At 37.3% G+C, this 141564-nt stretch overlaps 14 protein-coding genes and 3 long non-coding RNA genes across 26 annotated transcripts in view; 8 read left to right on the plus strand and 9 right to left on the minus strand.

Moving 5' to 3' along the window:
• LOC112181676 (AT-rich interactive domain-containing protein 1) overlaps nucleotides 1-4083 on the minus strand; it is a 4534-nt gene extending 451 nt beyond the window's left edge. The window contains exons 1-4 of the mRNA XM_024320061.2: nucleotides 4078-4083; nucleotides 3106-3196; nucleotides 1572-2626; nucleotides 1-770 (exon numbers count right to left, since the gene is read on the minus strand). The exon at nucleotides 1-770 is cut by the window's left edge and continues 451 nt beyond it. Of these exons, the coding sequence (XP_024175829.2) occupies nucleotides 1-770; nucleotides 1572-2626; nucleotides 3106-3196; nucleotides 4078-4083 (1922 nt within the window). The remainder of the gene's footprint in view (nucleotides 771-1571; nucleotides 2627-3105; nucleotides 3197-4077) is intronic.
• Nucleotides 4084-6373: 2290 nt separating this feature from the next.
• Nucleotides 6374-9617, minus strand: LOC112181677 (protein DETOXIFICATION 34). Its single transcript, XM_024320063.2, has 7 exons — nucleotides 9117-9617; nucleotides 7981-8606; nucleotides 7631-7687; nucleotides 7305-7543; nucleotides 7037-7155; nucleotides 6779-6865; nucleotides 6374-6701 (listed from the first exon to the last, which is right to left on the minus strand). The coding sequence occupies exons 1-7, from the start codon at nucleotides 9408-9410 to the stop codon at nucleotides 6597-6599; spliced, it is 1527 nt and encodes a 508-aa protein (XP_024175831.1). The 5' UTR covers nucleotides 9411-9617; the 3' UTR covers nucleotides 6374-6596.
• A 1185-nt stretch (nucleotides 9618-10802) lies between these two features.
• Nucleotides 10803-13783, minus strand: LOC112181678 (G-type lectin S-receptor-like serine/threonine-protein kinase SD2-2). Its single transcript, XM_024320064.2, has one exon. The coding sequence runs from the start codon at nucleotides 13710-13712 to the stop codon at nucleotides 11007-11009; it is 2706 nt and encodes a 901-aa protein (XP_024175832.1). The 5' UTR covers nucleotides 13713-13783; the 3' UTR covers nucleotides 10803-11006.
• Nucleotides 13784-19660: 5877 nt separating this feature from the next.
• LOC121049552 (secreted RxLR effector protein 161-like) lies at nucleotides 19661-20976 on the plus strand. Its single transcript, XM_040507229.1, has 2 exons — nucleotides 19661-19767; nucleotides 20547-20976. The coding sequence occupies exons 1-2, from the start codon at nucleotides 19661-19663 to the stop codon at nucleotides 20974-20976; spliced, it is 537 nt and encodes a 178-aa protein (XP_040363163.1).
• A 7720-nt stretch (nucleotides 20977-28696) lies between these two features.
• On the minus strand, nucleotides 28697-31929 carry LOC112181995 (probable E3 ubiquitin-protein ligase RHB1A). Of its 8 annotated transcripts, none has more exons than XR_002929232.2 (7): nucleotides 31722-31928; nucleotides 30533-30651; nucleotides 29944-30316; nucleotides 29684-29793; nucleotides 29512-29563; nucleotides 29127-29275; nucleotides 28697-29031 (listed from the first exon to the last, which is right to left on the minus strand). XR_002929232.2 is itself a non-coding variant. In XM_040513093.1 (6 exons), exons 2-6 carry the CDS (start codon nucleotides 30593-30595, stop codon nucleotides 29250-29252), a joined length of 624 nt encoding a protein of 207 aa, XP_040369027.1. In that variant the 5' UTR covers nucleotides 30596-30685; nucleotides 31722-31929; the 3' UTR covers nucleotides 28697-29249. The 8 variants fall into 8 exon arrangements, 4 of the variants coding, with proteins under 4 accessions (XP_040369027.1, XP_024176188.1, XP_024176187.1 ...); XR_002929231.2 differs by having other exon boundaries at nucleotides 28697-29035; XR_002929234.2 differs by lacking the exon at nucleotides 29512-29563 and having other exon boundaries at nucleotides 31722-31924.
• A 19093-nt stretch (nucleotides 31930-51022) lies between these two features.
• Nucleotides 51023-57906, plus strand: LOC112174466. Its single transcript, XR_002926025.2, has 6 exons — nucleotides 51023-51466; nucleotides 51565-51694; nucleotides 52753-52946; nucleotides 53053-53115; nucleotides 53352-54379; nucleotides 57892-57906. It is a non-coding gene; the product is annotated as an uncharacterized LOC112174466 (long non-coding RNA).
• Nucleotides 57907-65393: 7487 nt separating this feature from the next.
• On the plus strand, nucleotides 65394-67843 carry LOC112181688 (calmodulin-binding receptor-like cytoplasmic kinase 2). The gene is made up of 6 exons (XM_024320078.2): nucleotides 65394-65781; nucleotides 65877-66127; nucleotides 66228-66396; nucleotides 66483-66572; nucleotides 66688-66989; nucleotides 67153-67843. The coding sequence occupies exons 1-6, from the start codon at nucleotides 65526-65528 to the stop codon at nucleotides 67408-67410; spliced, it is 1326 nt and encodes a 441-aa protein (XP_024175846.1). The 5' UTR covers nucleotides 65394-65525; the 3' UTR covers nucleotides 67411-67843.
• Nucleotides 67844-67988: 145 nt separating this feature from the next.
• LOC112181687 lies at nucleotides 67989-75650 on the minus strand. Its single transcript, XM_024320076.2, has 14 exons — nucleotides 75387-75650; nucleotides 74350-74408; nucleotides 73910-74024; nucleotides 73441-73550; nucleotides 73226-73294; nucleotides 72111-72725; nucleotides 71260-71795; nucleotides 70958-71022; nucleotides 70339-70418; nucleotides 69820-69924; nucleotides 69602-69741; nucleotides 69378-69506; nucleotides 68598-68750; nucleotides 67989-68505 (listed from the first exon to the last, which is right to left on the minus strand). Exons 1-14 carry the CDS (start codon nucleotides 75571-75573, stop codon nucleotides 68337-68339), a joined length of 2532 nt encoding a protein of 843 aa, XP_024175844.1. The 5' UTR covers nucleotides 75574-75650; the 3' UTR covers nucleotides 67989-68336.
• A 7706-nt stretch (nucleotides 75651-83356) lies between these two features.
• LOC112181446 (syntaxin-71) lies at nucleotides 83357-85993 on the plus strand. Its single transcript, XM_024319786.2, has 9 exons — nucleotides 83357-83672; nucleotides 83859-83984; nucleotides 84252-84420; nucleotides 84531-84616; nucleotides 84845-84913; nucleotides 85006-85050; nucleotides 85148-85210; nucleotides 85325-85401; nucleotides 85669-85993. The coding sequence occupies exons 1-9, from the start codon at nucleotides 83514-83516 to the stop codon at nucleotides 85679-85681; spliced, it is 807 nt and encodes a 268-aa protein (XP_024175554.1). The 5' UTR covers nucleotides 83357-83513; the 3' UTR covers nucleotides 85682-85993.
• Nucleotides 85994-86451: 458 nt separating this feature from the next.
• Nucleotides 86452-88605, plus strand: LOC112183014. Of its 2 annotated transcripts, XR_005805052.1 has the most exons (5): nucleotides 86452-86888; nucleotides 87092-87161; nucleotides 87544-87952; nucleotides 88099-88178; nucleotides 88445-88605. It is a non-coding gene; the product is annotated as an uncharacterized LOC112183014 (long non-coding RNA). The 2 variants fall into 2 exon arrangements; XR_005805051.1 differs by having other exon boundaries at nucleotides 87092-87952.
• A 7189-nt stretch (nucleotides 88606-95794) lies between these two features.
• Nucleotides 95795-97647, plus strand: LOC121052740. The gene is made up of 5 exons (XR_005810085.1): nucleotides 95795-95922; nucleotides 96510-96676; nucleotides 96778-97072; nucleotides 97157-97191; nucleotides 97411-97647. It is a non-coding gene; the product is annotated as an uncharacterized LOC121052740 (long non-coding RNA).
• Nucleotides 97648-104829: 7182 nt separating this feature from the next.
• LOC121051475 lies at nucleotides 104830-106362 on the minus strand. Of its 2 annotated transcripts, none has more exons than XM_040513860.1 (3): nucleotides 106073-106362; nucleotides 105731-105795; nucleotides 104830-105556 (listed from the first exon to the last, which is right to left on the minus strand). In XM_040513860.1, exons 1-3 carry the CDS (start codon nucleotides 106199-106201, stop codon nucleotides 105241-105243), a joined length of 510 nt encoding a protein of 169 aa, XP_040369794.1. In that variant the 5' UTR covers nucleotides 106202-106362; the 3' UTR covers nucleotides 104830-105240. The 2 variants fall into 2 exon arrangements, with proteins under 2 accessions (XP_040369794.1, XP_040369792.1); XM_040513858.1 differs by having other exon boundaries at nucleotides 104830-105574.
• A 7684-nt stretch (nucleotides 106363-114046) lies between these two features.
• Nucleotides 114047-115861, minus strand: LOC112168805 (protein FAR1-RELATED SEQUENCE 5-like). Its single transcript, XM_024305726.1, has 3 exons — nucleotides 115370-115861; nucleotides 114865-115140; nucleotides 114047-114118 (listed from the first exon to the last, which is right to left on the minus strand). Exons 1-3 carry the CDS (start codon nucleotides 115859-115861, stop codon nucleotides 114047-114049), a joined length of 840 nt encoding a protein of 279 aa, XP_024161494.1.
• Nucleotides 115862-123697: 7836 nt separating this feature from the next.
• On the plus strand, nucleotides 123698-126473 carry LOC112182920. The gene is made up of 8 exons (XM_024321480.2): nucleotides 123698-123979; nucleotides 124992-125013; nucleotides 125133-125189; nucleotides 125404-125485; nucleotides 125592-125687; nucleotides 125791-125915; nucleotides 126014-126032; nucleotides 126239-126473. Exons 1-8 carry the CDS (start codon nucleotides 123880-123882, stop codon nucleotides 126332-126334), a joined length of 597 nt encoding a protein of 198 aa, XP_024177248.2. The 5' UTR covers nucleotides 123698-123879; the 3' UTR covers nucleotides 126335-126473.
• A 1067-nt stretch (nucleotides 126474-127540) lies between these two features.
• LOC112168815 (pollen-specific leucine-rich repeat extensin-like protein 3) lies at nucleotides 127541-130798 on the plus strand. The gene is made up of 9 exons (XM_024305736.2): nucleotides 127541-127722; nucleotides 128256-128277; nucleotides 128403-128459; nucleotides 128603-128684; nucleotides 128814-128909; nucleotides 129017-129141; nucleotides 129241-129259; nucleotides 129466-130085; nucleotides 130396-130798. The coding sequence occupies exons 1-8, from the start codon at nucleotides 127626-127628 to the stop codon at nucleotides 130012-130014; spliced, it is 1047 nt and encodes a 348-aa protein (XP_024161504.1). The 5' UTR covers nucleotides 127541-127625; the 3' UTR covers nucleotides 130015-130085; nucleotides 130396-130798.
• Nucleotides 130799-132789: 1991 nt separating this feature from the next.
• LOC112168279 (brassinosteroid-responsive RING protein 1) lies at nucleotides 132790-134032 on the minus strand. Its single transcript, XM_024305431.2, has one exon. It carries the CDS (start codon nucleotides 133920-133922, stop codon nucleotides 133404-133406), a length of 519 nt encoding a protein of 172 aa, XP_024161199.1. The 5' UTR covers nucleotides 133923-134032; the 3' UTR covers nucleotides 132790-133403.
• A 2488-nt stretch (nucleotides 134033-136520) lies between these two features.
• On the minus strand, nucleotides 136521-136898 carry LOC112168823. The gene has a single exon (XM_024305749.1). It carries the CDS (start codon nucleotides 136896-136898, stop codon nucleotides 136521-136523), a length of 378 nt encoding a protein of 125 aa, XP_024161517.1.
• Between the last annotated feature and the right edge of the window lie 4666 nt (nucleotides 136899-141564).

A 141564-nucleotide genomic window follows, 5' to 3' on the forward strand; every position in this document is an offset into this window, starting at 1 on the left:
TGCGGGGATTTCAAAATTGACTTTGAAGAATTGGGTTCCTCTTGTCCAAAACCATTAATAGCTGTTCCTGATTCTAAATCTTCATCATCGCTATCAATGTTGTTTGGAGTGAACCTGTTTTGATATCCTCTACGCTGCAAGATATAGACATTGAAGTAGAAGCTTACCAATTCTCTCCAGCTCTTCTTAGGAAATGACTCAATTATATCATCCCAGAAGGTCTTCCCAAGAGATGGAGGATTTGCCTTTATTATGGCCTTGAACTTCTTTTCTTCGTCAGTTGGCCAAGGGAGCCCAACTTCCTCACCCATTTGATTGAACTTCCAATGGTAGAAAGCTGATCCCAGTTCTCGCTTAACTCTTAACCTTTTCTCAGCAATGTGAAATCTGACACATTCAATAGAACCTGGCATTTGGCAGCCACAAGATTCTTGCCTTCCTTTTCCAAGAGGATCCCTTTCGATTAGATTTCTGTGCTCTGGGTTTTCAATTGGCCAATCCCTTGTCCCCAACCACTTTGAGTCACTTTCAGAAGACTCACCAGTCCATTCTGGTACATGAGCTTGATATTTTGACCCGACACGAACTTCAATGTGGTCCTCCATGCCAGGGCTGCTTTTGGACATGTCACTGGCCGGGGATGAGAATGAACAGGCTCCTGATTCGGACATTGTCCTTAGCTGCTTCTCCAATCTCTGCCTCTCTCTGAGATTGTAAGATGAGCCAAGATGATCATCGTACATGCTTGGATGCATAATCCTCTGATTATTCTACAAATTGGGACATGATATTAATGTTAAAAGGAAAGCAAGCATATAACAATAGTTGCATTGTTTATCAGTTTCAAACAACATCTAACAATAGAAGCCACAGCATCAGAAAAATCTAATAAAGGTTGAGATGCACAACGTAAGACAGGTATGCCATTATGTTTCTATGTAGAGGTATGCCAATATGTTTCCATGTAGAGGTTAAAGCCTATCGTTACAATTGAAAGAAGCTAATGATCCTGCACCTAAAATATTCCATATCTACCAAAATTTAAGTCTCCGCAACAATTTGTGAGTTACACACACTGCACATCTAAGTACAAGTGCAGAAGTAAAACTGACTGTTGCACTCCCTCATATTAAATGAAAGGGAGAATTCCACAAATGGTCACTCAACTATGACGCATTCGACACTTTAGTCACTAAAGTTTCAAATATATCACTTTGGTCACTCAACTATTACACTGTCAATCACTTAAGTCACTAAGTGTCAAATGAGAGTCAATGAGTCATAGTTGAGTGACCATTTGTGAAATTTTCTCTAAACCATAAATAATGTGATGACATATGCATAAGCCTTCATACCCAAAATTAAGATAAAAAGAAAAGCGATATTCTGGCAGCATAAGGAAATCAATAAAACAAGACTAAATCAAGAAGAAAAGAAAGTGCGTGTGGAATCCATACACATATAGAAATACGGTACAAACCAGATAAAGCTCACAAAATTAAGGCATGCCAGTTTAGTAATTTTTTCAATTCGCCTCATTAATTATAACACACAAGATATACAGACAGTACCTGAGAGTTAAATGGTTCTGCAACTGAATCAGCATTCCTCTTCAGAAACATGGCCTCTCGAGCACCCAAAACCCGCTTCCAGTTCTCCTCCTTCCCAAAGGACTTCCACTTTGACCTTTCTGGTAACGAACCAACTGCCGGATCACAAGGATCTGCTGCAATCTTTCTAATCCAATTCAACATTCCGCAAAAGGACTCTCGCTTCCTTTTACGACAAGAACTCACTTCCATAGTGGCTGGATTCACAATCATTACATCTATATAATTGTCGTCGTCATCATCAAGTTTCTTCCCTGCACCCGATTCCACCACCTCACTCTTCACCTCTTCATTGTTACTCAACTTCCCAGCATCCTCCATACTGTTCATCACATCCACATTCCCAGCCACATTATTCGAAATCTTCTCCACAGTCCCCAAATCCCACTCCAACCCCACATTATCAACACTCTTCTTCATCCCACCACACTTTTCTCCCACACCGGCCACCTCATTACTGTCCTTCAAACTCTTCGGGGACATCTCCGCATTCAAATACTCCGCCCTATCTTTCACCTTCCGATCAGCAACTTCCGGAAACAACCCAGTAAACTCATCCTGCAAATCCATCAACTGCTTCCCCAAATCAACGCCACTACTACCCAAACTCCATTCCAAATCCTTATTCTCCAAAAGCCTCTCAAGCAGGTACAAATACTTAGTGTAAACCAACTTCACAGCCCCACCTAAACTCAAACCCAACCCACACTCCCCTGCAACAAAATCCCAAACCCCAGAATCCGAAACACAATCAAACCCGCCCTTCTTTCTCACAGCCCAAAACAGCTTAAACAAATCCACCCTCTGCCCATTTCCGAGCATCGGAGGCAGAGGCCGGAGCGAGTCTCGGGTACATATTTCCTTGAGAAAAACCCCAAGAAACTGATCGAACCAGCACCGGAGCTTGTCCGGCAACCCCGAAACGCTGCGTTTTGAAGCTTCCGAGAAGCAGTCCGGCTCTTCCTCCTTCTTAGTCTCGCAATCTACAACAGACCCATCAGCTATCACCGACCACCCTGCCATGGATTTCGAATTACAAAGCCCTAGAAAAAGCAAATCCCCTCACTTTGTAATCTGGGTTTTTCTCATACTCAAAAAACATAAATTCAAGAACACAAAAAAAAACAAAAAAACAAAAATGGGGTTGGCAAATCAAAATGTAAACAGGAAAAGGGTAGCGATTAAGGGTGTGGGTGAGTGTAAAGGAAGGGACTTTTGGCGGGAAATAAGAGATCCATCTAGGGTTTGTTTTGTGGAAAATTTTGATTTTGATTTTTTTCAGGCCCGCCCTTTTTTTGTGCAGGCGGTCATTGATTGACGAAGGGTGGGGGGCGGGAGGTGAATGTGATGTGAGAAAGAGACGGCAAAATATTTGAACAGAAAGAAAGAATCAGAGAGACCCACAAACCACGATTTAGGGGTTTTGCCCAATCTAGACTATATTTGTCCTTAAGAAATAGGAAGAATAATAGAGGACTGAGAGAAGAAAACGTACCAGTAGTATTTTGGTGGTGGGTGTTGAAAGCTTGACCCTTTGGGCTTTTGCCCTCTCTGTCCTTTGTTTCTCTCCCTCTGTACTTGTTTCTCTTTTATGTTTATGTAATTCTTTGCCTAAAAGCCACCTCTTTGAAATTGCTTTATTTCCATAGGGTTTTTTTTTTTTTTTTTTTGGGTGGTGGTGTGAGAAAGAGGAGTCTTTGATGGGAAGGAGGTAGAAATTTTTATAGGTTTTTGGGAGGAGGAGGAGGAGGGCCAAAATTCCTCTATATACAGCTGTCATCATCAAACCAACCTTTGGTCTACTTAACTTTGTGGTTGAGTTAGTTGGCTACTTGGGTTAGAGTCTGTGGGTTAAATTCTTTGAAAATAAAGGATATGGCCCACTGACTAGAGTCAGTCTTTGGTAGGACGGTCGTATCAGATGACATGTTTGACCCGCCAATTAAATTATAGCAAAGTAGAGCGAGAGGGATATTTTCGATATTTCAAATCATTGCAGCAGATTAGCATGGGTAGTTTGGGCATAAAATTTAAAAATCAAGAGATTTGAATCATTTGATTAATGAAGAACACATGTCACATGGTACAATTGCGCCACCCAATAATTTTCTCATTCTATTGACACTTGAAAAGAGAAGAGAAGGCAAACTTCACAATATGTTGAATGAAGTTGAGGACAATTCTTTGGTTAATCCTCAAAGCAAATCTACTTGTTTCCCTCATCAACCTCAAAGTCTCCCTTCCTTGCTTTCCAAAATCCCAGATCTAGATCTACTCCAGCTAAATCTAGATAGACGAGTGGCTAGTTAAGGGAGGAATCCTCTTGTATGTTTTTTGACCATTTGCCTTTGCTTGTTTTCTTCTTCTTCTTTTTGTCCCAACCTTTTCTAATAGTCTTTCATCGCATCTTTTCAACTTTGTACAATCGTAATCCCTCTCACTCTTCTTGTCTACAAACCTCTCTAACCTCCATGTCTCCCTCCTATGCTTTATCCATTTTTTTGGATGACGAACTAATACATCATTGCTTCTATGTCCGCAATGACCTTTATCCCCGAAAGCGAATCCAACCGGTAATGTAATTACCACGACGTCTGTGCTTGCAAGGAAAAGGTATGTATCATCTTTCTGAAAATCTCTCATCTACGACGGGGCAGGAAGAATCATATTTGATGCTTGGAGATAGAACAATAACTATAGGCAATGTATATAGCTTCTCAAACCTAGATGATGGCAAGATTAACGACATGAGCGAAGGATTAATCTTGAGAAGATTTGGGCCCAAATGTTAGTTTCAATTTGGGTTAATTTGATTTTGCTTCCCTACCCTTTACATTGTAAATCAGTTGTGCCCATACTCTCCGGTTTAATCAATCTTGTCCAATTATTCGTTGTTCTGTATTGTAAATTGAAAACGTGGCTCTATTGGACTCCTGTAGGATTTTTTTTTTTTTTTTCTGTTTATTTAAAGATGATCAAAAGATTTCACTCATACCCCCATAGTGACTCGATCCTATGATATGGATCTTAGGTAGTGGGTGCTCTAACCACTGAGCTAACACCACTTCGTCACTCCCTTGTAGGATGATGATTCACTAACTCGGAATGCAAAATTATATCATAACTGAAGAGAATTTCAAAATTTATTGCATAATAATTGGCAAAAAGCTAAAGGTAAACAAAATTGATTGAAATTGATAAGTACAGGAGCACCCGTGATGAAATTATAAGTGCAAGGGCACAAGTGATTTATGGTGAAAATTATCACGATAAATGAATAATGTAGTCTCAACATTATTCATTTATAGGGGTTTGTTGTGAATGTAAAATGATTTTATAAATATATATATATATATATAGATATATATATTGTAAGAGAATTTGCATTACATTTTTAGGTTTACTTATCTTGAAGTTTTGATAGAAATTGTACACGTTGTCTTCGCATATCATAATTTATCTTAAAAGAAAATGAATGGTTATCCTATGACCGTATGATTAGGGGTGTGCAAAACACGGTACAAACCGGTCAAACCGGTTGAAACCGACCTGTAAATATGGTTTGGTTAAGATTTTTTGGAGTTAAAATATGAAAGACAGTTCAATACCGAACCAAACTGTTTATGAATTGGCTTGGTTTGGTTTTTCTTTTACTTAAACCGCGAAACCCGAACCGATCGGTATGTATTAAATATAACAGAAAAAAATTTAAATTTATATACATAATATATATATATATATATTTGTGGGTAGTCTTTTATAAGTAAGTTCTAAATCTCCAATTATAATTTGATTCTCAAAATGATATACTACTCTATTGAATCATAGACCCAAAGGCTTAAAACCCAAATAAGTGAATCATTTTGAAACTATTTTAGATTTTGTTCTTTGAATATTAGTTTTGGATTTTGATTATTCAATTTTTATTATTGAGATTGAGTTATAGTATTTTACTATGAATTTTTCGTAAACAAAACGTTAATGCTATATAGGTTAAAACTGTCTTACTGACCAAACCAAACCATCTTTAAATGGATTAGATTGGATCGGATTAAGCTTATTTTTTTCGATGACTGGTTGTCTAAAATGTTTAAACCGCTTACTTTGGCATAGAGACGGTTTGCAGTCAAAACTGATCCAATCCAATCCGTGTACAGCCCTACGTATGATTACCAATGCCACATTTATTATTACACATAATGATCTACCTCGTGAACTATGTTTTCATTAATGTAATTTAATTGCTGATAAAAATAAAAATAAAGATAATATAATATTACCCAATATTTAATTATTGAAATTAAATAGATATATTTTTATAGTGCTTAGATGATTAGCCGATTTTTGATTTGTTTGATTGTAAGCCATGTATTACATTTTAAACTTGACGGAGGAGGCTATAAGTCCAGAAGGGGTGTTGATGGATAAAGTGAAGTTACTTTTGAGTAGTTTTCGGTCTTATAGTCGGGGTTATGCTTCTAGAGTCTGTAATAAGAGCACTCATTGTGTGGCTAGCACTGCTCTATCTTTACCTTATACTACCTATGGTGGAGGATGATGCTAAATTGGCTCACCTCTATCATAGAAAAAGAATTAAGTAGTTAAGCGAGTAGTAATGGAGTGTGGTACTCTTTCCTTGTGATAGGGTTTAATGATGCCAGTACATATGTTCTTTTTCTTTGATTGTAAGTTCTGTATTGATTTGAACGAATGCATTCTTAGATCCAAAAAAAAAAAAAAAACTAAAATTTGGTTGTCACGTCCGAGTCATAGTCAACTAATGTTGTACTTTCTAATTAAAAACAATAGAATGCTAGCTAGAGACTATCTGTGGCGCGCTGTACAATTTGATGAATGAAATTAAAGAAGACCTACAGCAGCAAACTTTTACAACGTACTGTACAGTTCCTTCTTTCTTGTCACAGTCAGTGAATAGTTCTGAAAGTAGAAATGGAAAGAATTTACAGCCAAAGAAAGTTGATTCTTCTACAATATTAGAGGTCCACCTTCTTGTCCACTCTTCCTTTTGTTATCAACTACTAGTAGTTCATCTCCAGTCCACTGCCTCATTCTTTCCGAGGCTTGTTCTACCTGCAGTTTCATATGTTAAATTGGCCAGATTCTATTTTTTTGAAAGATCAAGACGTTTTATACACACTAGAACTTACCTCTTTGTTCCAGTTGGTTTTGTAAACAATGTACAAGAGGATCAGTGTTTGCAAGGATGTCCCGAATATCATACCAATCCAAATTCCCTACAACATTAGCAGTTTTCGTTAGCTTAGGTCAAAGACTCGAAAGGGCTAGAATTATGATAGCTAGGTTAGCATAATTACTATTAATTGTTAGTTCATGTTAGGTTTGTTACGGAAATGAAACAGTTGAATAGACTAGTCAAAGATGAACAATGAGAAATGATAGTTTACCTCCACTCTCATCCCTGTTTTGTAACCAAGAAGAAACCCAAGAGGTAGACCAACAATATAATAACTAAACAAGTTTATGTAAGCCACCAAAGCTTGCCACCCTCCTCCAACAGCAACACCTGCAAACCATAGTGCTATTACTTCAAGTTCTTCGGGATGATATCCACATATTATGTTTTCGGAATGTCAATAAAAACCGCACATTAAAACAAGATTGTAGTCAATCAATGATCCTAATTCATAGTCTGCATCGAAGTATGTATGCTACCTGAAATAACCGGCTGAACACTATTGAGTATCATTGTAATACTGAGAAGGAAAGCTAAACGAGAAACTGCTTGTTGCATCTCTTTGCTCTCAGTAAAGATGATGGCAAAGTGGTCTTTGGCCGCCAAGATAATCCCCCCGAAAAAGATTCCAATGATTAGAGACTCAATGATCGTGATAATGACGGAGTATTTTGCAGCTCTCGGATGTGCCGATCCAAGCTCATTGGAGACTCGAACGCTGCCAAGGACTTAAATTGAAGAACTTGTTCTCCAAGGAGCTGATAATAAGAAAATAATAATTGGTAGCCAAATGAACATTTCTTACCTTATTGCTGCATTGATCCCAATAAACAACATGCCTTCCCAACCATTCAGATTCATGCTGAAACAGGAACACACAAATCATATTGAAAGTTTGAACTATAGTATAGTACTAAAGGGGAAATGTCCTATATCTAGTGCATATTTTGTTAGACTATGATTCTAGACCATCGATCAAGTAGACTCGCTTGAATTGGAATGAAGAGTCCAACGACATGACATTCGAGATATCTTATATGATATCATTAACGTTTGATGGAAGCAATGAAGACTTGGACTGTGTATATGTGGTGAGCAATAGTGACTAAAACTAAGAGTAGAAAGGGTGACAACTAAGCTGAGGAATAAACTTACCATATTGAAAGGGAGCCAACTGCAATAACAGGATCATCAAGGTGTCCGGTGAGAACAATTATGGTCATGAAGTACCAAATCTCTAGGCAAAGCATTACAGCTGAAGCAAGGGAGAGTTTTGCAAAGGACCATAATTCCTTGAAGGCTAACCATGACAATCCCTTCCAACCATCTGTACACCAACGAACTATATAAAAGACTTGAGCCAATGACATCCCCCATGCCGAGAAATTATAGGCTGCAGCAGCACCACTCGTTCCCCACCCGAACAATTCGATAAAGACATAGAGGATTCCTATGTGTAGAATTAGACTTGCAAAACCAATCCATGCCAGAACCGAAACCCTGCTCTGTGCTTGCAAGAACTTTTGAGTTGGGAAATTGATGGCCAGTGAAAACATTTGAGGAATGGTTTGGATAGAGAACTTCCCGGCAAGGTTTGCAATGTCATCTTCTTGGCCAAGGAGTTTTAGGATTGGCGTCGCGAACACATAAAGTGGTAGTAAACCAAAGCATGTGATTATCAGAATTAACCATGATCGTTGCATGTAAACTCCTAGCATTTCTACTTGCCCAGCACCAAATGCCTGCCCACACAGTGTTTCAAGTGCACTTGCCATCCCAAGCTGCAGTTTCATACAGCATTGATTGCTTAGTAGGTTTAACCATTGATCGAAATCTAGTATACATTTGATGCATTTAGACACCCCTACAAGATTAAATCAAATGCTTGTAATATACATTGTTGTGTCATTTCCTAACACCATAAACTTTTACTGTCCAACCATTTTCTAAGATGGTATCATAGATTCATAGCTTCGGTTGCATGAGGTCTGAGATCAAAACTGCCAAAATGTCTACATTATTGTTTTATAAAATTTTATCTAAAATTTGTCTTCCTCTCCCCATGCAGAGTGAGACTAAACACGAGACCTTGGAGTTTAGTGGTTATTCATGAGGCGTAACCATGCAAACAACTGGAGTAATTTAATGACATAGTTCTAGCAACAAGTTAAATCAAACACTTTTTGTATATATGAAATGACAGTAGTCAGAAACATGATGAGTAGCTTTGCCAACAAAAAAGGAAAGAAAAAAGAAACATGATGAGTAGGGATAGAATAGCAATCAATTACCAGAAAGCCAAAAGAGAAATTTGCAATGACAGACAGAGAAATTGCAACAGCAGAGAGCTCCAAATTTCCAATATGCCCAACAAAGATGTTTGTGAAGGAGTTAACACCATAGTTGCACAAAATGTTAAAGGCAATAGGACCAGCAATGGCCCAAAGCTTTTGAGACTCCACAAAGCATATGGTCTTGGCATCATTAAAGGTTTTTATCACCGGATAATCTCCATCACTTGACCCAATAAATGTAGTAGGAGCAGAGTGGAGATCTGCAGTTTCCATAGATGAAACTGCATCCATTGATTTTTGTTTCGGGCTATGTCGTTGCCTCGGTGAAGACCTAGGACTAGGAGAGGATAGTCTACTACTCTCCTCTGCCTTAACTGCTTCATGTCCTATCAGGGTACCTATTTTTGCAAATTTTTGATGAACCCTTTGAGCCTTTTTGCACCTTCTGAAGCTTCAGAATGAAGAAAGCTGAGAAAAGTTTTGATCTCTTGCTCTGCAGTTTTTATTTGTTTTATTTAATACTTTGACTCAAATTAATTTTCTGGTTTTGCAGACTGTTTGCTGCAAGCTATAATTTAGGCAAACCATAGAAAGAAATCAATCTGACAGAAGACGATGACCAAGTCAGTTTGCAAGAGAACAAAGTTCAGTTTTCAGTTATTTCTTTGAAGAATTGTACACGTAGTAATTGCCCTTGATACTTTTTTTTTTTTTGGGTACACTTTGCCTTTAATACTTTGATTCACATTTGAATGATTTGATATTACGAAGTAATATTCTTTTATAAAAATTAGTATTATGTGAACCTCTAGGTGAGTTTATGCAAGCACAATTCGTGATGGAATAGAATGTAGAAAAATGAGGTGATTAGGCCATCTCCAATCAAACGTGTATAGTTTAAATTATAGACCATGGATGTCCAAAACTCATCTTGAATCATTGATTGGGTCTCTTACAAAAAACACAAATGGAGGGCTAAAGTCTATAAGTTGTTCTAAATATTAAAATATAGTCCAACGTTTAGACCATGAATGGAAAGCTGCTGGCCCACCTTTGAATGATTAATTGGTTCAAATTTGAATAAAATATATTAAAATTTATAATTTAAACCTCAAATAATTGAAGTTGGAAAAATTATAGACCTTGCTATTTAGATTAATAGTACATTCCAAATGTCTAAAATTTAGACTATATAGTCCATTTTAAACCCAATTGGAGATGGCCCTTAAATCTTCATATTTTTTCACTTATGTTTTATGTGTTGATACTGTATATTCGTTATATTATCTGTTGAATTAACAAAACACTATAAAATGAACTATAGACACTCGTGTGTTAGTTTGTTGCTTCTATTTATGTGATCAAAACATCGGATTCTCTACTTGCATTTTTGTTATAATCTCATGCTTATGACCAACTACGCCATTGCACAAAAAATGCTCATAATTCTCTCAATTTTTCTCAATCTCTCTCTTTTGTCCTTTCGGATCTTCGAAGTGACTGTAAGAGAATCCTATGACCGTTTACAGTGTGGACTATAATAGATAACAAAAAGGCATAATCATTAGCAAAAGGAAAAGACAGAGCAAAATGATGGGGCATATCATATCATCTACCGACCTAAAAAGGGAATGTCAAATATATAATCATGAGAATGTGACTCAAAACCCTACAATAAGGAAAGGAACCAAGGGAAAACTGGAAAGAATATTATTGGGATTTCAGATCCATCTTGTAAAGATCTAATTTCAAAGAGGCAAAACTTTTCCTAATGGGAAAATTACTTTATACATCAATATACTCTACAAAAGATCTTTTTCTAAATTTTTTACAGGGAGAGAAATTTGTTGTGAAGAGAGCAGAAAATGTGACTGGCGTGTAATGCTCTTAGCTATGGTCAGTATTGACAGTAAAGCTCACTGAACTTCTTCGGTTTTCATGCACATTCTCATTTACTAAGGAAGAGACATTACCAAGTGACGACTCTGAACCGCAACTAGATAATTTCGTATTACAACCAGAGAAGTTGTCGCTGGCAATCGATGGACTGTGTCCAGAATCGGAATTCACCCCACAGAATGACTCCCCTGAAACCAGCGCTTGTAACAACTTTGGTGCTGGAGGAACAGTCACTTCCACGACCCCTTCCAACATTGTCACTACCATCCCCATTGTAGGCCTTGTTGCCTCGTCGTCCTGTATGCACCACACCGCCACTAATGCAACACGCTCTGCCTCCTTAAGGTTATACTTGCTCCCGAGTCTATCATCAATTACAGCCACCACATTGCCATCAATTATCTGCTGTGATGCCCACGAAGGAAAGCACCAAGAATCTGTTATTTCATTTCCACCCTCTCTGCCGCCTGTAGATGGAGGTGCCTCCCACATTCTATGGCCTCCAAGTAATTCTATCAATGTCTTTCCATAGCTGTAAACATCGGCTTTTGTGGTGATTGGATCACCAGGTCTGCACTCTGGCGCTACATAGCCATAGGTATAGCCATGATTACCATCAGCAGCTAATGCTCCACTAAAGTCTCTGTGAATCAGCTTTGCTAACCCAAAATCTGACACCTTTGCCGTGTAATCACAATCAAGCAAAATGTTTTCTGGTTTGATATCACAATGGATTATGGAATCTCTACACCCCTCATGTAAATATGCAATGCCTCTTGCCGTACCAACCGCTAGCCGAAACCTAACATCCCAGCTCAAATTTGGACCGTCTCGACGTAGATACACACTTAGAGGACCATTTGGCATGTAATCATATACCAGAAGTCTATGAGAATCTTCTGAGCAGAAGCCTCTGAGTCTCACAAGATTGACATGCTGAATGTTGCCAATGGTGCAAACTTCTGCTCGGAATTGTTGCTCTCCGCTGCCTGGCCTCTCCAAGCGTTTCACTGCAACAAGAGTACGGTCTGATAGCTCCCCTAGGAAAACCGCTCCAAAGCCACCATGCCCGAGTTTCTCTTTAAAACCCCAGGTTGCAGTCTGAAGCTCTTTGTAGGAAAATACCTTCAAATTCAACACCGGCAGCAAAACACTTTCCTCTGCTCCTCCATTCCTCTTCATCCTTCTTCTCCTAATCAATACAACCACCACCACAAAACCCAAAACCGCAACTGACCCAACAATGCTAGCACCAAAAACTGTATAATTCATAACCTTAGCCTTCCTGTTCTTCAAGATCACACCTTTTCGTACCTTCAAATTCAAAACACTACCAGCGTCCATACTGCTATTACCATCAGAGCTCAGATTCCTCAAATTCGACACAGACCCGAAATAATGTCTACACAAACTAGATCTCTCGTTGTACTGAAAACCAATACAAGAACAAACTTGCAAGCACATCTTTTCACAACCATCCCTACCAGTAATCGAACTATTATGCCAACTTTCCGCCAAACTCTCAACCTGAACCTCCACGAAACCATCATCTCTTTCCTCACAAGGCACATCACCAAACCTCTCACACCCACCGGAATAGTCCCCAGAGTCCCAACCAGACTCATCCACAGGCTTAAACCCTGAGGGACACTCACAGGGTTCAGCGGTCTCACTATCACAAACCCCAAACCTCCCACACAAACCAAACACTCTGCACTTGTCCTCAGGCTGGTACCAAAACTTGTCCCAGGTCTCGCTTAAACCCCAAGTATACTGCCGGAGCTGACCCGAATGGTCTATCTGGAACCGGGTCAGCGGAGGGTCCAACCCTCTCTCCAACGGCCGCTCGGTGAACCCAAACGACGCCGTCGGCTTGAACGGGTCTACGAAGTGAAACATATAGATATACTTAACAGTCATCTCCGGCACATCAGCGAAAGCCTTACCGTCCCAAACCCCGGTCCTCCAGTACTCAACACTACCGTTAAAAACGAGCTCAAACTCACCGTAATCCTGCGGGCGCAACCGCAGCGAATACAAACCCGGGGACGGGTCCTCCGCGCTCCGCCAGCTGGTCAGGCCCCGCTCCGCCGTCAGATTCATGCCGGGGAGCCACGTGTCAGCCGGGTGATCGAAGCTCTGCCACGCGAGTTCCCCGGAGCGGGTGAGCAGCACCAGATTGCCGCTCTCCAAGAGCACGACTTGGGCGCCGACGGCGGAGGCGGCGGCGGTGCTCTGGCTGGCCCAGAGAGTCGAGTTATCGGAGTCTATAACGACGAGCCGGCCGTCGGTGGCTGTGATTTCGAGTCTGGCTGAAGTGAGATTCTTGACGGGGCGGTCGCGGTTGGCGACCCAGACTACGGTGGGGACCTGAATTGAGGAGTACATTATTGCCAAGTAGGCGCCGCCATTAAAGGGGAAGAAGCCGAGCTGAAAGGTCCTGTTGCGACTGCAAATGGTGGAGTTGCCATCGACTATAACCTTGTTGGTTCTCAAGGGTGCGTACCAGAGAATCTTCGAGACAGTTCTTGAAGACCCGTTTGAGTTTGGAGTGGGATATGGAAGGGTGTTGGAGAACTGGGTTGGGCTTTGGGGTGAAGTAGTTTTGGGAATGGGATTGGAGTTTGTGGAGATGAGAATCAGGGTTTGGAGTATGGGGAGGAGGAGAGAGATGCGAACCATGGAAGAAGGCATGGAGAGAGGGAGAGAGGAGGAGTTTCATGGAAATCTGCCATTCACGGACAGAAATGAAAGAGGTTTCATCTCTGGTTGGAACCTGTAGAGGAGTCTGACGAGGAGTGGGGGTGGAATTACTGAAATGGCCTTGGTCGACGTGGGATTTCTGGAAGGTTTGATTGAATGCGGGTGTGTTATAAGCGGAAAGATAATTCGAAAATTATGACATTGCCAAAAGAAAATTTATGTTAATGGTCGTTGATGGTGTTGCCTTTTTACTTTGAATGGATTGATAGCTTCATTATTGAGGTGGATTGTAGTATCATGAATAGTTGCTGAGAGGAAATGGGAGGTTGAAGTGTGATTATCATGTAATTTGTTTGTTGCGGTGGAGAGATTATGATATTTTATATGCGTAAATGATATTTATACGTTATCTTAATAGAAATTGAATTCAATCGAGTTAGGATACTGGGCACTTTTAATGTAGTTCATACAAATTCTTGTTAGATGCTAGATGACCAGCCTCTCATGTCTTATTTGTTATCATAGTTATATGACATAAATATGAGCCATATTTTCATAAAATTTTATACATTGTCTTTAACACTAGTCCAATAACATAGCTGAAACAGATTTTTTAGAGGATTATCATAAGATCTCTTGTGATTTTAATTCTTTATTGTATCGTGGTAGTCACATAAAAAATTTTATATTTTCCAAAATTTATAATAAAAACTAATTTCATTTCTAAAAATGGTCATTATATGAAGTAAGAACAATTTCAAAATTTTGGATAAAAAAAAGGATACGAAAGTGACAAGAAAAGGAAGGTGGTCGTGGAGGCTATTTTAGTAAAATAGCAAGTGTCAAATGCTGTGGTCTCGGACAAGGGCTCTAAAGTCCACTAAAAGGCCAGAGTCACGGAAGGCGGAAGTCATCTCTTTTCAACGAATAGAATTATAAAAAAAGGAAGCAAAAAGAGGGAAAGAATATTTTTCAAGTATGGAACTAAACAAATATAAAAATCCAAAATAAAATTTTAATAACTTTTTCTATTTTCAATTTCGACAATTATTAATACGTACATATTTCTCTGAGATACCAAGACAAAAGCAGTGACAGTGAATCTCGTTGTCATTGACAAATCTTCCCTCCTTTGCTGACATTACTGTCCTCTTGTTCATGTGCTGCGCATGTCAAATAGTAATCTTTCTAAAGTAATATCACGTCCCTAATCCCTTCCCTTTTACCTTTCTCGAGGCTTCTTTAGCGCCAAAAGATTTTGCATTTTCGAGGTTTCCTTTTTCTACGAAAATTATATACAGTGATTCACTGTCTATTAAGTAATCTAAGCTCTTAATATTTGTAGTTATTTTTTTTTATATAAATAACTAAAAAGTGTATCTGATGTTATAAAACTATCAATTCTTTGTTAGTGTAAGTGCACGTCAGTGGTGCTCTGTAATAGTTTTACTCAGTTTAAATCTGAATAGAACTAGTCTATTTGATGTAAGATATATTGATGTATTGTAGATGACTCCCAACTTTGATATGTAAGTTGAAATTGAACAATTACAAGCTTATATTTAGCACAAGAAATACTGTTACCAATAGAGCAAGTAATTAGAGATATTAAATAATTCATATTCTCTGTTAAATATATTTATTACATGAATCAAATAAATATATTAGGAAACCTAAATAGCTTGAATCAAGCACTAAGATGTCGGAATACATATATCATAGTGATTACAGACATTATTGTGATTACAATTATCCTTTATGGGAGGACATTGTATTAGGATGTTTTCACTATAAATACTTGGTCCCTGTACTCTCTTTCACATGAGCTATTCAATTCGATCTTGCCCCATAGATAGACAGCACACAAAGAGAAGTACAGAAGATCTGTATTTGTGATGGCTTCATCAGTTCCAGCAGGTATACATCTTGTTCCAAGGATCTACATATTTGTTTCTCTATTATTATACATGCATGTGTCTATGTGAGTGCAATATATGTGTTTGTGTCTTATATGCAATTGTATTAGTGTTCCAGATTTGCACTTTCAATTGGTATCAGAGCCAATTGCATGTTTCATAAACTAATTCAGTTTTGCATGTTTTCTTCCTAAACAAAAATAAAATAAAATAAGGGGACTAACTTATTAAATTGTAAGCCTTGTTTTCAATAGACCCAAACCTAAGCCTGCTTTCGGGCCCAAGGTTCACATACACACAACGCACATGCGCAAAATCATGTCCTCTATTGACTGTTGTCCTCTAACCGGTCATTCTCAGCAGTTTTCCCAAAATTGGGAATTAGGTTCTAGAGAAAAATCAAATCGATCCTGTGTATTCCGTGTTTTTGAACCAAATCGCTGTGAGATACAAGTTCGATATTCCTTCGTATGTTGCTGTATATGTTTATCTTGCTTTGATTAACTGTTGCAGCAGGAACACCGGGTTAGTTTCGATTTTGAAATCTTCTTTTTATGTGTATATGATTCTTGATTGAGCATCTAAACACTAAAAGCATTCCTAGCATGCTTTTAGATGGTGACCAGATGAAATTTACTTTAGTATAGTTGATCTTGAATTCTTGATGTTTGGAATTGGTTGAAAATTTCTGAATGATCAATTGCCTGGTCTTGAATTATGGTTGAATTATATATACATATATATTTGTTTGTCTTAAATTGTTGACAAGATAATCTCCCACTATGGTAATCCAACTTTCATAATCTTGCTCATGGAAATTCGTTGAAGAACAGGTTGTTCTCTTTCTTTGGTTTTAACTTAGCTTGGTGTGTTAAAAATTAAGGAGTAATAACCACTAGTTCTAAATTGCAAGATGGTATATTGACACATATTGTACACATCAATCTGTAAATGTATTGTCTTGAAATCATTTGGATATAGAATTAGGAAAATTGTGTCTTTATTTTTTGGAACAAAATTGTATCTTCAACACAAGGATTAACTCTTGTGTTCTTAAAAGTAAAACAGTGCATCATGAAGTATTAAAAACTAAATTCAGAGAACTCGACTTTTCTTCTTGCTATACATGTGTTGACTGTTCCAGGGATATTTTGGTTTTTAGTATTTTGGTTTTGCAAATAAGAAACTTAAGCAATAACATATTCTTTTGACATACAAGTAAGATCTGTTATTGAAAATTAATATGCATATTATGGGGATTCTAATTACCATATATTCTGGTTTAATCTCGAGTTGTTTTGTTGTGACTTGATTTCTTTTGTATTCATAGTTTTCTGAAATTTGTTTTGGACAAAAACTAAGGTAGAAAACAAAAATTTTCTTTTCTTTTCTTTCCCAGCTTTGAACACCTCAGGATTGTCCCTTGCAACCATTGAACCTCTCAATGGTTGTAACTTTAAGAAGTGGAAGGAATCCATAGAGCTTTACCTTGGCCTCCAGGGAGTTGATTGGTGCCTGACTGAGCCCGAACCGCTGATAGATGACACTAGCTCTGACCTTGTGATTGTGAAACATAGAGAATGGGTTAGAGCCAATAGGATGACCAAGCTTATTTTTAAGAAAACCATGATTGCTGTGGTTAGGGGGAGTATTGTTGACAAAGACACAGCCAGTGAGTTTATGGCTGCTATTGCCTTGAAGTTTCGAGAGAATGAGAAGGCAGAGATTTCTCTTCTACTGGATATGTTGATGGGGATCAATTATGATTCCTCTAAGAGTGTATATGAGCATATCATGAAGGTCATTGATATCACCACTAGGCTTGGAGATCTGGAGATACCCCTGCCCGCTGAATTTATAGTGCATCAGTCCTTAAGAACCCTGCCTGCCTTTTTTGGTAGTTGAAGGCCACTTATTTTACACAGAAGGATATGTGGGATTTGAATGAACTAATAGCGATATGTGTGCAAGAGGAAGATAAGATCAAGAGGGACGGACCACTTGTTGTGAATCTGATCTCAAAGTCGAAATGGAAGGGAAAAGACAAAGTTGTTGCCTCTAGTGCAGTTGGTTCTGGAGAAAGTACTAGTGATACCAAGCCTTACAAACTTGGCCCCAAGAAGTCTGTGAACAGCAAGGGTAAGAAATCGAGAGTCTTAAAATGCTTCTTTTGTAAAGAGGAAGGTCATATGAAGAAAAATTGCCAAGGATTCAAGGATTGGATGGAAAAGAAGGGTAAGTCACAGTTAGATACTTTCTCTATTGAAGTTAATTTAGTTGATTTATCTCCTAGTTCTTGGTGGATTGACACCGGCTCACCGATTCACATTACGAATTCATTGCAGGGCTTTCTAAGCAAGAGAGCTCCAAGGAAAAGTGAGGTGCAAGTAGCAGTTGGGAATGGCATGGGAGTGGTTGTGAAGGCTATAGACACAGTCCGTTTAGTGTTAGGCTTAGGCGCTCTCTTTGATTTACTCAATGTTTTCTATATTCCCTCGATGAAGATGAATTTAATTTCTGGTTCTCAGTTAGTTAAACAAAGATGTACTTTTTACATCAACTCTTTCGGAATAAAAATCTCTCATGATTCTCGTTATATTGGCTCAGCTTCTTTCTTGAATGATTATTGGTCTCTTGAATGCTCTTATCCTAAAGAAATATTGCTGATTGAGAATGCACAGAAAGATATAAGTAAAAAGAGAAAACACAATGAGAACTCATCTTATCTTTGGCATCGAAGACTTGCACACATATCTAAAGATAGATTACAGGGAATGGTGAAAGAAAACTTGCTATCTGCACTAGATTTTTCAGATTTTGACACCTGTATTGAATGTGTAAGGGGGACAATGACTAAGTCCAGAAATGAAGAATCCAACAGAAGCATAGAGCCGCCGCAACTTATCCACACAGACATTTGTGGACCTTTTGCACACCAAACTATATGTGGTAATAAATACTTTATTACCTTTATAGATGACTACACCCGATATTGTAATGTTTTTCTCATCTCAGAAAAATCATAGAGCCTAGAAAATTCAAAATTTTTAGAACTGAAGCAGAAAAAGAATTGGGGAAAGAAGTTAAGGTAGTGAGATCAGATAGAGGATGGGAGTATTATGGTAGGTATACTGAAGTTGGACAACAGAAAGGGCTTTTTTTTTTTTTTTTTTTGTATCTGCATGAGCATGGGATACAAGCTCAGTATACAACTCCAGGTACACCAAAATCAAATGGTGTGTCAGAGAAAAGAAATAAAATTCTTCTCAACATGGTGAGGAGTATGATGTGTACCTCAGGTTTGTCGAGATTCTTATGGGGGGAGGCTCTTAAAACTGCAAATTACATTACGAATAGGACTCCGAGCAAAGTTGTGGCTAAAACTTCTTTGAGCTGTGGAAAAACATAAAACCAAGTGTGCATCATGTGCATGTTTGGAGTTGCAAGGCCGAAGCTCGACCATATAACCCTCAAGAAGCAAAATTAGACCCAAAGACAATCTCAGCCCACTTCATTGGATATCCAGAAAATTCTAGAGGTTACAAGTTCTACTGCCCTTCTCACACCACAAGAATAATTGAGACCAACAAGGCTATTTTCCTTGATGAAATCAATTATTCTTACTCATATGAAAACCTTGAACTTGAGTTTCAAGAGTTACTTGAAGATGAGTCCGAAAACATTGCCATCCCCATCACTTTTGAAACTGCAGCTGTTGGTATTGAACAACATCAACTTGAAGTTGTTGCAGAAAATCAAAATAACAATTTTGAAAATGTAATGGGTGATTTGAATGAAGTAGAGCAAGAACCTGAGTCTCAAAACTTGTAGGAAGCACAAGTTGATCCTGAAACAGCCCCTCAACAACTTAGAAGATCTGGAAGAATTAGAAAACTTGCCATTAACCCATAGGAGTATATGGTGTACTTGCAGGAAGCTGAATTTGATTAGGGAGAAGATAATGATCTGAAAACCTTTAATCAAGCCATTAATAATGATCAAAGCTTGAAATGGACAGAGGCAATGGAAGCAGAGCTGAAGTCCAAGTATGATAACAATGTTTGGGAGTTGGTTGAGCCTACTGGGATTCATAAACCGATTGGTTGCAAGTGGGTTTCCAAAACTAAAAGGTGTGTTGATGGATCAGTGGAGAGATTTAAAACTAGACTAGTGGCGAATGGGTTCACATGGCAAGAAGGAATAGATTTTAATGAAACCTATCATTATCTACCAAAGATGCATTCCGAATCATAATGGCTCTAGTAGCTCATTATGATATGGAATTACATCAAATGGATGTCAAAACTGCATTCCTCAACGGAGATTTGGATGAGGAGATTTATATGAAACAACTAGAAGGTTTCATAGAGCCTGAAAAGGAACACTTAATGTGCAGATTGAATAAATTCATTTATGGATTGAAACAAGCATCGAGGCAGTGGTACCTAAAATTTGATGCACTAGTTACTTGTTTTGGCTTTGTTGAAAATTTTGTTGACGAATGTGTATACATGAAAGTCAACGGCAGAAATTTCATTTTTCTGGTGTTATATGTTGATGATATTCTGTTGGCAAGCAATGATAAAGGGTTATTGCAGCAAACAAAGCGTTTTCTTTTTGAAAAATTTGATATGAAGAATTTGGGAGGTGCTTCATATGTTATGGGGATTGAAATCAGCAGAGATAGATCTAAACATCTTCTAGGTTTATCTCAACAAGCCTATATTCAAAAGTGCTGAAGAGATTTGAAATGCACACTTGTTCACCTGGATCTACACCTATGTCAAAAGGTGACAAGTTAAACAAAAATCAGTGTCCCAAGAATGAGTTAGAGAAAGCAGACATGAAAACCAAACCTCATTCCAGATTGGTAGGAAGTCTAATGTATATATGCACAAGTGTGCACTAGGCCTGATTTAGCCTATGCAGTGGGTACGTTGGCGAGATTTCAGTCAAATCTAGGACATGAGCACTGGATTGCTGGAAAGAAAGTGTTAAGATACCTTCAGAAAACCAAGGGTTATGATTTGGTGTATAGAAGAATCAAAGATCTCGAAGCAGATGGTTATTCTGATGCAGATTTTGTAGGACATTTTCCATCTTCAGGAAAATCAACATTAGGCTATGTCTTTATGTTAGCTGGGGGTGCTATAGCTTGGAAGAGTGTAAAGCAAACACAAACAGGAACCTCTACCATGATGGCAGAGTTCATTGCTATTTATGAGGCTACATGTCAGGGACTATGGTTGAAGAATTTTCTTGCACAGTCCAAACTAGTTGACAACATCATTTCAAGACCCTTGAAGATTCATTGTGACAACTCTGCAGGCCTACAATAGTTTATTTCACAAAGAATAACAAGAGATCCACCAACTCCAAGCACATTGACTTGAAGTATAATAGTGTCCGAGAGAGAGTGAAGCATAATGAGTTGATTATTGCCAAAATCAGCACTTTGAACCAATTAGCAGACCCTTTCACTAAGCCATTAACCATCGCAGCTTTTGAAAAACACACTGAAAACATAGGCGTTCTGCCTACTCTAGATACTTGAGCTTTGTGAGAGTTTGATTGCTAGTTTTAGTGGGAGTTAGTGTTCATATAGTAAAGCTGGAAATTTTATCTCATTACGTTTCAGAATCTTCTTTTGGTTGTATTTTTGAGATCTCATTGAGTTGTGAACCTTATGAATTTATTCACAATAAAAGATTAAATACTGTTTACTCCCTATACTTATAAGGTGTCATCATTTCAGTCTCTGATATTTGAATTTCACCTAAAAAGTCCATGAACTCTCAATTTCCTCCCAATTGGTCCATAGCGTCAAAATTTTCTGTTAAATTTTAGGGTTTACATTTCTTACATGCTGAAATGACTATTATGCCCTCACTTATTTTTTTTTCTGTCTCTTTTATTTCTTTTTTTCATTTCACCTCTTGAAGGTTTATGGATTGGAACCATCTTGATGAGGATATGAACAGAAGGAGGCGAGAGAGCCGGAAGAAGAAGAGATAAAAAGAAAAAAAATTAAAAAAAGACAGGAAGATAATTTTTTTATTTAAAAAAAAAGTAATTGAGGGTATAATAGACTTTTTAGGGGGGGGAACCGCCACATTAGCAAGGTAACGGAGTTTTTGACGGATGCTTGACGGCAGGGACTAATTGGGAGTTCAGGGACATTTTTGGTGAAATTCGAAGGTCAGAGACTGAAACGATGAAACCCTATAAGTATAGGGAGTAAGTAGTATTTGATCCTACAATAAAATTCTTCTTTTACTAGATCCAATTGCGTATTTTTGTTACTGCAGTACTTGTTTCATTCTTGTGATTCTTTCAAATAACTATTTCATCATGATTGTATACAACTTTAGTTTATGAGTTATTTTGAATCATTTTAGTTTCATTCCATACTTGAGCTGGATAACACATTCAGAATAGTTGCTAATGAAATTATGTGTTAAGGTTCAGGCATATGGAACCATTTAGAGGACCATATACAAATGCATTTAGAAGATTCATTAAACCTGCATTGTATATATTAACTGATATCTTTGTCTCTCATGTAGTTTATGGTTGTGATGTTTTGTGATTGTGGAGTAACTGTACTTTTAAGTGCAACCTTTTCTGCAGTTCTTCATCATGATTATGGATTGACAGAGACTTGATTAGGTACTTGAATGCTTTTATCACTACTAAAAACATTTGCTTTTGCTACGCCTATTTTGTGACGGTAAAAACTTTTCGCGACGGCAAATTGAGCCTTTTACGACGGAAATGTCATCGTTGCAATAGGTGGCGTCACAAAATCTATTTGCGAAGGTAAATTTCCGTTGCAAAAAGTATTTGCGACGGAAAACTGTTGTCGTCGCAATGACTAAACTATTTGCAACGGGTACTTTGCCGTCGCAAGAAGATATTTCATTTTTAAAAAAAAAAAATTAAAAAAAAAAAAGGTGTGAATTGCACACCAAAGCTAGTACCATCTACCGTAAATATCATAAATTGAAAAATATTATGAAACTCATCATCTATAACCAACCAACAATCACAATTCTAAGACCAGCCAAGGGTTAATCACAATTCTAAGACCAGCCAAGAGTTGTTTAAAATCAAAGATTAGCAAAAGCAATCCATGCCAACACTACAGCACCTTCATTAGAAGTCGAAGAAAATGGTCAAACTATCAACACTATCAAAAGCAGGGGCATTAAGTAAAAAATTCTTCAAGTTCTATAAAGTGTTAAATTCACTTGACAAAACTACATAGTCAGTACTAAGTAAACTTCCAGAATTCCCATCAAGTAGCTCACCATAACATACATGTCCCGTCCCTGCACCAAAAAACAGCTAAAGAACTCAGTTTGAAGCATGTAAATGACATAAATTCATATTCCATTTCATTGAACAAAAAGTACAAAATGACAATATGTAATCCTATTTATTCTGTTGGCTATAATTAACTAATTGATATTAATGGCTTTAGTCAGGTTAACAAATTTCACACATGCACACATTCATAAAACTGAGAAGTTAATACCTTCTTCTTTTGAATCTCTTATGCAACTCCAGCTACTCCAACCAAAGACTTTGAACTCGTCAGATGAACACTCATAACACTACCAATGAAATTAGTACTATATGCATAAGTAAAAGCATGGCCAAGGAAACAAATCTTACTTAAGCTTCTTTACAGTGGCCTCCACAACCCAATGTCACGTTACATAAGTACCAATGAGCTGCTTAATACCTTATTAATGACTAATATTATGGGATTTGCACCAGCCAAATCACGCACACGAAATAAGAGTTCTATGCTACGAGAAGGTAAAAACACTATAGAGCTTTGACCTTCACCATGCATGCTGAAAGATACTTGTTGAATTGGAATTTGGAGCTAAAACAGAAGCAATTCAGGTCTTTGTGCATGCCATAATGTGAAGTAAACAATAGATATATTCAACTGCATAAATAGAAGGAAAATATTGCAGTTTGCAAATAGAACTAACCTTTCCAGGCTTTACAGCATTCACATCCTCTAAAGAACAAATTACACACCGTCAATCAGCAATATCCTATGTCAGCCAAATAGAACAGACTGTAATTGAGAAAATTCATGGCAATTCCGTAGAAGGTAAGATTGGCTTTCCATACCTGGACAGGAAAATCCATTTGTGGCCTTCTGGTGGACCAATTAATGTTATCCCAGTTTACTGAAGGTGGAAACATTTTGTAGTCTTTTTGCATAAAGAAGCCCTGCAAGGTTTTTAGGTATGTTGTTCCATACGTCTTGGCTAGTACTATTTAGGTATTCAATCAACCTGGCAGGAAGGGTGCAATTTCACTTAATTAGGTATATCCAATCAAAGAATGGCCCATTGCCAGGGCCACAGGCCATACCCATGTTCTAGTTTGATCTCCAATCTCTAAAAAGAAAAGGAAAGAAAAGAGAAAATGGCATGGCATGCACGTAATGACTCATGTTTGCTAATGTTTGTTTGGAATAATTGTGCCTTAGTCCAAAGATCACAAAGTAAAATCACACTAAGTGAAGCTATAATTCGATCAACGATAAACAACAAGAAGAAATGACTCAACTCACAACAAGAATATTGTTGACAAAATTCAATTACCTAGACTGACTAATTTTCTAAACCCTTAGTTGATTATGATAACTCCACTAGTGAAAGCATTTAATCTCTCTAGCTGATCTCAATAGAACTTCTAATGTTGAATTTCTATTTTCATTCTGGGCTTGTGGATTCTTTAGTCTACTATTCATAATAAAAGATTACTATGAATAATAGACTGAAGAATCCAACCTTACATTCCTCTGCAAGGACATTAATAGAATCAAGCCTTTTAACAGAACGGGCACCAATAACAGCAGGTATAACCACACACAACGGATACCCATGATCTCTGTTTAGGGTCTTCACATGATAAGAGAATATAAAACAACACCCAATGTGAGACTGATATCCTGATGCAATGTGCCAAAAAAATTGATCACTAGAGGATCTAGTGGGCAGAAATGAAAAGGAGACAAAGTAAAAAATTAGAAGGCCGTCGAACAAAATGGACCAAGTACATAACCAAATACTTATGCAATAAAACAGATATGTGATTGATAAGCAAAGCTGAACAAATGACATAACTGTAGGATTCAACTTACCTCTCCATTCATCTCATAAGCAAGTAAAACATATGCTTCTAGGCTTGTCCTTCAATTCCACTTTTTGGTTTGATCCTTGGCTAGCAGCTACAACGCCTTGCACCCATTCCAAGTAATTAATACTGGGTACAAATAGGTTATTAAGTTGGATTCCAGGTAATATATGTAGTAGACTGGAATCCAACTTAATAACCTATTTGTACCCTATGGGTTATGGGTTTCTTATATTGAGTGGCAATGCTAGCTTCTATAAACTGACTAATCGAATCTCTCCGGGCAGTTTGCCATAAGCAAGCTGGAAAGCCCATTTCACTGTCAATACCATTAGAGGATCCTGCCAAATGCACATATATTTAACACGATAATGTTAATCTCAATCATAGACAGAGCTCAAAATTCTAATTCAGGTTCTCCAGAATGCATAGTCCTTTAGGCAACCATATCAGCTCATCTATCCACCCAAACAAAAATACGCTTCCCAGACCCAACTATGTCTTGTTTAGAGTTTCAAAAAAATTCACCTTTTTCTCTCTGACGATCCTTTGGGACCTCGACTATGTCTTGTTCGAGGCACTACAGAGCTTTCCCCATTCTTTAGAGTTACAAATGATTGATAACTCAAAGGCGGCCTTCCCCCATTCTTTTATGTCATCAACTAAATTATCCATCAATCAAACCCGCATATAACAAAACCCTCCATCATAAAATCACTTAACAAATTAGTTCAAAAACCTCACCTTCTGTATAATCTCCCCTGGATTGAACAGCGTATGACTTACAGGATTGAAAACCTCAATCCCAGCAGTGGATGCAAAACCCTGCCAAAACAAACAAAACCCTCTTGTTGTTCAAATATCTACAACTAAAGCACATCCTAAATAGTATCCTATGCAAATTTAAGTATTACTGTGATGTTGAAACTATGTGTGTGTGTGTGTGAGTGTGAATTTGTTAATCAATAATATAACTTTACATGATATCACTTGTAATCACAAAAATGAAAAATGTAAAGTTGCATACCTTGACTTTAACATCTAGAGCTTGGTAATATGGTTCGGTGTCATACTCAAAGCAAAGCTTTTTCACATCCCACTGCTCAAACAAACAACAAACCAAAACCCCAAACTCTAAATTTCAATAACATCTTGAAATTGAAAATATATTAGGGATTGAGAAAAAAGTAGAGTTAGTAACCTCCTTGAGGCAACGAACGATGACCTCGCTAGGGTCACCTTTTAAGCACCAACAATCTGGACCCAAGCTTCTTGAGGTTCAAATCCAAATCCACCAGACTCTGAAGCAAGAACCAGATTCGGTTCAGGCCGGCCTTGGAGGACCCGGGCGAGGGTGCGTTCGGGTTGGGATTCATGCAATGCGGATCGATGACAAAGACCAGGTAGAGGAAATTGGAGGCCTTGGAGGCGTGCTCGAGAGCAGGGTTGTCGTGGATCCTCAGGCCCTTGCAGAACCTGAGTTTGGATAAAGACAGAAACCAAGTTTTGAGAAGAGAGAGCTTGGGCGAGAACAGAGAGAGAGAGAGCGCTTGGGCGAGATAGAGCCAGAGAGAGTTTGGGTTAATTAGGGCTACAGATCGAGATGTTATCGGGGGAATAGAAATAAGTTTTGCGACGGCAAGAGGAAAAGGCGTAGCAATTGATTACAAAGTTACTATGGCTACGGCTGCACACGGATTGGGTTGGTTCGGTTTTGACTCTAAACCGTCTCTATACTAAAGTGAGCGGTTTAAGCATTTTGGACAACCGATCATTAAAAAAAAAAAAGCTTAACCCGATCCAATCCAATCCAATTAAAGATGGTTTGGTTCGGTCGGTTAGGTGGTTTTAATCTATATTATATTAACATACTATTTATGAAAAAAAAAATTCTAGTCAAATTCAATCTAAATAATAAAATTATATTAAATAAGCATAATCTAAATTTAAAATACAATAATCGAATCCAAAACTAATATTCAAAAACCAAAATCTGGAATAGATTCAAAGTGATTGAATTATTTGATGGCTTAGCTATAAATACTAGCTTAATAGGGTAGTATTAAAGGTTAGAGAATGAGAGATTGAGATATGTGATATGAGAGGATCAAATTAATTGTGGCCATTATTTATTAGACTTCTAGGCCTTTGGGCATTAGATTTGATATGGTAGAATATTATTTGAGAATAAATTTATAATTAGATATTTAGAGCTTACTTACAACGACTGGACAAATGAATATATATATATATATATATATATATATATATATATTTAACACATTTTCTTATTATATTTCAAACATACCGGTCGGTTCGGGTTCCGCGGTTTAAGCAAAAGAGAAACCAAACCAACCCAATTCATAAATGGTTTGGTTTGGTATTGAACCGGCTTTCAATTTTTAAAGTTAAAAAACCTTAACCAAACCATATTTACCGGTCGGTTTTGACCGGTTTGGCCGGTTTGTACCGTGTTTTGCACACCCTAACTACGGCTCGCAAATGATAAAACTTAATCGCGACGGAACATTTTCCGTAGCAATAGAATCTCAATTGCGACGGCAATTGTTGCCGAAGTAAAAAACCGAAGCGATTGCAATTTTTTTTAGTAGTGTATCTCAGGTTTAGGACTACAATATTCTTGTTTTATAAACTTGTAAATGTTCAAGTGGGAGATTGTAAGTTGAAATTGAACAATTACAAGCTTATATTTAGCTCAACAATTACTGTTACCAATAGAGCAAGTTATTAGAGATATTAAGTAATTCATATTCCCTGTTAAATATATTTATTACATGAATCAAATGAATATATTCGGAAACTTAAATAGCTTGAATCAAGCACTAAGATGTCGGAATACATATATATCATAGTGATTACAGACATAATTGTAATCACAATTATCCTTTATATGGGAGGGCATTGTATTAGGATGTTTTCACTATCACTTTCACACGAGCTATTCAGTTCGATCTTGCCCTATAGATAGACAGCACACAAAGAGAAGTACAGAAGATCTGTATTTGTGATGGCTTCATCAGTTCCAATAGGTATACATCTTGTTCCAAGGATCTACATATTTGTTTCTCTATTATTATATATGCATGTGCGTATCTGAGTGCAATATATGTGCTTGTGTCTTAAATGCAATTATATTAGTGTTCCAAATTTGCACTTTCATGATAGCAAACGACAAGTTCTATGCAGTTTGTAGACTAATTCTTCTGCCGTTAAACACCATTCTGCACGTACTGTTAGCATGCAACTCTGTGGCATCAGAGAGCTAGATTCGACTACTTGGAGTTAGTATGTTTCTTCAAAGAGTTGATCGAGTAGACATTTTCATGCTTGGTTCTTATTTTATTTATTTTAGGGTTCGGGATCCAATTCCATTGTTGTGTGACGGTAGATTCGAAATGGTGGGTCAAAAGAGCAGGACAGGTAGCAGTGTCTTAAGACTTTCTGACCAAGCTTGCTTAGATTTAGTTAGCGTCGTTTTAGTAAGATGAACTCATGTTCGGTGAATAAATTAGTGAGGCATTATCCTCGAATACCAACAACTAGGCAACTGTATAGGGGACAATGACAATTTACTCGTATAACTCCTATTTTTATGAGGAGGGTGTCTCTGTGTTTAAAGTTTCTAGGTACAGCTTTTAAATTGTAACCAAAATTGACTATGATCCAAAGAACATCAAAAATGGTGGACAGATCTTGTCAAACCCAATAAGGATTCCACTTGTTTCCTGGAGTATGAACCTGTGCTAATTGTATAAGCCACACCTGAAAATCTGAAATCAAATCTACTTATTTATACACAAGGGTTTTAGCATCCTTGGAAATTGAACTAGGCAGTATTTAACAAGTATTAAGTTCATAAAGACAACTAAGAAGGGAGATGTGTAACATAGTCCTACTTTCTTTTTTCATGTAATTTCACATGAAAATCAATGGATTTATCACCATCAATGAAATGTAATTAACAAGCCATACAAAAGTGACTAGCATTGCCTAATCAAATCAACCCGCAAAGATGTTATGTACAAACCAATTGCAGCAGAGCACATATCAATTTATAGCAAAAGCAGAATGTCACAACAAACTAGCTATGTACAGAAGAGATGTAGCAAACCAACATAGAAGGCAGCACCGGCATTAACTCAATAGGTTCTCTGCTTTCCATGGCCTTGGTCTTAACTTCTTGATCGCTCCACTCACAATGCACAGCCCTGTCTGAGAACTATGAGTCAATCTCTAACGAAAGGAAGACACTTTACCAAGAACTAATCCATTACAACAGCTAACTTTAGAGATTCAGTTCAACCTTCAATGTGAGCATGACCAAGTAATAATGAATCTGCACTCCACCAGTTACACTACTATGCACGTACGGTCAACTGAGCTTGCATCTTTGACCTCAAGCACAGGAGCAGTAAGGAGCTACAAACTATAGGTATGGTCTAATACCAGTTCCTGTAACATCAGCAAGTAGAACAATTCTTAAGCAACAAGCCAAAGTAGAGTGTTTTGTTTTACAAATGGCTTTAAAACCAGATAGACAAACCCAGTAAAAAATCTCATCTATAATTAGCACCTAGGTTCCATCCAGTCACCCATTACCTAGGCTCACAACTAACGTTTGTGACCTTTCCACAGTACTTCCACACAAAAAAACACAGGTGCTGCATTAATTTTTACTGTTTTCTAACCTTTTTTCTTTTTTGGTTTTTTTTCCTTCTGTTTTTCTGGTGAAACAACTTCCTGTCCAAGCACGACAGATGAATACTAAAGACATTATCTAGACAAATGCACTCATTGCATAAAACGATGATGAGATATTCATCTAGTAACTGCATATATAAGTTGTTGCAAAAGGCAAACCTGATCACATATAGGACAGGCATCACTTCTTTCTATCCACTCAAGAATGCAGGAGAGGTGATAGTGGTGTTCGCATTTTGTGGTGAAATCTGGATTCTCTGTTTCATACTCTGCATGAGAATACAGAAGCCTAAATCATTAGCTATGAACTACAGTTATAATAGCAATGCAGAAGTTGACTGTTTCTTTATTTACCATATTTGATTCCATGAGAATCATATTAGAAAAGAAAATAATAAAACTAGTTCCATTATTATCACCTTCAAGACAAATTGGACAAACATCCTCATCTTCTTCTGCTAAAACATTTACTTTATTGGATTTTGAAAGTTCTAACTTCTTTGGTGAGATCGGCAAAGAACTTTCTTGAACTTTGCAGTCTGATTCCTCAAGATCTCCACATGTAGGTGAAGTTTCAAAACTACTGCAACTATTTGTTTCTCTGACAGAATCAGAATCTGTTGATTGTGGACATCCGAAGACCATATCATATGGCAGGGGTGTAGGAGGGGATCTGTAAGTGTCTGGTATTGATGTTTCCAGATCCAAATTAACTAGGATTCCTGCAGTTATTGCAGAGGCTGCAACATCATGGGATGTTAAGGACTCTTCCTCTTCCAAAGCTGGTGAACACTGAAGATTGGAATTTGTTTTCAATATCAGATTACATGTTAATGCCCAAACATGGTAGACCATTATTTTACAAGAAGAAACTAGCAGAAAATTTCTCCCAGTATAATCCAATAAAACTGTTTCCCATTAGAAGCCCTGAACTGATAGCCACTCAATCATAACAAAAGTACAAAATAAAACAAAGAGACGATGAAGTGAGAAGGAAGATGTACTGACATAGAAATACACAGGTGCTCCATGGAGATGAGCTTTTCTGGAAGAACAGCAGCAACCTCCCATTCCCTGCAGTTATATTGTTATTCACCAAAAACCACCGAAGACTGGGGCATAGCTTCCTGTTAGTTGGCAGAGATGTTGAAGAATCAATTGCTATAGACCTAAAATAACTAGTATGTTAAATTGATCTAAAGATATCACATAATACGATATAAGAAAGACAATAAGTTAGCAAAACTAAAAAGGATTAACATCATTTACTCAACCCTCGCAAAGATGTGAGAACTGAGAAGACATAAGAGTTCATAGATAGATAATATGACCATAAACAGCAACAAAAGAAGCCGTGCTGAACTATCAGTAGGGCAACCAAATCCAGCCAATGAAATAGTGGTAAAACAGAATGAATACTTAGCACAGAATTGTGATTAGTCTATCAAATGATCTAAAATCAGCTAGTTTCATAGATCCTAAATTCCTAATCTTTAAATTTACGTTTAGATTGTATATGCAATCAAACAACAAGTAAAAGGCTAACTAAAAATACCCATCTGTAACGCTTGATAATTGAATGTTTATTGCGGAACAATGAGACTGGTGCATAATTACCAGAGCCTAATGCCACAGAACAGAGAGATACATACCTCTGGTGCCAATTTGCAGAAATCGAAACTACGTGGATGATACTATTACCCTACAAACTATATACTATAGCAACTCAATCCATGATTGATTTGAAGTTTTGCTCAGCACAAAGTATGCAGCATATTTCAATCTCTTATTATGTTACTAATTGAACTTAGCATGAAAGTAGGGTATAATACCTCTGGAATTCATTTGCTAAATTGCAATAAAATAACACAGAGCCTCTGAAAGCCTTTTCAAATCCATGTTTTTTAAGTTCCAGAAAATAAACAAATAAGTACCTTGACAAAGAAATCACCTATTCTTTTAACAAATAAACAAACAAGAACACCACCAAAAACAAACCTACCCTCCAACCACCTCAAAAAACCAAAACAGAAACTAACAAACAAGAAAACCCAATCGAATAAAGATTGAAACTTGATTCAAACCCACTAATTCCAATCAACAGATACAAACTCCACCCAGAAACTTCAACAAGCCAAGAACCCACCTCAACTGATCAAAGCTACAAGTTGCCAACACAAAAAGCTCAAAGCTTTACCTGTTCAAGGATAGATTCCTGTATAGAATTCCAGTCAGTGATAGAAAAGCAGCAAATCGTTTCTGGGTTTTGTGGGTTTGGCTTCCTTTCCCCCTTTCGGTTTTCTTTTGCTTTGGCACAGTATGTTCTCCACTCATATATCCTTGCTCTACGTAGTGTGGTGCTGATGCCTCATGGTCTTAGTGTACACGTCTATTCTTATGTTTTTTGGTTTGATTCGAGATACTTGATTAATCATTTCTTTTGCTGGGGTGTCACGCAAATTACAAATGCGTCCCTGAGGTTGAATGATGCAGACAAAAGCCAAAAGGATGACTGGGTGGCGATACGTGTCAGGCGGAAAGCCAAGCACAGTCACCATGCGCATGCATCACTCAAACACAGGTTGAAATTACTCATAAACCCCATGCCCTATGGGTGATTGTTTCTAAACCAAGATGGAGATTACTCGGTCGAACAACACCCTGTTGTGTCTTGCGGTGCTAGTGTCGTGTTGAGATCGTTTCATATATTTATTGTAGAATGCAATAATAACAGTTAAGCTAACGTGTAGAGAATGTTAAAAGTGTTTTTAACAGATTTTCTATTTTGGCTTATTAATCATTTTATAAAACATGTTTAGAGCATCTCCAATTAGTAGAAATTACTTTTTTTATTTTTATTTTTATTTTTAAAAAATTTCAAACTGAAACATATAGAACAATCCGACTTAAACTTGACAAAATTAAAAGCAGAAAGAGCAGTAAGAGGGAGCTTGTTGGACCAAGTGACCGGCGTGCTGGAGGAGTGCCCAAGACCGGCAATTCTATATGCAACAAAGTTAGCTTCTCGAGGGACAAAGTTGAAGGTGATTTCTTCAAATTGGCTTGCTAAGAAAGCAATGTCTCTGATAAGGGTTCAAAGACGCCAAGGAACCGAGCATTTTTTGTTGATTGAATATAACTATTAATTTAACAATGTTGCTCTAACAATAGTACCTATTTCTAAGTGATATACTATACTTTATCGAATTATAAACAGACATATAGACAAAAGAGAAAAGAGAAATATAATTTTTGTTTTCGCTATTCTTGATTGTCTAGCTATATAGCTAGTCATTTTAGTTAGGGGCATCTCCAACAGACTAGTTAAATTCAAATTTTAGTTATATATAACTATTTTTAAAGCAAAATTCAACTTCAACAGACTAGCTATTGCTAAGTTAAATTTAGTTTTGGCTAAATTGACTAGCTATATTTAGCTAGAGAATCATGCATAGCTAAAACAAAAGTTATATTCCTCTCTCCTCTTTTGTCCACATGTCAGTTTATGATTGGATAAAATATAGTATATTATTTATAAATAACCACTACTGTTGGAGCAACAATGTTAAATCAATAGCTATATTTCATAATTTTAGCTATATTTAACTACAAAATAATTCCTACTGTTGGAGATGCGTAAGTTCAATTTAACTTAGCTATAGCTAATCTGTTAGAGTTGAGTTTTCCTTCAAAAATAGTTATATATAGCTAAAAATTGAATTTAGCTACTCTATTAGAGATGCCCTAACCTTTTTATCTATTTTCGCAGCTGCACTAGACTCTTAAGTGGCTATCTATTATAACTTTTAGCTATCTCCATCCTAAATATAGAGAACGAGATTAGGCTCTCTATAATTTAAAACATTCTTTTTGAGTTATTTTATATAATTTATAAATACATTTAAACTATTTAATCTTTATTTAAAAAAAATTTAGCTAAAATAGAGAGCGCTAGTACATGCACATTTCTAAAGTGGCTAGCCAAAATAACTTTTTAGCTACTTTCGCTAAAATTTGATTGAAAAATGGTTACCATTGCTAAAGATGTTCTAAAACCAAAGCCAAACTATTAAGTTTCATATCAATGGTTAAAACTCATTAAGAAAATAACTAAATTTTAACTTATTAATCTTATATACTTAAACTAATATAAGAAACACGCATAAATATTATACAATTTGGGTACCTTTTTTTTGTATTTTATTTTTTTAAGTTGAGAATTGTGTTATTGTCGTGTAAATTGAAAAATGGATTACGATGAATTAGATAGATATATTATGGTTTCTAATATTATATTAAACAAAATTCAAAGTTATAAGAATATCATTTCGTTAATGGTTCTTATTGTGTTAACGGATTAACACTAAACTAAACTATTAAAACTCATGTTAAAAACATGTAAAGGTCATCAGTTATCTTTTTTCTTTTCCTTTTTGGGAATGAGTGAGCTACCAAGTCCCTAATAAGTGTTAGGTGGTGGTGGGATTCTGATCATGGTGGCAATGGTGTGCCAGCAATGGCGGTGCGAGGGCTGTTTCTTTCCTATGTGGGCTAAATTTCATACATAAGGCCTAAGTGAGCCGTATGTTTTGTTTTTATTTTTAGTTAGAGTAAAACCCACCACTAGGGTTAAAACTTTTCTCCACCGGACAAAATGATACCCAACTTTCAAAAGTAATCAAAATGATACCTAAATTTTTAAAAGTGATCAAAATGATACCTAAATTTTTAAAAACAAATCAACTTGATACCCAACTTTCAAAAGTGATCAAAATGATACCTAAAGTTTTAAAAACAAATCAATTTGATACCTCAGTTTATTTTATTTTTTTGTAACTTTTTGTTAAAATTGATTACTTGTGGTGCAGTATTTTATGGGGTTATAATAATATTTTTCACAAAACACTATTTTTCAATTATTTTTTATTTTACTTTGTTAATTCTCTTCTTCTTTTTCTATCTCTGCCTCTCTCTCTCTTCCCATTTTTCTTTGTTTCTTTAGAAGTTGGGAAACATCCGAACTTTATTTGTTTCTACAATTGATGGTAGAATTGAAATTGAATGGAAGATTTTTTTTTTAATTCTATAGAAGAAGAAGATTGGGTTATAGATGACTGATGACCCTCTGACCACAAATCACTTCAATTTTTGTGCTTGATTTTGCATTTGATTTAACAAAGTTAAAAAAAAAGGGCTAAATACTGACTACTACGTAGTTTCGGTCCAAAATAAATTCAGTCCCTAAACGTCTAATTTCATCAAGAACACCCATGCACTTTCAATTTTGATCTAATAGGTCCAATTTGGTAGTCTTTCAATAATTGAGTCATTTAACATGTTGACGTGGCTCATATATGGTCTATGTTTTATGATGTGGTGTTGAGGTGGTTTGCATAGTCAATTTTGGAGTGAGTCCCACTATTAAAAATCTATTAAATAAATAGTTTTTCAACAAATAATCCAACTATAGCTTGAACCCATAACAGAATATTAATGAATTTGACCTATTAGATCAAAATTGAAAGTACATGGGTGTTTTAGATGAAATTAGAAGTCCAGGGACTGAATTGATTTTGGACCTAAACCACAGAGTAGTAACCAGTATTTAGCCCTAAAAAAAATAAACTGAGGTATCAAATTGATTTGTTTTTAAAAGTTTAGGTATCATTTTGATCACTTTTGAAAGTTAAGTATCAAGTTGATTTGTTTTTTAAAATTTAGGTATCATTTTGATCACTTTTAAATATTTAGGTATCATTTTGATTACTTTTGAAAGTCGGGTATCATTTTATCCGATGGAAAAAAGTTTTGACCCTAGTGGTGGCTTTGACCCTTTTAGTTACTATGATATGTTCCTACATTTGCTTGGTAGCGCTAGGTTATTGGGCCTGAGTTCCCATAGGTAATTGTTTTTAGACCAATATGAAATTACTCAACAGTGAACATCACCTGGTAAATATTGACCAAGAAAATGTAGATCAAACATTGAAAAACAAAATATCCCAACCTTATATTTAGGGGGGTGTATTCATTTAAGAGACTACAAAAAAAATTTGTATTTTAAAAGTCTATGAGTATTCAATTGAAATTTTAAACAATCCTTTAAAATCTTGATGTAGTCAATTAAGATTTTCAATTATCCACTCAAATCTGCCTATATTCAGAAGTATACGGATTTTAAGGATTTCATTAAATGCTGGATTTTGGAAGATTTTATAGTGCCTTTTATACTAAAAAACAATCCAACCACTTTCCAACATATTTTGATAGATTCGATCTCACTCAAAAAATGAAGAAGCTCAATAACCTAATCAAAGTTTTCTATATAAAATAAAAAAAAATAAAAAAAAAGAGGAAGAATAGAACGCGCCCCACGCGCGGAGAGAAGCAGGAAAATTCAAGCGTGCCTTCTCCTGGCCGAACGCCGCCGACACTCAGGCCGTTGCGTTCCGGTCCGGGAGAGGATGGTGGATCTGACCTACAACGTGGTCCCATGGCAGAGCTACGGTCCTGGAATGGCGAACGGGTGCTTGTGCTCGGCAAGGACAGATCGGCCTAGATCTGCTCGTGCTTCTGGTTTCCGAGTGGTGTCACGGCGGCGGTTTGCAGGATGGTGGGTGGTGCTCTGCAGTCATCGTCGGAGGAGGTTGGCGAAGACATTGGGATCGGCGGTGCTCAGATCCGATCGGAATACACCGATCTGGTTTGGGATGCTAGGATCCGATCCGGAGATCGTGGTGGCTTGGCGGGCTGGTAATCCTTGCTGGTATTTGGAGAATGATGGCAGGAGGGAGAGATGGCCCGAGTTCGCTTGGTGCATGGCCAGGGAAGAAGGAGAGGCCGCCGGTGGTGGGACGGTGCCTGATTTGCAGGCAGGAGGCTAGTATCACGGCCTCTGTCGTATTCCTTTTGGACTTGGGCTCGTTGGTAGTTGGGCCTGGGCCTGGGTTAGCTGGTATTCGGCTCAGGTCCGGTGTTACATTTATGTTTTATTGTCTTGCGTTTTATTTTCAATAAGTCCCTATCGAGTGCAGGTAGGAGTTTGTGGGCTTGCTCCCGGTAAGTGCACTCTGTGTGCCTGGTCTGCTCGAAGTTGGTGGCGAGTTCCTTGCTTTGGCAAATGGTCGCAACTTTTTAGTAGCAGTAACGTGTCTGCTCTAGGTAGGCGGTGAGTTCCTTGCTTGGTCAAATGGTCGTTGCCGCCTAGTGGTAGGGTGAAACTTAGTGTAGCTGGATGTTTTATCCCATGGCAACATGATGGGAAAGGTATACGTATGGAAATTATGCTAAGCTATAATCGAGTTGCAGACCAAGTTATCTTTCCGTTGTGTCACCGTTGTATGACTTATGTCAAAGCAAATAGAGACCCCAGTAGAACACTCTTTGCTAGTTGGTGCCTATTAGGATACATGTTTGTAGTCGAGGCTCCTGTTATTATCTCAAGAAGTTCTCTTGACAGGACCCGCCCCGACTTTCACCCTGAAATCCGAGGTGGCCCTGTGGGGCCCACGTTAGGGATAACTCTACCAAAAATTTGGCAGAGTCACCTCTAAAATGGACTACCCAAAAACCTGTAAAACACACTAAACACTTCAAGCAAATCAACCTTATACTCCTGGAGCCACCCTGCTCCCAATTACCAACAACTCCACTTTCACAAAACACAAACTCAAAAATACTAATCCCAAGGTTATGCAGAGCAAAACTACTATACACAGGGATATAAAAGAAGAGTAAAGGATCAAGCGATCCTACACTGCGGAAGTAGTGACAACTATGCCTCAAATGTCATGTACGCCCGACCTCCACTAATTTGCCTGCAAACTGGGCATTAGAAACCGAAAGGCCCAGGGGAAAGTAGACAAAAAACGTTAGCGTGAGTGGACAAAAATAAACAATTTAAAGGAAAAAGGATTTCATACTTTCCCACATTTATTCTCTTTAACAACCGATGCACGCAACAATTAGAAAAAAATACATTTAGCTTTAAATCCAAGAATTCCAAAACGATAAATCGACCAGCCTCGCTAGTCACCACATTCGAAAACTATATCGTAAAACCGAAATCTCATTTCTCAAGAAAATACGACCAGCCCCGCTGGCTACAGTGAAAATCGGACTAGCCCCGCTAGTCAAGCAACGATAATATATGGGGAAGAAGTTTCACCATACAAAAGAAGGGAGCCTTATTGGCTCGGGTCGGAGTGTCCCACACTCTAGAGCATCCCATGCTCTCCTCTACTCGCCTACGAACACATAGTAAGTAGGGAGGAGTACTAATAGGCTAGCCAGTAATATAATATATATATAACGACCCTGGGTATGGTGGTTAAAAACCGATAAATCAATAAAGCTTCCCCATGTCCACGTATAAAGACAACACGGGTACGATTCCCAACCGCACCCGGAAATTCTCGTAAAGTCGTATAAATTAACAGCGTGTCCCACACGCTAAAGAAATAAATAGATTGTCAATGAGGCATTCCCAATGCCAAAAATCGAATAAATAAACAAGAATTTATTCCATCGAAATCCCATTTCGAAAATCTTTCAGAAATCTCAAATCGACGATTATAAAGATAATATAAACAGTATAAATCTCGAAAATCACATCGAAAATCAATTCGTCGAAAATCAACATCATTTATAAATTCGAATCCGAGCATAACATCTTCATAACCAAAACTCACAACCGGTATAAATCATACTTATTCATGAGAATTATTATTTAAAAGCAAATCCATAAGATCATTTGCAATCAACTTTATATGCTCGGAAAATAATATGTTGATAAAATAAAACATGCTTTAATAAATAAATGCATGCATCACTTATTTAAAAACAAACGTCCACTCACAGTACTATTGGGCAACCACGCAGACGAGTTCCTTCATCTAACCGTAGCTCGCGACATTGCCCTGTACACAATTATATTTCCATAAACGGCAATCCGATAAAATAATTACGAACTTAAACGAAATCCGAAAATCCCTATCTCCAATACTTCTCAAATTCAACCCAAATCTCTTCCACAATTCTAATTCCTCAATTTACATATTCCATAATGAAAACGAGGGAAATCCGACGGCCGGATTTCCCATAATTCCACCACAAAACTCCAAACTTCGAAAATTCACAAACAATTCCAAACTCCTCCAAAATTCACCAAACTTCATATATAAGCTCTATGATAATTATAGAATTTAACTAGCTAAAAATTAAAATTTATAAACTACCCTAGCCGCCGCTACCGCCGCCCACAGTGGCGGCGCCGCCGCCACCATCTCCGATGGCCACCAAAATTTGACAGTAGCACCTTCTCAACACACTGATTCAACTTCTCAACTACAACATTCCCAAATAACAATTAAAAACGGCCGAAATCGATCAATGAACAAAAACCCAGAAATCCTCAAGAACCCTAGAATTTCAATTCGTCGATTCGGCATCTACACAACAAATCGTGATATAAGGCCATAGGGGAAATGATCAGTGATGAAAACCGAACCTTCGACGCCGGAATGAGGACCGGAGGTGGCCAGAATCGCCGGAAATCGGCAAAAGCACCCAACTGCCACCGTAGCTTCCTCTGCTCCAAATCGAGGTTTTCCGGGCAAATCGTCGTGAAATACCTCCACAGACGTGACAAGGGGAAGAAACCGAGCTTGGGGGTGGCCGGATTGTGTCCTGGGTCGGCCGGAGGAGGAAGAAACGGGAGGGGGAAAGAAACCGGCCGAGAGGGGAGAAAGAGTCGGGGAGAGAGAAAGAGGGAACTTACCCGGTTGGGTAGGTTTCCAAATATAGAAATCTACCAACAGTAAATTTCCATATATATATACAACTTACCATGAACAGTAATTTTCACATTTTCGCTTATAACTTTTGCATACGAGCTCCGATTTTTACGTACCACATATGCACGCGCTTGGTTTAACGTCCTCTACAACTTCCATGAAGAACATTTTCTCAAATTTTGACCCGAACAAAAAGTCAACTTTTAGGGCCACTAAAAGTATCGAAACAGAATAAAAAGTGAAAGTAATTGTCGTTTACCGTCCAAATGACTAGTAAACAGGTGAATTTAGGTTCGGGACGTTACAATCTCCCCTCCTTATAACAATTTCGTCCTCGAAATTCATACTGTTAAAGTAGAGGTAGCACACATGTACTAATCTGCAATGCAACATCCTCAACGAAGGTAGTACTCAGATCATAACAAAGTGGGGATGATATCGCACGATCGATATGCAAGTCTGCTCAACTCATGCAGAAACTAACTTTAGATCTAGTCCAAGAGGTGGCCAAATAAAATAAGGGAATCGACATATAAAAAGGAACAGTCCTCAAGCAGAAATATGACCAGTCACTGTAATCTTGAATACTGCATAAGGAATAATCGTCTCGCCCGTCAAGAAAACCAAGATATGGAAATAACGATATAACCCACAACCAGAATGAACTTCTTTTCATAGTCCCCAAAAGACTAACCAAAACAATATCTCATCCAATGTTTCCAAAACCTTGAAGCTTGTCGACTTATCCTTGGTCAAATTTTTCTCTTACAATCACAAGTCAACTACTTTGACAACCCCAAAGATTTTTCCTATAATCCCAACTACACAAGCAAATCAAAACATGATTATAATTCAGATAGCACGAGGTATTGACGTCACAAGCCACTTGACTGGAATAGACGTATTCATAATCTTGCATATAACTCATACGGTAAAGAACCAAACCGTTCACCAACAACATTGTTATAAGTCATTGACCCCACACACAATACCTTTTTCAAATTACACAGGTGTTAATGGGAAGCCAACACGATTAAGACATCACAACATGGTTACAGAAACCCAAAAGTCTAAAACAAGTAATCTTCGTAACTACCACACACAACAACACTTCCTTCCATTTATTTATATAAAAATTTATGATCGAATGTCGTTCACGTAAAGGTCCCACAATTGTCAAGCATAACAAAGGGTAGCCTCGGACAAACCCATAAGTTCTTAAGCAGGTAGGTTATGGAACTACTACACTTCCTCTTTGTTACCCAGACAACTGATTGGAACATTGATCACGCCTTGAAATGACATTCCCAGTCACAAGAAAACTCATTTAATAGTTATCCCGCTGGCCACACTTATAGTTCTCAAACGGGCAAATTAGCATTGTCCCTCGAAAGCTGCTTATAACTATAATGTGGGGATAAAATTCTTCTAAATCACATGCATTCCAAGAAGTCTACCAATTACCAATGTCTAAAATCGAAACTGCTCACATTATGTACTACATCTTCCGAAACCTGATGCAAAGCAAAATCCATAAATATTCACTCAATTCCAGCCCAAATATTCAAATCTAAGAGGAGATACATCACACCAAAGTTGTTCTTAGCTGAGGCTACACTTCTTAGTCATAGGTCAAAATTTAGTTGAATCCATGTCAATTTCGCTGGCCTCTACGCCACAAATGATAATTCTACTTCGTATGCCAATATAATTCTCACCACCGAAAACAATACTTGATTGGAATTCCGATCAAATTCAAATAAAATAGCATCCCTTGCTGACTCAACAGTTTTAAAGTATAGATATGCCCTCAAGCATTACCAATAACTCTTAGCCACTGCTAAGCAAAAATTCGTAAAAACTCTTTTGCTCAAAATAACCTGGAGAGAAAGTCGAATAAGAGCCCAAATAGAAAAACTTAAAGTCACTTAATTAAACAAATAACACGTGTGTACCACAGAAACGGAGTCCACTTCCCAAGATAGGAAAATATGATATCGAAGAGGTTCATTGTCTGATGTTACAAGAATCAATGGAAATCAGTTATGTCAAACCACGTTGAACTTGCAAGTACTAGAATATAGCCAACTCCTTTTATTTAACTTAAGGCCAAAACTGATAAACAACAATTGCCTTTACCAAAAAGAGGATAAGATAACCACAAATCCACTCCTCAATCGACACTTGACTTCTAAAATTTTAGTTACAACAAGGATCTCAATGACTTTCCTGTGCTAACCAAAATTGCACCAAAAACTTTCCAAATCTTCTCACTAAGAATTATTCCAATAACATAACTCAATCATAGTAGCTCAACAAGTAGTACTTAAATATATATTGAACCCATGATAGAGCATAAGCCCAATCAATTCATTCCAACTCAACTCCTACTTCCTCTTCAAGTCATCTTACCTTTAGACAAGTGGTGACCGGATTTCACTCGTACCAACTTCCTATACATTTTCAATTAAGGGTCACCAAGATGGCAAAACTCGCTTAATCCCTCCAAAGGAATCCATTAAATATATTTAATTCAAGCAATAACTAATTCCTCAAGGTAGCTAACACAATTCACAAGCTCTTTCCCGAACAATCCTTAATATAAGACAAAGGACACCCGTCCAACAGCTTGGGCCACACCAATCGATATCCGGATCCGAACGTGGTCCCACCACAATAATGATCCAATTTGCTCAAATAATCATCACTGAAGTACATCACTTAAAACAGACTACAATACCTTCCACCCAAGATAACAAGAGTCTTGGTCAAGCCTTAACTTAAAACATTTCCAGAGCCAACAGAAAACTTATTTCCTTAAAGTTATTCCTTCCACCATCCACTAATATAATATCACAACCCATTCGTCCGGCAAACTTCCACTAAGAGTCTATCACAATTCAACCTTCAAGGCTCCGCGATTTAAAACTCAAATCAGATTCCGTATCACAAAGTAATTTCGTTTGAACTTCTAAGAACACCCAACTATATCACTATCACTATTCCCCAAATTTACGTACAACCGTTTCACTCATAAATGGATAAACAAAAGAATCCATTTGCATAATACCACATACGAAGAGTTGATTCCAACTCTCCCAATTATTTACCGACCAAAGTCGTAACTCTATTATAAAACCTTAAACATTCTTCCGATTCTCGAACTTCAAGCACATAACTGCAAAAGCCCATTCTTGTTAATCTCCCTGTTCGTTATCATCCAATACTCGGGAAGACAAAACTATAAGTTGTGGTATCAAAAATCAATCTCTTTTATTTCGAGCAAAACTATGCTCATACACCTTGATTAGGTCAACGACCCAAAATGACAATTTCTAAAAATCTCATCCTACTTATATCTCTCAATTACTGTCATCACCTCTCACTTGCCATCATCAGTGACCAAAGTCACTTGAAAACAAAGACTCTAGCCATAACAACCCAGAATAATTATTCAATTTTCTCTGTAAATGGTTTCCAACACTGAGGTTCCCAAAGAACCACCAAAAATTTCCTATAATATTTCAAATGTTACTTAACAACCAATCACATCACAAAATATCTTTCCCGAAACTTGGTTCAAAGTCAAAACCACCATTATTACCAAGTCCATTTCCACCCACAATCCTGATTTCCGAAGCAATCATATCATCTAGAGACAGCCTAAAGCTATTGTCGCTCGTCTCAGACACTCAAACACAACTCGAACTCTGGTTTCCGCACCTTAATCCCTACCCCAACAAACTTGTTGGCATCAAAGAAAAGACAACCACAACATTTTCCTCGAATCACATTTCGTAGCACAACTCGAAACTGTAGAGTAGTTTTACTCTACCATCACCAGGGATAGGCGCAAGACAGTTAACCAATGGAATACGCAAAGAAAACCCTAGGAGGTCGGCGTACAAGAGGCATAGCACCAGAAGAAAACCAACTGACTTTGTACCTTACACACTTGATGAATACCACAGCACCGAAGAGCACACGATGGGGAACCGCTGCAGTCGGGCCATCACTCGAGAGGTACTGGGCAACACCAAGTATATAAGGTAACAGAATAGAAACGAGTCTACAGAACCTAACAACCTAATGCTCTGATACCAAATTGACAGGACCCGCCCCGACTTTCACCCTGAAATCCGAGGTGGCCCTGTGGGGCCCACGTTAGGGATAACTCTACCAAAAATTTGGCAGAGTCACCTCTAAAATGGACTACCCAAAAACCTGTAAAACACACTAAACACTTCAAGCAAATCAACCTTATACTCCTGGAGCCACCCTGCTCCCAATTACCAACAACTCCACTTTCACAAAACACAAACTCAAAAATACTAATCCCAAGGTTATGCAGAGCAAAACTACTATACACAGGGATATAAAAGAAGAGTAAAGGATCAAGCGATCCTACACTGCGGAAGTAGTGACAACTATGCCTCAAATGTCATGTACGCCCGACCTCCACTAATTTGCCTGCAAACTGGGCATTAGAAACCGAAAGGCCCAGGGGAAAGTAGACAAAAAACGTTAGCGTGAGTGGACAAAAATAAACAATTTAAAGGAAAAAGGATTTCATACTTTCCCACATTTATTCTCTTTAACAACCGATGCACGCAACAATTAGAAAAAAATACATTTAGCTTTAAATCCAAGAATTCCAAAACGATAAATCGACCAGCCTCGCTAGTCACCACATTCGAAAACTATATCGTAAAACCGAAATCTCATTTCTCAAGAAAATACGACCAGCCCCGCTGGCTACAGTGAAAATCGGACTAGCCCCGCTAGTCAAGCAACGATAATATATGGGGAAGAAGTTTCACCATACAAAAGAAGGGAGCCTTATTGGCTCGGGTCGGAGTGTCCCACACTCTAGAGCATCCCATGCTCTCCTCTACTCGCCTACGAACACATAGTAAGTAGGGAGGAGTACTAATAGGCTAGCCAGTAATATAATATATATATAACGACCCTGGGTATGGTGGTTAAAAACCGATAAATCAATAAAGCTTCCCCATGTCCACGTATAAAGACAACACGGGTACGATTCCCAACCGCACCCGGAAATTCTCGTAAAGTCGTATAAATTAACAGCGTGTCCCACACGCTAAAGAAATAAATAGATTGTCAATGAGGCATTCCCAATGCCAAAAATCGAATAAATAAACAAGAATTTATTCCATCGAAATCCCATTTCGAAAATCTTTCAGAAATCTCAAATCGACGATTATAAAGATAATATAAACAGTATAAATCTCGAAAATCACATCGAAAATCAATTCGTCGAAAATCAACATCATTTATAAATTCGAATCCGAGCATAACATCTTCATAACCAAAACTCACAACCGGTATAAATCATACTTATTCATGAGAATTATTATTTAAAAGCAAATCCATAAGATCATTTGCAATCAACTTTATATGCTCGGAAAATAATATGTTGATAAAATAAAACATGCTTTAATAAATAAATGCATGCATCACTTATTTAAAAACAAACGTCCACTCACAGTACTATTGGGCAACCACGCAGACGAGTTCCTTCATCTAACCGTAGCTCGCGACATTGCCCTGTACACAATTATATTTCCATAAACGGCAATCCGATAAAATAATTACGAACTTAAACGAAATCCGAAAATCCCTATCTCCAATACTTCTCAAATTCAACCCAAATCTCTTCCACAATTCTAATTCCTCAATTTACATATTCCATAATGAAAACGAGGGAAATCCGACGGCCGGATTTCCCATAATTCCACCACAAAACTCCAAACTTCGAAAATTCACAAACAATTCCAAACTCCTCCAAAATTCACCAAACTTCATATATAAGCTCTATGATAATTATAGAATTTAACTAGCTAAAAATTAAAATTTATAAACTACCCTAGCCGCCGCTACCGCCGCCCACAGTGGCGGCGCCGCCGCCACCATCTCCGATGGCCACCAAAATTTGACAGTAGCACCTTCTCAACACACTGATTCAACTTCTCAACTACAACATTCCCAAATAACAATTAAAAACGGCCGAAATCGATCAATGAACAAAAACCCAGAAATCCTCAAGAACCCTAGAATTTCAATTCGTCGATTCGGCATCTACACAACAAATCGTGATATAAGGCCATAGGGGAAATGATCAGTGATGAAAACCGAACCTTCGACGCCGGAATGAGGACCGGAGGTGGCCAGAATCGCCGGAAATCGGCAAAAGCACCCAACTGCCACCGTAGCTTCCTCTGCTCCAAATCGAGGTTTTCCGGGCAAATCGTCGTGAAATACCTCCACAGACGTGACAAGGGGAAGAAACCGAGCTTGGGGGTGGCCGGATTGTGTCCTGGGTCGGCCGGAGGAGGAAGAAACGGGAGGGGGAAAGAAACCGGCCGAGAGGGGAGAAAGAGTCGGGGAGAGAGAAAGAGGGAACTTACCCGGTTGGGTAGGTTTCCAAATATAGAAATCTACCAACAGTAAATTTCCATATATATATACAACTTACCATGAACAGTAATTTTCACATTTTCGCTTATAACTTTTGCATACGAGCTCCGATTTTTACGTACCACATATGCACGCGCTTGGTTTAACGTCCTCTACAACTTCCATGAAGAACATTTTCTCAAATTTTGACCCGAACAAAAAGTCAACTTTTAGGGCCACTAAAAGTATCGAAACAGAATAAAAAGTGAAAGTAATTGTCGTTTACCGTCCAAATGACTAGTAAACAGGTGAATTTAGGTTCGGGACGTTACATCTCTTGCTATAATTTGTTCTCTGGGGTTTAGGTATCATGTCCCCTCCATGTATTCCGCTGTTTCACTAATCAAGACTTGAGGGCAACCGGCACCGGCCCTGACTTCAAAAAAAAAAAAATGAAACAGCCCTCAATAGGTGACACTCATCCATTTTTCCTTAGACCTATTTTCCCACCATCATCCTCTGCCTTTGCTCTCATCTAATATATATATATATATATATATATATATATATATATATATATATATATCGGGAGGGTTCGAAAGAGGACGTCCGTGAGTTTCTAAAACTGCGGATGAACTCTTCTCAGCCGTTGATTTGTTTAAATGAAAAGCAACGGCCAGATGAGGAAGCTTGCGATTGTCAAATGGATCCGGTACGGCAACCCGACTCCTCAGTCTCACCCTCAACGACAAAACCAGAGTCACCATCTCCAGTTCTCCACCCAAAATCCATGTCTTCCCACCATTGATGTTTGAAACTCGCCTCAGGTTGCACGATTTTCATAACCAAAGCCTCGTTCTTTTTCTTTCTCTCACAAAAATTGCAGTCCTCCGATAGTATCGACCTCCCATGGAGTTTTCGCCCCCAAAATTGGGGACTTGGAAGCACATATAGTCATCTAGAGTTTTTCTCGAGTATGGGTTCCCTCTTTTCTGATACTTTTGATTTCCAATTACAAAATTTATGAGTTTTTTTTTTTTTTTTTGAATATTTTGATACGAAATACCAGAATTGAGATTTTTCCTTTCAATAACTAGTTGGCGAATTGATCCATTGATGTATCTATTGTCCTTAGTTTCTGTTGCTGCTATGTGTATGAATCAAGCTTGCTAGTGTAGATTTCATTAACTCTGGAACTTCTATCACTTATCTGGTTTCCACAAGTGTGTAATATTTTCTGCGACTTAGAGAGCTTTATGTTTGTTTCTTATTTTTGATAGAGTTTTTGGGGTTCATGGTCATTCTTCAATCGATGTTAATTTCTTATTTTTGATTCTTCAGGAAACAAGTCATCAAGGACAATCCAAAAAACATCTGGAACAAGACGAGTTATGGTGTGTTTGATTCTTCAGGTTTTGGATGCAAGACTATTTCTATCTAGATCTAGTGGATTGGTTTTCGCATATAATATATTGGCTGTGGGTTTGGGAATCTATTTATTTGTGTAATACTTTTAGTAGTAAGGTGAGCTCTTAGATCTACAAAATCAATGTATAGACTTTGTTAATGTAATCTGCATTTTCTGAGAACACAGAGCTGTGATCGTGCCAATCTAGAAGGTTCTTTTTATTTTGTACTTCATAGTATTATGGAAGGAATGAAATCAGTCTACATGAATGTTGTATTATACCACATTGAGAAATTGTTAGCAGGTTTAGCTTTAATTTGGGTGCATTTTGTATTCTTGGTTGTGGTTGTTGTTTTGTGCATTTTTTAAGAACACAGAGCTTGCTTGTGCAATTCTGGAGAAAGGTTAGCTTTCTTGGTTGTGGACTTGTGGTTGTTGTTTTCCTGCAATTTGTTATTTTTGGTATCAGCAGGCACCACTGGCAGCAGACATTTATTAACAAACAAGGTTGTTTTAGTCCCAAATTGCATACAGCTGCAGAATTGCACTTTTGATCCCATAGTTCCTTATTCATTTTCTGGAACCATTACACAAACAAAATGAAACATGATCAACTCAAAACAAATTATTGACTTTGAACTTTTGCATCTACATTGACATGATGGTTAAATACAAACAAACTCAAATCAGTCAAATGCAAGACAACAGAACGAAAACCATGATGGTTACATATATTTTCTATTTCATTTCCTTTGAACTTTTGCATCTGCATTGACATCAAGTACTTTGCTTCCTTTGCATTTTCTTTTCATTTGTGTAATGCCAAAAGCTACCCATGGAAAGCATGGAGCCGATGTCTCTTTGCTCAGAACAGAAGAAGAAAAGAATGGAATACAACATGTTGACATCCTGAGGCTAAAAACTCAATTTACATTCACAGAGAAACGAGGAGACACTTATATCTCTGCCCGAGTATGCATCCCTTCAGAATTGGAAAAACTTGTATAATTAGCTTAGAGGCTAGTCAGGGTCAAGAAGCTGTCTTGGTTGCCAGAATTGGCTGCTGACAGTTCCCAAATCTTGTTTCATTTGTATGAGTTGCGTCTTAAGGCTGTATTCCTCTACCTGCTTTGATGAAGAATCAAAAGTTAATAGAAGCCAATTATTTCAGAAGAACTAGGACACAGAATAACTTGGAGAACACAAGGCACTACTGAGCACAGAAGAGAATGTAGATTTGACAGAAGCCGAAGGCTAAAATATTTAGTTGCTGTGTTACTAAAGAAAAGTATTTACTGTTTGTTAAAACTTATGGCCACATTATTGTACCAGCATAACTGCTGCTGAATCCAGCAATGCTTCACATTCGTCAAGCATGGCTTTCTCTTGTGCTGCTACAACATCAACTCCCTCTTCCATTAGAGAGATGGATGTTTACAAAGTAGTTCCTATTACTGGATAACAAGGCCACTTGATAGCTATATTGAGCACTTGGTTCACATGAAAAAGAATTTTAGAATGCATCAAATTGCCTAGTGGATGATAAGCAAATCTCCACTATAAAAATCTATTGTGAAGACATGATCAGTCCACATCAATTCATAACAAATTATTGACTTTGAACTTTTGCATCTACATTGACATGATGGTTAAATGCAAACAAACTCAATAGCAAGACAATAGAACGAAAACCATGATCAGTCCACATCAATTCATAACAAAATGAAACATCATATTTTCTGGAACCATTACACAAACAAAATGAAACATGATCACAGAGAGCATCAGTTCATAACTAAGCCTGGCATCATATTTTCTGGAACCATTACACAAACAAAAATGAACCACATCAGTTCATAACTAAGCCTGGCATTTTAAAACAAAACAAGACTGATCATGTACAAAATTCCATTGTTCCAAGAATCTTCCGAGTATCCAACTAACCATTCACAATTGAAACCATGATCAGTCTGTACATGATCAGTCTTGTTTTGTACAACAACGGATCGATTCGCTAACTAGTTATTGAAAGGAAAAATCTCAATTCAGGTATTTCGTATCAAAATATTCAAAAAAAAAAAAAAAATCATAAATTTTGTAATTGGAAATCAAAAGTATCAGAAAAGAGGGAACCCATACTCGAGAAAAACTCTAGATGACTATATGTGCTTCCAAGTCCCCAATTTTGGGGGCGAAAACTCCATGGGAGTTCGATACCATCGGAGGACTGCAATTTTTGTGAGAGAAAGAAAAAGAACGAAGCTTTGGTTATGAAAATCGTGCAACCTGAGGCGAGTTTCAAACATCAATGGTGGGAAGACATGGATTTTGGGTGGAGAACTGGAGATGGTGACTCTGGTTTTGTCGTTGAGGGTGAGACTGAGGAGTCGAGTTGCCGTACCGGATCCATTTGACAATCGCAAGCTTCCTCATCTGGCCGTTGCTTTTCATTTAAACAAATCAACGGCTGAGAAGAGTTCATCGCAGTTTTAGAAACTCACGGACGTCCTCTTTCGAACCCTCCCGTATATATATATATATATATATATATATATATATATATATTTTATCACTATGGCTCTAGAAGCCTTAATCCTTCTAGCTAATTAAGATCACTTCCAATGGTATTGTTAAGATGATATATACACACATGTTTCTTTTGTAAACTAGATCTGAAATAAATTATGTCATTAGTTTACTACTTTATTTTTTGTGCAACATTTTGGCCGGTTAGTTTTCTCTTATTGTTCATATGGGGAAGTCTAAGGTGTGTTGATGTTTGTCATACATCAACTTTTTAATTAATATATATTAAATTAAATTAGTTGGTGAAACCTGTTGTACAGGTCAACAGGTTATCCAATTATAATTTGACATGTGTACTTAAAAAAAAAAATTACCATACTAAGTACTCATTTATTCTTTTATACTTAAATCGTTCAAAAACTTGTAATGAATATCGTAAATATAATAATTACTTTTATTACAACTATAATTATCATTAAATACGTCCAATGTGGTCTTTTGTTGTAAAATGCCTCATCGATGATATAATTTACAAAAGAAAGGACTCTAATTACAAAAAGAACAACTGGATTACAAGAATAAGGACTTGAAAAGTTTTAGTTCTAATATGATTATTTACCATATAAACAAATCATTTGTTGTAGCATTGGTAAGTGGATCGTTTTTTTTTGTAAATGGATCATATTTCATGTAATTATCATAAAAACAACCATAATTACCACTTTATACCTCAATTGTTGTAATCTATAGTAAAATGCATTGTCAAACGAGTAATTCTCTCATGGATGATGAGATTTACACAAGAAAAGTATTAATTACAAAATATAGAACTTTAATACACAATTAAGAACTCGCGCCTCATTTACAATATATACATAAAGTTTTACCACTTTGACAGCAATTCGTTGTCACATTAGTAAAATAGTTCTCAGACTTGTAATATAAAAAATTACCACAAATAAGAGTTTGATTACTACTTCTACAACAATTCGTTGTCAAACTTGTAATATTGAAGAATTACCACAAATACAACCTTGGTTATTACTTTGGACCTCAATTGCCGTAAAATCTAAAAAAAATATTGTCAAATAAGTAAATAACTCTTAAAGGACAGTAATTACAAAATAGACAACCTTATTACACCATAAAGGACTCACTGCAAATTTACTTAAATATATGAAGTTTTACTATTATAGCAACACATTCGTTGTTTTATTAGTAAAGTGGTTCTGAAAACTTGTAATAATAAAGTATTAAAAAGTGAACTAAGTTTTTTTTTAATTTTTTTTATTTTTATTTTTTTTACCCGAACTGAGGATTGGGTTCTCTATTTCCCTTTCTCTTCCAACGCCCCTCTTAGTTCTTCCTTCTTCCTTCTTACTTCTTCCTTCTTGGTCCATAGTTAATCTTTGGCTCTCAGATTATTTGCTTCTTCTTTTCTTCTTCTTTTGTTGTCATTTTTCTTCGTTCTATATCTTTTACTTCCTCTCTCCTCCAGTCGCTCTCACCCTCAAAAACCAGATCAAAAAACATACCAAACACCAAACAACCAAATCTGAATCGTTCCTTCGCCATCCGTTTCGTCTTCCTTCTCTCTTAGCCTCTCACATCCTGCTTCATTTCCTATGAAACCAATCTTGGCCCAAAATCCGTAATACCCAAATCAAAAAACCTAACACCTCAGCCCCAAATACCTCCTCCAATCTCACTTGCTCTCTCGACTTCTTGCTTAGCAATCAGTTGCTTGTCGCACTCGATTTCTGTACTTGCAATCGAAATCTTGTGGCTCGTTAGGTATTTCTTGCTTTTTGGTATATGTTTGCAGTCTATTTTCGGTAAATTGGAGTTGATTTTGGTTAGTTCTTTGGTTTTTGAATGTGATTCTATTGCAGCAATTGAAAGGGGCTTCTGGGGCGGAAGAGGACTGCGCATATTGGGTCCAAGAAAGCTGAGAGAGGTAGTGATGGCTCTTCTATGGAAGGAAGAAGGTCTGGCCTTGTGCATGAGAGTTCTTCTTCACAGGTATATGCAATTTGTTTTAAAAAAATTCACCCTGTTTTGGTCTTTTTTTATTATTTTTTATTGGATTTATTATTTATATATGAATTTGGAATTTGTATGAAAAGTTGTGTTCTTGTTAATTTGTTGGAGGAGGTGTCGAATGAAGGAGGGTCAACTTGGAGGGGGTTTGAGATTGGAATATAATGGTGGCATTGAGTAATGTTAGGGGTGACCTGATGAATTTGTAGAGGTGTGGGTGTGACCTGATGAATTTTTTAAGGTCAGGGTTTTTGGGTAAACTTAGAGGTTGTGATGACTTCTGTGGGAATTGAGTTTTAGAGTTTCTGTGTTGTAGTTTTATTTCAAAATTTCTGGGTTGGGATTTGGTCTTTTGGCTGTTCACTGTACAAAAATGTTTGTGGTTGAAGAACCCGTGCAATGCTAATTAAGCTTTTGTTTCTCTGTTATGCTAATTAAGTTTAGTACATTCACTAAACTCTTAGTGCAAATTGGCTTTGGGGTTACCTTTTTACTTGTCTATGGCAGTTGGGTTGGGTTTGATCGATGTTTCTCACCTCATTTTAGTTGCTTTGCCCTTACTGAATATTGGTATGTTCTGTTGAGTTGTTTTTATTAGTTTTATTTTTTGATTGCTATAATCAAAGTTTGACTGAGTTGGAACTGTATTTTGGTTATTCAATCATTTTCTGATAAAGATGGATAAATGCCCAAAATGATTTATTTTTCATTGATATGCATTTGTATAACTGCATAAATGCTCACCCCGCTAGCTTCTATTTATGACCTCTCTGGAGGATCTGTCTTTGTTACTTGGCTGATTAGGATCCTCAATAATTCCTTGACCAAGTACACCATGATGGCATGATACATATCATATTGTGAGGATGCTAACATTCTTTCAATTTGGGGTAGCAATTGTTGTAAATTACCCTTGTTTTATAGCAATACTGTTATCCTCTCTTAAACAAGATTATCTGAGATACAATAGGTATTTTGATTAATAATTGTATACCCAAACCATCTCAATTGTCTGACATGGTTTACCATGTGCCTTGTAGATTCGAGTTTCAGCTGTCCTGACAAATGGTGCATATCTTTTGAACGTCGATTGTGATCACTACTTCAATAACAGTAAAGCTGTTAAGGAAGCAATGTGTTTCATGATGGACCCAGATTATGGGAAGAAGACCTGCTATGTACAGTTCCCACAAGAAGAGGGCTGCTCTTAGTTCTTTTAATTTGAGATTCCAGGGTAGACACTGAAGAGGACTTTTCTTTTTTCCTTGTCTTTTTTATTTGTTACTTCCACACTATGCAACTATGCAAGTCATTTATGGTTAGGAAATTAAATTCTGCAGGCTCTTCAGAGAAATTCAACCGAAGCTATGATGGAGGCAAGGGTTGTTGATATTCTAAATGCAGTAAGGCTTATTTCAATACTACTGTAGATATATAGCTTCGCTGGTATTGCTTTCGTTTGTGTTGGTTCTAAAGTTCTGTCACTTTTGCGGCATGTGCTAGAGCAAGCTACCAGTATGCTTGATTAAATATTTCAACCCCTTTGCAATTGGTTAAACTATGATTTGATCCTCTTTGTTCTCTTACATTTTAAAATTTAGTATAATCAGCTTTTGATGAAAACACTATATGATTGCAGATGGAACCACTTGCATATAGGAAAATGGACTTTGAAAAATTTTGTGCTGCTGCAATTAGCACGCATCAATTGGAGGCCCTCGAAGGATGGGAGCAGATAGCATCTACTGCTTTTTAATTTGAGATTCCAGGTCTGTCAAAAGAACTAAATCGACCATTCCCATTTTCAATATGGAAGACATTGACGAGTTAAGGTGAAGGAAATCAACTATTATCAATTAAACCTGAAGCCTTTGCTGAACTGAAGGTGAAGGAAATCAAGAATGGGCGGTTGGCAATGACCTCAATGTTTGGATTCTTTGTTCAGGCTATTGTAACTGGAAAAGGGCCAGTTGAGAACCTCTATGACCACGTTGCTGATCCTGTGGCCAACAATGACCTCAATGTTTGGATTCTTTGTTCATTCTTTTTTCTTTGTTCAGCTTCTTTTTGCTTGAACAACTTCTTTGTTTATTGGCCAAAAGAAAAGAAAAGAATACAAGAAAAAAGAAAAAAGAGAACTGTTTATTTGTCTAAATGCGGTGCACATTCAGGTGCTCATGTCAACAGATGCATGCTTTACTGCAATTTAGGTATATCTAAACTAGAATAAATTAAGCAGACTGCTTCTAAATGTCAAAACAGAAGTGAATAAAAATTCAAAACCATGTTATTATCACATTGATAAAGTTCCCCATCTTTCCATCTACATTAGGCAAACTAAGCTGGAATGCATTCCAGCCTCTTTTCATACATCATCTTAACCCAATCCTTATTGTGGAGACCATGTGTGTTAACCATAGCATTCCAGCGTTTTTCAAAATCATCTGGAGTGACTTCATCCCACATACAACGTCTAAATTCAGAAAAGACACTGTTCTTACGCAGGTGCCTCCGGGCGTTCTTTGCTATGTGCCATGTACACAGACGATGAGGACAACCAGGGAGTACCACTTCAATAGCCCTTCGCATTGCTTCATCCCCATCAGTCAAAACAGCAACAGGCCTTTTGTTATTCATAGACGATATAAAGGTCTCCAAAACCCATGTGTAAGTCTCAATCGTTTCATCCATGAGTAATGCAAAACCAAAAACTGTAGGATTATTAAAAAAAAATTATTGTATTGGGAACAATATGTATGTACATAGTAGACCAATTTAAGGAAGAAACAGGGTTTAGGATTTGTAAAATGGGGTCTTTTGGGTGTTTTGAATTGTGAAGTAGGTGATGGTGAAACAAAAGCTAGTTCCTGATTTATATGAAAGATCAAACTAAAAAGATTTTAGTTTATTATCTCCTTACATGACAATAAATGAATCAGTAGCTAGGCCTTTTTATCAAAGTAAAAAGAATTTTTACCTTCAGGTTGGACTACAATACATGCTCACATTCATCGTAACAGTTACTTTTTATGTAAAAAAGCAGAAGCACCCTTTTGTCCAATCCTCGAATAGAATACCAGAAAAACTAGTCATTTTTTTATGCCCTAATGAGTTTTCTATTTCTAAACCAAGAACTATAGCTTGGATTTGAGAGCACGTTATGAAATGGGTCCTTAATAGGTTAAATTTTAGCTGATGTCGATTTCGCATGGGTCAAAGTTATGTTTTGTGATGAAATACACCTACTCTAGAATCTGTGACCTTAAGGATAAGAAAGAAGAATTGCAAACCAATCAATATCAGAAGCTTAGTATGAATAGAAGAAATAATGTTCACTCAAAACGATTTGAAGATGAAGTACAAAAAAACAAAAGAACAAAAAAACAAAGCACTATTAACTTGGCTGAATTTTCCTTGTCATGTCCAAACCCTAAACCTCATATCCAATTACTGCATTATGGGGAATTTTCATGTTTTGTTACTGATAAATACCTCATATACAAATTTAGGAGTTAAGTTACGATCCAATCCATCCTCAACGTCGCTTTGCCTAGTTTATTTCGAGCTTATATTAAACAGAATCCACTCAGTTACTTGACCCTAGCTGTTAGACTAATTACCAATCCAATATCATTGTCTCTCTGGAAACAAAATATTAATACCAAAGCCCTGAACTTCTACTATAGAAATGATCTCAGCATGGCCTAGAAGCCGTATAAGCCATGCCTTTGGTTAAGACCGATAAATATAATTTTAGTAATCTTAGTAAGGCTCCCAGAAATCTTAGTAAGGCTCCACCTAGAAATCTTAGTAAGGCTCCCAGTAATCTTAGTAAGGCTCCACCTAGAAATCTTGTAATTTTAGTAAGGCTCCCAGTAAAATCTCTCAAGGTTTGACCAAGTTGAGCTTTGCTACTCTCTTTTTCCTTTTGAAAGATTTGAGCAGTCCCTGGAGTTAAAACCTCCCTTTCATCCCCAACTAGACTATAAATCCCCGACTAGACTACTTCAAGATATATGGTTCAACGAATGGTTTATTGTGTCTTCCCGATGAACTTAATAATTCTATTCATACTAGATTAGGATAAGTTCCTATATATGCTAGATGTTTCCTTGTCATTCAAAAGAAAACTTAATTCCCAAGGGAAACTGGAAACTAAGACAATCCAAAAACTAGAAGAAAACATGTTTACACCAATCGCATCTACTGGAAGCAAAACGAGGTTAATTGAAAAAACTTACTGGAAGGGTGATGACAGTTCCCACACCCAAATTCCACCATGCTAGCCACCTGAACTAAAACACCGGAAGAAAACACGGGCTTGCATACAACAGAACGATCTCAAACATACAGACAACACAGACAACACCGTACTGCTGCGAATCAAAATTTCCTTTTTACCGGCGCATGAGAAGTTTTGGTGCAATCACAACTGAACTCGTCAAGCATTTTGACTTCCTATCATCTTCTCCTCTTCAAATTAGGGTTTTCTCTTAGAACAAAATTAGACAGAAATTGAATGACTGTTGTAAAAAATGGACGAACAATCTGGACGGGACAATGTTCTTCCTTTAATCTTCTTCTTCTCCTTTTCAATTTAGGGTTTTCTAATTTTTTTTTTTTTTTGATATGTAAGTAGGAATCTTTAAAAAAAGAAGAGAAAAAAAAAAAAGATACAGGTTACCTGGTAAGCAGGTTACCACTATTGAATATTTCAAACCGTCAGATATATTCAACTTTTAATTAAATCCAACGGTCTAAAATATTCAAAAAACTTGATGTATGGCATACGTCAACATATACTAGAATTTTCCTTGTTCATATATCATTATATACAACATAAGGAATGGTAGGTTGCCATACTTTTTGTCATTGATATAGCATTATATATAGTTGGATCCATAAATCCATTGCTTAAATATTAAAGAAGAAAAAAAAAATTAACCTACCAAAAACATCATAAGGACTTGTAAAATCTAAATAAATACTAGTAAATCAATCCATTAGAATAAATTAGAGTCCATATAGAATTTAAACAATCCATAGATTAAGTAAATTTATGGATTATAAAAACTCAAACAAAATCTTTAAAAATATGAATTGAACACACCCCCTTTAATTCTTTTCACTATGGGATTCATATCCTATTGGGTTGAACATAAATTTCTTAGTCAATTACGAAACAAATGAATGTAGCTAGTATGATGGTAGTTAGAAACACTTATGTAGTGAATTTGACATGTCATGTATATGAGTGTCATTGAGTGTATTTTTACATATTAAGTAATAATTAAGTCATTGAGTGTATTTTCACATATTAAGTATATAATTAACATTTCTATTTCAAACATATAAGGAAAATTAATGTATTAATTTGTATAAGGGAAGAGGAAAGAAAGAGAAACAAAATTAATTTTCAATTTTAGTGTATATAGAATCTAATAATGCATATTAGATCATGTTATCAAGTACATGTATTTAAGTATATAATTAACATTTCTCTTCCAAACATATAAGGAAATTTTTTAATGTATATATTATAATTTGTATAAGGGAAGAGGAAAGAAATCTTTCAATTTTAGTGTATACAGAATCTGATGATGTATTGGACCATGTTATGATTGTTATCAATGATTGGGTCATAAACCACCGGTCTTTGAAAGTTTGAAATACCAATTTTATTTACTAGCTTCACCTGGCCAAATGCTATAAATATAGACCATAGTAGTGCTAAACATCAAGTCGAAACAAAACACAGAAATATTATACACTCTTGGTATCTTACAAATCCAAATAGACATGGACAAGTCTTTCTCAAGAATCGGTTTGTTGGGCATACTCTTCATCATTGCACTTAGTAAGCTATTACAAATTATAACCCTTATTATTTGGATATATATATATATATATATCAATTTATTATGTTTAAAATTTAGTCAAGGAAATATTTCAGACTCCCATTCTCAGAAATAGTCTTAATTTATCTAAAAATATAAAACTACTATTCATACTTCCAATATTCTCTTACACCAACATTTTTGTGACAGTATATAATGTAAATTTTTTACCAATAAATTTATCAGAGATTTTTTCTTGGCTGACTTGATGTTTAATGTGTGTGTAGTCTTGGACTTGGTTTTGGAACTCTTAATCTGATACCGGAAATTCTTTGGTGGCAGGTTTGCAGTTTGCCGCGGAGGCTAGGGGCCCCATAGGCGCTCCTGGGTGTCAAGATCCTAAGTCAGACTGTCCTCATCCCCATGGAGTTGCGTGCACATGCGTGAACCGCCAGTGTTGTTGCCCTGCATGCCCTACTCCCGCTGCTCCTACATGGTTTTAAAATATGGGTGCCCAATGTAGCAACTGAACATCGGACAAATAAATGAAAAAAAATAAAGAGATGGTTTTTATTTAAATGCGGCTATTGTCATCCTATTGTGTTTTTATTTCACTCTATTAATATTTAAATTATTAAAAAATTATATTATTCAAGTATCAAATGATTAATAAGTATACTTATTTTTTAAAATTCAAATAATTAATTTATTTTTTTTGGAATCAAATCAAAACGGTTTCCATTAACTCAAGCTAGAACGGTATATTATATACCTTTTCACTGCCCTGATGCAGACGGCAGATAAGAAAAGTGGTATACATGATAACACTACTCATTAATACAATCCATGCTCACTTATTACATCGACCCTATAAACTATAAAACAAAAACATAGTAAATAGGCAAAGTTCAAAATAAAGGACGTAAATTTTCTTCTTGCCCTTCAAACTAGGACTTGGAGGCTTGGCAAGACCGTAAGATAGGCCAGACAGAGCTCTTGTACCTCTGCAACTTTCTTTGCTTTGGAAGGATTCTTGTTCTTGGATTCAAGAGGCCTTCCCCTTTTCTTCTTCGGTTTAGTCTTCCCTTTAGTCCTATGTTCTTCAAGGACCAAAATACTACCTTGAGCTTTAACCGTCCAAAGTGATTTAGTAGTAAACTTGGTAATGAATTCCAGCATCTTCAATTTCTTTCCAAGCACAACCATACTGTGTGCTAAACAATTTTGGCAGCAGTACTTTCAATTTTTTTTAGGATGCACACAGTGACGCAGGCCCATCCCGTTTGGTAAGCACCATATTATTGACTGGAACCAATGTGAGAGGAATCTGTACTTAATGAGGATCTGGCATCATGGTCGCGTAGCAGCACATGTTTGCAACCAGTAGCAGCTTCTTTAGAGCCAAATAGCACTTTGCTCACAGGAGGCAAAATAGGTGTTTGAGTACCTTGAAAATTGAAGTTTCCATTTACAAACTTGCTGTTGGCAAAACCCAAAGAAGCGGTAAGGATTTCGGGTTTCTTTTCTTGGCCACCATGTTCTAACCTTGGTAGGGCCCTACCATCAGTCTTATGATAGCGTCCCTCTTCATGGAAAATGAGATCACAGGCCTTGCACTTACCCACAAGATTCTCAAAGAAGAATGAAATTTCAGCCTCAACATTAGCACCTAGTTTCAGAGCCTTTTTTAGGAAGAAAATTTTGTCAATCCCATGCAAAACCTAACCTTCCCAAAATTGTCCAAAAGCTTGTCATCCAATTCAATAAATTTTCCAACTTCAGAGGTGATGTTCATGATAGTATGACGTACCTCATATAATGGCGGTATGTCCGCGATGAGTACCTAGAAATAAAGTGAGTTCATGTCCACCTTCTGAACTGGTGTAACACCATCATACTGTCGGAGTACTATCGGGGCATGATTGAATCTCCAAGGACCTCCCTTCAATACTTTGTTTCTATCTTGGAGTAGATCAAAACTCAGCACGAACCTATTCAGTGCTTACTATTAAATCTTGAAATCCCTGTCAAGCGCCCAAACAAGCTTAGAAAAGCGTTTCAGATTGTTCAGAGCAGCCAGTTTCACTGCTAAAGGGTGAGCCAAAAGATAGGATTGCGAGGCACGGCGCTGAGAGCCGCAAGCTATCGCTAAGATGTCAATCACTTCGCCACCCCTCGCTAGGACAAGGGAAGTCGCAAATGAGGCCGTGACTGCATCGATGTTGCGCATGGTGATGAGATTAACGTGAAAGTGGGAGAAGGGAGTCAGAGATTGTCGTGAAAATGGAAGAAGGAGTCCGGAGGCTTAGGGTTTGGGTGCAACAAACGTATACGGCTTAGGGTGACAATTTTGTTAAAATTCAGATATGTAAGAAAAACTAAATATATAACTAATTAATTAAATACAAAAATTACTTAATTTCTCATTGGCTAATGTTAATTTTCATCTTCTCCACCTGAGTATGAATTTATTACTTTCTTTTTTTGCCTTTTCGTTCTCTCTTTATCGTTAATTTGTTATTCAATTCACAAAAACAACCTTAATGTTAACTTGTTCAATATCTTTTCAATACACTTTGTGAACGCCAAAAGCAAAAACTAAAAACACGAAAAAAAAATCATTTTCTTCTTCACTGCTCACAGGTGTTAACTTACTGTTCTTTTGACATTGATTAACATAGACAAACATTGAAACTGAAAGAGAGAATTAAAAAAATGAAAAGTGAATCAGATTATGATTTCGTTAGGAAACTGTAATATATTGTATTTTTCTTATTGGTATAAATTAAATGAGAGATTTTCATTAAATAATTTCTTTTAATTTTTATTTTATTATTATTATTATTTTTTGAAGGGAAGAAAATTGCATTACACAATTGAGATAGTTACAACAGATATACGTATATGGGAAAAACTATTGTGGTTCTTCCTCTACCCTAACTTGAAATGCAGGAAACAAAAGCGCGATCATTACTAAAATATGCGCTGCCTGAATACATTTCTTAGAGGTAATATGTACATAAAACTGTGAAAAAGAAGCGAAAATAAGGTCCTTGCTTCCTCTATCAATGCACTTTCCACTACACAAAATAGGTTTCACACCATATAACAGTAGAGTACCCTAAGCATCCATCTCTAATATATTCTTAAACAACTGAACTCCAACGAACCAAAAAAAACATGCTAAAAATGTGCCACAATCTAGACACTTTAGTATCTTTGATTTTGTACTAGCTCCATGAAACATCGATATATCATATATCATTCCACCATCAGTGAATCCATTTGAAGAGGTCTTGAAAAGGGCACCCAACTAATACCAGCGACAATATAAGAATATTTTTTTAAAAATTAGATATGTCATGTAAGGATATTTCTAAACAAAGAAAATAATAAGGTGAACAAAGAAAATAGTATGCGGTATTTAAACCCAAAAAAACCCATTCATTTGCATAATCTGGGTTCCAAATGACCCGCTCCAATGGCTCACGTGGCCTATTCCTTTTGCTCCAAATTCTCAATGTATAAGTCAAATGCAAGGCTTTTAATTAGGCACAGAAGCTGTTTGGTGAAATGCCTGTGAGAAATGTGGCGGCTTGGAATGCGTTAATTACTGGGTTTGTTGACTGTAGCAGTAATTATGAGTCGAATTTGTTTCTGGGTTTTTCTTATTTTAGGAGAATGTTGTTGGAAAACAGCTGGTCCGGATGATATAACAGTTAATGGTTTGTTGCGCGGTTGCATAGAGTTGAAGGATGTAGAGATTGATAGACAATTGCATTGTTTTGCGGTGAAGTTAGGATTTGATTTGAGTTGCTTTGTGGGTAGCGCTCTTGTTGGTTTGTACGCAAAATTAATTTGGTTTAGTTGAAGATGCAAGGTGTGCTTTTGATTCTGTATTATAGAAAGATCAGGTTTTGTGGAATGTGATGGTGAATTGCTATGCTTCAAATTCTTTGGCAGAAGGGGCCTTTGGGGTCTTCAATGTGACGAGGTTGGAGGGTGTTAAGGGGGATGAGTTTACATTTAGCAGCCTGCTTAGGTGCAAGTAGTACTTGGGGATCTTGTGAACCCGGAAAGCATCATCATGGCACTGTTACTAGACAGTCGTTTAATAACATAGGCAATGCTCGCAAGGCTTTTGATGCGATGTCCATCAAGAATGTTGTTTCTTGGAACACTATAATTGTGGGATATGGACAGCATGGAAAAGGGATTCAAGCGGTAAAACTTCTGTGGGAAATGTTTAGAGAACATTTTTATCCTGATGAGTTTATTCTGGCAAGCATTGTTCGCACATGTGGCAATGTACCATCTGCTAATGAACTTATGGAAGTTCATGCTTACATCCAGGGACGTAGCCAGGATCGTAAGGAGGGTTGGGCTAATTTTAGCCTAACAAATATTTTGCGCAGAACTCTTTTTCTTTTTTGAGGTTTGGAACCCAATGGGAAGTTCATGCTTACAAGTTACATCGTTAAATTGGGGTTTCATCTGTTTTCGTCAATTGCTAATGCTCTAATAAATGCGTACTCCAAATGTGGTAGTATTGCTCCTGCATTTAAATGTTTCAACTTGATTATTGAGCCTGATCTAGTTACATGGACTTCAGTTATATGTGCCTATGCATTCCATGGTCTTGCCAAAGCTACTCAGATTTTTGACAAAATGTTATCTTATGGCATAAGACCCGATGGAATTGCCTTTCTTTGGGGTTCTTTCTGCATGTAGTCATGGAGGGTTAGTAAAGAAAGGGCTTCATTACTTTAAATTAATGACTAATGACTATCAAGTTTTTCCAGATTCCGAGCATTATACCTGTCTCATTGACCTTCTTGGGCGAGCTGGTCTTTTGGATGAGGCTTTCATTGTTTTGACCTCGATGTCAATCAAACCTGATCCAAGTACATTTGGAGCATTCATAGGGGCTTGTAAAGTCAATGGAAATGTAGGATTAGCAAAATGGGCTGCAGAAAAGCTTTTTACATTAGAACCAAACAAACCTGTGAATTGTACTCTCATGTCTAACATCTATTCTACTGAAGGTCATTGGGCTGATGTTGCAAGGGTACGCCAAATGATGATCGAGGTACAGTTGTGATCAGAAAGCTCCAGGTTGTAGCTGGCTGGAGGTACGCGGCGACATTCATACGTTTGTATCAGGTGATGAGTCCCACCCACAAGCATCACAGGTGTAGGTTATGCTAGGGATGTTGCTCAGGGTGATGAAGGAGATCGAACTGGAGAAGAATTATATGTAGGATCAGTGATTAAGTTAGATACAGTTCTGGATGAATCTGCTTGAAGTTTGCCTGACTGATCTGGAGCTCTGCTTTGAAAATGAGCACTCTAATTAGTCAGTGACTCCCTTGTGATGTAATGATCTGTTCTCATATCTTCGTGAGATGTAAGATCTTCATGTCTCATATCTTCGTGATCTGTTCTGCAGCCTTTTCCATTTACTTAAAGTCTTCATGTCTCATTAGAATTTTACATGCTTACTTTGTAGAATATATCATTAATATGCAATTCTAAACAATTTCACCACATTCACTATGTAGAAATCATATATTTCATATGAACATGACGATCGAGTCTATTATGATTTGATATTGCATATTTTTTCAAGATTCTGAGCTGACAGTTGCTATCTTGTTTCAGCTGGATGTTAGAAAGCAAGAGACCCTAGGTTGAGGCCAATTCGAAGAATCAAGTTCTTGCAACTCCAGCCTATTCCATCGCCAAACATGTAAATCCAAAGAGGTAAAGTGAATAATGACATAACAAGCTCAATGCTTTTCATCATCTGATATGGCCTATAACTGGGATGGGTGGACCAAGTCAATCTCTGATTTACCTTATTCTTAAAAGTTTAACCAATGCATATCTTTTTCTTTGCTGTTTCGTAGAAGCTGATAGTAAATTACTATCACCAAGTAAATCACACATCATTATATAAGCTGTCTTTCTCAGAAAAGAGATATTAGATTGGAATTTTGGAAGGTTTCCTTCAATTTCTGGCAATATGCAACGAACTGTAGAATCCTGTCAATTTCTGGCAATATGCAACAAACTGTAGAATCCTGTCAATTTCTAGAGCCACTTGCAGTTAACAACCACTGATTAGTATTCTGACAATTTCCTCCCTAAGATATAGTTGATTAACTTGTAATCAAAGTGTTGGGTCTATTTTTTTTTTTTAAATTTCAGAAACTCTGGAGTAACTTGCTGGTTTTCTATCTGCATCACAGATGAATTTATATAGTATCAATTTGTTCCTCATCTATCAAAATCCCACTCACTCCTATTTATATATATATTCAATTTGTTATAAATGCTGGGACAAGTTTGTTTATTTTATTTTGATATTTTGTTATGGATGTGACATGACTCATATCAATAATAATTTGCATTCATATTGTCTGGTAGGATGTGTACGTAAACAGTTACCTTTTACTCTCCATGTTTGGTAGAATTATTGCAAGGATGAGAAAAAGTCGGTCCAAATGTTTTTATCAGGAATTTGTTAAATCCAGGTAGTAAAAGAAATTATTAACAAAGGCAATCTCACATGGACAATTTCAAAACACTGGGTCCCGTTTGAAATTTCATGGTTACTAGAGAATTTTGACAAAGTTATGTAAAACAAAATTATATAAGACTAGTTCAAGGCATTATATACGCTGGATTTGACATTTGAGAAGATTGGTTTAATCTTTAATAAATTCTCTCTTTTATGCGTCATAATCAAGGATTTGAAACCAATAGAGAAGCAAGCATTTGCTCCTTATAATCTATCTTCATTTAAAGGGTTTGATAAAGATGTTAAGACATCAAACAAGGATTTTTTTTTTAAATAGTAAAAGAGGAGATTCAAACTTGAAACCGTCCACATTTATCAGATTAGTGATAAAATTATAGAAACCAATAGAGAAACAAGCATTTACTCCTTGTAATCTATCTTCATTTTCCACATTATACGTAAACCATATAAAGGGTTTGACAAAGATGTTAAGACATCAAACAAGGATTTTTTTTTTTTTTTTAAAAATAGTAAAAGAGGAGATTTAAACTTGAAACCGTCCACATTTATCAGATTAGTGATAAAATGATAGAAACCAATAGAGAAACAAGCATTTACTCCTTGTAATCTATCTTCATTTTCCACATTATACGTAAACCATATAAAGGGTTTGACAAAGATGTTAAGACATCAAACAAGGAATTTTTTTTTTTAAATAGTAAAAGAGGAGATTCAAACTTGAAACCGTCCACATTTATCAGATTAGTGATAAAATGATAGAAACCAATAGAGAAACAAGCATTTACTCCTTGTAATCTATCTTCATTTTCCACATTATACGTAAACCATATAAAGGGTTTGATAAAGATGTTAAGACATCAAATAAGGAATTTTTTTTTTAAATAGTAAAAGAGGAGATTCAAACTTGAAACCGTCCACATTTATCAGATTAGTGATAAAATGATAGAAACCAATAGAGAAACAAGCATTTACTCCTTGTAATCTATCTTCATTTTCCACATTATACGTAAACCATATAAAGGGTTTGACAAAGATGTTAAGACATCAAACAAGGATTTTTTTTTTTTTTTTAATAGTAAAAGAGGAGATTTAAACTTGAAATCGTCCACATTTATCAGATTAGTGACAAAATGATGAAAAAAAATAGTATGGAATATATACAAGTGGACAGCCCCTCCTATTAAAAGAACATCAAAAAGTTCATCCAAAAATGCAAGAAAATCCTAAGATCCAATTATTGTTTTATAAATAAAAAAAGAAGAAGAATATATTAATTACTTTGGTCCTAGTTGGCTTCATTGGCTGGGGACCTTTTGAAAAATCAAAGTCTTCTTCTTCTCTCTCTCTCTCTCTCTCTCCCGACAACTTTGACGACTACCCGCCATTTCTACGTCTCTTCGCTGTCTCTCTCTCTCGCTCTCTCCCAAATCAAATGAGACGAACTCCGTCGTACGGACGCCACCGCAACTCCAGCTCCGATGCTCGGAGCACGCCTGACCGCTTCCCCTACTCGCCTACCCCCTCATCCTACTCCGACGCATCCACTGCACGCAGGTCCACCTCCGGCCAGAGCGCAGTCGCAGTCGCAGCTCGCTCCGTCGTCGGAGTCTTCGTCGGCTGCTTCACTCCTCCCGAGACCAAGAGCTCCGCTAGCTTCGGCGACTCCGGGGAGTTCAGACCTCACTCTGGTAATAACATATCCATATTCCTCGTCAGACACTAAACGTAAATCTTGGAGATCTGAGATGAATGATTGGTTTGTTATGTTTGCTTATTTTGCTAGTGATTTCGGACGCATCTGGAGCTGGGAGTGAGAGGAGACGCAGTTCTGGTTCGAGTCGGGGAGCTTACGCCAGTTCGAATAACTCGAGACGTGAGAGACAGGCTGGGTGTGTGAAGTTCACCATGGATGAAATCTACAAGGCCACAAATAACTTCTCTCCCTCTGCCAAGATCGGACAAGGCGGCTTTGGGATAGTTTACAAGGGGAGGCTTGAAGACGGGACCTTTGTTGCTATTAAGCGTGCCAAAAAGGTTTGGTAGAATTTTCGTTTACAAGTTTTTTCGATTTCTGAGTGGGTGAATGTTTCCTATTTGGGGTTTGATCAAGTGCATTGTGATGTTGAATGTGCAGAGTGTGTATGACAAGCATTTGGGTGTGGAATTCCAGAGTGAGATTCAAATGCTGTCGCAGGTGGAGCATTTGAGCCTGGTCAAGTTTTATGGGTATGTGGAGTATGAAGATGAGAAAGTTGTGGTTGTGGAGTACGTTCCTAATGGAACCCTCAGAGAACATTTGGATTGTAAGTTGTATTACTGGGTTTTTCGCGCTTTTGGTTCCCGAATTTTGCCTTTAAGTGTCTGAATGTCATAGAAATGCATAATGCAGGTCTGCGCGGCAACATTCTTGACCTTGGGGCGCGGCTTGACATTGCAATCGATGTGGCTCATGGTGTCACCTATCTTCATATGTACACAGGTATATTTGTCTGGTAGAAGAAGCATAGAATTAGAAACTATAAGTTCTTCATCTCTAAGAGTTATGGAATCTGTGTGAAGGATCTAACTGGACTATGATTCGATTTACTTGACAGATCATCCGATAATCCATAGAGACATAAAATCTTCCAACATTCTCCTAACAGAGAACTTCAGGGCAAAGGTAGCTGACTTTGGCTTTGCTAGGCTTGCTGCTGATAGTGATTCAGGTGCCACTCATGTGTCTACTCAAGTTAAAGGCACCGCTGGCTACTTGGACCCTGAGTACCTCAGAACCTATCAACTTACAGACAAGAGTGATGTTTACTCATTTGGTGTGTTACTAGTTGAACTAGTTACAGGCAGGCGTCCGATTGAACCAAAACGGGAACTCAAGGAACGGATAACTGCAAAATGGGTGCGAATTTCTCATCTCTTCTGATCTCTAGTCACTCTACTCTTATTTTCTATTTCAAAATTTTCAGCGTATAGTATTACTTACAGACTAATACCTTAATCCTTGAAATGAATATAGTTGAGCTACATGGGAAAGTAAAATGTGGCTTGGGTTGATTATGCAGGCTATGAAGAAGTTTAGTGATGGAGATGCTCTTTTAATTTTGGATCCCAGGCTGGAAAAGAGTGCAGCCAATAATTTAGCCATTGAAAAGATTCTTGAACTATCCTTGCAATGCTTGGCTCAACGTAGACAGCACCGGCCTAGCATGAAGAGGTGCGCGGAGATCCTCTGGAGCATCCGAAAGGACTATAAAGAGATATCAGTTCCAGACTTTCGTTCATCTTCCACCCGTTCGCAAAGGAGCACTTTAACAGAGTAACAAAATCATTAGAGCCTTCAAGTGAAGGCCTCCCAATGAATGGATGGATATCTGTGTGTGAGAGATTGAACACCAAGCAAAGTTTTGTTTTCAAAAAAAGAACCAAACAGTGAATATGTTAGTAAGCCTCAGTGGAAAGCAAAATAATTTCTTGACAATTGGATCTGAAGCCATTGCTTTGAAGGATGCAATCAGCTTGCTATAGACCCAAGTCAATTTATTCTTTAGGTTTGAGTGGTGTATAGCATACCTAGATTGATATTGCACTATGCTTGTTTTGAGTGTTTCTGGAATTTTTGTTTACTATTCTTGGGGGTTATGTAGAGAACAACAGCAAATTGTATTTGAGCAGTTGAAATACCATATGGTATAACCCTCAAAAACCATTAGTGTGCAAAGAATATTTTGTACTTTATGTATGTCTTTCACATTATATCTGCCCATGTGTAATCTTTTCCATTTTTTCTGGGAATTTTGTTTTGTTATCCTGATTTTCCCCAACCTTGACTGGGCAAGTCACCAAATGGTGGCGATCAAAAGAGTTTGAAGTTTGAATAATTAAACTACAACTAAGAAAGAAACAAAGGCAAAACTGCAGTGCTTCATTATCAACTACCATTTACACTGGATGAACAAATTGCAATGATCTTTGTCTTTAATGTCATAAACTTACAATCTTCGCCAAAGGCCCTAAAGAATACTCTATACATTTGACATATCCCCAAACAATCTACCCTTTATAAAAGAAAAGAAAATAGTCCTGTAGGGTCTAGCTAATCCGATGACATAAATTAACTTATTCAGTTCATGAAACTGCTTCTAAGATGCAATCACAGAACTCTTATTCTCTTTGGCCTTGACAAAAATCATTTATTTTTTCTACAACCCTTAACTCTGCAAAATTCTTACCCTGCTTCCGCTCTTTATCAACTTCTTGGAAATGAATCCTGCCTAGTCAACTCATAGGCTCCATTTGGGGGTCTCTGACTCTCGGTATCTACAATACTAGTATCTACAGTATTTTCAGTACTCTCAGTACTTGCTTTTGAGCAAAGGAAGAAGAAGGAAGACGTATATATGGTGACATGCCAAAGGCTGCAAATTATTTAAGGCAGCGATCAATCAATCATGAAACAGAGAGAGCCAGAGCAAGAAGGCAATGGAAATTTTTCATGATATTGTTGTACCTGTGCCAAATCCAGTAGGTTTCAGTGCTCTCCAGTGTCCAGCTGATTGCTGCCATGGCTAATGTAGTAGAACCTGCGAGTACAAAGCCCCAGCGAAATCTTTTGAAAACTGTCTTAATAAGATCTTTGAGCCATCCTCTAACACCTTGGAACCTGCATAATCTCTTGGTTATTTTGAAGAAAAGGAAATGCAATGGACAAGCACAGACATAGTTCATCCACAGAAGTTATTATTATACTCAACGTATATCAAGATAACATTTTACCCTTCCACGGGTTGCTCCAAATATAATAAACAGTGATCTTGATATATGGGCCAACAGTGGTGTTCACCCTGTCAGTTGCTGACCAAATAAATTGTGCTCAATTACCATTGGATGTAAATCCAATGGTGGAAAGCAAAACTACTTAATAATAATTCTCTCCACCATTGAATTTACATTTAAGGGTAGTTGAGCACAATTTATTTGGTCAGCAACTGACTGGGTGAACATAATTGTATGGGCCTAACAAGTTTTATTAAGGTCTATCAGATTTAAATGGAAAATAAGCTAATCAATGATATGTTCAAAACTGAAATGCCAGTGGTAGATAAAAAGATGTATCAAATAATCAATATACACATCAAATCAATGTAAACAAAATTCATGCATTCATCATACTACTCAAAAAGGAGTTATTTATTTATTTTTTATATGTATGATGTATCGATTGCATACAGAGTTAATATCGATGAGGTTTCTAAGCAGTAGTAATGATTGATATAGTTAAGAAACACACCTCTCAATTATATTTAAGGAGAATCCAACCGGAAAGGAAAATGACCTATACTTGGTTGTTAATTCTATCAGCCATCCAAGAAGAAGAGCCGAAATGCCAATTGACATTACAATCGCAATATTGGACGTCCTGCAAAGAGTCTAGTCAGGTGCTTGACTCGATACTAACATTTTTTTGCTCAGATTTTAAATACACTTAATCTATGTCCTATCAATTCAACGTACCTTGTGGCCTTAGTAACTGCCATAAGGGCAGTAAAAATTGCTACAGCTGTGAGGACTGCTCTCTTATGAGCTTCATCCATTGTAGCTAGGTACACAAATGTGCTCACTACGGCCATGAAAGACAGCCAGAAGTCCATGAACTGAAACATTTTCAGATAACTAATGGTAAAAACTCTAAACTACTAATTATACTGTATTTGATAGATGTGCATGTGTACCTGTAAAGTATTAAAATCCAGAGGACACCATGTTCCCACATCACAGGCATGATAAATTCCACTTGCAATTCCACTAGATGTATATATCACCCATTCTGACCACGCCTATACATAAAAAATCATTATTTTGTTTTTATGAAAATGTACATAAACATGATATTCCTTTCAAAAGAAAAGGTTTCCAGTTGAAAAAACAACATAGTTAAGGTTCAATAATCCATATCAACAAATGCCCAAAGAGATGGATATACAAATACAAGAAACCTACCCTAGAATCATCAAAGCAAACACAATATGAAAAATACTTCAGGAGATATAATGAAGAGCATAAAAAATTTGGAATTGAGTTCAGCCAGTATCATGACATCAGTTCTATGACTTCTATCTTATAGAAGGCAGCAGTATTGTTGTGAAGGGATTATTTTTCATTTTTTTCCATAATATATTAATTCTCTTTCTTTCTAGAAGTCTTGAGATATGTGAATCAAGGCAAAGCCAAGTTATAAGTATGAATATTACCTTCTGTCGAAGGGAATAGAAGGCAGGAAGTGCTGCTGCAGCATTTGATGCGATAAGAAAAATTGATTGCCATATGTGCCCTATGTCAAATTTCACACAGAGAATTAGATGAAGAGCCATTGTAGAGCATAACACTGAACCCTGGAACTAGTTTCCAGTATGAATAACAATTTTGTAAAAATTTGTCATCTATAAGAGGGATTTACAGCAGTCACTGTGGCAAACATACAGCTCTTTTTATAACACAAAGATGGCCATCTAGATCCTACAACATCAAACAAACTAACTACATCTGCTTCAGGGACTATGTTAACCGAACAGACTACATAAAATATTTGGACATAGTATAAGTTATTCTCCATAACATTTTTTCAGTTAAACTTGAGTGGTACAAATTTTTGGCAATCTCTTGTTGAAGGAATCATCTAAATTGCTTTGCCAAGCTAAAAGACACAAGCTTTGCAAAAGTTTTAAAGGCTCTAGCATTTCTTTCTGGTTGAAAGTTCATATTACCAGTCCTATGACAAAAAGATCAGACTCATTGAGAACAGATCATAATAAGATTAAGAAAGACCAACAGCAAAGACAACATTTCATTTAACTGAAAAAGAACACATACCATGATGAGATACAATTTCAATACTACAATCAAAGCCTCCATGGTCCCGGTCACATGAGCAGTAGCTGAGAAAAATTTAGTATTAACAAATTAAAATAATCATAATGACTGAAAAGAATATATATTAAGGTGTCAGCTATGCTTCTAATTCCTTTTCTTTCTTTTTTTCTTTTCGGTTGCTTAAAAAATTTAAAACTTCTCTTGCTGTCTTTACTATTTCAAGTTTGCTAAAAAAAAAATAAAAAAATAAAATCAAAACTAGTAGATGAGGAAAATTCGTAAGAGGAGGGTTGAGCACAAACCTGTATGATGTTAATCCACTAGCATCTAAGACATTTTCGCATTTTCCATGTGAGGAGCATCTTCTAGGGCATCTTTCAAGGGAAAGAGACATGGTAGTTTGAACTTTGGAAGCAATACTGGTGGTGTCTAGATGCTTAAGTCCAAAACTCCAAGTTCCTTCTCTGACGTACAACACGTGAAAATCAACCTTGTCTTCACTAGAGTTATATAAGTTGAAAAACATGGAGCCAACACTATTGCTTGTCCTGTTAGCATAATAGTAGTCCCAGCTGGTAAGAGATGGTAATCCACCAAATCTAGTATATACTTCGTAATTAATCTTTGTATCTGATGTTAATCGAATGTGCATATTTCCTCCAGCTGCACCACGAGGAATGTCGAGAGCAAAATAAGTCCAGGTATTATCTGGTTTTTCGCCAATCGATGTGTTGGTTACAAGCGAATCAAGTGGAAAATTGGCTGAGTCAGAAGATACTTTTCCACCGTCAGGCAAATAGTAGGACTCAAAGAAGCCTGAACCTTTCCTCAGAACCGTCTGCAGACAATGATTCTCAGCTTGTCAATAAATTATCCTGCGAATAAGTTTCTTGAAGCATCAACATAAAGATAAAATACTGCAAAAAGAACTTTAGAGCCGTTAAACTAAAGTGATTAAGACAATATGACATGCTTAACTTCATCTAATATCACTAAACTGCTATATGCATGGCCATCATATAACCACTAGTACAAATTAACTGGTGATTTACATACTTATCTTTTTACCTTATGCTACAGATTCACAGTCCTTATAAATGTCAAACAAAACAAACTAGAGAATAAGGTATATATTCATTATCAGCAAGCCCACCTGAAGGGTGTATGTTTCCCATGTACAATTTGCTCCAGCCTTCCCCAGTGGACATTCAAGCAGTTTTGATTCCATGGAGTAGCAAACTTTTATGGAAGTATCTAAACTCCCTCCAAGCACTTTTGAGAGGTTGACAGGTAAAACAGTAATATACCAGCGGCCAACCTTTGGAAAGTTAATGACCAAAGGATTATTGTTTATATTACTGGAATAATCATGCAGAGATTCTGAAGGTATTGCACCGTGACGTGCAAAACACATTAAATTAATATCACTACCATTCTTAGTGTTATTTGATAATGTTTCATTTAACCAAACATCCGTTGCCACAATGTTTAACTCCTGTGATATTCCCACCACATCCAAAGAGTAAAACTTTGGTTCCCCATCTCCTTGACAAGAAGTTTCAAAATCATTTTTGCAAGAAATACCATAACCCATTGTACTGTTGTACAAATTAGCCTCTGAAGAATTTTCTGCAGGATTGTAGCTGCCAGATAGAGAACAAGAAAGAGGATAAATTGTCTGGTTGCAATACTGGCCCCACATGGTTTCAGTTTTACATCCTTCAACTGTGATGTTGGCACTGAAGGTATATTGAGATCCACGGTTAATCTGGATAGTAAATGTAGGAACCTTAGTCAGTGTTTATATGAAAGAAATAATCATACATTGATGCATAATAGAACCATCAGTAAAAAGGGGGAAAACAGCATAACTACAACTGCAAAAAAAAAAAAACATAATAATAATAATAATAAAAATAAAAATAAATCAACAAAATAAACATCAGATAATCAGCTTCAACTGTTTCATGATTTTCAAAATTCTAGTTACTATCATAATTTAGCAAGCATTTCTCCCAAGTACCTGCTCATCATCATTTGCATAATTGCATTTAATAAATACATAATAGAAAAGAAATAAACATGGTAGTGCTTATTATAATTTCTTTTATGAAAATGCAAAATTATAACCAAATAAACTAAATGTCGAAATAATTGGTCGTGGATCCAGGATTAACACTACACCAAAGAGGCACAGTATACGACCAAAAGAAGAATTAAATTTACAGTAAAAGTGCAAAAAATATTTTTAAGGATGTTAACTTGTACCATTTTTGATTGCGTCCTTGTAGGTCCAATACCATTGAAAAGACCCAAATACCAAACTCCTGGAGAAATCTAAACAACAGTTTCATAAGATTCGGAAAATAACTTTTCCAGAAGAAAAAGGGAAACATGAAAGAACTAGTGAATTGTACTGTTAGCATAGTTAGCATCTACAACAACAAAATAAATGAATAATATCATAAGAGATTACATGGTACCTGCTCATTTGTCAACTTCACTGTGAAATTCTTTTGCATAAGATAGCATTGCTCTGCACTCTGAAGAGCTTGTGTTGCCTTAAGTGAACCATCGTAAAAGGGAACTAAAACTGCCACAGCAGAAAATCTATTCAATACTCTTTCCAATTACAATTCAATTGGAATTGTAACTGGAGACAAAAGAAGAATGAGAAATTTCATTCAACACAGAAAAGCTCTGCAAATAGAAAACTTAAACCACAAAACTAATAGAAACAATGTTGTGTACAGACAGTATAGTATCCAGAGACCTTCTGACAAGGCACATTAAGTAATAGTAGAGAAATAATGTCGTCACAGAGAAGTTGCCAAGCATAACCTTTGGCAATTCCTATCTAGTTGTGGAATATTTTTTATATGCATGTTGATGAGAACTGCAATATCACAGCATAAAAAACATGAGATAGAGCAGAAAGGCACAAATATGTACCTTGATGGCCCGAATCTGTTAGAGAGGTATTGACATCGGGCAGTGGAGGGCTACCCTCCCTGAAGCAAATCAAAGGCATTGTAATTTTAGGAACCTTTTCTATGTTTACATGACCCTGAGAACAGTATGAACTATTAGCAAGGATGCAAACATAATGTGCTACAATAGTATTTTTTATGGTTATTTTCTGGATTATAAGCAAGGATCATTGAAAAGAAAAAAGACAAAAAGAATATCATAAGAAAAGCAGTTTGAGGTAAAAAAAAAAAAAAGTAATAACAGTTCAATCCAAAAATCAAACTTTCATTTAGAAATCAGCTATAAGTCAAGTGCACCTTCAGGATTCCAGCCCTATATAATAAGACATGAAGTGCAAAAGAAATACACCTTGAATCAAAAAAGGAAGGATGGGAGATATAAACCCTGATAAATATACTTACTAGGTCTACGTTCGAGTTCATTGCTATAGACATTGAAGAGAACCATGGTGGCAGTTCAACTAGAAGAAAAAACCAAAACCAGTAAGATATGACAGATATATGATTCTGAATGTAAACTAAAATTTCCATTTGATTCAGCACAATTGAACAGTTTCATATCTTTATTGACCACTTATAATTGATAATTGATCGTATGGTAGTGAATGCATAACTTTGCTACTTTCAGTAGCTAAATAAACCACCATATAAGGGAAAACATCACATTTCTGTAATGAGACAAAATTGCATGAGTAATAGCATAAACTGTTGATATGAAATAAATGTTATCTTCTCATAATGCTGTGTGAACCTCTGGTTCTAATTGATTGGCGAGATTAACAGCAATTACATAAGAATATAAGAAGCCGAATATTTGAGCGATGAAGTCACTTCTAACATATGAAAAGGGAAATGCTGAAATCATGTTCCTTGTGACTCAACCAATCCCAAGTCAAGAAACAGAATGAGATATGTTTCAGACTTCAGTCTATAACATGATCACGTATGAAGTAATTCTAGATGATTCTGAAGCCACTTACTGGCTACACATTGTAAACTCTATCATTGAATACTATGTTAATAGTTCTGACAACGAAAAAAGAAATTCAAAGACAGAATCTTTTTGTCCAGAAATAGTTCGCATGAATCTGAAACTGAATTCACAAACACAAACGGAGACACATTATCTGCAACTGAATTCACTCGAATTAAAGCAGAACGACCAGTGACCCTTCAATCCAATCCCCTGAGTCTCATGAAACATCACTAAATTTGACCAACACCATTAACACAGTACTCAATCTCCAACGTTAAGAATTTGAAACCAAACAGCCTAACATCTAGAAACAGAGCGTTTTAACAACCAAAAAATTAAAAAAAAATCAATGCCACTCTGTAAAGTCAATATTTTCGGCAAGACCCATCACGCCAAAACCATTGAATTACAGAAGCAATGAATCAAATTCATAAAAAGGGTGGTTGAAAAGTAAGTCATGCACCTCTAATATAGCGAAAATTAGAGTTCTTGAGCAGTGTAGGTGGGTAGCTGAAGCTGGAAACTGTGAAGCTGTTTGTGGAAGGACCCAGTTCGTCGTAGGAATAACAGTGTCCGAATAAGGATATAAAAAGAAGGAAAAGACCGAGATTCATAGAGGGAGAGGAGCAAAGAATCGAATTTGAAACCATGGAGCTTCTGATTCTAGGGACTTGGGAAAAACGAATAAGGAGTAGCAGAGGAGGGGGGTTTATTGGTCTATTAAGAATTTAAGAGTATTTAAATGATGCGTTTATTGTTTAGATTGAAAAAGAGGACGGGCCTTGACTTGTCCAAGTCATCTCAGGCTACTAGTCGAGGTAAAAAAAATAGAAATTTTTTTTTTTTGTTCTTTACAGCTTTTTGGTTGCTAACGATCGAATTTATCCTTCTTTTTGAGAGTTTTGGAAACACAAATAGTATGATATCTTTTCTTTAGTTACCAAAAGGGCCTATCTTTCTTTAATAATGGAATGTTGAGGAGGATTGATCTTGAGTCGTTTGATAAAAGGAAGAAGAGTGCCACATGGATTGCATCTAGAAAAGGATGACCACAATTCTAAAACGTCATTAGCCAAACAAAGCGAGAAAGGGAAAGATGATTTGGGCGGTGTGTTTGTAGTACGTACGTGGTTCATCTACTTCATTAAATATAATTTAGAAAAGTCTATAACATTCTTATGACACTTTTATTTATTTAGAATCAAAATAGAAATGAAGAGAATAATGTTAGTGTATGAATTTTCACGCGTTTACTAACATATATAGGTTTTGCAATGAATGTGGGTCCTACCTCATTGTCAGAAATGACTAAACCGCAATTTGATAACCAAGAGAGGCAATATGTTTAGAAATGAAAGCCTCATGAACACCTATTTTTGTAGAGGTATTTTAGTAAGCAAATTAGTTTTAATTTTGATTCATGAATATAAAGTAAATATATATATATATATATATTTCATTTTTAAAGAGGATCAAAAGGTTTCACTTTTGCCTCCATGGTGACTTGAACTCATGACTTCGTACATAGGTAGTGGGTGCTCGAACCATTGAACTAACACCACTTCGTCATGAACATAAAGTAAATAGCATCAATTGTAATTAGTTGCATTCTTATTTTGATTATATATGATAAGTAAATAGCTTAATGGAAATGAAATATTCCCAAACTGATTCATTCATTCTTCACATGGACACATTTAACTGTAAGTCAATAATAGAGATAACTAATTTGTTTTTTTTTTTTTTTATTGTTGTGAAATTACTATAATTTGTTTTTCAAGAATAGAGATGTGAGGGAGAATATAGAGATAGAATTGTGTTAACATTCCCCCTAAATTGAAGCATAATTTGATCAATGGCCTAATAAGATAAATAGTTTGAACGTATAGGTTCAGTATTTTCTTTCCTTCCTTTAAAAAAAAAAAAAAATCAAATCGTTGGCTTTGCACCAAGGTATAGCGCCTTTATAAAAGTTCCATCTATGGATTTATCGTGGCCTAGCTTTAGCACCTCAATGTTCTTTTTATCTCTACGTCTAAACTTGTAACATGTTTACATACCTGAAATGAGTATAGCCTTGTAACGAAGAATCCTTATACAAACTAAAGAAGAAATTATAAACCAACAACTTTCCCCTTATACAAATTCTACCGAAACGTATTATTGATGCCTTGATGGCTAGCAGACTAGGAGTGCAATCATTGTGGACAGAGTATGGCATCACACAAAGTGAAGTACATTTGTCAGACTGTCAGAGGTCGGACATGTTAAGAATGTATACATCCCACATGGGAAAAATGAGACCTTACCTATGAGTTTATAAGGGGTTGGGCCACTGCATCCATTGCCAATTGGTTTTGGATGTGAACCCCAGATTACTTTATCATGGTATCAGAGCAAAGATCCGAAAAGACTTTGTCTCTTTTAATTTCAGTTTTTCAAAGTTTAAGGAGTTAGAACCCAATTTTTTGGGTTAGTCTCAAAACGACGTCGCTGCAGACGTCTTCTTTTCCTCGACTGGCCTCGTCTTCAACCAAAGACCGCCTTTCGTCTTCTCTTCTTCAGATCGACGTCATCTGTTCATTCAAAGGCCGGCCGTCCTCATCTTCCTGCTCCATCGTGCACCAGTTGTTGTCCTCATCGTCCTACTCCATCGCATAACAGCTTCATCGCACCAAACCGGCGTCGCTCATTCAGATCCGCGTCGTTCATCCAGACCGGCGTCGCCCATCCAGACCTTCATCTCCCGTCCATATCGACTTCGTCCCCTGTCCAGACCGCTGCTGTCTTCCGTCGTTCAGACCCAGTCCCCGGTGTCGTTGTGGTTACCAGATTGCGTCGTCCGACTTCCTCAGTTCAGGTTATCGCTCATCTTCGCCCAGATCGATTTTCGCTTGCCCAGATCAATTTCGACTGTGCCCACAGACCGGATTTCAGTCAAGCCAACCAGGTTTCAGTCAAGCCATAGACCGGTCCACCCTTAGCCCAATTCGTTAGGTTCTGAAACACCTTGAGCAGTAAGTGTTTCTTGTGTTTTTTCCTTGCTTCCATTGTGCATTGTTGTTGCCTATTTCAATGGGAGAAACGAAAGAAGATCAGAGTTCCAGTTCTAGGACCAGTGAGGTCTAGAAGGTTGAGGTTTCTGTAAAGAGCTCAGAAGGTGGATCTTTTGGGGGTACCAAACTCACCGGTACCAATTTCCGAACATGGAAGAAGATTATGTCGGTTTATCTCCATGGGATACACAAGATGGGGCATGTGACTGGAACAATCAAGGCTCCTAGTAAAGATGATGTGGAAGCCTATGCTAAGTGGGAAGACGATGATGGGTTTGTAATGTCAATTCTGTTTCGAGCCATGACTAAGAATGTGCTATAGATGGTGGAGGAGTGTGAAACCGCTGAGGCAATATGGAAGACACTGGGAGATCTCTATACAAATGAGTCTGATTTTATACAGGTTCATAAACTGATGTGCAAAGCTGCAGGAATGCAACAGAATGGGCAACCAGTGTCAATGTTTTTCACCAAGCTAAAGAATGTATGGGCTGAAATTGATCAGAAGCGTCCTTGCAAGATCAAGAATCAGGAGAATATTACATGGTACCAGAAAGAGAAGGAACTTGAGCAGGTTCATGCATTCTTGAGAGGACTTGATGCGAAACATATATAATAGTGCCAAGGGAGAGTTGCTCAGAATGCCAGACCCTCCTACCTTGACCACAGCTTTTACATATATTCGTAAGGATGAATCTCAACAAGAAAGTCTCAAACAGGCACAAGTTGAAGTTTCTAGCCTAGCCATTCAAGCAGCAGCACCTTTACTCCAGCAGCAGTATTCGGTCCCACTTTATCAACAAGGACCTCCACCAGGTTTTGCCCACCGCCCTCGTCCTCAGTGTTCTTATTGCGATGATATTGGGCATGTTCGAGAGACTTGTTAGAAACTGCACCCGCATCTTAAACCTAAAAAGCAAGGTTATCGTCCTAAGGCAAAAGCAGCTACAGTTCAATTGGTTCAAGAACCCGATTTCTATGGAGTGGCTGGACAAGATCATCATACGGCAGGTGGGGCTATTCCTACAGCCTCTATAACTGGTAGTGGTAAGATTGGTATGGCTTTAAAGGTTTCTAACTTTGTTGGTTCTGATACATGGATTATTGATTCTGGTGCCTCTGACCATATGACTTATGATAAATCATATTTTACTGAATTGTTTTCGCCACCAGTGTCCTATGTCACCAATGCCAATGGTGAGGCTTTTCCTGTGTTAGGGTCAGGGTCAGTGCGTATCACTCTCACTTTAGAACTTCATAATGTGTTATATGTGCCTAACTTGTCTCATCACTTGATATCTGTTCCACAATTGAATACTGAGTCTAAATGCTCTGTAACCTTTTATCCTATGTATGTGATTTTTCAGGATCTTCTCACCAGGGAGTTAATCGGTCGGGGGTATCTGAAGGGCAGGTTGTTCCATCTGGATTAGACATACGCAGGGGAGAAACCAGGAGCACAGTCTCGCGCCACTTTGACTTCGAATTCTGATAAGCTAAGTGAAATTTGGTTGTGGCATCGCCGTTTATGGCATCCATCTTTTAGTCTTCTGAGAAAAGCCCTGCCTACTCTGTTTATTGGTGTGGATGAGTCTGCTTTACATTGTGAAACATGTGTCTTGGCCAAGAGTCATCGTGCTACTTATTCTCCTAGTATTTCTAATAAAAGTGTTATTCCTTTTGAGTTGATTCATTTTGATGTTTGGGGACCTTCTAGAGAACCCACTGTGTCCGGTATGAGATATTTTGTGTTGTTTATTGATGATTGTATGAGATTGTCATGGGTTGCTCTTCTTAAAACCAAAGATGAAGTCTTTCTAGCTTTTCAAACTTTTCGTACTCTTGTTCAAACACAATACCATAGCACCATTAAAGTCCTTCGTTCTGACAATGGGGGAGAATATGTTAATCATGTTTTCCAAGAGTTTTTCAAAACCCATGGGATTGTTCACCAAACCACATGTCCACAAACACTAGAACAAAATGGAATGTTTGAAAGGAAAAACCGTCATTTACTTGATATGGCTCGTGCTCTTCTCTTTAGTGCTCATATGCCTAAGTATCTTTGGGGCGATGCTATTCATGCTTCCTCCCATCTTATCAATAGTCTTCCATCTAGTGTCCTTCAGGGGAGAATTCCATTTGAGGTTCTTGCATCTCATGTCTCCTTACCTTCATTTCATAATCTTCCAACTCGTGTCTTTGGTTGTGTGGTTTTTGTCCATATTCCTAAAACCCAGCGGTCTAAGTTGGATGACTGAGCGCTTAAGTGTGTGTTTGTGGGCTACGGAGGTTATCAGAAAGGGTACAAATGCTATCATCCAGTCCCCCAGAAAGTACTATGTCACTATGGATGTTACTTTCTTTGAGGACATGAGTTATTTTGCCTGCTCAGATACAGCTCTTCAGGGGGAGAATTCATATTTTGAAGAGCTGTATCATGGAGAGGGGGAGGAATCAGAAGCGGAGAAGAAGTCGCACAGGTAGGAGGTATTTTGACGGATCCAGTTGAGAGCATCAGCTCATCATCTCCAGAGGCAGAAGCTCCAAACATCCAGACACCAGTTTCAATCATTGAAAATGCAGTTGAAGACACAACTGCCCCTCCTGACATCACTTCTACCCCTGACCCACAACTTCCTGATACTGAAGATCACTCATTTGAGGTATGTCCACCCACTGGTACTAGCAATAGTGAGTCTAATGTCGAGTAATATGTGTTACCAAATAGGACCACTCGAGGTCAATCAGCCAAAAGATATGAACCTACTCGTACTGCCAAATCAAAATACCTAGTAGCCAATTATATGTCCACTAGGAGGTTGTCTAAGTCATATGAATAATTTGTGAATCAAATATCTGTTGTATCAGTACCTAACAGAGTGTAGGATGCATTGGGGGATCCAAAGTGGAGGAAGGCAATGGAGGAAGAGATGGAGGTGTTGCAGAAGAACAATACTTGGCAACTTGTGCCTCCACCACAAGGCAAGAAGGCTGTAGGTTGTCGTTGGGTGTTTACTGTGAAACATAATGCAGATGGATTAGTGAATCGGTACAAAGCACGCCTTGTAGCAAAGGGGTTTACTCAGACGTATGGTATAGACTACGATGAAACATTTGCTCCTGTTGCCAAGATGAACACTATTCGTGTTCTGCTCTCGTTTGATGCTAGTTTAAACTGGCCACTCCGACAGTTTGATGTCAAAAATGCATTTCTTCATGGAGAGTTAGCTGAGGAAGTGTACATGAGCCTTCCACCTGGGTATGTAGTTGCTTTTCCTGGTGATTTTGTATGCAAATTGAGAAAGTCTCTGTATGGTCTCAAATAGTCGCCTCGTGCTTGGTTTGAGAGATTTTCATAGTTCATGCGGAAGGTTGGTTACAAACAGAGCAACTGATCAGATCATACCTTGTTCCTCAAGCACCAACAAGAGAAGGTAACAGCTCTAATTATTTATGTGGATGGTATGGTAATCACCGGCAATGATACTGTTGAGATGGATAGACTGCAGAGACAACTAGCCTCTGAGTTTGAGATGAAGGACTTGGGTGAACTTAAGTACTTCTTAGGAATTGAGGTAGCCAGGGGGAGAGAAGGGATCTACCTGTGCCAAAGGAAGTACGTTCTTGACTTGCTGACAGAGACAAGTTTGTTGGATTGTAGACCTATTGATACTCCTATTGAGCAGAATCATTATTTAGCTGAGTATCCAGATCAGGTACCTACTGATCGAGCTCGCTATCAGAGGTTAGTTAGGCGCTTAATTTATTTGGCTCATACTAGACCAGATGTTGCATATGTAGTGAGTGTGGTAAGTCAGTTCATGCATAACCCGAGTGAGAGTCACATGGATGCTGTTATGAGAATTTTAAAGTATCTGAAGTCAGCTCCAGGAAGGGGAGTATTTTTTTCTAAATACAACGACCTCCTTGAAGTTTGTAGCTTTACATATGCAGATTGGGCTGGAAATATTACAGACAGGAGGTCAACATCAGGTTACTTTACATTTGTGGGAGGTAATTTGGTTACTTGGAAGAGTAAGAAACAGAAAGTTGTGGCATGATCTAGTGCTGAGGCCGAGTATAGAGGTATGGCTCACGGAGTGTGTGAATTGCTGTAGCTGAGAAATCTGTTACGTGATCTGGGTTTCAAACTCAAAAGTACTATGCAGTTATATTGTGAGAACAAGGCAGCCATTGACATATCACAGAATCCAATACAACATGATCGTACTAAGCATGTGGAGGTTGATCGTCACTTTATAAAAGAGAAGCTAGATGCCAAAATTATTAGCTTTCCTTTTGTTCCATCTGAATAGCAACTCGCAGATATACTTACCAAAGAAGTTTCCAGGAAGGCGTTTTATGACTCACTAAGCAAGTTGGGCATGGTTGATGTGTATGCACCAACTTGAGGGGGAGTGTTAGCATGAGTCATAACTTAACGTTAGGAATAGAATATATTGTAATTATTTCATAGTTAGTACTTACCTGTTATATTCATGTACTCTTCTTTATATACCTTCATTGTGAGATGAATAATATATATCAGACAATTCATTCTCTCAATCTCGTTATATTTAACTTGTTATCAGAGCGGGTTATCCACGTGTGCATGCCAAACGGCCACACGAGCTCCACGTCACCCAAGTTGTCCACATGTATGACTTGAAAATTCGCCACACGTGCGGGGGCATGTTGAGAATATATACATCTCACATGGGAAAAATGTGACCTTGCCTATTGTTAATGTTTAAAAGTCTAGCGATAGCTGGACCTTAGTTAACGCTGATCCGGCGGGCGGATCGATACCTTTGTTGTGAGTGGTTCCCGTTACCTGTCAAATAAAATACAATGGGCGTCAGAGGGAGACCGCGCCGGGCGGTCTTCAACTCTCCGATGCCTAAGTTAGTCAATGTATTTATGTTGACAAAGTGACAGTAGGTAAGTATTGAATGCGTAATAAATGAGGAGAGAGGAGAGAACCTTTTATAGGTGAGGAAGAGGATGATCTTCTCTTTGTTTTCGATGTGGGACTGATGTGCTTCAGTTCCCAGTTTCAGTAGCTTCTGATGCCATCTTGACACGGCGCGTGGCGGCGCGTCGGCGGTGCTTTGGGGTTGATCCGGGGCTCAGGCGGTAACCCGGCTAACTGTCTTTACGCCAGTCACTCATATGGTGGGCGTTGGTACCCCTGGTGGTACCATGAGCGTGGCTCATTATAGCTAATTATGCTTGCAAATGGACATGTATGTACACCTATAAGTTTATAAGGGTTTGGGCCACTTCATCCATTGCCAATTGATTTTGGATGTAAAACCAGATTACTTTATCAGGACAAAACAAACAACGTTAGAATCTCCGCCGTACCCTTCGGAATTAGAATCAGATTCTCTCTCTGTCCGTTTTTCGTCTTCTTTCTCTTTCTGACTTCTGAGTTTCTGAAGCCAAAACTGTCAGTGCAGCATCGGTTACACCTTCATAGGAACAAAGAGACATCCAAGTCAGTCGCCAAAACAAACAGAGTTTTTGAGATGAGTGTGATCGATTTGATCACGAGGGTTGATACGATATGTAAGAAATACGAGAAGTACGACATCGATAAGCAAAAGGACCTCAACAATGTCTCTGGCGGCGACGCATTTGCTCGTCTCTACGGCGTCGTTGAGGCCGACCTTGAAGCTGCTCTTCAGGTCTCTCCATCTCTAGCTCTTGGTTTCCTAGTTAACGGTTTTGAATTTTTTGTTCTTAAACATCAAAGTTGGTAGTAATAAAATGAGGTTTTTGACTTGGGGTAAAATTTTCTGGAACATGAACATCAAAGTTTGAATCTTTTTTTCTTTTCTGTTACTTTGTCACGGTTTTTTATGATGCTGTAGAAATCGGAGACTGCGGCAACTGAGAGGAGCAGGGCTTCTGCGGTTGCTATGAATGCGGAAATTCGACGAACCAAGGCTCGATTGCTTGAGGAGCTACCCAAATTGAGAAGACTTGCTCCTAAAAAGGTTTTCTTCTTTCTAGTTTTGCTACTTATTTTGTTAATTCAAGGTTGTGTCTTTGTTTGACTTGATATTATAGTTTTTCAGTCCAAAGAACCATTTTTCTGGCTTAGAACCTTAATTAACACATTAATCCAGAAAAAGACTTGATGTGCATTTCATGTATGATGTATAGTTATATATGCACTGTTCTGCTTGTTGATAGATAGCTTGATACTATGCCCCATTTTATGGGAATAATTATTAAGAATTACATTCCTTAATCATGCATAGGTGAAAGGGCTTTGGAGAGAAGATCTTGAAGCTCGGAGCGATTTGATTTCTGTACTGCAAGAGAGGATAGAAGCAATACCTGATGGATCAACAAGTGGAGCTAAACAAGCCAGTGGTTGGACAGATTCAACCTCGTCGTATGCAGGCATTAAAATTGACTCAACTTCAGGTGTTCAATTCTTCAAGCTTATTGTATCAAGGTTTCTATGGATGAGAGACCTAATTAATTAAGTCCTTAATTTTACTTACTTTAGAATTTCTTTACTGAAATTACATCAGATGGGAGATTTGATAGTGAGTACTTCCAACAAACTGAGGAGTCAGATCGCTTTAGAAATGAGTATGAAATGCGAAGAATGAAACAGGCAAGTATCAGTAAATAGTTGAACAAACTCATTCCGATGGATATGCTCGACTTAGATGCTTAATCTTAAAGGGCTGGAGTGTAAGCTCCTGCTGTAAAGTTTCATTTCATTGCTATACTTGGTTGGAAAACTGTGATTGGCTCTTGAAGTTTGGAATTGTTGGTCAGTTTCTCTCACATAGCTTATGCTGAAAGCCTTACATGGGAGTTAAATTGTGATTTCATACAGGATCAAGGTTTAGATGTTATAGCAGAAGGGTTGGACACATTAAAACATATGGCCGGTGACATGAATGAGGTTTGTTCTAAGTTTTAACTATTTCATCCAGTTCACTTTTTTTTGGTGTCCTTCCTGTTATAAATTATTAATCAAATTTTATTTCTGTACAGGAAATAGATAGACAAGTGCCTTTGATGGATGAAATAGATGATAAGGTAATGATCCGTGTGCCTTCTAATTTTTCTTCTATTGGCTTATGTATTTTCTTTGGTTTTACTGAGTTGATTAAGTTCCATTTCGACATCATTCCAGGTTGAGAGGGCAAATGCTGACCTTAAGAACACCAATGTGAAACTCAAGGATACCATAATCCAGGTAAACTATGCATTATGTGCATTTCCCTAATAAATCAAGATATGTGCAATACAATTCCTTATCCCTCTTTCTCTGTTTCCCCTCACTCACACCTTTGTTATGACCCTGTTTCAGCTTAGGTCCAGCCGGAACTTCTGCATTGACATTATACTCCTGTGTCTAATTTTAGGAATCGCGGCTTATCTGTACAAGTAAGTTTGATGTGTTTGCTGCACTAACATCCAGTTTAGTCCACTGCTAATGTGAACTCTAGTGGTCGTACTGCCTGCTCTCTGTAGCTACACCTAGAAATTTCAAACTAAATAAAAATCTTCATAAGATGATGGGTGATGACCCTCTAGAACATATTATAATTGAACAAAAATGCCATAACTATCATTTATTTGTTAATATCAAGCCTTTGGCCTTTAATCCTTCTTCCGTTTTTAAAGAAACTAATTTCTTGTTCTCTATTGTAGTGTGTTGAAGTGACTTTGGTGATCCATCAAGTATTTCCCCTAGTTCTCTACTATGGTCTGCCTGTTTACTCAATTTCAGTGCTGATGGATGATGGTATACAATACATATACATTTGGTTTAAGAAATTGCACAGCGAAACGGCCCAAACCATTATTGAGCTTCTGAATTGGTACAATGGTAACATTGCCATGGTGTGCAATCCAGGGCACACAAGATTTGTATTCTGTCTTCTAGAGCTCTTTTATGGGTGTAATCACATAATATAAGTGACATGGAACCTTCATTTATTTGATTTATGGAACATGTTTGTCAAGTCACGCTATTTTTGCTTCAACTGTGTTTTAATTCAAAGAGCTATTAGACCATTGAAGTCATGCAAGTCAATAGGTATTTCTCTCCTTTGGCAAGCTAAGAAGGTTATAGATTTATGGAAGCTTTCAATTACTTGACTGTATCCCATGAAGAATTGTATAGTTCGGCTACTATGTGAGATATTGAGGGAAACTAAGCCATCCAATTTTCTTACACTACAAGAAAAGTGATCATTCACGACGCGAGATTTACGGCGTGCATTAAATTTGTGCCGTGAATGAGTATTATTTACAATGATTAATAAAAGCATCCCGTGAATGATACTTTTCAATTATATTTTTTACAGCGTGCACATGGGCACGCCATGAAACTTGCAATATTGTTTTCAATTAAAGACGTGCTCTCCTTGTATGCTGTGATTCGGCTAAAAGCGCCAAAATTTTAGCCAAATATTAAACTTCCCTCTCTAATGAAAAAGGGATAGAAGGCCGATCAAACTCTGCTCACTCTCCCTCTCCCTCTCAAAATTTAAATCTCCTCCCGCTACAAAACCCTAACCATTGTCGCTGCTCCTTCTCCTCCACTCGCAACCCAATCCTCGCCGCCTAGCCTTCCCTCCTCGTCTTCTCCGGTGAAACCGCCTTCAACGGCGTCGTCGAGGAGCTCAAGAACTTCACCACTCGCGTAGCCCACGTGCTTCCTGTTTCGCGTGACGGAGGAAGCACTGCCGAGATTGTCCGGTAAAAGCACCTCTGAGGCTATCGCCATCTGGCAATTGCTTGGCCTGCCAAAATCTCAAACCAGCTGTCCACCTCCGTCAAAATCAAGTCGCTTTCCGACCTCTCGATTATCAAATCGGCCTCAACCTTCACCTCTGCCTCGCCTTCGCTCCTTGCAGCTCAGTTCGGTAAGTAATCGAGGTTTTCAATTTGAATTTTTTTTTTTTGAATTTGATGCCAACATTCGTTCAATTTAATCCATTTGTATGTGTTATTTGGTCGATTTGGATTGTATATCAGTTTGATTTGATTCTTTTCTTTTAAATTTACTGAATTGCAATTTCAAGTTTGAATTTTGATCGCCTACTTGAATTTGGTGAATTTTGTTCAGGTGATCTTATATTCCGTGCAGAAAAGAGACCTTCCTTGATCTTATTACTTTTGATCTGGCCGAGTTCCAGGTGATCATGTAGAGGATCATTTAGATAGATCATAGAACAATATTCTTCCACAGTTTTGACAATTAATATACTGTTTCGTGTGAATTAGTTGGAGTTGATAATTCTAGTGGACCATTTATGATTTCTGGTAGCATAGTATTTGATATTTTGATTGATGTATACTAAGATAGTGTTTGATTGCTTTATACTACTACAATCCAACTATCCAAGTACTGTATTTAGCTCTACTAAGGTAATGTACTTGGGTCTTAGCAAAGGGAAATGAGATGAGGTTCTTGGTTTCAATATTCGACTGTTTGGTGAATTGGTCTCAATTTAGTGATAAACAGAATCATGAAGTTTCCTATTCCTATATGAATGTACCATTTTCTTTCTTTGGCAGTTTACAGAAGGTGGCTAGGAGCTCTGAGTACCAATTGGACTAGAGTGAGATCAGCTCATGGGACTAGTATCCCTCACATCCCATAACTAATCATTTTGATTTTTTTGTTTAGTTTATGTAGTTATTCGCATTTCTGTTTATCAGGACCATATACAAATGTGAAATCCTCTTTGTTTCTTATATAACATGAAACTCTGAGTATCTTTGTCTCTGCATTATGGGTAGATTTTATGTTAATATCAGATGCAGGACGAATATATGTAGCACATCTTTGAACTTTATCAACTATATTTAGTCTTCTAAGATACTAATATGGCAGGCTTTGTACACCACATAGCTAACTCAAAAGGCAAAGAAGTATCATGATGGTTTCTTGCAACTAGCAATTACTGGGTCTCATGGAAAGCAGGTTGACTTATCTTGCTATCCTTATATCATTCTCCATAAGTTCTATCTATTTATTTGTTAATCTCAATAAGTGACCATCCAATCTTATGTAGCATTTATATCTCACCAATTTAAAAGAAGAAATAATGAGTTTGACTATGTCTACAGGGAAGCAGTTTTTTTAAAAAGAAAAAGTAGATCTTTTCTTTCCTCCAGATTTTGCAGATGATTTCCCAGTTGCCATGCAGGTATGGAATCTGCTGATGCTTCTTACTCATCATGGTTATATATTATACTATAATATATATAGTACACATGCAGATTTAAGTTTAATTTGTTAAATGCGCTTGTCATGGTTTTAAATTGTGTTTGTCATGGCTTTTTCCTCTTTCTTAGTTGCCTTGTTTAAAGGTTGCTAAATTGTCTACTAAAAGAACATTGCTGAATGGAGTTTTCTTATTACTTTTATTGTTGATTTGGTCGATATACAGTGATAACTGATAAGTGTTTGCAGGAGGTTCAAAGGTCGTCATGCAGCTTGAAGCCCCATTGAGAGGAGTGGCACCAATGTTGACAGCAATATGTTTGGCTCCATCACTTCTGGCAACAGATTGAGTTCATGTGTTTGTTTTAGTGAATAGGTTGAAAGCTAGAATGCAGTTTTCTGTAGATTAGGATCAATAGGTATTGTTATTATATATATATATATATATATATTCTTACACTTCAATTGATTTTGTAATTGAAGTGGATTATTAACATTCAATGAAGTGTTCCATTCTTTGTTCTACTCTTAGTTTTGTTATACATGTTTTCCTGGCCAAATTAATTAAATTTTTTTTTTTTTGAAATCAAAATGACATTTACGGCATGCACGGCGGGCCGTAAAATTTATTATTTACAGCATGCAATGTAAGTCGTAAATTCAACTTATTTACGACGTGCGAAATGCACACCTTAAATTTACGCACATCGTAAATTAAAAGTACCATTTACAGCGCGGTCTTTAAGGGCTTGTTTTTGTACATCGTAAAAAGTCATTTACGGCATGTTTTGCACGTTGTAAATGACCTGTTTTCCTGTAGTGTTAATTTGGCTTCTATACATGTCATCTTGGATACTATTTACTCAATGATTTTGTTAAATGTCATTTGGACAAAGTATAAATTTTGCTCCAATGTTTTGTTAAGTGTCATTTCGACTTTGTTTCAGATTTTTTAATTATTATTTTTATTGGTCAATGAAATCATTCATTAAAAACCAAAGGGGAAGAACCCAATGGAAAGAGCCCAAACAAGGCCCAATTACAAGTAAACCTAATAAGGAAAATTACTCCGTACTCAACCCAAATCCACATAGATAGGGCAAAAGAGTGTAACCCTAAAAACGAAGAAAAACATCATCTCCTACAATACAACAGCCACCACCCAAGCCATCCTTGCCGCCATCGCCGCTGCTACCCGGAGTAAGAAGGTAGGGAAAAGTGCCATATTGAGGAGATAAAATCCGAATAACCGCTGCCAAAACAATCCCAAAATACAAATCCAATCGAAACCAAGGTAATGAGATGACAAATTGGAGCCAAACCCACTCTCTTCTCCACCAGAGAAACTCAAACCGGGAAGAAACCGACGCGACCGAAATGGGACAGAAGCCAATAGCAAAGAAAAAATCCAATGGTGAATGGGGGGTGAAACACCCATGTGTGAGCACCCATACACCTCTAGGTAAGTGTTTCTTACTTTTAATAGGTAGCCAAAAGAATCTTCAAGATAACATTGGGACTTTCACATGGGATTTAGTCGCCACTGATGAGAACTCTAACAACAGATCCGGAGGTCCCGCGAGTCTTGGAGGGAGAAAAAGCAAGCAGTTTTGCATAGATTTCTTTAAAAGTTGGAAACTTTTGAGATGGGTTTTGTTTCTTGACCTGCAATTGGGTTTTGGGCGAAGATCTTTTCAGCTGGCCGCGTTTCTGGGTTCTTCTTCTTCTTCTTCATTCACTTGTTGCAATTTTGTTGCCAAATAATACACACTTTGATTGGATTTAGTATCTAGGTATTTGTATTGACTGAATACTGTGCAAGAAAGAAGCAGCAAGTTGGGTTCAAATCATGATGGGGGGATTGCTACGATGACGTTTGGCGACGACATCTTTTGGGGTGGCAAAGGAGAGGGAGCGAGTGAGATGAAGGAGGTGGAGTGGGGCAGTGGCCTCAATATCCAGCGCATTTGATGGTTGGTGAAATGGGGTTTGGTGGAGGGTGGGTAGATGGGCTTTGAGGTTTGAGAGAGAATGAGGGGGATTGGAAGAGAGAGGTGGAACGCCATTGCATGGAAGAGGAGGAGGATCAGAGGAAGAAGAGGAATTTTTTATTTTTTTTGGTTATGGGGTCCTTTTGCCTTGAAATGACCCTTTTAGCTAGCCCTTAAAGTGGGCACCATTATCGGACTTAACGTCCAATTTGGACGGAATTTGAGAAATTGGACACCGTTGACTGAAATTGAAAAGTTCAGGGATGTTTATGTTTAAACTGAGACCACAGAGACTAACATAAAGTTATCCCCAAAGCTCAGGAGGGGTAAGAGCAGCTTTAGCAATGCTAGCCATTTTTTAGTCAACTTTTAGCCAAAGTAGCTAAAAAGTCATTTTGGCTAACCACTTTAGAAATACGTCTGCATCAGTGCTCTCTATTTTAGCTAGTTTTGAATTTATATTATTTTTTAAATGAAAATTAAAAGTTTAAATTTACTTATAAATTACATAAAATAACTCAAAAGAAATGTTTTAAATTATAGATAGCCTCATCTCACTTTTTATATTTATGAGCGAAATAGCTAACAGTTATAATGGAAAGTCGGTTAGGAGTCTAGTGCAGCTGCTAAAATAGATAAAAAACTAAACATGCTCTCCAAAATAGCTAAAGAGCTAAAATAGCTAAAGAGTCAAAATAGAGTCTGCTAAAGATGCTCTAACTGAATTTAATCTTATTATTTACTTTTGTCGTGTTGATATTCTTGAAGTGTTGGTTTGCTTAATTTTTTTTGGGTGGTAGTTGAACAGATGAAAATGCCCTTCACGTGCTAACCAAGTTAATGGAGAAGTTTGATGGAAAATCTAAAGTTAACTATATGGTGTAAATAGGCAACAATTAGAAAAGTGAGGGTGTAAATAATCAAAATTGAAATATCAGGGATAAATCGGCAGCCATAGGAAAAGTAAAGGGGGTAATTTGGCTATTTTTCTAGTGTTAATAGGAAATTAATGTCAAAGCGTTTCTACATTATTTTACTGCAAAACGTTTAACTGTTTGGTAAAAAAAACATTAAACTGCTTTATCAAATCAACCGGAAAATGACTGAAACACTGAAGACAGAGAGTCAGAGACAAAAGCAGGGGACGTAACTATAATAGTTGATTAGGATTGGCCACTCTCGATTATCTGCAACATATAATGCTTAAACATTGCATTTATTAAAAGACAGTACATTATTTTAGTCAATCCAAATGAAGTGTTATTCATATATATCTCCAGTTAAGACGTGACAACAGAAGACTAAAATCCTTGTTTCATCGAGTGCTAAATTTACTTCTCGTGATCAATTTCTAGGTTAGAGATAAAAACAAAGCCTCGAGCTAGCTCAACGTACTACTTATGCAGAAAAATGCATGCAAGGAAAATAGGGTTTTTTACTTCAACAGTGTCTGAACTCTTCGAGGACTTTTGAAATGATACCTGAACTTTCAAAGTTATTAATGTGATACCTGAACTCATTTTTTCGTATCAACGTCGTACCTGCAGTCGATTTCCGTCACAGAGCCGTTAACTATGACCACGTGCCCAGCACATGAGGCACTTAATGAGGTTAAAAGACTAATTTACCCTCAAAAGTATATACTTCAACAGTGTCTGAACTATTCGAGGACTTTTGAAATGATACCTGAACTTTTAAAGTTATCAATGTGATACCTGAACTCATTTTTTCGTATCAACGTCGTACCTGCGGTCGATTTCCGTCACAAAACCATTAACTATGACCACGTGCCCAGCACGTGAGGCACAAAATAAGGGTAAAAATGACATTTCCCACTTCCTTTAGTTATTCACGTGTCCCGTCGTACCTTCAGTTCTTCTTCTCCATTTCTATTTCCTTTTTCATTTGCAAAATGCAATCAGATGGGATGATGACATTTCCTAGCAAAATGCAAAACCCAAAGAAAAACTTGAATCCAATTCTCTGATGGACGGACACCGCCGGGGACTCCATCTCGTCGGAGTTCTCTAAGCACAACTTGCTCGATGGCTTTGCTTCTCTGAATTTATTGCAGGGCGGAGCGGTGTAGACGGTTTCAAGACTCTTGGCCTACAGATCTGAGACTTGGAATTTACCTGAGATTTCAGACAGAGGGATCAGAGAGAGAGAGAGAGAGAAGGTGAGATCTGATTTGAGGCCATGGCTTCTAATCGGAGGGGACAAATCAGAGGGAAAAAGACGTCGAAAAAGAAAAACAAGAAAGAAAAAAAGAAAGAAAGAAAGCAAAAAAAAAAAAACAATACTTTTGAGGGTAAATTAGTTTTCTAACCTCATTAAGTGCCTCACGTGCTAGGCACGTGGTCATAATTAACGGTTCTGTGACGGAAATCGACCGCAGGTACGACGTTGATACAAAAAAATGAGTCCAGGTATCACATTGATAACTTTGAAAGTTCAGGTGTCATTTCAAAAGTTCTCGAAGAGTTCAGACACTGGTAAAGTAAAAAACCCCGTAAAGAACTAAAGGAAGTGGGAAATGTCATTTTTACCTTTATTTTGTGTCTCACGTGCTGGGCACGTGGTCATAGTTAACGGTTCTGTGACGGAAATCGACCGTAGGTACGATGTTGATACGAACAAATGAGTTCAGGTATCACATTGATAACTTTGAAAGTTCAGGTATCATTTCAAAAGTCCTCGAAGAGTTCAGACACTGTTAAAGTAAAAAACCCAGGAAAATATATAAGGTCTTATTCCTGAAAAAATCCTGAAGTTTCCTGATGAATTTAGTCAGATGACAGAGAAATAGTATACGTAAACCCTATAGATTCAAATATATATATAGGAAAATTCTGCTAACCACACAGGCCAGGGAGGACAGGTTTCAAAAACTGTGGCAGCTAGCTGTTGACTACCTTTGAATACATTGACCTGAATGGACGGAAGGGGAATTTGGTAGCTAGTTGATTTATTCTATTATTCAAATAATGAGTTCATAATTGACTTAATTGGTCCATTATTAATTCTCTTCAACGACTTCAAGAAGTTGTACGTATATTTTTTGGAAAGTTCGAATTCAGACTGTGAAAATAGTACGGAATTAGTTACAGATGTGGACGTGCGCCGGTTACAGCCTTCTACGGTTCTACTATACCCTTGCCTTACTTCGCGAACTCTATTTGTTTTACCTTATATGCATCGAGAAAGTCATAGTGCTTGCTTATTGAGTTATTTCTTACTTAGATTAAATGAAAACTGGCATATGATATGTTTTGTGAATAATCAAGTGCATATGAACAAGTAAAATATTTGACGTTTTGGTACAAGTATTGTTTGTGAGTATAGAAATTATTATCAGTCGAGTTTAGAAGAGAGATGAGGATTATCTAATAAGCCGCTGTATTTCCCAGTTTATGAGAATTGCCTATAGTTCATTAGTTTCTAATTAAAAGCTACTATGAGAATGTAAAATTTGCAAATGAGCTGTTTATTAAGATTAATTGAAAACTAACTTTTGATATGACTTCAGAATAATCAAGTATATTTGAACAAGCAAAGTTTTTGATGTTATAGGACGCAATATCAGTCGAGTTTAGGAGAGTGGTTATTTGATAAGTAGCTATAACTTTTGCTTTATGAAAAGTGTAGCTCACTAGCTCCTAAAAGCCATTGCAAGAATGTCAAACTTATAAATCAGCTTGTTATTGAGATTAAGTGAAAGCTAACTTCTGGTATATTGTATATCAATACATATAAATAAGGAAAAAGGTAAAAATATTATGTTAAAATTGTTTTTAGTATAGAAAACAACATCAATCGAGTCTCTGTTTTCTATTAACCAACTGCAGATTCTGATCGAGTGTATAAGAGTTGTCTCTCAGTCATCAGTTTCTAAAATATATGAGAATGTAAAACTTATGGAAAATTTCAAGAATAATACATGTCATCAATAACACCGTTAACTGTTATGCCATCGTTTATTTTTCAAAGGGTACTTTAGAATTTTTGAAGTTTCATCTCTCTCTCTCTCTCTCCAGTTTTCTAGTTTTCGGGAAATGAAAGAGAGAGAAGTGACTGGGGTACAGAAATTAGAGAAACGTATGGGTGTCCAGATCAAATTAGGGCATCACTGTGCTATCAATATCCACAAATACACTTACACGGATACACACACTTTAGTCATCTATATATATATATATATATATATATATATATATATATATATATATAGACACACACACACACACACGGAGCCGTTCGAGAGCGGACGTCCGCAAGCTAGAAAAAGTGCGGACGTCGCTGCTCCGGCTTCGATCGAGCGGCGACGGCGCGGCTTGCGGAGGGAGGCCAGGGGTCGTGCTGAGCGGTCTGTGGTCTGGTGGAGTCGCCGGCGACTGGTTTTACGATGCTGCACAGAACAGGTGGCTGCCCAGAAACCGGCAAGCCCGACCTCGAACAGTGCCCAGAACGGTCAGGGAAGCCTTTGGCCTCCCTCCTGCAAGCCTCGCGCCGCCGTCGACGCCTGGAAGCCGCCTGCTGCGTCGACGTCCGCACTTTAGCGACAGTGCGGACGTCCGCCCTTGATCGGGCCTGTATATATATATATATATATCAGTATTAATTAAGCCAATAAGGCTTATGGTTAAATTTATCATAATCCCTGCAATTGCCCCTCTCTCTATATAAGTGTACAAAACTTGATATAAATAAATAAAGGGCAAAAGAGAAATCAGGGAGGATAAGACAGTTTCAGTTTCCTTCAAAAACTGATTTGCAGTTATTATTCCCCCCACCTTTTCTAAATTGTGCAGAAGACGTTCTCCTCTTCGTTTTCTTCTCTACCGCAAACTGTAGCCATTTTCATTTGTTGCTATTAGAAACCAAATGCTATAGGTAGTAAATCGTTTCTTCTCCTAATCCTTTTCTACAGAAAATCTCCAAGAGACACACTATACTTGATCAATATAGAAAGTATTGTTTATCTGATTTTAGTTAATATTCTTCCCCGTCTAATTTCTTTCTACTTTGTGTGTGCGTGTGTGTTTGTTCATGGCAAATGCAGTGAAATTTTGAATCGGGTGTTTACAAAACCTTCTTCCTTAGATGCGAGCGGTGAGGTTTATTTGTTGGTCCCTTCTGAATTATCCATTTATCGTATGTATCCTATGTAAATTGGTGATATTACTTGATTGATGACTATTGTCAGTGTCCTTCAAGGAAAGAAAAAAAAAACTGATTGTTTATTGCATAATTCACTACTAGAAATGTGGCCTATGGCCACAGCCCAACAGTGAAAATTTAATGCTCCGTCCCTATATTTGTACACAGGGTCAAAATTTGCGACGGTTAAGGTCTAGCTGACCCCTGGACATGTATTAGCCACAGTGAAAAGCGAATTCCGTCGCAAAAGATGAAATTATGAGCAATAGTAAGGAGAAAACTAGTTTTCCGTGGCAAAGCCATGACAAAATCACGCGCCGGCGCCACAGTCTAATTATCCATCCATTTTGCTAAAAAAAAAAAAGAAGAAGATAAAACAATATATGTCCGTCGCCATACCGGTACATCCAAATATAATAATAGTTTTCATCCTCGTTTTTGTTCCTCTCTCTTTCATTTTTGAGTTTTCATGATCTCCTCCCTCTCACTGCCATGGATACCTCCGTCAAAGGTGAGGGCGATGAGCGCGCGATAGCCGATCTCCTGTCTCATGCATGGCCGCTTCATTTTCTTAAGGTTCATATCTTGTCTAATCTCCCCTCTAAACGTTTATTAGTTAGATCCGACGAAAAGTAGCCCAAATGCGAGGTCGCTAGGGTTTCAAGAATTAACTGGGTATTTTGGATTGCACTCCTCCTTGTGATGATCCAGGTAGGGATCTCAGTTCTTTCAAGTTCTCAATTTTCTGGTCCAATTGCAAACTTTCGGAAAGGGATTATACTCTCTCAATTTCTTTACCCATCATTTTTGTTGTTTCGCTCAAGGTTAATAAGAAGAAGAGGGTTTAGGCCACATGAGCTTTCATTTCTATATTATAGCTGATTGGTTTACAACTACGCAATGCTTTAGTGTTTTATTGGGTGCTTTTGCATGCAACTCTAATTTGGGGTTTTCTTTATTCTAATCGCTGATTCGTATGCACTGAAAAGAAATCTTATTTTTTTTCTCTTATCTGTTGTTGTGAAGGTAGGCTGAGTACATGTAAATTGATGTTTTTTCTTGACGTTGAGCTATCACTCAAGTATTTCTTTAATTTACATTGAAGGTTGTGTCTTTGAGGTTTCAGGGTAGTCCACTAAAGAACTCTAACTTCTTCTGTGCAGCTTATTGAGCGCCCCTTTACGTTGCTTGAGGAAGAACCACAGTCTAAAAGACACAACCCTGTATAAGAGTTGAAAAGATGTTTGAAAAAAAACTCAAACTAAGCTTCCAAGTCCACCTGACTTCATTCTTTGCGTTTTACCAGAGAGGAAAGATTCTTATATTTATGGTACGGTATTGTTATTTTCAGTGGCATCCCACCTATATATCCCTTGCTATGATTATATAATCACTTTGTGATATTCTACATGGCCTTGGGAAAAAAAAAAGTGTCTCAAGTATTGTTTTCAGGATTGAGCCACAATGCATTTTTCCTTCCAAGATTTATCATCACTACCTTACCAATGTGCTTCTCAAAATCAATTCTAAGGCAAGAACTAAATCTTGATATCCATATCTCTACTTTTCTAATTTGTGGACGCCTATTGATTTCTCCTGTCTGTTTCTGTTAACCTTCATAACTTGGAGGAATAAATTCTTTGTTGGCACTAGAGCACTCCTCACATGCCCCTCTGATAAAAGATACTCCTACCATGATTTTGTGGACATTCCTTCTGTTGCAGCGGTAATCACAAAGCTAGTTTCTTTCATTATGTATTACTTACCAATTGTTGTTTCCTAGTAATGTCAATGTTTTTGGACCATACAGGTTTTAGGCTCTCCAAGTTGGCCACTTAATTCAAGGTACAGAGCAGCTGTTAGAACACAATCTTAGGAGACTATGCTTATTATTAAGCCATTGTTTATCTTTAAAGATACTCACATATTATCTGCTTGTTAAATTGCATGACTCCATTCACAAACCATCTGAATTTTATAATGTTGAAGAGCTTTATCTATTAGTAGATATTCATGTTAGCTTTTTCATATTACAACACTAATGCTATGTATCTGAAAATGCAGTTGGATGATTCAAGCAGAAACAATTTGACACGTTTGACAACTCTTAAGTCCCTAAACTGAAGAGATTTGATCCTACACATTCAGATAGGTGATCTCTACCAGGTATTTACACATTTGGAAACACTCTTGATGTTCAAAATTATTCATATGCCTCAGTACTTTGCTGATGGAATTGTTAATTCATTATTTGGTTCATCCATTCTGAAGATTAAACTTGAGCAGTGCTAATATGTTTTACTTGGTAATTGTCTGTACAATTTGTTCTCATGGCCATGCTTATGAAGGATAGTCATTTCATGAGATGTACTTGGTCATTGCTTTCTTGTAACCTATATAGAATGGGATCGCTTTTGGTAGATGGAAGTTGTAATCACATCTTTTTAGATCCAGTGTTAGATATCTGGAAGTTGTAAAGTGTGCAAGAACTCTTAGCATGGAGTTGATATATAGTGGAATGAGAATGAGCTCTAATTCAGTTTATGTTGTTGCAGAGGTGTTGGAATTATTTTAGTTTGCAGATATATGTTTGAATTCATACTTGGCATTTGATTTGAACTATAAAATCTGGCTATCTTTGAGAATTTTATCCCAGCAAGAATTACCAGGAATCAATTTTGTTACCATAAAACAACTTGGATGGGATCCATGGGTAAAACTAGAATGGAATATATTCAAAACCATAAATGGTAATTTTTGTGTATTTCCCAATAGTACTTTTTTTTTTGGTAATTTGGTACCAATTAGCCACAGATGAAAAAAGAGTAGTAGCAAAAGAACCAAGCGTGTGAGGAGTTGAGCAGGCAATGTTATAATAATATAAATATAACAGTGACCACTGTTCATTGTCAGAAGTAAACAGTACAGCGCGTGAAATTGTTAGGGGGCTGTGTACCTTAGGAGCGACGGACAGTTTGTGCGGTGGCTAGTTGGTTAAAATCCATTTGGAGTCGGTACAAATCGTCTCGGACATCCAATCTGTGGCCAAAGACCAATAGGCACAGTAATCCGTCCCTAATAACATCAATGGCCATGAAATAATGGCTGTCCCCATAGGCCATATTTATAGTAGTGATTGTTTATAGAAATTTGTTTCCAGATGTTTTCTTTGCACCTTTTCAGGTTACATGAAGATCAAGATGACTAAATTCTTTGGTTCCAGGTAACATTTATACTCCATTTTTCTTCTCCATCTAACTTAATTTGATTTCCCAATTGCATCAATTTTATTTTCCTTTTCCTGTCATCATGCGGTTGGTCGAATTGAGTTTTTCTTCAATTCGTTTTTGCAATTCTATTCTAAATATTTTAATTAATCTGTAGGTAAGACTTAAATTTAAGGAGGCTGACTACATGAACATGGGATTTGGTTCATTGTAAGGATTTGACATTCACTGAATACCAATTCCTATTTGTTTAGCTGCTCTGTAATAGTTGTTCAAGTAGGCAATTCCTCATGAATTTTTCATTTTCTTTTTTACCTTTTTGTCACAACAATTCAGCATAAAGAAATTCAACCTGCTCAAGCCTGAGTGTAGATCAAACGATTGCCCTTAGCTATTAGTGACGCAACCATTTTACTCTAGCCACAACTCTTTTTTCTCTAACTTATTTTGTAGTTGCATGCATAAGATCAGTTCTATTGTTTACATGTTATTCAGCCAATTTAAGAATAGGGCAAACATATAATCAAATGATGGTCTGGAATTGAATAATAAGGTTTTGTAAATTTTGATCTATTGTTTAGGTGTTGTAAGTTTCAAACTATGATTTGATGACAATTGATTAATTTATATTGTCTTTGTTACTTCTTTGCTTTCAGTTGTTTGTTGCAGCCAATCGAGTGCTGGAAGACAGATTAAATGGAATAAATTGGAGGTTCAGGAATCCAACAAAGCTTTTCTCTGAGAGTCAAGTAGTGTGCTGACACTTTGAGAAGCTTAGAGACTGACAATCCAATAGTAATCGACTTCCAATGTTGTTCAATGTGTTAGGCATGAAGCCTACCAGGTTTAATTTACTAGCAAGTGTAGTCCTTCTAAGTAAGGTTATCTATGAGGATGTATTCTTTTAGAGAGTTACCATGCAAGAGGTTTGAAGTTTGAACACAATGGTGGAGAGCTAAATCACCGGTCAAGAGTACTGTTTTGTTCTCTCAATGTCCGTTAGAATTAATGATACTGTGATTTTTTGTTCGACAGAAACAAAAATGAAGATCAGCACGCAGTACAGGAAAAAAAATGGAGAGTTAATAACAGACAAAAGTAGAAAGTAAGAAATTATCGGAAGAAAAACATAGTAAAAGGTAAGAAATCACTAACAACATGAAAAGGTATAAACAAGACTATCTTGGTTTTTTTTTTTTTTTTTTTTTTGGAAATAGAAGTTGAATTCATTAGATCAACAGCAGTATGGCTGAAGTCTACCAAAACTTACATAAGAAGACTATCTTGATTTGATCACAGTTTAAGAGAAAAAAAAATAAGTGTTGAAATGACATGAACAATGAGACCAAAAAAGAAAAATATACTCATAAAGAAGGCAAGGCAAGTAAATTAAGCACATTAGAAGTCTTTACCATTTTGAGTATACATTTTATTTTAACTCCAACGCTATCCAAAATAAAGAAGCCCGCTCACCTCAATTGTCTGACCGGGAGAATTCCACAAATGGTCACTCAACTATGACTCATTCGACACTTTGGTCACTAAAGTTTCAAATATATCACTTTGGTCACTCAATTATTACATTGTCAATCACTTAAGTCACTTTGTTAATTGTTTTCATTATAAAAAATACTCTTTGGGTGACTTAAGTGATTGACAATGTAATAGTTGAGTGACCAAAGTAATATAATCAAACGTATATTGGGTTCCAACCATTAAAATTATATATATTTGTATATACCAAAGCATATTTTTGTACAATGGATTGCTAAAGGCATATTTGTTCCAACCATTTATTTTTTCGTTGATGGATTGCTAAAGACATATACAATATTTTATAATATCTGTATGAGATAAGAGTTAGGTAATATAAAACACATAAATAATATTGCACTCATGAGTAATATTTCAAATATGCGTAGCAAAAGAGGAAGGACAATACGCACGCGCGATCGGCTAGTGTGTGTGTGTCTATATATATATATATATATATATATATATATATATATATATATAGAGGAAGGATCTGAAGCGGACGTCCGCACTTTCGCTAAAGTGCGGACGTCAACGCAGCAGGCAGTTTCAGGTGACGACGGCGGCGCGGGGCTGGCCGGAGGGAGGCCGGAGGCGTCCCAGACCTCTTCTGGGCGGTGTTCGAGGTCGGAGGAGGTCGGGCTTGCCGGTTTTTGGGCAGCCACCTCACCTGCAGTTGCAGGTTCTGTGCAGCACCGCAGAACCGTCGTCCGCGACTCCACCACATCGCAGACCCCTCCGTACGACCCCCGGCGTCCCTCCGGCAAGCCGTGCTGCACCGTCACCCTCGATCGAGGCCGGAGGAGCGATGTCCGCACTTTTTCTGGATTGCGGACGTCCTCTTCAGAACATTTTCATATATATATATATACAGATCCTATCCAGAGCGAGGCATCGCTTTGAAATTTCAGAGCGAGGTTAGGGTTTAGGGTCACTTTTCGGTCGTATATCCACATCTCAACCGTTCAGTTTCTAGGTACTAATGTATAGATCATCTCTGCAAAATTTCAGCCAAATTGATGGTCGTTAAGGCATTGAAAACTGCCTTAAAGCTAGTACGGTTCAGGTTGGACAGATTCAGTTCGTCCATTGGTTTAAGCAAGTTAGATACCTTAAAGACCATCAATTTCGTTGAAATTTTGCAGAGATGATCTATACATTAGTACCTAAAAACTGAACGGTTGGGATGTGGATATGCGACCGAAAAGTGACCCTAAACCCTAACCTCGCTCTGAAATTTCAAAGCGATGCCTCGCTCTGGATAGGATCTGTATATATATATATATATATATATATATATATATATATATATAGACACACACACACAAGTAAAGCTTGCAAAGGCGGAGTCTCCCTCTCGGAGCGGTGGAATCCCTAAAAGGACGATGGCAGCGTGGTCATGATCTATAATCATTCATTAGATCAAAGCCCTGCTGATTCAGAATTGTGATCTGGGTCCTATGCGATTACTAGCAAGATCTGTAAGCTCAAAATGGTTGAGCGTCCGAGCTCTTGTGGTTTGGATAATGGTTGTTTGAATCCACCCAGATCTACCCTATATCAGTGATCTATTATGGGCTCTTCCTTGATCAATTAAGGACCACGAGTTCAAGCTAAAGGGTAAGTTTGCCAATTCAGAGGTGATAAGTTTTCCATAAACTCCCAGAATCTTCTGAATTTCCCCATAGACCTCTTCAGATGCATATGCATAAAGGAGACTTTCACCTGCGAACAATAAATGGTTCAGAGCAGGAGCCTTCTCACAAATAGAATCCCCGGTAATTTTAAAGCATTTGCACTCTGACACAAAAAGGCTGATAAACCCTCGGCATCAAGTAAGAAAAGATATGGGGGGAGAGAGGGTCTCCCGGTCTCAAACCTCTGAGTGGCACGGTGACACCACATAACCCCGGCCCTCAGATTTTCTCTCATGATCACAAATGTATATCTCACAGAAGTGACACACTGCATTATCATATCAATCCAAACTGTATCAAAATCCATTCTCATCATTACCTTCCGTAAAAAAACTCACTCCAAACGATAGTAATACATTTTTTAATTTCACAATGTTACACCGAGTAAGTTAAAATGCATATTAAACGCGCATAAAACTTCAGTACGCGTATAATTGAAAAAAACTTCAGTACGGCGTATTGAAATTGTAGACTTGGTTTTTTTCGCGTATTATTGAGTTCAACATTTTTAAACACGTTTTATACGCTTACCTGTTTTATAACGAGTAAAAATACTTGGAAGTTAAAAAAAAAAAAACTAAAGCAATAGTTAGTTAAAACGCGTACAAAACTTCAACACGCGTATAATTAAAAAAACTTTCAATATGGCGTATTATAATTCAAGTGCCTGATTACATTATACTTGGGTGTCATATCATTTTCTTCATGTTTTGTCACATTTCAGGAATGTTATAAAGTAAAAGCAAGAGTCGGGTGTAGATTATTAGTTATTTTCTTACAAAAATAGTGTTTTGTATATCCGTATTTTTGATTATGTTTTTTTACTACTTGCTAAATTATACACGTATAATTCAAACTTAAAAATTTGCCGTATTGCCTTTTTTTTTTAACAAATATTTGACCAGATAATTAGATAAGGTACGTGAATTATTTGACCGAATAATATTTTGCAGAATTATAGGCGTATGTATTTTTGCAGAATTATAGGCGTCCCGTTTTTTAATGACTATGATGTTACATATAATTTTAATAATTTAATGACCGTGTACAAAATAAATTAATAAAGAAACAATTATCCAGTCTACTTCGACACTGGATTTACTTTGACTTGATTAAGTAGAAAATCCAATTTGTTTTGAATCAAGTCCAACTTTGCTAAAATTAATGGTTATGAATAGATAACCAACCCGTACATCGGAATGTGGTCAAATTTCACATATTAATGAAATTTACTAGTGTAACATGAGGAATGCTAGCTACCTTCTCCTTTCAACATTTCTCACTCAACAAATGACATGTGGATTCCACTACCACTTTAAACTCAATATTTATTACATTAAATAATTAATTCTATTTTTCCATGTCTGCCCTTCTAATAAATGTCTCACATTTTTTTTCTTTCTATATTTTACTTTGACTTTGTAGGATGTTTAATTTATTTTGCATTTCTTTTTTCTTAAATAATTTTGCATTTTTAAATTCTTATTTTGACAATATGGGTTGTGGTTTTTTTGTCTTTTTAGCTTGCATTATTATTATCCAGTAAAACATCACTTCCAATACTCTTAATCACCATTTAACTTTGCTAGCGAAACTTTCATCACCTATTTGAGTCCAAGTATCATCCCCTGATCTAAAATATGCAAGACTGGTTACGGAAAGAAACTCACTATTGTATTGGACTAGTACTTCATAATCATTACGACACAAACATGGGTCACCCGACAATTCAACCGAATAAATAGAAGCTCTTCCATCTGTGGTTTCTATGAGTGGTGGAAGAGTAATGGTATGTCCGGTGAAAGGGTTCCGTTAGCTCAATTTCTTAAAAAAAAAAAAACAATTTTTAAAATCTTTGTTCAATTTCATTTCCCCTGCCAAAGAAATGAAATTGAACGAAGATTAAAAAATGGGAATGGATTTTAGAGTGGATGCTAGAGAAAAAGAAAGAGATAAAAAAAGACTTGATCGAACGAAGATTAAAAAAAGGGAATGGATTTCAGAATGGATCGATGCTAGAGAAATAGAAAGAGATAAAGAAAGATTTGAGAGAAAGGGAAGATAAGTATGGGGAACTTTGACCTAGATGAATCCAGAAAGAAAAAAACCTAAACCCAGATTGTCAAAATAACAATTAAAAAATGCAAAATAACTTAAATATCCTACAAAGTCAAAGTAAAATATAGAAAGAAAAAAAATGTGAGACATTTATTAGAAGGGCAGACATGGAAAAAATAGAATTAGTTATTCAATGTAATAAATATTGAGTTTAAAGTGGTAGTGAAATCCACATGTCATTTGTTGAGTGGGGAAAATTGAAAGGGAAAGATAGAATGGGAAGGTAACTAGCATTTCTCAGTGTAACATACTCGTAGATGCATTTTTAAAAAAAATAAGATATTATTTCAAATGCAATCGTCTGGATGGATGCGGTGCACAGCTAACAAGTGTTTAATGTTTTATGGGCTGCTGGTAGTGAAGGTTCTCAGCTGTACTTTCTAAACTGCCAAATAAACATTAAGGAGAAATCACGTACTTTTTCCCAAATAATTTTGTACGTATCTATAAAGTGATGCTGTGAACCGAGACTAAGATGCTCCTTTGCCAGAAAACTTACCAATTATTTATATTTTACTATTATAAACCGAGATATCCGTTAAAAACATGTACAGTATAACTAGCCACACTAATTCACAGTCTGGCAACTTATATAGCCAAAGGGTTGTGAATTCTATTGTGAAATTTTCTTCATACTACGAATTTTAGTGAATAAAATGGATATAAAAACTGTAAATTGCTCTTGTTTTGATATCATCTGCCTCACATTTATTAGCGCAACAAATTATCATTTACATGCAGACAAAAAAAAAGGTCTTAAATTTAAAAGATTATCAAATATCCCATTAAAAAAACTCTGAATGACAACATTGCATATGCATAGTTTGAAATATCAGTAATGCAATACTTTAAGTAAATCCAACTCACAAGCTACGAAAGCTCTCCTATTGTCATGTTTTGGAGGAGGCACTACCCTCACTCATAGCAAATCACAACACTGTGTACAATACAAAATGGCTTAATCCTAAACACTCAAATATTGAAAACATGGTACATTCGAAAATTAATTTTTGACCTTATTGGCTTGGGGTTCAGTTGGAAATAAGGACAATAAGGATTTAGCCTTCATAGGCTTCCTCATTCTCTTTCGGCGACATTTGTTGCTCCCATCATCGTTGCCTTCATTGACATCCACATAAGCGGATTGATTCTGATTACCAGCCTTGGGTGATGGAGGATCTTGATTTGGAGTAGCTACACTAGTAGAGGATGTAGTAGCACCATTTTCTATAGCAATATTCTTCGCGATCTGTTCCTCAACTATAGTCCTTCTATTCCGATTCCACCATGGACTAAAAAGCGAGTAGTATATATAGTCATTAATTAGACTTCGAGGACGAGCCCTTTTTCTCCTTGGCCTCAGGAGCCTCTCTCGTGGTCACCTTGGGCTTCTTGAAAGAAAAGGACTTGTTAGCATTGCTAGTAGCATTGTTGCTGCCAGTATTATGGTAAGACCTAATAAGGGTTATGTGGTGATTGCAAAATGAGTACCCTTCCTTCACTTCTTTTCTACACTTCCACCCTTTTCCATCGTTCTTTTTACATATCTTCTGCTTCTTTAACCCAATTTCATTGCCTTCGCCAAGCCCTTTTGAATCCTCTTCGACATCCATAATCACTTTGTCAATATCCATCCTGGATGGCAACGCAACGCTGCGTTTTGCATTAGAAAACAACATTTCAAGCAACACTATAGTAAACGATAAAAAAGTAACATATACAAGAAAGAAACCGAAAACCCTAACACTTGGATGTAGTTCCAAATCGGATAAATTATATTAAAATCGAGGAATAGAGAATTCAGGTTACCTTTTTGTAGCTCCGATAGATCCTTTCAAGCTCCCATACACTTTTAAATCTTCCTGAGCTTCCAACTACGTACATGACACAAAAAAAAACAAAACAAACAAATATCAGAAATGACAACAAACAAGTTACCTAATCGAGCAAAAAGAGCTCAACACACAAGATTGATGATGTGAAATTTTAGGGTTTTCGAAGAACCCTAATGTCGTCAAATGAACAAAGAGGGAAAACCCTAGTAATGGAGATGCATGCAGAGGAAATTGAAATAAAAAATGAACCGGGTTTTCGTAGATCTATAGAGAAACTGAGAATGAAAAGAAGAACAAGGTGAAGAGATTAACTGACCTCTGGAGGGGGATTGACGTCCCACGGAGATTGATTCAGTCGGCAGATATGTGGCCAGAAGTCTTCCGGAGCTACGTTGGAGCTGAAAAACAGCGGTGAGACCTGAAGGTTCTTACGAATCCTCACCATCTTCAATGATCTAGCTTCTAGCTTCAAATAGATAACAACAAAGGGATCAGAGACAGAGAGAGAGAGATTAATATCTCTCTCTCTCTCTCTCTCTCTCTCTCTCTGAGACTGAGAGTCACAGAGAAGGCGCGTTTGGCTTTTTGGTTTTTCTGTCTCGGTTACTCTCGTGGGTAATCAGACTGGGAAAAGAAGAATGGGGTTGGTCTTGGGTTTACAGATCTCATATCTCACAGACCTGGATATATATACTCATTTTTTTTTCCTATTAATTTTTGTTGCCTTTTCAGCCCTTCGTGTTTTTCATTTTCCTTAGACGATTTTAGCCTTGGAATTTTGACTATTCATGTGAGGAGAGAAAGCTGTTGAGTTACATGTGTTGTCCAAAACCTAAAATTAACATAAAACATAGGGAAGATAAGACCGCCAACCCCAATTTCTATTTAGTCATTTTAGGTATTTTCTTTTTCCGAGTATTTTATTTTTCCGACTATCCTAATAACAAATAGAAACTCTCGTCATACCCTTATTTTTGACTTTATCGTTAAGTACTTTTTAACATATAGTTGAAATATTGATACAAATTCACTACTGGTAAAAACACTTGATGGCTTTTTGTTGATCAGTATGGAGTTGGCGGGAAGGGTCGAAGGGATGTTTGGTTAGTGATCAGATTGCTTGCAGGATTGGTTTGTGCAATTTGATTGTGAGGATTTACTTGCTTTCTAATATGTTAATTTAATTATTGTGATAAAGACAATTAGCGACTCAATTGTCTGAACAAATGTAGAAAACTCTTCTATGATTCTGTAAAATTACTAATCACTTGCTTTTTTATCACTACGTTTTTAAGGTTCAGTTGGTAGACTAAAACAGTTAAGTATTTGATAAAGCAGCAACCAACTAGTGTGTTTAATAAAATTGTGTTAGGTAATTAATGTCAAAGTGTTTCAACGTTTTTTTACTGCAAAACTTTTAACTATTTTGTAAAACAAAACATTAAACTACTTTATCAAATCGACCTGAAAGTGATTGAAACACTAAAGACAGAAAGAGTCATAGCTAGACAAAAGCAGGGACTGTAGTAGTTGATTAGGATCGGCTACTCTTGATTATCTGCAACATATAATGCTTAAACATTGCCTGTATACAGTGGCGGATCTAGGATCCAAAAATGGGGTAGGCTACGTATTCATGTGTCTCTTTGGGCGAAGCCCAAATTTTTTTTTAATTATGCACAAGTATGGGAATGCAGGAGCGGAGAGATAAGAACCTGAAAGTTTAAGTGTTCAACAATTGAATTTAGTCTAGAATTTAGGCTTTTTTGAGAAGAAGAAGAAGAAGACAAAAAATGAGAGTTTGTGATAGATGGAAAGAATGGGAGAGCCAAAGAGGAATTTGACTTCGATAATTCGGGAGTTCGGATTGACTTAGTCAAACAAACATACATACAAAGAAACAATATATATCATATATATAGGTTTTTCTTTCAACCCAAAATCTAGGGAAGGCTTGAGTCCTCCCACCCCTATACCTAGATCCGCCCCTGCCTGTATATAAAGGTAGTACAAAATTTTAGCCAAACCAAATGCAGTGTTATTCATATATATCTCCAAGACATGACAATAGAAGACTAAAATCCTTGTTTCATCGAGTGCTAAATTTACTTCTTCACATGGCCAATATCACGTTCCTGGTAAGATTCCATGCACACAGCAGATGCTTAGGCTCTGGAATCACTTCTGCAAGTGCCCTGCGCATCGCTACATCTCCGTCTGTCAATACATATACGGATTTTTTATTCTTCAAGGAGTTAAAAGAACATTTTCAGCACCCAGACATAGGACTCCACGGTTTCTTCTAGGAGCAGTGCAGCCCCAAATATACTACTTCCTATGTGATTGTTGCATCTAACGAACAATACCAGGGGATTCCCATAGACGTTTGTTTTGTAAGCAACGTCAAATATCAAGAAATCCCCAAAGCTCATGTAATTGATGAGAGAATGTATATCCCTCCATAATAAGTTTGCTAACCTATCTTCATTCCTTGTCCACATTGAACCTATAGAAGAAATCTAGGTCATGTGCTTTTCTAGCACTCATGTAAGCAAGTGCTGTTTCAGACTAACTATCGAATTTAGTGCTTCGCCGTTCGTCATCCAGCTTGTTATAGAGATCTTTCACTGTGAATCCCACATTTACATATCTACCTTCCTGATCTACCATGTATTCATAAGCATAACATGACCTAATTGACACTCGACACATAACTATGGCAAGGGCCAAGTCTTCTTCTTTCACTTCTCGGTGTGACCGCAGGAATGGGGACTCCCTTGTAGATGTGAGTTTGTGGGTGTGCTCTATTATGAATGCTTTTACGACATACGCTCTTAATATTTTGGAATAGTTCACTTGGAACTTTGTCTTGCAACCCTCTCGAGTGACTCTTTTTGGACTACGGACCCTATCCTCTATCCGTTACCACTTCTCTGCTCTCACCCCTGCCTCAAAGCATAAGAACTGTCTCCTTGTTATGCGATCACCTGGGCCAAGTCCCAAACTATCCAATCTATAGCCAAAGTGTAATTACAGAATGGATGTATGTAATTCTCAACTAACGGAACTGATCAATATGTCAACAACTTTAGAAATCAGTCTTAGGAGTGTAGACCTCTTCGCATCCTAATATAGGATTGCAATAGAACTTGAATCCTAATTGAAACTGCAGATCTTTGATGACGTTATGATTTATTCAATTTGCCAAACCATCCAAAGCAAAATCATCACACATAACACAAGATTTGTTGACGCAGTAAAACCCTCCAAAGAGGTAAACAACTGCGGGCACTATGCCGTTGAACAATCCACTATATGAATATGAAAGTACATAAAGATCTTACACAACTTATCTACTAGAACCAATCTAGTGGGCAGCGGTGTCTCCTCATCTTTGCTACTTCCAAATCAGCGACCTTGTTCTCCTTTGTCAATCTTAAGATGGCACGACTCTCATCTCGGTTGTCAATCACCTCAAGGCACAAATCATGCATGAACTACCAACACATATGAAGCATAAAACCAGAAAACTTTTTGATAGAAAAAGTTTGAGATTTGATAATCCTTCAAGAGCTAAACAAGGAACAGCTCATAAAGGATTCTCATATGAAACTTTAGCTCAATGCTTTCTGAAGATAAAGGCAGAAAACTCTCAAGAAGACAACGACCAAATATTCTGATATATTCCACCACCTTGAACAATCCTAAGAGAAACATATATATAGGAGAGGACGAGCTAGGGTTTCTGATGTACATGGGCTTCATGACGTCTTTTAAAAAGCATGGATTAAAATAGAATCATCATTTAGAAAAGCCCATAAACCAATTTAAGAAAGTTTGAATGCTTTGGATAAAACCATCTGAAAATTCGCATATCAATGCATTAGGATTGAAAATATTTTCGCATCCTACAATAGGATTCAAAGGCAAGTTCAGTCCTAACCACTTTACAAGCATGCACATGTATGCAAGACATACCTGATTAATGAGAGTGGTATATGGAGCTTGAAGCATTCCATTCTTTCAAGGATCCAAGAGTAGAAAGCTATTACAAGAAACATGACTCTTGGTTGTTGCGCTTAGGAAATGCCAATCAAAATAAACATTGCACTAACACAAAGCCCATAGCGAGCAAGTAATTTGAAGAAAATTTCTCTGCTTCATCAACGGATTTGAATTTCATACTCATAATGACATAATTAACCTGGTGTGTTTATCATCATCATCACTGCCATCAGATTGTGCTCTTCTCTTTCTTCATCTGATGTGTTTACATCTTTACAATCCGAACTTTGCTCTGCAAAACTCTTAGGTTGATTAATTGGCCTTACAGACACTTCTTTAGAAGACTCCTTTGAACCATCACCATTCATCTTTCTGAGTTTGAAAGAGAAATATGAGAGTATGAGAGTGGAAGAAAAGAAGGATAGTGAGACTGCAGAGATATGAAGAGGAGAATGAAAAGCCGACCTTACCGGTGAGATTGCAAAGAGTGCAGAGAATATGAGAATATGATAGCACTCTGTTCCCGAAATCTGCAAAGTGAAAAAGATAAACAGTTACTTAGAGAATTTGACAGAACTATAGATGTCTGTTGTTCATTCTTCAATTTGCCCCCTTCAATTTTGGGGAAAACATAAGTTTGGTCCCTTTTTTTTTTTAATCACGATCGTTCATGCACTTCCAATTTCCATCACCCGAATCTAAATTTTAAATTTGACTCCAAACATGATATCACAAGCTGAGTTGTCACCAATAACATGGCCCACAAGAAGGGCAAAATATATATTTCACAAGAAGATGAGGTACTTCAATCTGTATCCAAAAAAAAAAAATATCATCTTCAATCTCTTCCCCTCTCCCAAACGACCCAAATCCCAATGCCGTTTCCACCTCCGCTCTCCGCCGATCCCAATTCTGAAATACCTACCGCTGATAAAAAAGCCCTGAAATGCTCCTCCCAACCAGGCCCTCAAAAAGGACTTTCGAAGAAGAATCGAAGATGATCGAGGTGGTGATGAACAGTCGTCTGGGGAAGAAGGTAAAGATGAAGGGCAACGAGGACAACACCATCAGCTTCCTGGAAGCGAGAGGTCCTTCCTCCTCTGATTTCTTCTCCTACTCAAAATCCCGGCATGGTACCCTTCTTTTATGTAAGAGTTGATACTCTCATCGTTCTCCTTCGATCCTGATGAAGATGAGCATGACATGTCACTGATCTGAACTGGTTTTTGAGGATTGTGAGCTAATGTGTATTGGGTTCTTTGAATTTGAAACCCCGATTGAAAAATGATCAAGCTTCAGTCAATTTAGAGAAGAAATAAGAGTTGGGTATAAGGTAAAATTGGATTTGAAGCTGAACTGGGTAAATTGGAATTGGATTGTTGGTACGATTTGGGAATCAATGGAAAGAGGAAAAGGCGGCGGTTATGGCGGTGGTAACTTTACTAGTTTTATTACAACCTTTCGGGAATGGAGCTCTCAGTTATCGGAACAATTGCCCAATTTAATTTTGGTATGATTAGCCATACTGACTTGAGTTTCAATTTTGGTTTTGGTGTTCTTTATCTCTCTCAAATCGCCGGTTTGAATTTTCCTATTCATCCAATAAGACTGTGAGTTATATTTGCTTCACAACCAATCATTTTGAATTTGGGTTCAAATCCTTTGGTTAGGTGTTTCTTTCTTCCCCCAATTTCGGTTTCTGATCACATTCTGGGCTCCATTGCATAATGCTTTTTTTGTCATTTGCAAGTAGGAGAAAGTCTTAGGTAGGGCACCCCCACCACCTCACTTATACGACCATCCATTCGTGGCTTGACACGTGTGATATTTTTTCCACGTCAGATTGCTAGGAAAAAGGCTCCAAAATTTCAAAGTGAAATTCATTATCCAGCCAAGAGTTTTACCTCGATTAAAATTTCTCGATAGTTGAGTAAGTAAGGAAGAACAAATGCTGCCGTCTCTTTTCTCCCACTCAATTCATCATCTTCCCTTCTTTTCCATTCCATTTCCAGACTCAATTCATCATCTTCCCTTCTTTTCCATTCCATTTCCAGATTCACCAAAATCAACCTTTCTCAACCTGACAGTTCATTCTCAACGGTAAGGTATTCTCTTTTTCTTGTTGAATTTTTGTTCTACTTCTTGTCTTCTTCAGTCTTTTCTATTTTGTGAGTATTTCGTGTGAATGGGATGGAGAGGAGATCGATCGATTTTAGTCTGGATTCTAGAAATTGTGAGGTTTTGGAGGTGGGTCCGTGGGTTTTATTGGAATTGAAATCCTTTTGAGGTTTGAGAGGTGCTTTTTTGTTGCGTTTCAATCTAGGCATTTCAATTGCTTTGCCGTGGTGGTGTAAGCTGCGTGGAGAAGAGTTGTGGGCTTAGCTGTGGCCCCTCGGAATAGTGGGTAATTAACTAAATGATTATACTGATAGCCACTTTTTTTGGGGGGGGAGGAGGTGAACTTACTACTTACTATTTTCCTTCTCATAATGTTATCAAATAGTCCTGTTACGATAATTCCAGTGGTGAGAAACATCTATTCACTAGTTATTGTAGCTTAATTACTGCATATAAATCAGTACTTCTATGGAATCATTGCTTAGTTGTAGCATTTAGTACTTCTATGGGAGGCTCACATGGAAGGTCACATTTGATTCTTTACTGATGCAATTATGAGTTATTTTTGCATTTTACTTTGTATACTGCATCTTTGGTTTTATACTGATGTATGATTGTAGTATGATTAAGTAAAAGGGCTATTTGTTTAAGTTCAATCTTAATCTTGGATTCTCTTGGTAGATTTTCATGATATGTTGAGAAAGTTACATTTTAAGATGGTCAATGAAACTAAATGATCACCCTTTTAATGATAATATCCTTACTCTTGGTGGAAACGAGTGTCATAGAGTGTGCCATCAGACAACAGTTTAGTTCAAGAAAAGTATTTGATTAATAGCCAAGTCCTCAATTAGAAGAGTCACTTCTGTGGAGATAATCAAAGCCATGTTGATTTTAGGATATTCTTGGTTCTGGAAGGCATGAGTGAATGAGAAGAAGTTATGTTGTATGGATGTAGACACTTTAAAAGTTTACACTAGGCTGAGTTCATAATAGTTGAAAAATCTTTGGTATACGATACATGTGTTTGCATATGACCTCTATGTTCAAATGCAATTTTGATGCCACAAATGTTCAATGATCCTACTTCTAAGTTATTTGATAGTGCTACAATCGCAAATCTGCTTTTTCTGTGTTTCACCGGGTGCTATTGATAGTTAATATTTTGCTGTCTGGTAAATGGCCATCTTTGATACAGGTTGATAGTTTTGGGACAGTTAACCATGTCGATGCATGCCGTAAAGTTGGTGTGAAGAGGTTATTCTAGTCAGTTCCATTTTAGTCAAATGGAGCATCAATGGGGCAGATTCTCAATCCAGTTTACATATTTCTTAATGGCAAATCTTCAGGCAAAGAATTATATTAGGAAGTCTGGTATAAACTATAAATTACACAATAATAAGGCTTGGTGGGTTGAGACATGAACCTTCAACAGGAAATCTTGTAATGGAACCAAAGGTAACACTGAATTTGTACCAATTTTTCCGATTTTGCATGTAGTCTTGCTATGTACTTACTATAAATTAGTAACTTCAATGTACTTTTTCTCTTGGTAGGACACTATCTGGTGGTACCATCTCCAGAGGTCTGGTGGTGGAAGTAGCTATTGATTCATTAGTCACTCCTGAAGCATCTTACAAGGTAGTGGAGATAGTTTCCAGTGCTGATGCCCCAAGCGTTAAGCAAGGATGACCTCTAAGTTTGATCCCAGAGAATTATGTTGACAGATTGGTATCCCCATTTTTAGTAGCCTTTTGATGGCATATATGTGTTTGCCGATATTCCTTGTACATCAATATTATACCTCTTTTCAGTAAATTGATAACAATTGGTCTGATGTCTTGCTTTGAAAACCCACTATTATAAGAATTATCTTCAATCATGAAATACTTGGCAAAAACTGGAGACATGTATGTTGCAATACGGAAATCAAATCATCATTTTAATCATAAAGAACAATTGAACTAGAATTCTGATAAGTACACAATGGAATCGAATTGAAAGCTTAAAAGAACCAAACTAGCAAAGAAGCAATGGTCCCTAGACCAGCTGGAACACCCAGAGCCTCCACAAATTAATTCCATAAGAGTCAGCAAAATTTGTTTCATCTTCTCCAAACCATATCTCACAAAGATTAAATTACATGTAGCAAAAATGGGAAAAAAGTTCAATCAAAATTAGTTCCAAACATGTCTTCAATTCTCACAGAATGCTCCTTTTTGTACTGCATCAATGAAACCTGCACAATATAACTTAATTAACTAACTTATAATGTAATTGAGTTTTGATGTCATCAACTTAAGGAGATAATATGAAAACACAAACCTAAGTTCACTGAGGTTTTTGTCTGAGTGTAGCATTTGTAGTTAGAGTTGCAGTTGGTGCAAGATTCAGACCTATAGTTGAGTAAGTTGAATTCTACAAATATGGAACTCAGTTTAGTTTCAATATAGCCAATGAAAATGTATGAATGCACTAAAGTTTCAAATATATATACCTGGTTTGAGAAAGGCATCTAACCATAACTAAAACATAAATTGGGATGCCCAAAAGGCCAACTTAAAATTCCCTAAAAGAGAAAATGACATGTAAGAAGTACTCTCTCTGTAATACATAAAAACGTCATACATGTAAAGTTTCAAAATGCATACCTGATTATGAAATGGGGTGTTAGGTACATGCAGACACATCATTTGGAGCTTTTGGATCATAAGACTCATCGTTTTCTTTGTTTTCTTGTTCTACATCAGTAAAAATTTCAGCTATATATATAAGCTTTAGTTGAGAAGAAAAGATCAATTTAAGTTACACACAACTCAATGGGAATCATTAGATATATATGTACCTTTTGTTATGTTCTTTCATTGGTTTGTCTCCCTCACATCTTTGATTCTAGCATTTTTCATTCCTTTAGTCTTTGCACTTGGTGGATTCAAAACTGGTGGCTCATTACCAGGAATGCCAGACTCGGACTCGTCACCACACGTGCAGGGTGTCCTTGTCTTTTTCAAGGCGCTTCATTGCCTCTGTTAACAGATCCTTGACAATTTTAGTACCTGAACTAGTTAGTGAGGCTATGTCATACACATTATTTCCTTCATGCATCAATTCGCTAAGGCGCAACACTCTAGCAGACTTTGAATTCTCACTTGTTCCTCCACCTGTATCATTGCTCACCACAATCCCTTTCTTTGCTTCTTTAGTCCACCTCTTCAATACATACTGAGTGGGTAAACTAGTGATATTATTAGTATCAAACACCTTCAAAGCATGACGACATAAGATTCCAAGTGACTCAAATGACTTACAAGAACAAGATATGCTCAAGGATGTAGAGTTATATTCAATCTTGTGCACACTTTGACGACCATCTTCAATTGCTTCATATATATATATGAACTTTATCTAGGCTGGACACTTTTTTTAGTCTGACTCCCATACAGCCAACAAATTCTGATTCAAAAAGCTGAAACATTTTGTTAGTATAAACCTTGGCTGCACTTCTTAACATTTTACTCCATACTTTTGGACGCGGTGCACCATTTTTGCAACGGTAGTCATCTTCCAACTCTGCTAAACGCATCTCTTCTATCTTTTTCTCATAGTGATGAACAAATTCAATGAGCTCCATTATGTTTGTAGAGATTTGATGGAACACATTGTTTGTACTTTCACTCCTTTGAGTTGATCTAATCTTTGCTGAAAAAATGTCCCTACTAAATGCTGGGCACCACTTCTCTTTAAGTGAATACAACTTTGTGAGCCAAGTATTATCTCCAACATTATATCTACTAATCAGGTCATCCCATGAAACTTGAAATTCAATTTCAGTAGTGCACCCATGTAAACAATGATTAAACTGTTTCTTGAACTCAGGATTTCCAAGATAACTGCCAATTCTCTTGCCGGCATTCTTGGCAATATGCCAAGTGCACAATCGATGACATGCATTTGGAAACACTAGTTTAACTGCATTTGCCATTGCTTTATCTTCATTTGTGAAAACAGTTTTTGGTTCTTTATTTCCCATGGACTCCAAAAATGACTCAAACAACCAAACAAATGACTCCGTAGTCTCATCCAATAAAAAAGCACATCCAAACAAAACATTTCTCCAATGATGATTAACTCCAACTATTGGCGCACAAATCAAATTATACTTGTTTGTACGAAATGTTGTATCAAAGCATATAACATCACCAAAGCAATCATAATCTAACTTTGCTATACTATCCCTCCAAAAGAAATTTGTCATTCGGCTCTATTGGTCCAATTGCATTGAATAGAAAAAGTTAGGATCCTCACCTTGTTTGCGCTTAAAGTGATTCAGCAAGCTCTGTTCATCACCCGCTTCCAACATTTCATTCTTTTTCCTTTGCAAGTAGTTATAGACGTCTTTCTTAGTAAACCCAACATTTTCTGGACCGCCCATTTCATTTGCTATGTAGAAAAATGATTTCGTTGGTCGTACGCCTGCATCCTTCATAGAAGTAAATATATTTCCACAAACATCTGTTATTTTTCGCCCTCATCTCAAAAACTGCCTTTCTTCGGGCTTTGCAAGCTCATGGTTATGATCTGAATTGATCTGCAATACTGTCCATATTCCATCTTTCACCGCAAATAATATCATAGCCTTACAACCCACTCTTGTTTCTAACTTCCTGTGTTTGTTTGGTTGAAATACATCCTCGCCTCTTACAAACCCCTCCTTTGAACATAGAAATTCTCGTTGGCGGATGTTATTTGATGTATCTCTTCGAATATGTCCTTTACGAACACTAAAACCCTTCCTCAAAGCATATGTATTATATAAATTGTAAGCCTCATCATCAGAGTGTACTTGCATTCCCACTTTGAGTTCTTCATCGTCTCCAATAATTTCCTCCATTCCTTTACAAGCCAATTGAACTCTGTGAAACAACAAATTTACAACGTAAGAAACAATTATAGCCTCATCTGGTCAAGTAACATATAAAGTTGGAAGCAATTTTTCTTTTTTTAGCTCACTGAACTCAAAAGGCAAGCACTTTTTATTAACAAGCTTAAGCAATGATCACTACGCCTAGAAAGTTGAAGAGAAGACCTCTATATTGCATGAAGATTGGTTTATAAGGAACCTAATTTGGCTTTATATGAACTGTACAATATCAGTATTGAAGGATTCTGAATGCCCCCACTATCTTTAGTTGATACTTTATACTAACTGCTACAACTAAGCAATGATTCCATAGAAGTACTGATTTATATGCAGTAATTAAGCTACAATAACTAGTGAATAGATGTTTCTCGATCACCACTGGAATTATCGTAACAGGACTATTTGATAACATTATGAGAAGGAAAATAGTAAGTAGTAAGTTCACCTCCTCCCCCCCCAAAAAAAGTGGCTATCAGTATAATCATTTAGTTAATTACCCACTGTTCCGAGGGGCCACAGCTAAGCCCACAACTCTTCTCCACGCAGCTTACACCACCACGGCAAAGCAATTGAAATGCCCAGATTGAAACGCAACAAAAAAGCACCTCTCAAACCTCAAAAGGATTTCAATTCCAATAAAACCCACGGACCCACCTCCAAAACCTCACAATTTCTAGAATCCAGACTAAAATCGATCTATCTCCTCTCCACCCCATTCACACGAAATACTCACAAAATAGAAAAGACTGAAGAAGACAAGAAGTAGAACAAAAATTCAACAAGAAAAAGAGAATACCTTACCGTTGAGAATGAACTGTCAGGTTGAGAAAGGTTGATTTTGGTGAATCTGGAAATGGAATGGAAAAGAAGGGAAGATGATGAATTGAGTCTGGAAATGGAATGGAAAAGAAGGGAAGATGATGAATTGAGTGGGAGAAAAGAGACGGCAGCATTTGTTCTTCCTTACTTACTCAACTATCGAGAAATTTTAATCAAGGTAAAACTCTTGGCGGGATAATGAATTTCACTTTGAAATTTTGGAGCCTTTTTCCTAGCAATCTGACGTGGAAAAAATATCACACGTGTCAAGCCACGAATGGATGGTCGTATAAGTGAGGTGGTGGGGGTGCCTTACCTAAGACTTCTCCTGCAAGTAGATTTCTCACATTCATTAAGATAGAGAGAGCAGCTATGATTTAGATATGAGGATCTGGTCTGTTGAATGTTTAAGGTTACTGGGATTGATTGAAAAATAAGGGATATGATGAACAAAGCAATTTGCTTAAAGTAATAGGCATGATCAATATCGGTGTTCTATGGTTTCTTATTTAGGTTCATAATCTGTTCTGTGGGCTTAGACGTTCATAATATGTTCTTTGGGTTCATTAATCTATTTTGACTATTTTGGATTAATTTTATTACTTTTTATATTCTTATTAATAATTATATGCTATTAAAATTAAAATAAAATATAAAAATTGGAGATGTTCATTTTGCCCTTCTTGGGGGTTCAAAATCTGAAAAGTGGGCGCTCATATCAGTGCCAAGTCAGCATGTGGCGTCACAAATGGAGGTAATTTTGAAATTTAGATTTGGGTGATGGAAATTGAAAGTGCATGGACAATCGTGATTAAAAAAAAAAAATCAGGGACCAAACTGATGTTTGCCCCGAAGTTGGAGGGGACAAACTGAATTTATTCTTAAAATCAAAATATATATACATATCTTGAGAGTGGCTTAAGTTGTATCTGACATGAAACCACTTGCACGATTTAGCTTGGCTGCTGTTAACCTGCTCAATTGGTAAAAATTTGAAATCAAGAAAATAATCCCAAATAGACAACGAGGCTAAAAATTGTAACATACTTTCACTATTTAACAAACTCATTTCAAAACGCTGTCCCAATCATAGCATTAAGGAAGGTCTCTTACCAAACAAAAAGGTTTACCATGCAAATGGAAACCGAAAAAATTTAAAGAATAAAGGCATCAGTGCATGACAGTAATTGGAGTTGTAGGAGGGAAGTTGATTGAACTCAAAATGGTGGTTCTAGCTGGAACTCCAAATTTGATTTTTGGATCTCTAACTTATTTTATGAAAAGACAAATAAGGACAAAGAGAGAAAAATGAACAAATAAAAAAAAAAAAAATCTCTTCTTACCTTCCTCAAATATAACATTCAATTAAATTGTCTTTTTTTCCTGAATTTCCTTATACTGCCTATATAGTTTTATAATTTACTTAAAATAGTAAAAATAATAATTTCTATAGATGACTCATCATTTAATACAAAAGTAAATTCAAAATAATCTGATTTGGAATTTCCTTAAACTAAATTCATTGAATATTATGATATAGTTATTACTCGATCTTCCAACCCAAAACCGTTGAAATCCTTCTTTTGGCAAATTCAAAGGAATTCCAGCAACATATATATCAAGATCGAAAACCAACCCGCTAACTTTGATTTAGAGAGAGCAATATCATGTGATTTTGATTCATTCTTGTTCTCGTGGTTGAAAATATAGATAAAAAGTAGAGTAACAGATTGTTGTATCTCATATTCAAGGATGTTTTGGTAAAAATAAGGAGGTCTACTTAGTTTTTCAAGTATTCTAAAAAGTAAATTAGAGGTGTACTAAGTATGGGAGGTCCAAATAGCATATTTGGATGTCTAACTAAAACCACCCAACTTAAAATGGCCAAAAGGTAAGACTATATATGATAACTTTTTAACAAAAAGTAGTTCAATTGATTGCAATCGGAAAGTGTAGCATTCCCTATTTTAAAAGTGCCTGACTTATGCCGTGCTCGGGCTTAGCGGCCTGTTTGCCACCTCTGGGTTCAGCTGGAAATAGAGATGATTAGGATTTAGCCTTCATAGGCTCCCTCATCCTCTTTCGGTTGCATTCACTGCTGCCATCATTGTTGTCTTCATTGACGTCCACATAAGCAAATTTATTCTCATTATCAGCCTTGGGTGATGGATCGAGAATCTTTTTTTTTTTTCCCTTCTGAGTAGGTGCACTAGTAGAGGAAGTAGTAGCACCATTTTCAACAATAATTTTTTTTGTGATCTCTTCCTTCACTATAGGTCCTTCTATGTTTACTCCGTCATGGATTAAAAAGTGAGTAGTATATATAGTCATTAGGCTTCAAGGGTACGAATCCTTTTTCTCCTTAGCCCTAGGAGCCCTTTTTGGAGCTACCTTGGTCTTCTTGGAAGCATTATTAGTAGTATTGTTGCTGTCATTATTATGGTAAAACCTAATAAGGTACCGATGGTGATTGCAAAATGAGTACATACCCTTCCTTCACTTCCATCCTTTTCCATCATTCTTTTGACAAATCTTCTACTTCTTTAACGGAGTTTCACTACCTTCACCAAACCCTTTCGAACCCTCTTCAACATCAATAGTCACCTTGTTGATATTCATCCTGAATGGCAACACAACGTTGCATTTTGCATTAAAAAAATAACATTTCAAGCAACACTACATATTTCGCCCCTATAATTTTGAACGATAATCGATAAAAAAAAATACTTGATAGAAACTGAAAACCTAACACTTGGATGCAGTTCCTATTAGAAAGGATATCTACCTTAAATTGAATATCAAACAGATTTGATTTGTATAGGATTCTGCTTTGATTGTAATAGGTTGTATAGGATGTCTTTCCTTACTTAGTCCCCTAAACTGTTGGAGACTTCGTGTTGTTCAAGTATACCATTCTGTATATAATATCTATAATCAATAAAATGAAAGATATTCCAGCCAAATATCTTTTTCTTTCATGGTATCAGAGCAGGATACGTCCTAGCTCTTTATCCTTCCTTTTCAACGCATCTGTTGCGTCTTTGATTTCTTTTTCATTCCTTCATCAGCATCATGACTGAGAACGATGTTGAATATTCAAGTTTTGTCCTCGATTCATCCAATCCTCTATTCCTTCATCATTCAGACCATCAAGGTCTATTGCTTGTTTCAAAGCGATTGAATGGTGACAATTATTATTCCTGGTGCCGTGCTATGTGGATTTCATTGAGTGCTAAGAATAAGATTGGTTTTATTACCGGAAAAATATCGGAGCCTGATGAAGTCAATGATCCAGATAAATATGCTCTTTGGCAACGGTGTAACGATATGGTGCTTTCATGGATACTCCAATCCTTAGAACCAGACTTGGCAGATTCAGTTCTCTCCTGCAATACTCCTCGTGCTATTTGGGAGGACCTTCGTGAGATATTTTCTCTTGGTAATGCTCCTCATATTTTTCAGATCCAACGAGACATATATAGGATTGAGCAGGGCCAAATGTCTGTTGCTGCGTATTATACGAAGTTGAAGGGGTTATGGGATGAGCTTTCTTCTTACAACTCAAATACTTGTACTTGTGGTGTTCAACAAGATCGCACCAAATTGATGCAGTTCCTCATGGGACTCAATGAAACATATTCAGATGCGCGTGGTCAGATATTATTAATGAACCCTTTGCCTTCAGTTCCTCAAGCCTATGCGGCCATTGCACAACAAGAAAAATAGCGTGAATTGGCTTCGTCTATTCGTGTGCCGTCAAACATGGCAGCGATGATGGTTCATGGCACCACCAACAACATGATACCAAAGGAAAACTATCAAGGGAATCGTAGCAAGGAGCCTTTTGAGTGCACTTACTGTGGAGGAGAATATCACAGAGAAGCAATATGTTGGAAGAAAAATGGCTATCCACCCGGGCATCCAAAGCACAAGCCTGGAGAAGGGAACGCAAGCAATAAGAGTCGCAATTCACATCAAGGAAACAATAGATACAAATCTGGTAACAAAAGGAACATGTCTAAGTCAACTCCTTTTGCCAATTTTGTTGATTCAAATACATCTGTTCCCACTTTTCAAGAGTTGTAAAAGACTTTACCAAACCTCACAGAAGAACAATATGTTCAAGTTATTGCTGCCTTGAATCCCACTCAAGCCAATGCTGCATCGGCCTCAGTTTCAGAATTTTCTAGAGGTTTGTTTCTCGTTGCACCTAACCGCTGGATTATTGATAGCGGAGCAACCCATCACATTACTTCATCTTCTAAATCATTAACAGATATCAATGGTCCTTCTTTTACACCACAAGTCCTTCTGCCAAGTGGGGATAAAGCTAGTATCACCAAGACTGGATCAATTCGATTTACAGACTAATTCAAACTTCATGATGTTTTATGTGTGCCAAGCTTTAAAGTTGATCTTTTATCTGTTGGTAAGACAATTGATGATGTGCATTGTTCAGTGACTTTTTTTCCGTCTTGGTGTATTTTGCAGGACTTGGATACGAGGACGATGATTGGTGTGGGTAAGCGACGTGGTGATCTATACTATCTTGTGGCGTTGGCTTCCATTCCTTCATCCCATCGTTTTGCCTGCAACTTGACCATCTCATCCAGTCTCTGGCATCGCCGCTTAGGACATCCTTCTTCTACTCATCTACGACATTTAGCAAATAATAATCTTCATTTTGTTTTTGATTCTAGTCATAAATGTAACGTTTGTCCATTGGCGAAACAAACTCGTCAACTTTTTTTTCCTAGTTCTATCTCAACAAGCAAGTGTTTTTCCCTTATTCATAGTGACATTTGGGGACCTTATAAAATTCCTTCTCATTCCAGTGCCCACTATTTCTTGACTATTGTTGATGATTTTTCCAGATTTACTTGGATATTTTTGATGCGTCACAAGAGTGAGACGCAAAATTTACTCCGTCACTTTTTCACTTATGTTGCTACTCAATTTGATACCAAAGTGCAACAATTTCGCTCTGATAATGGAGCCGAATTTCTTTCCTTACAAATTTTTTTTCTTGACCAAGGAGTCATTTTTCAACACTCTTGTGTGTACACAAAATGGTGTTGTCGAGAGAAAACATCGACACATTCTTGAAACAGCTCGTGCTCTCCTTTTCCAATCTTCTCTTCCACCTTCTTTCTGGGGAGAATTCGTTCTCACTGCTATTTATAACATAAATCGTCTTCCCACTTTATTGCTTCAAAAGAAAACTCCATTTGAAGTGCTTTATAACAAACTTCCTGATTATTCGAGAATGAGAGTTTTTAGCTGCGTTGCTTATGCAACTTCGGTCAACCCATCCTCTAAATTTTCTCCTCGTGCCCATAAGTGCATTTTCGTTGGTTATCCGATGGGACAAAAGCTTTGAGTATGGCTGTCAGAGGCGGAGGAAAAAGCTTTGAACCGGGCAGAGGAACTTCTGTAACTTCCGGAGGCCGGTTCAGTGGTTTTCAAGTCGGTTTTGGGGATGAGGCCTCCGGTTCTGGACTCCTGGAGTTGAGATCTTCAAGGTGGGCGGCAGTGGTTTCTGGGATTTGAAGGCTACGAATAACGTGTTTTAAGATTAGGGCTTCGTGCTGATAACATGTTTTAGGGAATCGAGATTTGAGAGAGAATTGGTGTGTGTTCTCATTGATAATAGGAGCCTCTTTATATAGAGGATTACAAAATATAGAATCTGAATTGTACAAGGAAATGTAATCATACAATCAATGAATATATCTAAGATACTATCCGAGATTATCTCTAATTAAAACCCTATTGGCATTAGGTCAAGTAAGCTAGAGTTTGGGCCAGACACAAATAAGGATTTACTTGAACAATAACAACTAATCTTTTTAGTCGATCTATTTTCCATTAACATCATAATATGACCCGCGAGAAATACGAGCAGCCGGGCACATTGCTAGTGCGAGAAATGCGAGCAGCCGGGCACATTGCTAGTAAATTATAATAAGAACTCCGTTATTTCAAAAAAAAAATCCGTTGTTTTCAGAAACAGCTATTTTTACATGGAGGACTACCCAAGTCTACAAGTGTACCCTCGTCTCCTCCATCCATGCCTCCCGTATATATACTCCCCATAATTATAGCATTTCACTCTTTGCGATTTTGAACCAGACAGTTCAATTTCGCTGGATCCTCTGCCACTTTTGCATTCTGATTTCGTTTATTAGGTTAATCTTCATTCTCTGAAAGTCTTAAAGCTCCATTTGAAACGTACGTCTTGAAGCCCCATTTGAAACAAAATGGGGCTTGACGAAAATGTGGAGAAGATGCAGCAACGGCAGCACTACAAGAATCTATGGCACACCGATTTGATGGGCACCATCACTGCCGATACTGGCTGTAAGTAGTGATTTTTATTGCATCAATCGGTCTATCTGTTGTTTTCAGTTTGGTTTCCGGGAATGTGGGGGAAAAGAAAAAGAAACAAATGACGTAAATTGAAGAATGCAGGTGGCTGAATCTGTTGATTATGTGATCATCATTAAAATGAGGTCAAGTCTACTGTTTGATTGGATTAACTTTCTTTGGTATGGAAAGGAAAAGATGTAGGTTCTGCGAAAATGTGAATCCAAGAAAGAGTAAAGGATGAATGTGTTGATCCTTGATCACCATTAAAATCAGGCCGATATGAATGTAATTGTGGGGAGATTTTTTGGTTATTTTCATATTTTGTGTTTGGTTTACGAGAATGTGGAGGAGAAGTAGAAGAAAAAAAAAATTAGGCATACAAGCTGAATATGTTGATGCTTTGATCATCATCAAAATAAGGCTACTACCACTGTTAACTGGACTTCATATTTTGTTATGGTTCATTGGTTATTTTCTGTTTGTTTATGAGAATTGGAAAGGGAACAATGTGGCTGCTGAGAAAATGAGGGAATTCAAGAGAGTGGAATGCTCAATGTGTGGACTCTTTGATCATCATTAAAATGAGGCTACTATGCATGTTTAGTTGGAGTTCACTAAGGGTTTATGGTTATCTGGCATTTGGTTCCAGAGAATGTGATGGAAAAGAAAACAATGTGATTGCTTAGGAATTCAAGACAGAGTGATAGCTGAATATGTTGATGCTTCAATCATCTTACTGTCAGTTGGATATTCTTTCTTTGTTAAGTTGTAGCGGTTAGTTTGTCTTTGGTTACTAAAAATGTTAAGGAAAAGAAGATGATGTGATTGGTAAGAAAATATATGAATTAAAGAGAGAGTGAACGGCTGAAGCTTTATCATATCAAATGGTTAAACTTCAATTTCCTTTATTTTCGATGTATGAATTTTGATAGTTTTTTTTTGTTGGAACTGCATCTAATCTAATCATCAATTTTTATTTTCTTTTGTTCTGCTTCTTGTGCAGATTGTTGCTTTGCTTGTTTCTGGTAAGCATTATTATATATACTGTGATGCATCGTTGCAGTTGCCTTATTTTCAATTAAGTCTGAATGTGATGGTTTGTTGATTGCAATTTGCACTCTAATTGTTCTTTTTTAAATCACAGCGGTTATTGTGCTTCTTACATGTTACGGAAACGAGCTCTTTATGATGATATGACAAGGTAACTAACAACGTGCATCCCTAGACATTTCTCCAAAGCATATTCACTATGATGGTTGTTTTCAGCTCATCCTTAACATTCAAGATGTGGGATGGCAAACGTTTGACCAATTTTGTGAGACAGTAACTTTAAATGCTTCATATTTCTCTTCTGAAGTAGATTGAGATGAAGTCTCAGATATATATATACATATATTGGTTCTTCTCTGTCACAGGTACAAATGCTGTGGTGGATATTTTCCATGCAGTGGAAAATGTGGAGAAAGTAAATGCCCTGAATTTTGTCTCGTCACTGAGGTATTACATGGATTTGAAGCTGCAATTTATGCGTCTACTATGGAATTAAGGAAGTGTTCGATATTCTTTTAATTTTGTATTTGGATACTTAATTCGTTCGGTTCAGGTTTGCTGCTGCTTTGGAACGTCTGTTTCTTCAACTCGATATCTACTACAAGATGAATTCAACATACAGACGACTCCATGCGATAACTGCATCATTGTAATCTTTCTTTGTCTGTCTATGTTAGTGTTTACAGTTTTAGTGTCTTTACCTGCACATCTTAAGATATCCTTATCACTTCAACATTGCCTTTTTCTTGTAGGGATTTATGATCATCCTAAAACAAGTTGCATGTATATTCTCCATACTTGCTTGCATAACTGGAAGTGAAGAAATCAGGGATATTGCCGATGTATTGGGCTGCATTGCAGAAATAGTTTATTGCTCGTAAGCCCTTTGTCTCCTCCTTCTCAGCTTCTCAGCACATACCATCTGTAGCTCATCATATCTTTTATCTGATTCTTTGACTTGTTCTATTTTTTCAGGGTCTGTGCTTGCATTCAGGTATGCAACTACTAAATAACCAACAAAATTTTTTAAATGCACCTGAGCTTCTGGTTCTCTCCTAGCTATGTAGGACCCTAGCTACTTCGTACAGAGACCAGCATTCTTAATTCAATGAGAAGTTCTAGACTGTAACTGGTATTGTGGTCCTTTGCATGTAAATTCCTTTTGTAACAAATAGATATCTCTATGGAGTTGTAATGCAGACCCAGCACAAAGTTGAAATGGACAAAAGAGACAACAAGTTAGATCCACAGCCAGCTATGGGAGTTCCTCTGACGCAGCACATGTCCCGTAAATAGATCAGCCAGTTCCTCCATTTGCCCTCAGAACATCTGCGATAAATGTGATACATGTAGCATTACATTCACTTGTCAATAGTAGCCATTCTCGTACCCCTGAGCAATTCTTAGCAGTAGTCAGAAAATCCAACCCCTCTAGCCTGACTCCACTGTGAAAGAAAAAATAGCAAAGCTAGAGTGGGAAAAAGAAAACCAGTAGATCGAGGGTTGCACTCTTTTGGTATACGAGGATGAAGAAATGTTTGAAAGAGACATTCTATCATATTCTGGAGTTGGTAAAATTTTCGAATCAGAAGAATGCATGAATGTAGAGAAAAATTAGTTAAATGGAGTTGGAAGGTGTAGTTGTCTAACCTCTCATTATAAAAAGTTCCTTAAAATTACTCTCTACTGGTTTCTCGCTTGTAATAGAAGGGCCCTGATGTTTGACAATAACAAGTGCATAAAGATGAAAACAACAAATATGAAAATACCATTTTCAGATTACTTTCAAGATTAGCGCTCACTTTTGAGACCCTAAAAGCAAACAGAGAGCCTATTGGTCTTAAAGTTGTGCTCTAGTGGAACTGCCAAAATATCAAACATGAGTTAAGAAAACTACCTTACTAGATGTGAACATGTGATTTGAGATATTTTCGCTATTAGTTAATGCTAATAGAGGAAATTTGCTAAGGTTTCGACGGTTTCGTAGAATAAAAGGTTTCAAACTCTTTTTTCGAGAGAAATGACAGTGATTCAGTAGAGGAGGTCAAGTGCAATTCAACAAGAGAACTTCACATACTGAACTTGAACATGCCAATTTTAGAACAAGATTAACCGAGAGCTAGCTAACTTTTGTTCTAGCTTTGAATGGATTTGTGATAAAAGAAAATGAGAACCTTTGAATCACTGATTTTTTATTCTTATATCACAAAGACGAACTCTAAACAAGGGAACACGAGTTTTGCAACACAATTCTACGTTTGGTCTTTCAAATAATATTCTCCTTCCTCTACGTGGTAGATTTTTAAGGCCGTCAAATTACCTGTTCAGACATAGAAGATGCCTAGCTGGCCCCCCTCTTTGCTAATTTCTCCCTTTCCTTTTTCGTCATTGCACTTCCCCATGTCGCCACCTCCCCACTTCCTCACCTATATGAGCATGTGTCAAATAATACCACCCTCGCGATATTGAACGAGGCACTTCGATCAATTTCGCCACCTTCTTCCTCCCCATTATTCAGATCTCGTCGAATTAACGTTTTCAAAATTTTTGATTCTCCAGGAGACTGAAGTACTGGATCGAAACAAAAATGGGGTTGCGCGACCTGGAGAAAATGAAGGTCCGCCAGGACTACCGGAATCTATGGCACAAGGATTTGATGAGCACCATGACTTTCGACCCGGCCTGTAAGTATGTTCATTTCGTTATTTTTCTTTTGGTTTTCAATGCGACTGTTTGGAGCGGTTTGGTTGATCAATTTTCGGACCAAATGATTTTGGTTTTGGTTTTGATGTATTAAAAGAATGCAGAATCTGAGAGGAAATGAAGGCGGAATGTGTTAATCTTTAAATCATCATTGGAATTAGGCTGATACAACTGTTGATTCTTTATTTTGCTAATATCTGTTTGGTTTATGAGAAGACGTGGGAGACAAGAAACGATGAGAAAATATGAGCAACTACTCTGCTATATGGCTCCATGCAGATTACGGATTAACCGAATGGAGAATTTACTGTTGTTTAGTTACTGATGAGAAAATGGAAAGGCAAATGCTTATTAATCAAGTGGGAAAAAGAAAGAGAAAAAAGAAACGTTACGTTTTCTAAAACGAATGGAAAGTTGAAGTCCATTGGCATTACTTTTCGTATGAATGGATTTTGATATTATCATTTTTCCAAGTGCATTTGATCTGTTCTTAAATTGTTCTTTTGTTTTGCAGATTGTTGCTTTGCGCTTTTCTGGTATGCATTGATATTCTCTGATGCAGTTTTTGGTTGTTGGTTTTGGCTTCTATTAATCTGAAATTGATGGTTTGATGATTTGTACCTTGGTGTGTGCAATCTAACTTATCTTTACTACATGACAGTCCATATTGTGCTTCTTACAAGCTCCGCAAACGAGCTATTTACAATGATATGTCAAGGTAACTAATAACATGCATTTCTAGATACAATGATATGTCAAGGTAACTAATAACATGCATTTCTAGCTAGATGTTTCTCATCTAACAACGGTAATTGAGAAGAAATAATCTTGAATACCTATGGATTCTTATTTATTATATAGGTATATATGTTGTGGAGGATATATGCCATGCAGCGGAAAGTGTGGAGAGAAACACTGCCCTGCATTTTGTCTTTGCTGTGAGGTATTAATTGTGCTGATTCGGATTTTAGTATCAAACCACCCCCTCCTCCCCTCCTCTGCACCCTATTATGATGTCTTTCTTAAATCGTTACTTCTGTGTGTATTTGGATACGTTCTTTGCTATGTTCAGGTTTTATGTTGCTTTGCACCTTCAGTTTCCTCAACTCGCTATCTAATACAAGATGAGTTCAATATAAAGACAACACCATGTGATAACTGCATTATTGTAAGCCCTCTTTCTTTCCCTCGCTGTGTGTGTCTATGTTTATGTTTGCAGCTCTTTCTCTGCCTCGAATTTCAGATATCTCACTTCAACATGGCCTTCTTTTATAGGGATGCATGGTCTGTCTCAAACAAATATCATGTATTTGCAGCTTGCTTGCTTGCCTAACAGGAAGTGGTGAACTCGGTGATATTGCTGAGTGCCTGGGCTGTATTTCTGATACAGTTTATTGCTCGTAAGGCCTTCACTCACCATTTCCACACATTCAGTCTGGCGATGCGATCATGATAATTGTATTGATTCTTTGAAATGTTTTTTTTTTTTTTTTGTCCAGGGTTTGTGCTTGCATGCAGGTATGCAGTTAATATATGATCAAGCAAATGTTAAAATCACTCTGATTTCTTTGGTTTTATAGTCCTCATACACATGGTTTGAGAACTACTTACACCAGCCATCCTCTGAAAAATTGAAACACTCTCCAACCTTATTTCAGACAGAATCAATCCTGACTGAACTTCTTCAGCTAACAAACAAATTTGGCTGTTGAGTTATTATGCAGACGCAGCACAAGATTGAACTGGACAAAAGAGATGGCAAGTATGCTCCACAGCCAGTTATGGCAGCTCCTCCAACGCAGCAGATGTCACGCGCCGATCGCTCAATTCCTTCCCCCGGATATCCACCTCAAGGATCTCCACCGATGGGATATCATCAACCTCCACCAATGGGATATCCTCATCAACCACCAGGATATATGCATCCTCCGGCATATGGGCAGCCTATGAACGGGTCCTCAAAAGGCGGCCAAGATCCGTATCCTCCTGTTCCTTATCATCCACAACATCCACCATATCCACCTCATATGTATCATCCACATGCTGCTTATTTTCCAGGGCCAGCACCAGGTGCTTATCCTGCAGGTCCACCACCAGGTCTTTATCCTCAAGGTCCAGACTCGGGTTTTGTTCCAGGTCCAGAATCTGGTCCTTATCCTCCTGCACGACCTCCTCCACCTCCTCCTGGCTATCAAGCAGAACCAAGTGCACCTCTTCCTCCTCATGAAGAACACCCTGAAACTGCTCCGACTAGCAGCAATCCTCCCAAGTGAAGATATGTTGCAGACTGAGATACATTCTAGTGGAAGTGAAGGATTTTGCAGGAGATTTGATTCGCCAATTGGTATGGCTTTTGTTATGATCCTCTCGGTCTCTATATGACTAATATCAATATGCTAGTTTCTTGAGCATGGGTCTGTTTTTACATCTATATGGCGCTGTTTAGCACATATCAGCATAATTCATGTTTGCTGTGAACAAATGGTTCTTTCAGGACCCTGTTATGTGAATTATCAAATTTTTCTCTTGAAATCACTTCGACTCATCTTATAAATTTGGATGATTTATGTGAATCAAATGAAGCAATTTCCCATGCATTTTGGTGTTGATAACTTGATATATGATTTCTAAAGTGAATGACTGGTTCTGTCCAGTGGCGAACTACTATTTGAAGCTAGGAAGCCAGCAGCGTATCCTGGGTGAGATGGAGAATCAGTCACGAGCTTACTTTGCTTGTTCAATTGTACGTCTTTGCCTGAACTTCTTTGATGCAATTTCGTCCTGGGTGAATGACTGGTCATGGTGTCACACGCTTTTCAGAATCATAACAATTCAGATGGATGCTCTAAATCTCATTAGTATCTTTATGCCTATGTCTACGATATGTAGGTATATTAAGTAAACTATTTTCATACAGCGGTAGATCGGATCTGTGCATTGGTACACTAGCTAACCTAATCTCGATATAGTATACGACTCGGAACTGGTATACTGCTATAACAAGTTGGTCTACATTTACTATACCGATACGTTAATCTATCGTATAACTCTTTGTAACTTTATATGTTTTATTTATCAGTCTGAAGGAAGAATCTTACCCCGAATAGGCCCTTAGGCCATCTTCAGCTGTGAGGGGCTAAAATAGCTCGGGCTAAATTTTAGCTCTCGATAATCACTATTCATGCAAATAATAAGGGCTATAATTTCTACCATCTCCAATTCTTAGGATTATATGTTTAAATGTCATGTTATTTTATTGCTTTTCATTATGTATTTCAAATATATAGTATTTTATAACTATGCTACTATTTCTACTCTTATATAATTAGTTTTGTGATCAAATCTTATTAATTTTCTGAGTATGATTTTATAGTGTCACGTGTTACTTTGAAAACAATTATTCGGATTCTTGACTACATCATGTTTTAATCTGAGTCATTAATTTGTTAATTTAATTTATTTGGGCCACTAGTGTGGTCCCTACGAACAAAGAGCCCAAGGGCTATACAAAGGACTAGGGCTCATCCCTTTTGGGCTAAGGGGTGGATATAGGCTAAAAAATAAGGGATGAGCTAAACCAAAAATGTTATTTGAGGGGCTAAAAGGGCCAAGGAGTGGGCTAAAACAAGCCCTTTGTATGGCCCTTGGGCTATTTGCTTGTGGGGACCACACTGGTGGCCTAAATAAATTAGATCAACATTTTCAAACAGATCAATGTGTCAGATTAAAACACATATGTAGCTATTAATGTCAGCTAACTTTTTGAAAAGTATCCATTGGTTTTTTTTTTTTTATCAGTTTGAAAATGAAATGGCCAATTTTAAAAAAATAATAAAAAAAGATAAGTACTCCTATAACTATCTATATCACCTCATTTTCATTTCCAAAAAATTAATAAGATTTGATCAAAAAATAATTATATAAGAGTAGAAATAGTAGCATAGTGTTTTATTATATTTTAAATATATAATGAAAGCTAATAAAATAACATGACATTTAAACTTATAGCTCTAAGGATTAGAGATGATAGAAATTATAGCCCTTACTATTTACATAAATAGTGATTATTGGGGGGTTAAAATTTAATCTGGGTGTTATTTTAGCCCCCCAAAGCTGAAGATGGCCTTAGCCCCCCAAATTAGTTTTTTTTGTCTGAACCTAGCCCTAGGTCAGATATGAAAATTGGTACTATTTGGGCTATATCCACCCCTTAGGCCAGAGTTGGAGATGGCCTTAGAATCGTTAACATAAGCTAAGGGTGTAGTTGCTAGTAGCCCGTGACGCAAGAGCATTGATATCCCAACTATAGACGTCTGAGTTTTTTTGGTGCATCACCCATTTATGAGTTGCAAAGTGGCTATATATATTTGGGGCAATACTGAGGAAGCCAGGTGGATGGATTTAATTTCCTCCTTTACGAATTGAAATTGTGAAGCAAAGCATCGAGTCATTCGAGTGTTTGAGTTTCTGAAGCAACTGTGATGCCAAGCCTAACATTTAAACACCACAGATCACGAGTTCAACAACAGTAAATGAAAATCCATCTGCGTGAGTTGTTCACAGAGCCATGATCAATTTTTCAAAAAGTCAAAATAAATAATTAATTCGTAATTTTGTGTATGAGAAAATTTTAATCTAATTTTGCTCAAATTTCCGAGCAATATTCTCATATTAAATATTCAAATCCAAATACAATTATGAATTCTCTTCTCTCTTACTCCACACCACATAATACATCCTTCTTATATCAAAGGAGAGGCGCGTTAACATCTTCTTATTGGAATTGGAGGGGAAAACCCTCTTTTTTACAATTTGTTTCAAGATATTGTATTTCTATTTATATATTTTTATTTATTTAAAGAAGCTATGAAGAATAAATGAATTGAATGTCCTTTAAAAGTCACTATCTACATGGAAGGTTAATGAACATGTGAAAAATTTCCTTCAAAGCAAGTTGAGAAAAATCCAATAGATAAAACAATCTCCATTACATCATACCAAATTATCAATCAACCTCTGATTAATTAGTCAAGGTAGAGAAGTACAAGTATAATTAAGTGCCATCATAGCTCATCATGATGCCTAAACTTTATAATAGAAATACAAACCTAAAGAACTCATTAAAAAATTTCAAGATAAAAGTCCACAAAAAGAAACTCCAAAATAATAATGTCTGTCACCAAACAAAATTCATTCCAAAGCAATATAAACTCAATAAATTGTTGAAAGTCCTTATTAAGTGTAGTAGCATTGACTTGACTGACTCTGGCAAGATCCAAACAAATAGATGGGCTACCAGCTACCTGGCCAACAACATCAACCTCCTTAATTTAATCACCATCCTTTAATCCCATTTAAAAAGATTATACCTTAAAATCCCAAAAGAAAAAAAGAGAAAATTTAACACTTGCAAGTTGCAATCCTTCTAAAACAAAATTAGAAACCCAGAAGAAACATCTCAGATGTAATTTTCTAAAAATGAAATGGGGATCAAAGATTGAAAATCTTGTAGTATTTCTATTTCAATATTAATATCAAAATATACAAAAACAAAAGAGAAATAATCCAAAAAATTTCTTTCTCTCTTTTTTTTTTTTTCTCAAAATTAGACACAAATTTTTTTTATGTATATATACATTTTGCAATATCCTCAGCAGCCTCATCAGACCGAACTGTACTCACTGTAAAAATCACGGTTGAGCTCCAGCTCCAGCTCCGACTCGGCGGTGGCCCAGAGCCGTCGATTCAACTCCTCGCTGGCCTCTTCAGGCACAAACGCGGTCCGGCAAAGCGGACACGTCTTCTGGTCGTGGTCCATCCAACGGTCCAAACACGCTCGGTGAAAAATGTGCTTGCAATTCGTCAAGCACCTGATCTCCTCACTCCCCTCGAACTCGTACAGGCAGACGGCGCAGCTCTCCGGTGGGTCTCCGGCGATGTCCTCAAACCTGATCACAGGGAGAAATTCCCGGATCAGAAGGACCGACGCGGGCGTCTGGCACCCGGGCAGCAGCTGGGCCCGGGTCTCAGGCCAGACGCCCGCGTCAGTCTCAAGGAAATCGGAAAGGCCCAGAAAGTGGAAGAGCAAGAAAATGAGGTTGCGGATGAAACCCAAAAGAGAGAGGGTGTGGAGGAAGAGGTTGGGGAAGAAGACCTCTGTGTAACCCACTGGGAAGCCCATTCCTAGATAGAGAAACTGGGTGTGGTGGTTCTAAAGAGAGAGATGGGTTCGTTTTGTTATAGGTCGAGGCTTTTTATAGAGAGAGAGGTTGCGAAAAATGAGAGTCTGCCTTAAGTGGAAGCTTCTGTTTCGGCTGTGCAGGTTTTTATTCTTGGTTTGATAGTCTCCCTGGCTGTGACGAAGACCCTGGTCTGCGATTGGGTGACGGTCTGGCACCGAAGTTGCGCACGTGTCACGTGTGTTATTAGGAAGGAGCTACGAAATGGGATTAGTAAGTATGGAGTAATTAAGGTGTAGGTTTTGTCCGGCCATAACTGACCATGTTACGTGTTAGGCGACCTTTAGGATATATAATAAAACCATATATTTTTCAATGACATACTTGCCTATTCATTTTGGATATAAATTTTTTGGCCAAACCTCTTCAGTTTGGGAGCTTATGATTTTTTATCAAAATTTTTTTTTTCACTCTTGGTCATGTTACATTGTTACTCAGCTTTTTTTTTTTTTTTTAATTAGATTTCATTAAAACAAAGAGAAAAATACACCAACAGTCCCTCAACTCCTGTGCACCGGCCAGTTTGATACCCAAACTCACAATGGTATCAATGTGATACCTAGACTCAAAATTTGCTATCAACGACATACTTCCGTCAAATTTCTTTGACGGCTCTGTTAAATAGGTGACTTGGCAAGCATGTGGAGGGGAAAAAGAGGGGAAATGACCGAAATAGCCTAGATCAATAGCCTCAATGACTTATATGTCTTTGAAATTATTTATTTAAATAATTCTTTTTATTATTTTTCTCTCCTCTTCCTCTTCTTCTTTCTATTTTAATTTTTTGGGCTAAATACTGGTTACTACCCTCTGGTTTAGGTCCCAAATCAATTCAGTCCATGGACTTCTAATTTCATCAAAAACACCCCTGCACTTTCAATTTTGATCTAATAGGTCCAATTCGTTAATATTTTGTTATGGGTTCAAGTTATAATTGGATTATTTGTTGAAAAACTATTTATTTTTAATAGTAGGACTCACTCGTAAATTAACTAGAGGTGACCTGCAGACACCACATCATAAAACATAGGTCACATATGAGCCACATTAACAAGTTAAATAACTCAATTGTCGGAAAACTAACAAATTAGACCTATTAGATCAAAATTGAAAGTGCATGAGTGTTTTTGATGAAATTAGAAACACAGGGACTGAATTGATTTTGGACCCAAACTATAGGGTAATAATCTATATTTAGCCCTAATTTTTTCCTTTCTTCCTCTGCAACAACTCAAAAGCAGACGTTTCTTTGCGACCCGAACCCAAAAACCTAAAAAAATTGGGCAAGGATCTAAGCGACGATCAAGGAGGCCTTCACCCTCTTCGACATCGGCAACGACGGCAAGATCGCCCTGTCCGAATTGAAATCCTAATGCGGTCCCTGAGCATCATCTCCGACAATGATTCGTCACCCTTCGCCTCCGACAAGTCATGTGCCCCTTCTCGAGTCTGTTCCGGTTGGTCTTCGCGGCTTTGTCAAGCCTCTCCAGGCTCTCGCCCAGTTTCTCAGTCCTCGCTGATCTTCCTCATTGGCATCATCACTGCCTATCGAGAACGAAGACGACAGCGGTGAGTCTAGCAGGCCGGCGTCACGCACCACTCCCCCACTCAGGTGCTGAAGAATTTCAATGAGGTCTGGTTCCTCCGGATCGAGCTTCCCTCCATCGAGCTGGGCATAGACGGCAATGTTTTACTGAAATGGAGGGCCGATTTTAGGTTCCAGAAAGAGAGTGATACTTCAAAAACAAGACTTTTGGTTGCTTTGATTATTGCTTCTATGATTAACTTTATGGAGATGTCTGTCTCTAGTCTCTACCTGGGTTTTCAGTTTCAAATAAGACAGATTATGTTGTTCATTGGTTCTAAATGGGTTGCTTGTATTGGACTATTGGGTTTCTGACTCTTTGATTTAAGGTGTGAATTGGGTTTTGGTTTGATAGCCTGCTGGGTTTAGAAAGAATCCATGCTACAGCTCAAAAAAGAAGAGAGAGGAAAAAATAAGAGATGGACTCGTTCCAGAAAGGTAAGAAAGAGCAAGAGAAAGTAAAAAAAAAAAAAAGAGAGAACAAAAAAAAAAGTCAATATTATCGCATCATGACCAACGATTATTATTATTATCTTTTAGTATAATTCAATTTATTTCATCAACAAGTTAAAAAGACATTTTTGCCCCTATCTTTTGGCCCACATGCATGCCACATCATCATATTTGACGGATGACTGACGGAACATTGACGGAAGCATGTCATTGATAGCAAATTTGGAGTTTAGGTATCACATTGATACCATTGTGAGTCTGGGTATCAAACTGGCCGGTGCACAAAAGTTGAGGGACTGTTGGTGTATTTTTCTCTAAAACAAATCAACGAGTACACTCGTTTAAAATGGCATCCTGTAGAAAGTCGGGAGCAGAACCAAACCATGTTTGGCTATCACTATTACAAGCTTTACTAGCTAACTTATGGGCTACCTTATTTGCCTCACGTGAAGCAAAGTTTATCTTAAACTCCACATTAGTGCGTAAGAGCTCCTTAACATCTTCAATCAGGTAGCCATGCATAGAGAGGTCCTCTATCTTCTTCTTGTTTCAGTGCAGCCACTAACATGGAGCAGTCAGTTTCAAAAATAACTCGGTTGTAATTCATACCTACAACCATTCTTATGGCTTTGTACAATGCATGTAGTTCGACATGGAATGGTGTTGTGATGCTCTGCAATGGTCTAATAGTTGCTGCTTGGAACTGTCCTCTCGAGTCTCGGAATACAATCCCAGCTCCACTTTGGTCAGACTGTGTTTTAAATGCCCCATCAATGTTGCATTTTAGCCAGCCTTCTGGTGGCTTCTTCCAACTTTTATTTCTTGTGACTTGCTGCTGTTCGCTGCTATTTTCTTTCACAAAGTCTTCCAACCACCCCATGGTCATTAGTACCACATCATGAGGGTGTTGTTTGCTATTTTCCCAAACTTGAGAGTTTCTATTTTTTCATATGCCCCATATTATCATCATGACCTTCACGAAAACATCCTTTTCTACACTGTGTACAAGATGTAGAAGCCAATCTTTCAACTCCGTAATACTTGGTGAAGGTAGTAGAATAGCCGTTGCTGCCCACACTTCTTGGGCATAAGTACACCTGGCAAATACATGAATATTGTCTTCAACTCCTGTTGCATAGATTGGGCAAGTTTGGTCCCCTATATAACCTTTCGAACTCAAGCATATACGGTTTGGAATATATTTTCAATGATCTCAAGATCTATAAAGCTACCTTATTTGGGACTTTGGCATTCCATATAGCTAACCATAGCTTAGCATATATATATCCGTGGGTCGTGGAGGAGCAAGGCCCAGACCTAATGCCATGTCTCTTGCAACATAATATGCGCTCTTTGTATTGAACATACCTTTGGTATTAAAATGCCAAACCAGCCTATCTCTTGGGGCTCTCCTACTAAGTGGTATACTTAGTATTAGGTTTCGGTCCACTGGTGAGAACCATTGCTCAATTTTTTCAACATCCCAACACATAGTTTGTGGATTGATCATTTCACATACCTGTTTAGGAGCTTCTCTTGGTTGCAGCAATAAAGGGCAACGTGGGTAGGAATCCGGAATCCATGGATCCCTTCATATATTAATGCTTTGACCATTTCCTACTTGCCATCGGAGACCTTGAGACAATACTGCCCTCCTTTCCCAAATACTTCTCCATGGAAATGAGGGTTGATTACTTAGCTCTGGATGTAGAAAGTCACCATTGGGGAAATAGATGGCTTGATACAGCTTTGCAATGAGTGAATTTGGATTCTTCACTATACACCAACCTTGTTTTGCCAACATACCTAAATTAAACCAATGTAGAGTTTTGAAACCCATTCCACCCTCTTTCTTGGGTACACATAGCATATCCCAAGACCTCCAATGTATTTTATGCTTTTCATCCGAGTCACCCCACCAAAAGCCAGCACACAATTGCTGTAGGTCTTCACACAAACCAATAGGTAATTTATAGCAATTCATCACATAGTTTGGTACTTTCTGTGCCACTGCTTTTATTAGAATTTCTTTGCCCGCTCCACTCAACAGTTTTGCTCTCCAACTAACTACCTTGTTGGTAAGCTTTTCCTTCAAGTAGCTAAATGTTGTGGTCTTTGTTCTCCCCACATATGTAGCCCCAAGTATCTTTCGTGTTTGTTGACCCTCTGTACTCCCAACAAGCTGGCCAATTGATGTTGTATATTAAGGTCGACATTTTTACTGAAAGCTACTTCACTTTTCTGCAGGTTAATCTTTTGTCCTGGGGCTACTTCATACGTGTGTAGTACATTATGGAAATGATAACATTCTTCTTCATTAGCTGTGCCAAAGAAGAAGCTATCATCTGCAAAGAGAAGATGATGTAGCCTTGGTGCAGTAGGGGCTAAAACAATTCCTTGAATCCACTATTGGTTTGCAAAGTGTCTTATTAGGGAGGATAATCCTTCAGCACATAAGATGAATAGATACAGTGACAAAGGTCACATTGTCTGATGCCTCGTGATGGTCTAACATAGCCTCTAACTTCGCCATTCACCAAGAAGGAGTAATTGACTGTCTGAATGCTAGCCATGATCAAATCCACCCATTCTGTGGCAAAGCCTAATTTCAGAAGCATAGCCTGTAGGAAAGGCCATTCCAATCTATCATACGCCTTACTGAAATCTAGTTTTAGGGAAAAATGACCATCCCCTCCTTTGTGATTGTTGTGCAAATGGTGTGCTACCTCCATTGCTACCAAAATGTTATCTTGAATTAACCGATCCGGTACAAAAGCGCTTTGCAGTGGTGAAATAACATCACCTAAGATCTATTTCAACTTGTTTGCCTGCACTTTGGAGCATATTCTGTATAGTATATTACATAAAGTTATCGGTCTTAAGTCCGACATATGTTTTGGGCTCTTGACCTTAGGGATAAGCATAATATGTGTAAAATTTACCTCTTTAAGAAACATTCCAAAGGATAGAAAATGTCTCACTGCTGTGCATACGTCTGGACCTACTGTACTCTAGTACTTTTGAAAGAAAAAAGGTGACATGCCATCTGGGCCAGGTGCCTTAGATGGATGCATGTGGAATAGTGTCGTACGAATTTCTTCATCAAAGTATGGAGCTAATAACTTGTCATTCATGCTTCTGGTGACTCTCTGTGGAATTGTATTGAGGATAAGCTCAAGTGCTCATGCATTAACTCCTTCAGTACAAAAGAGCCCCTTGTAATAATCACTAATCACTTTTTCAATCTCAGAGGCTTCACTCACCCACTGATTGTCAGCATCAAACATACCCAAAATTCTGTTTCGCTGCTTTTGGTTCGATGATCATCTATAGAAGTATGTAGTATTTCTGTCTCCCCCCTTCAACCATAAGGCCTGAGACCGTTGAATCCAAACAGTTTCCTCTTGTGTGAGTAATTCTTGGAATTTTGCTTGCAAAGCTTTCTTTTCATTGTGGTCATCTGCATCATAGGGTTTGCGCAGCAGTTCATCTAAACGATCCCTGATTGCTCGCATCTCCACTTGACGAAACAGAAAGGTTTTTTTCTGCCATTCTGTAAGCTTTTTCCCTGTATGCTTTATACGTTGGCAGAGCTGAAGCATTGGGTCTCCATTCACTTCATGCTGCCATCCTCGTTGAACTATTGCTTCACATTCATTATGAGTGGCCCAGTACTGCTCAAATCTGAAGGGAGACCTTCGCTTACCAAATCTCAGTAGTGGAGTCTCACTAATATCCACCAGGATAGGGCTGTGGTCTGAGGAACTTGGAGCCTGGTGGGTGGTTTGTGACGACGGGAACAGACCTCGTAGCTCCACAGTCCACAGACTTCGATCTAGTCTCTCTTTCATTTGATAGTCAGACTATGTGTACAGGCTGCCACAATATCCCATATCAATCAGAGAACAATACTCCATCATCGCTTCTCTGAAGGCTTGGATGAGTGTATGTCAACGAGCTACACCTCCCGTCTTCTTTGAATTATCAGCTATCTCATTAAAGTCACCTACAATCAACCAAGGCAGCATTGACTGGGTTGTGAGTTGTCTCATCAAGTCCCATATTTGATGTCGGTCTGCTATGTGTGGATAGCCATATATGCCTGTAAGCCGCCACTCATCTGGTGCTCCACTTACTCCAATGGCTGCATCTACATGGCGTGCAAAGTAGTTTCGGATTTGTACTTGTGCATCATTCATCCACAAGAACGCTATACCTTGATTGTCATCCCCTTTTGGCCAACCTAAGCAGTTATCAAAACCAACTTTGATATGTAGGGTTTCTAGCTGATTCTTGTCACATAAATACTCCGAAAGGAAGAGGATTTTTGGTTTCTCTTGTCGGATTAAATCTATCAGTGCTCTCCTTCTTGAATTACTCACAATCCCTCGATAGTTCCATGCCAGTATACGGAAAGCCATCACCATCGATCATTAGCGATCTTGTTTCCGTTGACGTTGACGGCGTTGTACCAGAGTTTCACTCTCTAGGGTTTTTTCTTTCTTCAAGTATATATTCTCTAATTAGCAAACTACATATACCCCCTTGATAGGATTTGAAAACACAAAAAACTCCACAACATTTTGTTTTGAACATTTAAGGACAAAAGTTTACACTTAAGGACTATGTTCTCCACTTGCCACATGTCATGAGATAATTTACTCCTTAACTACTTATTTTAACTTGTAATCCCTTTATAAGGATAAATCTTACAAATAAAGACAATATGCTCTCCACTTGCCACATGTCATGAGTTAATTTACTTTTTTATTCTTAACTAATCATTTTGACTTCTAATCAATTTATATTACTTTTTTTTTTCCTGAGAATAATCTCTTTATGTTACCTTTTTTTTTCCCCTGAGAATAATCTGTTTATATTATTTTTTCCCCCTTATCTACTCATTTTGACTTCTAATCCCTTTGTATTACTTTTTCTTTTTCTGAGAATAATCCATTTGTGTTACTTTTTTTTTTTTAGAATAATCTGTTTATATTACTTTTTTTTTCCTGAGAATAATTCATTTATGTTACTTCTCAAAAGCAAAAAAAAAAAAAAAAAATCTTTCTTTTACACGTTGCTAAGAGAAAGAATCTTAGACCTCACTCTCCTACTACTCTCATCTCATCGCCTAATCCTATTATTGCACTCATCCAATCCTGCTACTGCATTCGCTGCACTCACACTCGTTAAGTTCTGCTACTGCACTTGTACTTGTGTCCAAGTATGCTAATCATGTTCTGGTACTGCACTCGCTGCACTCATACTCGTCAAGTTCTGCTACTGCACTTGTACTCGTGTCCAGTTCTGCTACTGCACTCATCATTGCCTAATCTTGCTACTGCACTCGCTGCACTCATACTCGTCCAGTTCTGCTACTGCACTTGTACTCGTGTCCAATTCTGCCACTCATGTTCTGCTACTGTACTCATCATCGCCTAATCTTACTACTGCACTCGTCCAATCCTGCTACTGCACTCACTGCACTCATACTCGTCCAGTTCTGCTACTGCACTCATCATCGCCTAATCCTGCTACTGCACTCG

The sequence above is a fragment of the Rosa chinensis genome, chromosome 1, assembly GCF_002994745.2.
Source record: "Rosa chinensis cultivar Old Blush chromosome 1, RchiOBHm-V2, whole genome shotgun sequence".
NCBI classification, from domain to species: Eukaryota; Viridiplantae; Streptophyta; class Magnoliopsida; order Rosales; family Rosaceae; genus Rosa; species Rosa chinensis.

Bases quoted from the DNA above. Each gene is read 5' to 3' on its own strand.
- LOC112181677 (XM_024320063.2), bottom strand. From the start codon at position 9,410: ATGGATGCAGTTTCATCTATGGAAACTGCAGATCTCCACTCTGCTCCT. The intron at 7,688-7,980 runs GTAAGTTTATTC...TTCCTGTTTCAG, and splicing joins GTTGGCTCCCTTTCAATATG to CATGAATCTGAATGGTTGGG. The intron at 7,544-7,630 runs GTAAGAAATGTT...AGTCCTTGGCAG, and splicing joins GGGATCAATGCAGCAATAAG to CGTTCGAGTCTCCAATGAGC.
- LOC112181678 (XM_024320064.2), bottom strand. From the start codon at position 13,712: ATGCCTTCTTCCATGGTTCGCATCTCTCTCCTCCTCCCCATACTCCAA.
- LOC121049552 (XM_040507229.1), top strand. From the start codon at position 19,661: ATGGAAGCAGAGCTGAAGTCCAAGTATGATAACAATGTTTGGGAGTTG. The intron at 19,768-20,546 runs GTGTGTTGATGG...AGTGTGCACTAG, and splicing joins TGGGTTTCCAAAACTAAAAG to GCCTGATTTAGCCTATGCAG.
- LOC112181995 (XM_040513093.1), bottom strand. From the start codon at position 30,595: ATGGGAGGTTGCTGCTGTTCTTCCAGAAAAGCTCATCTCCATGGAGCA. The intron at 30,317-30,532 runs GTCAGTACATCT...TCCAATCTTCAG, and splicing joins GAGCACCTGTGTATTTCTAT to TGTTCACCAGCTTTGGAAGA. The intron at 29,276-29,511 runs GTTAGAAAACAG...CTGATGTTACAG, and splicing joins AAAACCAAAAAAGAAAAAAG to GAACTGGTATTAGACCATAC.
- LOC112181688 (XM_024320078.2), top strand. From the start codon at position 65,526: ATGAGACGAACTCCGTCGTACGGACGCCACCGCAACTCCAGCTCCGAT. The intron at 66,128-66,227 runs GTTTGGTAGAAT...TTGAATGTGCAG, and splicing joins CTATTAAGCGTGCCAAAAAG to AGTGTGTATGACAAGCATTT. The intron at 66,573-66,687 runs GTATATTTGTCT...TTTACTTGACAG, and splicing joins CTATCTTCATATGTACACAG to ATCATCCGATAATCCATAGA.
- LOC112181687 (XM_024320076.2), bottom strand. From the start codon at position 75,573: ATGGTTTCAAATTCGATTCTTTGCTCCTCTCCCTCTATGAATCTCGGT. The intron at 70,419-70,957 runs GTATGTGTTCTT...AATTTGACATAG, and splicing joins TGAAATTGTATCTCATCATG to GGCACATATGGCAATCAATT. The intron at 69,925-70,338 runs GTAATATTCATA...TTTTATGTATAG, and splicing joins TCTATTCCCTTCGACAGAAG to GCGTGGTCAGAATGGGTGAT.
- LOC112181446 (XM_024319786.2), top strand. From the start codon at position 83,514: ATGAGTGTGATCGATTTGATCACGAGGGTTGATACGATATGTAAGAAA. The intron at 83,673-83,858 runs GTCTCTCCATCT...ATGATGCTGTAG, and splicing joins ACCTTGAAGCTGCTCTTCAG to AAATCGGAGACTGCGGCAAC. The intron at 84,914-85,005 runs GTTTGTTCTAAG...ATTTCTGTACAG, and splicing joins TGGCCGGTGACATGAATGAG to GAAATAGATAGACAAGTGCC.
- LOC121051475 (XM_040513858.1), bottom strand. From the start codon at position 106,201: ATGGTGAGGATTCGTAAGAACCTTCAGGTCTCACCGCTGTTTTTCAGC. The intron at 105,796-106,072 runs GTCAGTTAATCT...TCATGTACGTAG, and splicing joins ACGTCAATCCCCCTCCAGAG to TTGGAAGCTCAGGAAGATTT. The intron at 105,575-105,730 runs GTAACCTGAATT...TGCAAAACGCAG, and splicing joins TCTATCGGAGCTACAAAAAG to CGTTGCGTTGCCATCCAGGA.
- LOC112168805 (XM_024305726.1), bottom strand. From the start codon at position 115,861: ATGGCAAATGCAGTTAAACTAGTGTTTCCAAATGCATGTCATCGATTG. The intron at 115,141-115,369 runs GTTTATACTAAC...CATGCTTTGAAG, and splicing joins TGTTAAGAAGTGCAGCCAAG to GTGTTTGATACTAATAATAT. The intron at 114,119-114,864 runs GTGTGGTGACGA...TATATTGTGCAG, and splicing joins AAGACAAGGACACCCTGCAC to GTTTCATTGATGCAGTACAA.
- LOC112182920 (XM_024321480.2), top strand. From the start codon at position 123,880: ATGGGGCTTGACGAAAATGTGGAGAAGATGCAGCAACGGCAGCACTAC. The intron at 125,486-125,591 runs GTATTACATGGA...CGTTCGGTTCAG, and splicing joins AATTTTGTCTCGTCACTGAG to GTTTGCTGCTGCTTTGGAAC. The intron at 125,688-125,790 runs GTAATCTTTCTT...TTTTTCTTGTAG, and splicing joins CATGCGATAACTGCATCATT to GGATTTATGATCATCCTAAA.
- LOC112168815 (XM_024305736.2), top strand. From the start codon at position 127,626: ATGGGGTTGCGCGACCTGGAGAAAATGAAGGTCCGCCAGGACTACCGG. The intron at 128,685-128,813 runs GTATTAATTGTG...TGCTATGTTCAG, and splicing joins CATTTTGTCTTTGCTGTGAG to GTTTTATGTTGCTTTGCACC. The intron at 128,910-129,016 runs GTAAGCCCTCTT...CTTCTTTTATAG, and splicing joins CATGTGATAACTGCATTATT to GGATGCATGGTCTGTCTCAA.
- LOC112168279 (XM_024305431.2), bottom strand. From the start codon at position 133,922: ATGGGCTTCCCAGTGGGTTACACAGAGGTCTTCTTCCCCAACCTCTTC.
- LOC112168823 (XM_024305749.1), bottom strand. From the start codon at position 136,898: ATGGGGTGGTTGGAAGACTTTGTGAAAGAAAATAGCAGCGAACAGCAG.